This window comes from Cetorhinus maximus, chromosome 27, assembly GCF_964194155.1.
Source record: "Cetorhinus maximus chromosome 27, sCetMax3.hap1.1, whole genome shotgun sequence".
Lineage (NCBI taxonomy): Eukaryota > Metazoa > Chordata > Chondrichthyes > Lamniformes > Cetorhinidae > Cetorhinus > Cetorhinus maximus.
Window position 1 is genome coordinate 1,675,899 of NC_135905.1, and position 121,896 is coordinate 1,797,794.

Below are 121,896 nucleotides of genomic sequence, written 5' to 3' on the forward strand. Positions count from 1 at the left end.
CTGGACTGGTAATTCAGAGGCCCGGGTGAATTCTCGGGGGACATGGGTTCACATCTCACCCCAGGGCAGCTGGTGGAATTTAAACACAATAAATCAATCTGGAATTGAAAAGCTAGCCTCACTAATGGTGACCATGAAACCATTGTCAATTGTCGTAAACACCCATCTAGTTCACTAATGCCCCTTTGGGAAGGAAATCTACAATCCTTACCTGGTCTGGCCTACATGTGACTCCAGACCCACACCAATGTGGTTGACTCTTAATTGCTCTCTGAAATGGCCAAGCGAGACACTCAGTTCAAGGATAATTAAAGATAGGCAATGAATGCTGGCCCTGCCAATGACACCTACTTCCCATGAAAGAACTAAAAAATCAAATAGAACTAAACATGTATGACCTGATAGACATTTCAAAGACATGTTTTTTTATTCATTCACAGGATGTGGGTGTCGTTGGCTAGGCCAGCATTTATTGCCCATCCCTAATGGCCCTTGAGAAGGTGGTGGTGAGCTGCCTTCTTGAACCGCTGCAGTCCATGTGGTGTAGGTACACCCACAGTGCAGTTAGGGAGGGAGTTCCAGGATTTTGACCCAGTGACAGTGAAGGAACAGTGATATATTTCCAAGTCAGGATGGTGAGTGGTTTGGAGGGGAACTTCCAGGTGGTGGTGTTACCATGGTTGCAGGGTGACCAAGACTGGGCCCTAAATATGTAAGAGTATTTGACATTTTGGAAGGACAGGAAGTTAGGAAAAGGTAGTGAAGCACCTCTGTTATTTAAGGATAATATTAGTACAGCAATGAGAGCTGACCTTAATTCAGAAGGTCAAGATGTAGAATCAGTTTGGGTAGAGATAAGAAATAGCAAGTTAAGAAGTGACTTGTAGCAATGTTTTATAGGGCCCCTAACAGTAGCTGCACTGTAGGACAGAATATACAAGAAGAAATAATAAGGGATTGTAAGTAAAGCACTGCGATAACCATGGGTTATTTTAATCTTCATGTAGATTGAATGAATCAGATTAGCGAAGATAGCCTGGAAGATGTGTTCATAGAGTGTATTCAGGACAATTTCTTAGAGCAGTATGTTCTAGTACCAACCTGGGAGCAGGCTAGTTTAGACCTCATAATGTATAAGACAGGATTAATTCATGACCCCATAGTAAAGGAGCCTCTAGGCAACAGTGATGATAACATGATAGAATTTCACATTCAGTTTGAGGGTGAAAAGCGTGGGCTTAAGATCAGTGTCTTAAACTTAAATAAAGGCAATTACAATGGTAGGAGGACAGAGTTGACTAAAGTGAACTTGGAAAATAGGCTATAACGTAGGACAATAAAGAAGGAGTGGTAGACATTTAAAGAGATATTTCATAACTTTCAACGAAGACATATGCCATTGAGAAAGAAAGGCTCGAGGAGAAGGATGCACCATTTGTGGCTGACTAAGGAAGTTAAGGATACAATCAACTTGACAGAAGAATACTATGAAGATTAATGATGGGTCAGAAGATTGGACAGGTTTTAGAAACCAGCAAAGAATGACTTTTATAAAAAAGGAGAAATTAGAGTGTGAGAGAAAGCTAGCTAGAAATATCAAAACAGTCAGAGTTTCTACACGGATTTAAAAAGGAAAAGAGAAACTAAAGTGAGTGTTGGCCTCTTAGAGGGTGGGACTGGGGAATTAAGGAAATGGTGGAAGTTCTGAGCAGGTATTTTATGTCTGTCTTCACTGTAGGAAAAGTTGAACCATCTTTGTATTTCTATGATATCCAAATACCGATAAGTTAGTGAATGGGAGTTATGTCTTTTATAATCACCCCCATGCCCCATTGTTCATCCACTGAACAGCAGCTGAGATAACTGTCTGTGTGCTCCGATCCTGAATATGAAGCAAACCCAAGAGCTAAAATGGTGCTTAAACTCATTCATTAATTGATCAGCCACAGGTCTGGCAGTAATGTGGGGAGTTTAGTGCCGTTCTGTTGTACGCTGTGATCCCAACTGTTAAATACCAAAATAAGGCTGAATTGTCAACCAGTACGGTTTGTTCCTTGTGAATTACAGATCTATCCAAACCAACTTTATCAGTGGATTCTAGCCTTCTGGTGAAGAATGGAAAAGTTACTTTTAATTGTACAAGTCCCTGGAAACTTTCTGGCTTCACATTTTACTTATACCAACATGGGGACACAAATTACACCGATGTCCAATTTGCTTCTGCATGGAACAATTCAGTCACCTTCACCATGATGAATATAGATGACATCAATGGAAGAACGTACACCTGTCAGTATAAAGCAAATGTGAGGGGAAGGCTGCTAACATCGGCTCAGAGCGACCCCTTGCGTTTCACTTTAAGAGGTAAGATTCATACAACCACTGTGTTCATCCAGGACATGTGTTATTTTAAATCATTTTTGTCATTTTAACACCAAATGTTTAAACACCAAATGCCCCTTCAGCTTTCAGCAATAGGCAAAGTACTAACTGTACTCAACCAGGCTGTGCTTGCAAAACTCAAAACATAGTGTCCAACATTAAATGTGATTCCACAATTGGACACCATTTACTAAACAATCCTGATTGTGCTAAGAATTACAATAACAACCAATTTAAGGTTATCAGTCAGACTCGCAGACTCACCTATGTATATGAGAAGCCAAATACATTCACACAGAGGGCTCTGTCCTTTGCAAACAGAAAGACCATGTCCATACATTGCAACTTTTTCAACTAAACAACACCTTGGGGGACAGCTATTCCCTGGTTCATTCCCCATGGCAATGCCTTGACCAATCAGAGTCGACTTGCCTGGTTTGAATTTAAACAAAAACCTGGCAGTTAATTGTTCCCTGGTGCATTCTACATGACAATGCCTTTAGCAATCAGAGTCCACTTGCCAACCAACCAGCACCCTCTTCTCGTGCAGTATAAACTGTTGTTGCCTTTGAGATTTGGTATTCTTGCATCTGTCCTGATGAGTGCAAGACAAAAAGCTTCAACAGCATCTCTTTTCTCAGCAATACTCAAGTTCTGTACAAACCAAGAAACTATATAAAAATTAAAAGAAGCTCTTGCATTTATATAGTGATTTTCACAACCACTGGGCATCTCAAAGTATTTTCCAGTCAGTGGAATATTTTTGAAGTGTAGTCACTGTTATAATGTAGCAGACAATTTGCTTCCACAAACAACAATGAGATAATGTCGAGATAATCTGTTTTTTTTGTGATATTGATTGAGGGAAGCAGAAAAAGAAGGTTATAATAAATGTTGGTTTCATAATGCAGTAGAAAATCGAGGTGAATATCAAAAGTACAGAGTAGAATGGAAAAAGGAAATATGAGGAGCTGTGGGAGTGGATGAGAATAGTTTAGCAGTTAATATAAAAGGGAACCCTAAAATCTTTTATAAACATATAAATTGTAAAATGGCAGCCAAAGGAAGTGTGTGTCTGAATAAAGACCAAAGTAGAGATGATCTTGTGGAGGCAGAGGACACAGTTGAGGTATAAATGAGTACTTAACATCCAGAGTCACTGAAGAAGAGAATGTTGCCAATGTCACAGTGAAGAAGGAGGCAGTTGATAAATTGGATTAAATAAAAATAAATGAAGGGGGGTCTTTAAAATGTTGGCAGCAGCAAACGTAGAGAAGACTCTCGGATGCTGCATGACTGAAGAAAGGAGGTTACAGATGTTCTGATCATCATCTTCCAACCCTCCTTACATCTGGAGACAGTGTCAGAATACACAAAGATTCCACATGTTACACAACTGTTCACCATATATTAAGAGTGAAGAGCAGGTAACCACAGGCTGGTAGACATCAGTGAAGGGGAAAATAATGATGGAGCATAATCTGGACAAAATTATTTTGGACCCAGGAAGCTGAAGGTTAATCATCTACAGCCAGTGTGGATTTATTAAAGTTATATTTGAGTATTTTGATGGAATTCTCTTATGAAGCAACAGAGATGATTGATAACAGTAATGGATTTGTTGTTGTGTATATGGGTTTCCAAACTGCACCATATGATGAACCCTTCTTGTCATGTCGCTACACCTTCCCTCTCCACTGTTCCACACAGGCTCTGGCTTAAGAGTTGAAGACCTTTCTATCTTCAGGGCTACATGCCTCTGGTAGTAGAGGGCATTCTAGGAGATGTTTCATTGTTTAGGATAAGCCTCTCCACAATCACAGTTGACAGAATTCATTTGGCTGTGTTTCTAGTTCTGCAAAAGGGCTTTGCAGTGGCTGACATCAGTCCTGACATGATTGAGACACAGCCAATGCCATGTTTCATTGGCTCCTGGTGGGAGGAATTCCTCGGAATCATTAGACAACTTGTGCATCTTGGTCTAGGTAAACTAGATGTCTTGACCAATCAGCAAGGTGGTAGCTGTGGGGTTAGAGTCTGGGAATTGGACAGTGTGAAAGAAGTTTCCCCTTGACTTGAGCCTCTTTGTTGCTGGCTCTTTCTTGAAGAGAGGATGATGAGAGTCACTGGTCTGCTTTGTCCATTCTGCTTTTGATGTAACTTGCCTCTTAGTGGGGTGGTGGATGGAGCAATAGCAGCCAGCAGATACAGATCATCCACTTGAGTAGATTTCAGGCAGCGAGTAATAGCTCTGCAAACCTTACTGAGGACTTTTTGATGTGGGGAGTGTGTTCACACACTGAGCAAGGGCATTTGTTCGTTATGTTCTTGGGTCAGTTTCCAATTTATAGTTGGCCAGCTTCGTTAAGGTGCTGTTTCTTGAAACTTAAAGTGATGGTGATAGTTTGAATACAAAATTGGCTGCAAAAAGCAGAGACTAAAGATTAAAAGGTTGTTTTCCAGACTGAAGGCAAATTTACTGTGATGTTCCTATCGGGCCAATGTGAGGAGAGGGGGTGCAGATGCTGCAAACACTGGGGCCTAGGGTCTGGTGGGGGGGCAGTCCCAGGCCCAGTGTTTGGGTTTGGTGTTTTTAACAGTTTCAGCCTTGTTGTCCACACTGAGCAGCCGGAGCTGAACACCTGAAAGACCGACTTAAATAAAATGGATCTGTCCGGCTAAGAGTTGTGACATTTTTTCAGCTAGTTTATCAGGTCAGTTTGACTAGTTGCTGCTGCTGCTTCCAATCTTCAGGCAGCTTCGTGATTCCAATTTTCTGTTTTGAAAAGCCCACCAAGAAACCATGAAGCTGCCCAAAGGTGAGAAGCAACAGCAACTGAGAATGTTCCTGCTTGAAAAATAGTAAATTAAATCCCTGTAATTTTACAGCCAATTGGATGCTGTGTGGGGTGGGATGGGTTTTGGGGGAGGGAGGTGGGGGGAGATTGGATGGGGTTGGGGGAGGTGGGAGTAGGAGGGGGGAAATTGGAGGGTTTTTTTAATTAATTCATGGGATGTGGGTATCACTGGCTAGCGTTTATTGCCCATCCCTAGGCCATTTCAGAGGGCTTTTAAGTGTCAACCACATTGCTGTGGGTCTAGAGTCACATGTAGGCCAGACCAGATGAGGACAGCAGATTTCCTTTCCTAAAGGGCATTAGTGAACCAGTTGGGTTTTTATAACAATCAGCAATGGTTTCATGGTCATCATCAGACTTTTTAATTCCAGAATTCAAATTTCACCATCTTCCATGGTGGGATTCGAACCAGGTCTCCAGAATGTTACCCTGGGTCTCTGGAATACCAGTCCAGTGACAATACCACTACGCCGCTGCCTCCCCAGTTAGGGAGGAGGTGTAGGGAGGTTGGGGGGTGGGGATTAGGGGGAAGTTGAAGGAGGCTTGGCAGGAGGTGGGAGTAAGAGAGGGGAGAATGGAGGGTGGTTGAGGGGTTGGAGGGAGTGTTTAGGGGGTTTGGGAGGAGGGAGGAGGTGTAGGGAGGTGGGGCTGTTAGGGGGAAGATTGGAGGGAGTGTTGGGTAGAGGTGGATGTAGGAGGGGTAGATTGAAATGAGGTTGGGGGGATGTAGGGGTAAGAAAGGGAGATTGTAGGGGGTTGGGGAAGGTTGGAGGGAGAGTTGGGAGGACATTGGGTGGGTTTGGAGGGAAACAGGGATTGGGGAAAGAATGGAGGGGAGTATGGAGGGAAGGTTGGAGGGGGTTTGGAGGGAAGGTTTGGAAGAGCCTGGAGGGGGTTTGAGGGGAGGTTACAGGAAGAGTTGGGCATAAGGCTGAAGAGGGGCTGGGAAGAGGTTGGGGGGTTGGGAAAAGGTTGGGGGAGTTTAGAGGGGGGCACTGGAGAGAGATTAATTCCAGATTTGAATCGTTTAGTAAATGCAGTGATTTCTTTGTAGCCACTTCCCGAACATGAGTTGATTACTCTGTGATTAATTCTCATGGGAGAATCAGCATTGGGCCTCCAATTTCATCATTGCCACAGTCACTCTACCTAATGCATGCAGATGTACTGAAAGAAAGGTAAAACCTACATTTATACAGAACCTCTCACAATGCCCCAAATCGCTTTATAACCAATTAATTACTTCTGAGTTGTAGTCACTGGTGTAATGTAGGCAATGTTATCAAATGGCAGAGCAGGTTTGAGGGGCTGAATGGCCTACTCCTACTCACAATATGTATGTTCGTATGTCATCCTTGGGTGAAGGAGATGAACTGCACTCAATGGCCTCTTTCATTCATAATTATCTTGCAAACAGAGGGTAGGAACATGGCTGGAGTTCTGTTTATTTTGTTGCTAATGGAAGTTTCCTGTGAGCAGGTTTTGTGGGGTCAATCTGCCAGGTCAGGAGCGAATAATGGGCTCATAGTGAATCAGTAACCAGTTTAACACTGCACATGATTCTCCAGAGTCTTTTCCATTGACTTCAATCTTGTCCTTTGTCTACTTACCTATTATCCCACTCTATCTTGGTGCTTTTGTGAGTTTTTTGAGGTATTGAAATATTGTGATAAAGTTGTGTTGCATAGTAGATATTGAAAATATATTGTGGTGAGAAGCAGAAATCAGCAGAGTCTTCAGACAAAACTAAAAGATCCTTTAATCTTAAAATGAGTTAAAATGAGCAGCCACATGATAGATGAGATGATGCATTTTGGAATTGAAGAATGAGGAGAGACAATGTGAGCTAAATGGTGCGACTTAACAGAGGTTACAGCTTTAGAGAGACCTGAGATTTACATACACAAACTTTTGAAGATGGCAGGAAGTGTTGAGAAGGCTAGTGAAGCATTCAAATGTGAGCTCCTTGATTTTATTCGCAGAGGCATGGTGTGAAAAAGCCAGGGAATTATAATAAACATTTAGTAGGCCCCAGCTGGTTTATTGTTTTCAATTCTGAGCTGTTGAATTCTAAAATTCATTTTAGACCTTGGAGGATCCAGACAAGATGTGTGAGAATGTTAGCAAGGAATGAAGGAATTCAGTTGAGTGGAGACGCTCGAGGAGCTGGGTTGCTTCTCCATTAAAGCACAGAAGGTTAGGGGAAGATTTAAGTGTTCAGAACCATGAGTGTTTTTGATTGAGTAAATAAAGATTTCCACTGGCAGAAGGGTCAGCAACCAAAGGATTCAGATTTAAGGTCATTGGCAAAAGTGCCACAGGTGAGATGAGGGGGAAAAAATCCTTCAAGTTAACAGGTGGAAGCAGATTCAATGACAACTTTAAAGGTTAAACGGACCCTTGAAGGGGGCAGATTTTCAGGGCAATGGGGACAGAACAAGGTAGTGAAACTTTGTGTTTTGTCGTGCTTATCCCCTGGAGTGTGATATCCTCCCAGTGTCGTATCACTTGCAACCTTCTCACTGAATCGCATTGTTTTCATGCAACACATTTATCAGGATTAAGGAGACGAGGAGTGTCAGAATTAGACTATCAATACTTGATGCAAAGTATCAAGGCACAAACTTATGGAATCACTAAAAAGTGATCTAGTTAAAAATGCTGTGTCACATCAACTTTTCACATTTGTCTTCTAACCTGGTACTCCAGATTCTCACTCAGTCCCCTTATCTCTTTTAGATAATTCCACTGGTTTAGAGGCTGGTATCTCTACCATGGTTCTGCTTCTCATCCTCGCTCTGTTGGGTTTGTGCCTCTGGAAGAAAGGTAGGTTAAGTCATATTTAAATATCTGCTAATTAAAACTACACGGACTTAGCTAACTCATCTCTTTTCTGTTCTTTTCTGCTACTAACCATTTCCCCCAAACTTTTACCATTGGAGCCCTAACCTCAAACAGTAATTGTGAAGAGATGCAGGAATACTGACCAGTGAAAAAGCTAAGGGCGACGTTAGAAATGGCCTTGGTAGACATGATGCTGACCTGTTGAACAGAAGAACAATGCAAGGCCATTCGGCCCCTTGAGTCTGTTCCACCTGTCAGTTAGAATGTTAGATCATGATCTGTACCTTAACTCCATCTCCAAAACCTTAAATCAAGATCAAATTATGTCTGGCTCTGGTCAGTCCTAACTGTGAACATGTCTGCTGGGGGCTAATCTTGCCAAACTCTTTCCCCTCCCACTTATCCGTCCGGCTGCTGCCCCTATGAACTTTCCCAGTAGAATTCTTCTACATCCCGCACTGAGCCTTCAGCACTTTCGATCATAATCTCTGGACTCCCTCACTAAGCTTTACCACATCCATCAATCAGGGAGTAAAATAATGCGGCACTTAATCCAGGAAGTCAGTTCATTTGCAACCCGGCATATTAAGTTAAGGTTATAACATTTGGGCTTGTTAACAATATAGTTGGATGTGGTTTTTTTTCATTCATTCATGGGATGTGGGTGTGACTGGCTGGGCTGGCATTTATTGCCCATACCTAATTGCCCTTGAGAACTGAGTGGCTTTTACTAGACCTTTTCAGAGGGCATTTGCAGTGGGTCTGGAGTCACATGTAGGCCAGACCAGGTAAGGGTGGCAGATTTCCTTCCCTAACGGACTGTGCTGACAGTTTTTTAACTAGGGCCATATGTTTTAATGAACCAAGGACCTTTTTTGCTCCTTGTCTTATCTCATGTTACTAATTTGTAAGCCAGTGGAATCATAGAATCACAGAGTACAGGAGGAGGCCATTTGGCCCAAAAAGTCTCTACTCGCTGCTTTGAAGAGCAATCCATTTATTTCCCAATAATTAGCTCCAGATTTCTAACAGTTACTCTTTCATCTCAGGGAAATCGAGACGCAGCAGAGAAATCAGGTGAGAGTATAATATGTCAAATTGTCGATCTTTTCATTCATTGATTTGTTGATCTGGAGCAGTAACCACACCTGAGTAAAGTCACACCCAGATGCAAACTGACTTATTATCTATTCCTCCAAAGTGATAGTGCTTGTAGAATAAAGGGGGAGGGTTAGCACCAGAAGCAAACATGATGTCAGATCACATGACTGAGAAGTAAAAGAGATCTGGAAGGAGGAGAAGCTCCAACCTTGTGCAGAGGTGATAATGTGCAAATACTTGCTGTAAATAAACTTGCTGTTTTGAGTAGCTACAGACTTGAGCAGCATAATTTGAGAGAATAGACATTCTCCAAAACCCCATCCAGACCTCTACCGCACAACGAAACATAGTGGCAGTGAGTAAAAGATCCAGTGAACATGAAAAGGAAACTACAGGGCTGGCAAGAAAAGAGATCCTCGAAGGAAGGACAAAAATAACAATTCAAGACTCACCAAGATGTCGGAACATTGTGGGAGCAGCGGATGCGAGCTGAGACACAGGTCTAGAGAGCGGACAGCAGTGAGCACAGGCCTGAAGCAGCAAACAGCAGCAGAGAATAGGAACAATTGCAGAGCTCAGAAGAAGCACAGAATCCACACTACCACTCCCAGAACCATTTCAGAGTGCAGAAGGTTCACTACAGGCCCATTTCAGGGACAGCTCCAGCAAAAAAGTTCACAAGGTACAAAACCACTTCAGGATTACATGAAAAAGATCTAAAAGAGCAGTTCAGTACACTACTTTATGTGGTTGGATCCATTGCTGATGATGTGATAGCAAGGCAGAGGGTTGATGAGACTTGAACTTCTTATGAAGAAGCCCAACAAGTTTTCGACTCTTATTTCAGTGTCTTCAGGGACTTAATAATTGAGAGAACTAAATTTAATAAAAGGAAACAAAGACCAGGTGAAAGAATGGATTCGTTTTCCAATAATCTCGCTAGGTTACGATTATGGAATCTTAAAGGATGAGCTGATTCGCAACAGGATCATAGCCAGGGTCCTAGAAGAGGTATCATCAAACCTCTTACAGACAAGAGAGGATTTAAGGCCGTGCAGATTGAGAGACAAACTGAACCCGGAAAACAGAATAGGACGTTTGTTTGTGGGGAAGGAGAGGTCCCGTGGAGGAGATTGAGTGAGTCAGTTTGTAGGTGATAAGAGAGAAAGCATGCCAAAGCCTCAGCTGCCAAAACAGGGAAAAGCATGCCAGCCGCCATTTTGAAATGTCTCCAGTACGGCAGGAACAAACCTCACAAGGGAAATGAATCCTGGGGGAGGTAAATGATACTAAAAACAAGTATTGGAGTATTAAAGTCAAAGTGGACACCCCACAGAGTTTAATTAGACACAGGAGCAGGGGTTTCTGTTTTATCAGATGAAGTCAAATGGCCCAAACAGATTACAATGCAACTCTCATCTATCAAATTACAGGGTTCTGGTGGGACAACTTTAAAAGTGAAAGGTCAACTCATGGCAAAGCTGAAATATAAAGGCCAAGAAACCCTCGAGCCTCTCTCTGTCATTCAGAATAAAGAGTGTTCTTTACCAAGCTGAACGACATGCCTAAAACTGACTTTAATTTATAAAGTGGATGAAGTTGCTGATGAGAATTACAGCAGTACATTTCAAAATGAATTTCCAAATAGTTTACAGGCTGAGGGAATTTAAAGACCAAGTACCATGTCATCCTACAAGCTGATGCTAAACCAATTTGCCTCTTTACACCGAGGAAAGCCCTTCGCTTATTCTTGACAAGGTTAGGGGTGAAACTGAGCAGGGGGTTATCTCACCGGTCACCATGCCAACGAAATGGTGTTCAGGAATGGTCAGGGTCCCAAAGCCAAGCAGCTCTAAGAATCTGTGTGGATTTAACTCAACAAAATAAATCAGTGGAACATGAGATCCACCCAATGGCCTCAGTGGACGAGAACCTTGTCAAACCAGCCAAGAGTACTGGATTTATCAAATTCGATGCGGACAGTGGATTTTGGCAGTTGTCTCTGGACAAAGAATCCAGATTTCTGACCACATTTATAACGCTATCCGGTCGTTATTGTTTTAGTAGATTGCCCTTTGGAATAGCATCCGCTCAGGAAATTTTCCAGAGAACAATGTCTCACACTCTAGAAGGGATGGAAGGAGTGATATGCCATACGGGTGACATACTTATACATGTCTCCATAGAGAAGAGCATGATCCCAGAGTCAGAGCAGTCCTGAGAGTTTTACAGGAAGCAGGCCTCACATTGAATGAAAAATGTGAGTTTGCCAAACCTAAGACCAAGTTTCTAGGTCACATGGTACAAGCCACTGGAATCACAGTTGATCCACAAAAAACAAAAGTAATCAAGAATTTCCACAATCCAGGAAATAACTGAGCTTCAACGGTTCCCTGGGATGGTCAACCAAGTGGGCAAGTTGCATTCGAATTTAGCAGAAGTCACCCAGCCCTTGAGACAGCTGTTGAGACAGGGTCAACAGTGCTACTAGAATGTGAACCAGCAAAACACTTTTGAAAGGATTAAACAACTTTTAATCTCTTCTGAAATCTCAGCACATCATGACCCAGAATTACCCACCATAGTAGCAGCAGATGCATCGTCTACAGGTCTGGGGGCAGTTTTATTTCAAGTGCAGGGAGATGGCAAATGCAGACCAGTCTACTCTGCCTCTAGGTCACTAACGAAAATAGAACAACAATATGCCAAAGAAGCATTAGCAACAACATGGGTGTACAAAATATTTTCAGACTGTTCTGGGATTGCATTTCAAAATTGATACAGAGCATAAGCTACTAGACACTTTTTTGAACATGAAAGAGGTTGCAGAGATGCTGCCCAGAATCCAGAGATTCAAGAGTAAGATTGATGAGATATGACTCCATCGCAGAGTATGTGCAAGGGAAATATCAAATAACAGCAGAAACATGGTCATGAATACACAGAAGGAGCCAAACAAGAGGATTTACACTTTTTATTCATTCATGGGATTTGTGTGCCACTGGCTAGGCCAGCATTTATTGCCCATCGCTAATTGCCCTAGAGAAGGTGGTGGTGAGCTGCCTTCTTGAACCACTGCAGTCCACATGGTGTAGGTACACCCACAGTGCTGTTAGGCAGAGAGTTCCAAGATTTTAACCCAGCGACAGTGAAGGAATGGCATATATTTCCAAGTCAGGATGGTGGTTGGCTTGGAGGGGATCTTCCAGGTGGTGGTGTTCCCATGTATCTGCCGTCCTTGTCCTTCTAGATGGCAGCAGCCGTGGGTTTGGAAGGTGCTGCTTAAAGAGCCTTGGTGAGTTTCTGCAGTGCATCTTGTAGATGCATTACCACTGTGTATCGGTGGTGGAGGGAGTGAATGTTTCTGGAAGGAGTGCCATTCAAGTGAGCTGCTTTATCCTGGATGATGTTGAGCTTCTTGGGTGTTGTTGGAGCTGCACTCATCCAGGCAAGTGGAAAGTATTCCATCACACTCTTGACTTGTGCCTTGTAGATGGTGGTCAGACTTTGGGGAGTCAGGAGGTGAGTTACTCACCACAGGATTCCCAGCCTCTGAACTGCTATTGTAGCTACAGTATTTATATGGCTAGTCCAGTTCAGTTTCTGGTCAATGTTAACCCCCAAGATGTTAATAGTGGGGATTCAGTGATGGTAATACCAGTGAATGTCAAGGGGCGATGGTTAGATTCTCTCTTGTTGGAGATGGTCATTGCCTGACACTTGTGTGGTGCAAATGTTACTTGCCACTTGTCAGCCCAAGCCTGGATATTGTCCAGGTCTTGCTGCATGTGGACATGGACTGCTTCAGTATATGAGGAGTCGTAAATGGTGCTGAACATTGTGCAAACATCAGCGAACATCCCCACTTCTGACCTTATGATGGAAGGAAGGTCATTGATGAAGCAGCTGAAGATGGTTGGGTCTAGCACACGACCCTGAGGAACTCCTGCAGTGATGTCCTGGGACTGAGATGATTGAACTCGAACAACCACAGCCATCTTCCTTTGTGCTAGGTATGACTCCAACCAGTGGAGAATTTTCCCCCTGATTCCAATTGACTCCAGATTTTCTAGGGTTCCTTGATGCCACACTTGGTCAAATGCTGCCTTGATGTCAAGGGCAGTCACTCTCACCTCACCTCGGGAGTTCAACTCTTTTGTCCATGTTTGAACCAAGGCTGTATTGAGGTCAGGAGCTGAGTGGCCCTGGCAGAACCCAAACTGGGCTTCAGTGAGCAGGTTATTGCTAAGCAAGTGCCGCTTGATAGCACTGTCATTGACCCCTTCCATCACTTTACTGATGAGCAAAACTAGACTAATGGGGTTGACCGGGTTGGATTTGTCCTGCTTTTTATGCACAGGACATACCTGGGCAATTTTCCAGTAGCAATGGGTAGATGCCATTGTTGTAGCTGTACAGGAACAGCTTGGCTAGGAGCACAGCAAGTTCTGGAGCCCAAGTCTATTGCCGGATTATTGTCAGGGCCCATAGCCTTTGCAGTATCCAGTGCCTTCAGCCATTTCTTGATGTCACGTGGAGTGAATTGAATTGGCTGAAGACTGGCATCTGTGATGCTGGGGACCTCTGGAGGAGGCCGAGATGGATCATCCACTCAGCACATCTGGCTGAAGATTGTTGTGAATGCTTCAGCCTTATCTTTTGCACTGATGTGCTGGGCTCCTCCTTTATTGAGGATGGGATATTTATGAAGACTCCTCCAGTGAGTTGTTTAATTGTCCACCACCATTCACGACTCGATGTCACAGGACTGCAGAAATCTGATCCATTGGTTGTGGAATCACTTAGCTCTGTCAGTCGCTTGCTGCTTATGCTGTTTGGCCCACATGTAGTCTTGTGTTGTAGCTTCACCAGCCTGGTGTTGCTCCTGGCATGCCCTCCTGCACTCTTCAATGAGCCAGGGTTGATCCCCTGGCTTGGTGGTAATGGTAGAGTGGGGGATATGCTGGGCCATGAGGTTACAGATTGTGGTTGAGTACAAATCTGCTGCTCCTGATGGCCCACAGCGCCTCATGGATGCCCAGTCTTGATTTGCCAGATCTGTTTGAAATCTATCCCATTTAGCACGGTGGTAGTGCCACACAACATGATGGAAGGTATCCTCAATGTGAAGATGGGATTTTTTCTCCACAAGGCTTCTGCAGTGGTCACTCCTGCTGACACTGTTGTGGACAGATGCATCTGCGGCAGGCAGGTTGATGAAGATGAGGTCAAGTATGTTTTTCCTTCTTGTTGGTTCCCTCACCACCAGACCCAGTCTAGCAGCTACGTCCTTTAGGACTCGGCCAGCTCAGTCTGTAGTGGTGCTACTGAGACACTCTTGGTGATGGACACTGAAGTCCCCCACCCAGAGTACATTCTGTGCCCTTGCCACCTTCAGTGCTTCCTCCAAGTGGTGTTCAACATGGAGGAGGCACTGATTCATCAGCTGAGGGAGGATGGTATTCTGCACTTCATCGAGGAGGTTGAAGCATATACAGCCTTAATCACTCAGCACTTACCACTTTAGGCAGGAAAATTGTAGGAAATAAACCATGTCCAGAGACAAGGAGAAGAATGTCTTCAAATCCGAGAATGTTGTCTGGAATATATACTCCCTAATTTATAAACTCCCTAACTTTCCAGATTTATGGTATTTATTGGACAGCTGTTGATCTTCAAGTAGGGCTAAATGTTATCCAAACAAAGGCAGCCTTTCTGGCCGGTCTATGCCCCTGCAATAACTTTGGTTGTAAAACATTATTTTTACACTTGAACAGCCTCCCAACTTAGTTATCTTTACCATTCCAAACCAAGCTCCTAATCATAGAATCATAGGATGGTTGCAGCACAGTAATGACTGGAATGTCTTCTGATCAGGTTTATTGGTAAACTGATCAATTCATTAAGGTCTTTCTTAATGCAAAACTTTAATGGTCACTGCATCTGTATGAAACAGGCTTGTGTGTAAGTTAAAGTAAACCTGTTTTCTGATTATACCATTAGCAAAGTTCAAGATCAATGGAAAAATGAGGTGAGGACATGTTGAATTGTCATTTTTTTCATTCACTTGCTTTATTCAATTGGACCACTAATCACATCAAAAGAAATAACATCTATTCAGAAAGAGTGAAACTCCAACGCTCCACACCACAAGCACGGATGCACACACACGCACACACACACACACACACACACACACACAGCTGCACACACACACACACACACACAGGGCTGCACACACACACACACACAGGGCTGCACACACACACACACACACACACACACACACAGGGCTGCACACACACACACACACACACAGGGCTGCATACACACACACACACACACACGCACACACACACACACACACACACACACACAGGGCTGCACACACACACACAGGGCTGCACACACACACACACACACACAGGGCTGCACACACACACACACACACACACACGCACAGGGCTGCACACACACGCACACACACACACACACACGCACAGGGCTGCACACACACACACACACACACACGCACAGGGCTGCACACACACACACACACACACAGGGCTGCACACACACACACACACAGGGCTGCACACACAGGCACACCGAGATATTCACACAACCAACACATGGCAGCCAATTTGTGAACAGCAATGCCCACGATCAATAATTAAAGTATCAAACAATCATTTGTTCTGGAAGAGAGACTGACTATAAAAATAAACATCTTCATTAAAATAAGAAAATGCTTTAGGTATTAGCGAAAATAATGCATTATCTTCTTTGTTTTGTTTTATTTAGCTGCTGTCCTTTACCTACAAACACTACCGAGGAGGCATGAAGTAAGTTCCAAATAGTCTGGAGGGCTAAGTCTTTTTTTTGATGTTGTCTGATGAACTGAATTTGTGACCAATTGCACCATCTCTTCAGGGTCAGCGAGATACCTACCCCAGCACCTCTGCAATGGTGAAGCTGCAGAACATCTTCTGGGAACAAGGCTTGTCCCCCCTCAACAAGATGTTCAGTGCCAAGCAAAGTGATGGCCTTTAACACGTCATTTATTTCAATATTATCCAGAGAGAAGTTATATTTGTAAATAGTCATTGTTACAATTGCTGTAGAGAGACGAATTTCCCAACCGACAATGGAAAGAACTGAAGGACAAGATTCCATGCTCTATGACTTTTACAAACAAACTCAATTCAACATAGATCAAACATTAATTAACAGACAGCTAATACATCAAACTAAACAAAGGTACTTTCAAATTAATTATTGCAACCAAAATATGTTTTATGAAACCCTTTCCCTTTATGCTGTGTTTCTGGCAGATATACAGCATTACAGGAATAGTCCCACAGTCATTCCCAGTTCTCCAGCAGAGGTTCAGTTCTTCCCACCATGCCAAGCTGAAGCTTCCAGAGCCCCTCGACAGTAGTTCCACTCAGCCCATGCTTTCCCGGATATAATAACCACCAGCAATGCACACCATGGCAACTCTGCATTCTTTAAATCGTCGAGAACCCGATCTGTTCTTTTAGTCTTTCTTTTAAACAGAAATTGGAGTTGACCAGCAGCAGCTGTCATGCATTTGTTTCTGCATCTGCAACAGGAGCTGTGAGAAGTTATTAAAACTGCCGGCCTACCTCAATGGGCTTCTGTTTGAGTTTCTCTCCCCATGGCAAGCAGATCACATGGGCACGTCTCTGAGCTGAGGTGTTTACCCGTAATTCTCTATTGTACTTTGAATTAAAGGTACATTTCAAAACAGAACCATCTTGTAAAGTTCAGCATTCATGACACCCCCTGATAAAAATAAAAATAATGATCATGATATTGACTTTTTTCCATAGCACTGTCAAAATACAACAAATTACAACATTGTAAACATTTTAACAACTAACGTATTACGCACAGTACAGGTAACATTCTTTTCCCTTTTATCACATTTCCCCATGAAACTTTCTATCTTGGCAACGTTATAAGACTTAACCTGTAACAACTAACTGCATGTGTGAGTTCTTAGATTCCAAACGCCATTGAAAATGAGAGTTTCTCTTCCTACTGGTTGATTCACTTTCTTTCAGTCGCCTTTTGAAAAGATCTCCTTTCTCATTTTGCATAGTCCGTATGGCTTGTCGATGTCTTTGGTGAATAGATTGTTTTGCATTCTTCATGTTGTTTTTTAAAACCTGTATTGGATTGTGCACAGTTTGGACTTTGGAACAATATTCATGATGGGCCCAAAGGATTCATCATTTCTTTGGTCTGGCTAACTTTGTCGAGAGCAATATTGATGATTGCTGACAAACTGGGTGCTGGTGGCTGTGAAATGGGATCCAAGGAGAAATTTCCTGTCATGTGAATTACACTCTGGATTCAGCAATCCCTTTGTTCATCGTTAAAGTCAGGCACTAAATGCTCATCAGGATTTTCTTCATGTTTCTTCATGTCCAAGCCTTGGAAAAAAGATTCGATCAAACATCCAAATTGTTCTTCATAACAATTGAATTCACTTCATTCTGATTAAACTCCGGATTATTTTTAACGTTAAGTTCTTTTCCATGATTTAAAGCTTTGGTTTTCTTTCCTAGGAGTCACTGGTTTAGCACAACCTCCAGGAGTTCATTTATCTCTCGAGTAAAATCCCGGCTGCTTTCAGAACGTCAGTAAGGTTATTTTGATGTTTGACTAAGACAGCTCAATACTCCTTTTTATTCCATACACAAATTTTCTTAATCTCTTTTTACTTTCACTTCCCCCATTGTGTTGAAACTTTGTTTAATTGGTTCCAGCAGGAACGATTGCCCCTTGTTGTGAAGTTTGAATTTCTGTTCAAGAATGTGCATCCTTCCTTACAGCCTGTTGTTAACATGCTTGTGAGACAATTCTCAGTTATCTGCCATTACTGCAGCCTCCCTTACCTTAGAAACTTTGGCCAGAATTTTCCATCCCTGTTGGTTTCAGGTGTCATGGCAGGTGTGAGTGGACAATATTGCGAGAAGGCTAAATATCGGTTTTACGCCATTGTGAAACCAATTTGCGATCATCTGCTCCACACGTCAATGGTGGGTCACCTTTCCAGGCGCTGCACATCGGGAATGTCATTTTAATACATTTCCATCTAATTCTAAGCCCTGCTCGTCAGATTCATTCCCCCCCCACGTCAAAGTTACCGCCCACATCAGCGGCAAAACAGGCTGGCCCAGAACACATCTTGACAAGTGTGACGTGCAGAAGTTGGGACTTACCTTTTGGGCCTTGCTGAGATCACAGACATCCCAGGAGATGATGCTGGAGCCCCACAGCTACCAGACCCTGGAGGAACCCATGCATCACATTCTGGGTGGATTCTGATGGACATGGCTCTGCTGTGAAGCAGCTCATGGAAGTGGAAGGTCACTGTCGATGTCTGGGGTCTGCTTCGGGAAATCAGTGTCTTGGCCATGGGCTGCTATGGATGATTGTCAGGGTGGGGGAGAGGAAGGTCCAGCTGTGACTGGGAGGGGAAGATGAACTGGGTGGGGAAGGGGGGGTGTGAGGTTGGGAGGGGGTGTCAATGACAGCTTTGGGGGGGATGAGATTGGGAGGGGGGTCAATGAAGGTGTTGGGGGGAGGGAGTACGGGGGAAGAGGGTGTAACAGGGAGAATGAAGCCCTGGGGAGGTAGGTGTAAGGGAAGGAGTTCGGAGGGGAGAAGGAGTCGGGATGGAGGCAGACCTTCGTGGGGAGGAAGGAGTTTGGGGGGGAGGAGACTAGGGAGAGCAAGGAGCCCAGAAGGGGGAAGGAGTCCAAGGGGAGGAAGGAGTTTGGAGTGGGAGAAGGAGTCCAAAGGGAGGAAGGAGTCCAGGAGGAGGAGTGCAGTGGGAGTATGGTTTCCATGTGAGCGTGCAAGGGAGGGGTCTCTGGAGTCAATGACTACCTCCTGGTGAGTGAACTGAGGGTGGAAATGGTGAGTATGAGAGGGAGCAGAGTAAACAGGAAGGGTGGGAGGGTGAGTGCATGACAGTAGCAGAAGGAGCAAGGGCTGTGTCTAAGGAAAGGCATTTTTAATATCTTACAAGTGTGTGAAAAGCCTTCAGCGTCTGTGCCTGAAGCTGCTGTCTTCAAGGGACTGAAGTTAAGAAAACTCACTTGGAAATTGATTTGTTCAGGGTATCATGTTTCTTTGCCTGGGTCTTTTAAAATCCCTGTGTCTTACTCTTGACTTAACAAAAGTGTAACTGGGAGTTAGATTGATTAGGGAGTTTAGAAATTATCATGGTAGTAATTTGTGGATCTATGTATGTATATAAAGTCATTCACTTCTATCAATAAATGTTTAACCCAGTTTTGTAGAAACCTATCAGACTTGGTGGTCTTATTACTACTGAATTCAGGGCACGCATTTCAATATTTATACAAATTGCAAAACAAGTAGTGGCAGTTGTTTCAAATTTCCCTTTGGGATTTGAACAACTCAGCATTTTCCGTCGGCTGTGCCATACCAATGGGTGAGCTGAGAATAAACCTTTCCACAATCATGTTCTTGAATTGAAAATGAGAGGAGCCTTGTGTTGGTGGGAACAAGTGCTGCATGGGAGTGTGATCAGTGGGTGGGTGGAGATGCAGGTCAGCTCAGATGGACAACTGAAAGTGAAACTAGCATTGAAAATACTCAGGACAGTGAGATGAGTGTGATTGAGGAAGGCTCTGTATGTGTGGGAGAGTGCTCACACGAGGCTCCAAAAGGCCCTGCCACACACACACACTTCTCCTCCAGAATCACTCGCGGTTGGTCTGTGTGCACCTGAACTGCTGGTGGGGCGGAATGCAGGGGGAGGACTCGAGAAGCCTGTCAATGAAGCTGAAAGATGCCATTACACATTACTCAGTCAAAGTGAATATATTTTCAGATTATAAAGTGACAAAAAGTGTGTTCACCTGTGCAACCACATGTGATCAGAAATTTTTCTTAACTTTTCTAGGCCTACCACTTTTTCTAGGTGCTACCCTGACATCCACAGTGGGAGTGGAGGCAGCCTGTGCAATGGTTGGCCCTGTTGCCTCTGATGACTACAGCATGGGTCCTCTGAAGAGTGGAGGTCTTGAAGGCCCCGGCTTGCTTTGGCTGTCCTCCTGTGGGCCAGCTACCCTCTCTGCGGTGATAGGGGATGAGGTTGAGGGGGTCATAGGCAAAGGGGACTCGGATGGAGAGGACAGCCTCTGGATGAGTGAATGACCCAGGGGTGTCCAGCTGCTGCTCCTCCTCTCTTTGGGTGGCCGAGGGCTCTGGCCTGACTCCTTGAGGGGAAGGAGCACCTGGAGGGACCTTGAGGTGTCACTTTTCCATCTCACATTACCACTGCAGGCACTCAACCATGGCTACCCAACAGAGTGCAGGTCTGCATGCATCTGCACATTCTGCTGGACCAGGGTCTCCCTGGCGTCCACCATCATCCCCATGGAGACCTCAGTGTGTGTATATTTGGACACCACTTCTTCAGAGAGCAGGCAGACGCACTCCTCCGACTCGAGTGCCACTCTGTTGAGGGCTTCCAGCAGCTCTGTGTGATGTTCCCCTGCCTTCTGCTGACTCTCCACGATGAGTGGAAAGGCCAAACCCAGAGGCTCGTATCTGACTCGGGCCTCACAGATGCCTCTCCCCCAGCAGTGCTCCGAGTTCCGGGGAGCTGGGCTGAACCTGCCTCCTCCCGCTGTGGACATGGTTCCATGCGGTGACCACCAGATTGTGAGTCTGAGCCTGCTCTAGATCCAGCTTCCACTGAGGTATGTGTCTCTGCGCTGGTGCAGGGTGTGGGTAAGCGCTGTGTCATCCACTCAGGCTGCTCATTTCCAGCTCTTCAATGGAGGAGGTGTCCCCTTGGCTGGAGATGAGGATGTGGATGGAGCTGAGGGACTGGCTGGCTGAGAGTGTCAGTCGCTTGGCCTGTGAACCAGAGATAATTAGTGCATGTCAGCAAAGTCTAAAGCAGGAGAGAGAGCACTCACAGTTGAGTTGAGAGGGGAATGATGTAGTGCAGGATCCTCATGCGGGTGTTCACGGCTGACTTCACCATTGCCACAGGCACAGTCCACGTCCTCACCAGGCAGCGTGATGGCACATTCCTCACAGTGAGTGAGGGGCCTGGTCTGGGACCTCTCCCTGCTGCTGTGAGCTGGCTTCTCCTGCATGAAAACAGATGGAGAGAGTGTGAGTGGGACACATGGCACTGTGTGGAATGTCTGTGTGGTGAGCGGAGCCATGGACAGGATGAGGACATGAGCTCCAGAGGGTATGAGCCTGATGGACATGTGAGGGTGTGTGTGAGGGTTAGTGCTGTTGTCCTGTGAGGTGTGAGATCCCTGTGGATGTGTGATGGGTTTGTGAGTGTGAGTTGAGAGTGATGAGAAGAGACAAGTGGTAGTTGTAGGGGATTCTATAATTAGGGGAATTGATAGCATCCTTTGTAAGCAGGATCGAGAGTCCCGCTTGGTATGTTGCCTGCCTGGTGCCAGGGTGAGGGACATCTCTGACCGGCTTGAAAGGATATTGGAGAGGGATGGGGAGGATCCAGTTGTTGTGGTCCACGTCGGGACAAATAACATAGGTAAGACTAGGAAAGAGGACCTGTTTGGGGATTATCAGGAACTAGGAACTAAATTAAAGAACAGGTCCTCAAGGGTTATAATCTCCGGATTACTACCCGAGCCATGTGCAAATTGGCATAGGGACGCGAGAATAAGGGGAGTAAACACGTGGCTAAAGGAGTGGTGCGGGAAAGAGGGGTTCCATTTCGTGGGGCACTGGCATCAGTATTGGAACAGGAGGGATCTGTACCGTTGGGATGGTCTCCACCTGAACCGATCTGGGACCAATGTTCTAGCGAAAAGGGTAAATAGGGTGGTCAACAGGACTTTAAACTAGAAAGTGGGGGTGGGGGAGGGAAGGGTAAAACTCCAAGAAGTATGACTAATGGGAAACAAAGCAGCAGGTTAGCATGTAGGGGGGTGGATTCAACTTCATGAAAAATTATGAAAAAACTAAAAAGAAAGGAGAGCCCAGGAGAGGCTATTAAATTCTCCAGAACACAGAATAGGACAGAGTGTTTGGAAAGGGCTAGGAATCTAACTTCAAGCACATCAGATAAAGGGACAACAATGAGAAAGGGGACAGAAAATACAGGACTGAAGGTGTTGTATCTGAATGCACGCAGTATACAAAATAAGGTAAATGAGCTTGTGGCGCAGATTGAAATTGGCAGGTATGAGGTGGTGGGCATCTCGGAGACATGGCTACAAGGGGATCAGGACTGGGAGCTAAATATCCAAGGATATACATCCTATCGAAAAGATAGGCAGGTTGGCAGAGGGGGTGGGGTTGCTTTGTTAGTAAGAAATGAAATTAAATCGATAGCAAGAAATGACGTAGGGTCAGATAATGTAGAATCTGTGTGGGTAGAGTTGAGGAACCGCAAAGGTAAAAAAACCGTAATGGGAGTTATGTACAGGCCTCCGAACAGTAGTCAGGATGTGGGGCACAAGATACACCAGGAGATAGAAAAGGTGTGTAAGAAAAGCAAGGTTACAGTGACCATGGGGGATTTCAATATGCAGGTAGACTGGGAAAATCAGGTTGGTAGTGGATCCCAAGAAAAGGAATTTGTGGAATGTCTACGAGATGGCTTTTTGGAGCAGCTTGTGGTGGAGCCCACTAGGGAACAGGCAATTCTAGATTTAGTGATGTGTAATGAGGCAGATTTGATAAGGGAGCTTAAGGTGAAGAAACCCTTAGGAGGAAGTGACCATAATATGATAGAATTTACCCTGCAATTTGAAAGGAAAAAGCTGGAATCAGATGTAATGGTATTACAGTTGAATAAAGGCAACTACAAAGGCATGAAGGAGGAGATGGCCAGAATTGACTGGGAGATGAGCCTAGCAGGAAAGACAGTGGAACAGCAATGGCAGGAGTTTCTGGGAGTAATTTGGAAGACACAGCAAAAATTCATCCCTAGGAAGAAGAAGCATACCAAGGGGAGGACAAGGCAACCATGGCTGACAAGGGAAGTCAGGGACAGCATAAAAGCTAAAGAGAAAGCATACAATGCGGTGAAGAGCAGTGGGAAACCAGGGGATTGGGAAGCCTACAAAGACCAACAGAGGACAACTAAAAAAGAAATAAGGAGGGAGAAGATTAAATATGAGGGTAAACTAGCCAGTAATATAAAAGAAGATTGCAAGAGTTTTTTTAGATATATAAAGGGTAAGAGAGAGGCAAAAGTGGACATTGGGCCGCTGGAAAATGACGCTGGAGAAGTAGTAGTGGGGAACAAAGAAATGGCGGAGGAACTGAATAGGTACTTTGCATCAGTCTTCACGTTGGAAGACACGGGTAACATGGCCAAAGTTCAAGAGAGTCGGGGGGCAGAGGTGAGTATGGTGGCCATTACCAAGGAGAAGGTGCTAGGATAACTGAAAGGTCTGAAGGTGGATAAATTACCTGGACCAGATGGATTACACCCCAGAGTTCTGAAGGAGATAGCTGAAGAGATAGTAGAGGCGTTAGTGGTGATCTTTCAGGAATCACTGGAGTCAGGGAGGGTCCCAGAGGACTGGAAAATCGCTAATGTAACCCCCTTGTTTAAGAAGGGAGTGAGGCAAAATATGGGAAATTACAGGCCGATTAGCCTGACCTCGGTCGTTGGTAAGATTTTAGAGTCCATTATTAAGGATGAGATTTCAGAATACTTGGAAGTGCATGGTAAAATAGGGTAAAGTCAGCATGGTTTCATCAAGGGGAGGTCATGCCTGACAAATCTGTTAGAATTCTTTGAGGAGGTAATGAGTAGGTTAGACAAAGGAGAGCCAATGGATGTTATCTACTTGGACTTCCAGAAGGCCTTTGACAAGGTGCCGCACAGGAGGCTGCTCAGTAAGATAAGAGCCCATGGTGTTAGAGGCAAGGTACTAGCATGGATAGAAGATTGGCTGTCTGGCAGGAGGCAGAGAGTGGGGATAAGGGGGTCCTTCTCAGGTTGGCAGCCGGTGACTAGTGGAGTTCCGCAGGGGTCAGTGTTGGGACCACAACTTTTCACTTGCATTAATGATCTAGATGAAGGAACTGAGGGCATCCTGGCTAAGTTTGCAGGTGATACAAAGATAGATGGAGGGACAGGTAGTTTTGAGGAGGCGGGGAGGCTGCAGAAGGATTTGGACAGGCTAGGAGAATGGGCAAAGAAGTGGCAGATGGAATACAACGTGGGGAATTGTGAGGTCATGCACTTTGGTAGGAAGAATAGAGGCATAGACTATTTTCTAAATGGGGAGAGAATTCAGAAATCTGGAGTGAAAAGTGACTTGGGTGTCCTAGTCCAGGATTCTCTTAAGGTTAACTTGCAGGTTGAGTCAGTAGTTAGGAAGGCAAATGCAATGTTGGCATTTATTTCAAGAGGACTAGAGTATAAAAGCAGGGATGTGCTGCTGAGGCTTTATAAGGCTCTGGTCAGACCACATTTAGAATATTGAGAGCAATTTTGGGCCCCCATATCTCAGGAAGGATGTGCTGGCCCTGGAGAGGGTCCAGAGGAGGTTCACGAGAACGATCCCAGGAATGAAAGGCTTAACATATGAGGAACGTTTGAGGACTCTGGGTCTATACTTGATGGAGTTTCGAAGGATGAGGGGGGATCTGATTGAAACTTACAGAATACTGAAAGGCCTGGATAGAGTGGACGTGGGGAAGATGTTTCCATTAGTGGGAGAGACTAGGACCCAAGGGCACAGCCTCAGAGTAACGGGAATACCTTTTAGAACAGAGATGAGGAGAAACTTCTTTAGCCAGAGAGTGGTGAATCTATGGAATTCATTGCCACAGAAGGCTGTGGAGGCCAGGTCATTGAGTGTATTTAAGATGGAGATAGGTAGGTTCTTGATTGGTAAGGGGATCAAAGGTTACGGGGAGAAGGCGGGAGAATGGGGTTGAGAAACTTATCAGCCATGATTGAATGGTGGAGCAGACTCGATGGGCTGAATGGCCTAATTTCTGCTCCTATGTCTTATGGTCTATGGTCTAAGAGTAAATTACCCTGGCAGAACGGATGAGATCATTCATCCCCTCCCTGCACGGGGTGCCTGTCCTCTTTTGCAGGGTGTTGGCACTGCACACCGCTGCCATCGCCTCCCATGCTGGATTGGTGACCTTACTCGCTGGTCTTCACCCAGACTGGGGTAGGGGACTTCACAGCCGGCCTCCACTGCATCCAGTAGGCGCTCGAGGGAGTGGTCGCTAAATTCGGCAGCAGCATGTTCCCTCCCTTTGGTAGCGATCAGTTCCCAGCAGCTTCCTATCCTTTGCAGAATGTGCAGGGGTGACTCAAATATGACGGCCGGTTTACTGAAGGTCTGAGGTGATGGCGGGCGGGCGAATGAGAGGCCAGTGACCCAGCGTGTTTCCTGGGAATGAATTATTAATGAGGTGGGACACGCCAGGAATGGGATGAGACAGCGTGAGAATCGCCATTGTGGCCGACGGGTAAAATGTTCTTTTTCCCACCTGCCACGGCACTTAGTGCAAATCTGGGATGATTCCACCCTTTATCACCTTCCGGGTTGGATCTTATTCCTAAAGGAACACTATTTTTAAATTCTTCTATCAGAATCACTGTAAGCTTCTCAAAGCCTTGTTCAACCTTCATAGGCCTATATCACTTACAAACACTATCTCGTTTTCTCTTGTAATTCCACAAAAGTCAATTCTGTTTCTTTCTGAAATTTCTGGAGCACCTGATAGTTCATCACAAGGACTGCTGTTCATAACAAACCCCCAAAACTCAACATCTGCATCCAGCTGAGGAACCTGCTCTTCTACACTTGCTTTCAGCTGGAAAGCCTCTGCTCCTCTGTCACATCCTCCTATCTGTGCTTTCTTCTGCAAGGAGGGGAAGAAGATTCCAATGTGTGAGAGCAATCCATGTGTTAAATAGAGAGGAGTTATTGAGCATGAGAGAAGTGAGAAGTCATTGCTTAGGAATGAGGGTGAGTGTCAGTGATTGATGGAGAAATGGGGATGTGTTTATCTGAATGATAAGTTAGTGTGAGCAGTGATGTGCTCGAGAAGATGGAGTGAGGGAAATGGGGCGATATGTATGTCAGTTGGCAGTTGAATGCGCCATTCATTTCTCTCAACCTTCCTGCCCTGTTTAGACCATAAAACTGCTTCAATTGGCTTCAACTAGACAGATCCCTGGGATGTGAGGGTTTTCCTATGGGGCGGGATTGAGTAGAATATGGGTCTATATTCTCTGGAGTTTAGAAGAATAAGAGGTAATTTCATTGAAACCTAAAACTAATTTGACTGGGTAGATGCTAATGGGCAGTTTCCCCTGTTTAGAGAGTCTAGAACACAGAGGTACTGGTTCAGGATAGTCAGTCATTTAAGACTGAGGTGAGGAGAAAGCTTTTCACTCAGCTACCAATTTTTGGAATTCTTGGCCTCAGGAGGTTGGAGATATTCCGTCATTTAATGTACCCAAGACTGAGATTGATAGATGCCAGGAATCTAAAGGACTTGAGGGATATGGGAATTGGGCAGAAAGTGGTGTTGAGGTCCAAAATTTGCATTCCCTTATTGAATGATGGAGCAGGCCCAGTGGGCTGGTTGACCAATTCCTGCTCCTTTTTATGTCCTTAGCCTTCCTGCATTATATCCAGGAGGGCAGCTTCACACTACACACCTCCTGTGCCATCTCAGACACACATTCCGTGCCTCCCCAGCTACCCTCCTCCTCCCATCACTCGGGAACAGACAATCCCCCCACCCCAGGTCCACACAGTCCCCAACAGCATGTCCAGGGAGGCATTGCTGAGACAAGGCAGAGCCTTGGATCTACTGGATTTCATTTTGGTATTCGCTATTCGCTTTTCTCTGGCTCCTAACTTCAAACTCAGTTAAACTGCATGTTAGGAATGTCCCTTTAAATATGCTTCATGCGCGTTGCCCCATACCCACTGACTTAAATTGGTTGAAAAACTGGAAATCAGTAATGTATCAGTAATAAATCAGTACTGGTAATGCAGTAGCTGCATTAAAAAATCAACATAAATTATGTATCTTCGAAAATGTAACCGAATGGGTTAATCTGGATGGTGGCTGCGAAACACTACCCGGGGTTCATTCACAGGGAATTACAGAGTTATTGTGAACATAAGAATCCAGGTTGTACAAATAAATCAAAATGATTTCAGCATCCTTAAACCATGTAAAACAGCAATTAATATGGGAAGAGGGTACCTTTTACATAATTTCAACTCTTGACTGAAGAACCAGTTTCGATGAAAATAGGGAAAAAGAATTCACCAGAAAGCACTATTTCAAGGTGCAAAATGCTAAAGGTCCTAACAGTGGGAGGGTGTTACCCCTCTCACAACCCCCTTACCCTCCTGGTCATTTCATTCCCTCAGGCTTGGTCCCTGCTCTCCCTCACATGGTGCAAGTGTCCCTCAACCTTTTTTCTTAAGAGTTGGTCACCCTGGCAAAAAGTGCCACTGGACTAGTCATCAATTGAAGTATCACCATGCAACCTGGTTCTGTCCTTGTTTAACTGCTGATGTTTCAATCCTAGCAAAGGCTCACTGGTTGATTTTCCTTGCATAAACCAATGCTACCGAGGAAAGTTTACACCGGTGACATGGCACGAATCAAGAAAGCTTATTCAGCACAACGTGAGATGTCTCTTGCTTTGTTGGGCTCAGCTGTTTCCTGCTTTAATCTGCTTGGAAACTGGGAAAGTGCCAAACTATTGCTCCACACCTCTGGGTCGCGGGCAGTGAGAGTGGGGGTGTTGAAGCTGAGTCTTGAAGCCATTGTGGAGAATCACCATCTTGCACTCTCCAAGTAATGGCGCAGTTTTAAATCGAAAGTAGTAGTGAATCTGCACCAGAGGGGTCTGAGGCAGTGTGGGAGGAACACACTATTGGAGTTAGGGGCCCTTTCTGGGGCTGCCCTCTATCTTGTTGGTGCCATAAGATTCAAATAGAGTCAGAGCTGAGAAAAAGGAGGAAGCCCTCGTTGAGAAGTCATTAACTGTGAGCAATTTATTGTTAATGAATATGGCAGATCTGAGATTGGAGCACTGAGCGAGGTCAGGTTGCACATGTCATTCAAACCTCATTCAACCTCTGCGGGATTCAGATGTTAGGTCTCAGGGATGGCATCTTGGTCACCACAATGTGTATGTGAGCACCTCGGATACAAGGCTGCATTAGCAACAAGGCCAGGAGGGCAGAGACCACTATAAACCATTACAGTCGAGATTCAATGTTTTTATCCATTATTCATGGTGCAGGGGAGCCACAGCTACAATATGAGGATCAGGAGGAGAGTCCTAGATCATGGAGGTAACTCACTAGACCAAGGGTCTACTGAGGAAGACTCCTATTTACAGATGACTGAGACAATGCCGTGCACATCTGCACATGTCCTGATCTCTGATGGACACATCTGCCGCATTCTTCGGGAGGGCCTAATGCCCCATGGAGTGGGAGGCTGTCCCCTGCCAGTGGTCCTGAAGGTCACCGTTGCAGCCAATTGCTTTGCCTGCAGATCGATCCAGGGGTCCATGGAGGACCTGTGCAGAATCTCACAGTCTGCCATACATACACCTACAGACAAGACCCCTCCCGCACCACCCTCCCACTCAGCTTCACATACCCTTCCTTTATAACGTTTTCCCCAATACAGGCTGCAGATGCCTCCCATAACCATTTCCATCCCATCTGCAGACCAGTAAAGAGCCAGACAAGCCAATGGACATGGACTATGATGATACCCCACATACCAAGCTGTGCATTATCCCAATTGAGCACACAGCCCCAGCCCCTTCCTGGATTATGTGCCGTGCATAGCCCTACAGCATGGCTGCTGCAGCCCAGGGCAGTCTGTACACTCTCACTCTCAACTGTGAGGCCCACAGGGCCCAAGGAGTGTCTCGACTCCCTCGGTCCTGACTGAGAGCCCGAGTCTTTACTCTCTGACTCCAACCTGCTGGCCCCAGGCCAATAAGTTCCTCATTGCTGAACACTACCCTGACTCCCTTCTCAACCCACCCCATCATGAGTCTCAGTGAGACCCATCCCTCTTGTGCCACACTAACACCCCTCCCCGCCCCTCCACCTTCCCTATTCCGGAGTGTGTGCATCCTCTACCCTCTCCCATTCATACACGTGGTATCCCATCCACTCCCCTTCAGTCAGCACTTCAGTTTTCTTTGTCAGGCTCCAGCTTCCTACCCCACAGTCTCCCCTCTGCCTGCCATCGTTCCCCCTCTGCCTGCCATCGTTCCCCATCTCTTGCAATGCCTTCCTGCCCCTTGGGACCCCACGTGTCTGTTTTCCTTTCCCACCCTCACTCCCGCCCCCACCATCGGTTGAAATACTGGTCTCTGTTTGAGTGTTCAGCCCTGCCTGAGCACCGCTTCACCATGTTGTCCCTCAGGATTGTGGGGAGACACCCGCTGGGAGCACACCAACCCTCCGCCCCCAGCAGTGTGGCATTCCACTGGCATCACGACGAGACTGGCGCAGGGCGGTGGCAGGCAGGCCCCTCACCTGGAACTCGCGAGTGAAGTGAGGTTTCACTGCCACTTGCCACTCCTTTCTGGGTGTGACTGGCGTGATTTCCCACTGGCATGGCGCAGGGTTGGGAGTTGGCACATTATTCCGGCACGCAGCAGAGTTAATGAGCATTCATGAGATGGTAATAAATGCAAATGGATTCACGTCACTGGTCAGTGAGATACCCAACCTGCCATGGGGAGAATTACAAACCCTTTTCACACCGGCAGGAAAATTCTACTTGACCATATCCTCACCAATCGACCTGTCCCAGGACAGCTAATGATCTAGAGAATGTCTGTTCAAATCCCATCACATTAGCTGAGAATTTCAATTCAGTTCATTAAATAAATCTGGAATGAAAATGGTGAATATGTTGGGGGGAAGCCCTGAAAATACCAGAACCCACCCCACCCCGGGTTTCTTTCCAAGTGCTGACCCTGGTTCTCATAGGACAAGGAAGGAATCCCACTCCCTTCCCAGTCAAAGTCAATTAAAAGCTTGTCAAGGCTGGAACTTGAAGTTTCTAAAGGATCAGGAATGCTCAGCTCGGAGAAATTTCTTCACCCAGAGAGTGGTGAGTCTGTGGAATTTGTTACCACAGAAAGTAGTTCAGGCCAAAACATTGTATGTTTTGAAGAAGGAGTTAGATATAGCTCTTGGGGCGAAAGGGATCAAAGGGTATGGGGAGAAAGCGGGAGCAGGCGATTGAGTTGGATGATCAGCCATGATCATAATGAATGGCGGAGCAGGCTCGAAGGGCCGAATGGCCTACTCCTGCTCCTAGTTTCTATGTTTCTATAGGGAGGCACCCAAGCTGCCCCAGGGCAACACCCAACCAACTAAAAGGGCCAGGAGGGCAAAGGGAACACTTGGTGAGTGGGTGCTCTTGGTGCTGCACAGAGGAGAGTGGGTACCTGAGCTTTGAATAGGGTCAGCACCCCCGAAATCATTGGGGCAGAAAAGCAGGGGGCAAGGCTGCCAAGGAAGACTGGGTAGCCACCTGCCCAGAAGGAAGTCTCCAACTGGAAATGCAGTGCAAGTATCAGGTTTTGGGTCCAGTGAAGATGAGGGGGAAAACACACTTGTTGTGGTATCTTTGTCAAACGAACCACAGGAGGCTCAGGTACAGGTCACGATCGTTTATTTGAGCAATTGCAAGGAGAGAACCACCTCAAAGTAGTTTGAGGTAACACTGTCAAATTCCAAGTCTATAGCTTATTTATACATCACTGATCACGTACAAGAACATTGTTCAGATTCCAACCTTGTCAGCATATAGGTTTACATTAAACAGATATCTCTGGTTCTAGGTACATACACCCCCCTTCACCCAGGCAGAGCCTTCTCCCTCTATCTAAGCTGGGACCATCCGTCCTTTCCTTATCTGTTGACGTGTACACTTAATCTATATGGTTTTTATCCTCCGTCTCCAGCCTAGTTCCCAGAGTCTTTCTGGTGATTACAGGCCCTAAGGGTGTACAAGGTTCATCTGGTAACCCTTAACTGTTAATGTACTTGATGGCACTGTCTGCCTGGAGATTCTAAGAAATTCCCTTTCAATAAATTCTTACTTTATTCCCCCTAACACACTCAACAAAAAGGACATAACCCAGGACATCAGGAGGGCATAGGGGAGTGGAAGGTAGGGAGTGGAGGCAGGATCTAGCACTGAAGATGGAGCCACCTGGAACTGACAGAGAACCAGTGCTGCGAGGAACTGCGACTGTCCAGGAAAATGGTCAGAGAAATCTGTGCCCTCATCAGCCAAGATCCTGCACTTCACAGCCCTGTTCACCATTGCTTACTAATAACTGTCAAAATTACTGAGAACTTAAACTTCTTCACTTCTGGCTCCTTCCATGGGTCATTTTAAGAACTTAGTGGCATTTCAAAAATGACCGTCCACCACGGCATCTCGGTGGTCATTGCTGCCTCTTTTCCAGAGGTGTACAGTACATCCAATTCCAGACAGCAGCAGTTTGCATGCACAGAGGGATTTTCCTCCATCAATGGATTCCCCCACATACAAGGCATCACAGGTTGCGCCCACGTTTCCACCAAGACACCAATAAACGGCCAGTTAGATCCACCAACAGGGAGAGCTTCCACTTCCACAGCTTTCAGCTGGCCGTGACTCCTTCATCCTCACCTTTTCAGGCTGCCTCAGATCTTCACTCCAACACCAAAAGCGTGCAGATGGATTCTAGGGAACAAGATATATCCCTTGAAGAGATGGCTACTGACAATCTCTATGGGAGCCCCAGAAAGAGGCACAGAGGTGGTACAACCAATGTCACCTGCTCAGTAGGACAACCATTGAGTGGGCCATCGAGCTTCTGAAGAAGCAATTCCAGACAGGTGGTGCCCTCCAATAGACTTCTGCAAGGCTCTAGGTTATTGTAGTGGTCTGCTGCACTCTCCTTAACCTGGCTATCCAAGAGACATGTGGATCTTGTGGACAATGAGCTGTCTCCTTCCAGGGCCTCATCGGGTGAGAGGCAGCAGGTGAGAGAGGAAGTAGAGGCTGAATAGAGAGGTTCCCCTGCTGCACAATAAGGTTCTCAAGGGAAAATAGAGGTGGATATATGGTATATAAATGTAGATAATTAGGGGTGGATATATGGTATATAAATGTAGATAATTAGGGGTCGATATATGGTATATAAATGTAGATAATTAGGGGTTGATATATGGTATGTATAATATATGGCATCTCTGGAATCAATCTAGTGAACCTCCTCTGAACCGTCTCCGATGCAACTACATCCTTTCTCAAGACCAAAATTGTGCACAGTACTCCAGGTGCGGTCTCACCAATGCAACAACACTTCCCTATTTTTATACTCTATTCCTTTAGCAATAAATGCCAAAATTCCATTTGTCTTCCTTATTACCTGCTGTACCTGCATACTAGCTTTCAGCGATTCATGCATGAGGACACCCAGATCCCTCTGCACTGAAGCATTCGGAAGTTTCTCTCCATTTAAATAATAAGTCGCCTTTTTAATCTTCCGACCAAAATGGATAACCTCACACTCATCCCACGTTAAACTCTATCTGCCACATTTTGGCTCATTCACCTAACCTGTCCATATCCATTTGTAAATTCCTTATTTCTTCATTGTAACTTACTTTCCCACCTATTTTGGTGTCATCTGCAAATTTAGCTATAGTACCTTCTAATCCTGAATCCAAGTCATTAATATAGATTGTAAATAGTTGGGGCCCAAGGACCGAACCCTGTGGCACCCCACTAGTTACAGCTTGCCATCCAGAAAAAGACCCATTTATCCCGACTCTCTGCTTTCTGTTGGTTAGCCAATCCTCTTTCCAAGCTAATATATTATCCCTAACTCCGTGTGATCTTATCTTGTGTATTAATCTTTTGTACGGCACCTTATCAAAGGCCTTCTGGAAATCCAGATATACCACATCAACAGGATCCCCATTATCCACTTTGCTTGTCACATCCTCAAAGAACTCTAGCAAATTAGTCAAACACGATTTACTCTTCACAAAACCACGCTGACTCTGATGGATTGCATTTTGACTTTCCAAATGCCCCATTACTACTTCCTTAATAATGGATTCCAACAATTTCCCAATGACAGACATTAAACTAACTGATCTATAGTTTCCTACTTTCTGCCTCCACCCATTTTTGAATAAGGGTGAAATATTAGCATTTTTCCCATCCACTGGAACCTTTCCAGAATCCAGGGAATTTTGGAATATTATAGCCAATGCATCCACTATCTCCGCTGCTACTTCCTTTAAGACCCTGGGGTGTAGGCCATCAGGTCCTAGGGACTTGTCACCCTTTAATCCCAATAGTTTGCTCAGTACTTTTTCTCTCGTGATGGGTAATAAATGCTGGCCTAGCCAGCGACCCCCACATACCATGAACGAATGTTAAAAAAAAGATACTGGGACATTATCAACTCAAAGACACAAAGCGGGTTCCATCAGGCAATCCAATTAAAGAAACTGGGAGACAACTGCCATTCTACAAATAAACATCAACAACAGCTAAGGAGAAATGGACTTTATCACTGCACATCAACTTGGGAGCCAGAGTTATCACACTGGGATAGGATCTATTGCTTTGGTCGTGGAAACATGCTAGCAAGGAGTAGGAGTAGGCCATTCGGCCCCTCGAGCCTGCTCCACCATTTAATGGGATCACGGCTGATGTGATAGTAACCTCAAATCTGTATCCCACCTACCCCTGATAACCTATCACCCCCTTGCTTACCAAGAATTTATCCACCTCCGCCTTAAAAATATTCAAAGACTCTGCTTCCCCACTATTTCAGGGAGAGAGTTCCAAAGACTCACAACCATCTGAGTGAAAAAAATTTGCCTCATCTTTTTTATATAGTGACCCTTAGTTCGAGGTTCTCCCACAAGAGGAAATATCCTCTCCATATCCATCCTTTCAAGACCCCTCAGCATCTTTTGTTTCAATCAAGTCGCCTCTTACTCTTCTAAACTCCAGCGGATACAAGTCTAGCCTGTCCAACCTTTCCTCATAAAACAACCCGTCCATTCCAGGTATTAGTCTGGTAAACCTTCTCTGAACTGCTTCCAACACATTTACATTCTTCCTTAAATAAGGTGACCAATACTGTACACAGTACTCCAAATGTGGTCTCACCAGTGGCCTGTACAACTGATGCATAACCTCCCTACTTTTGTATTCAATTCCCCTCACAATAAATTATAACATTCTATTCGCTTTGCTAATTACTTGCTGTAGCTACAAACTAGATTTTTGTGATTCATGCACTGGGACACCCAGATCCCTCTGCGCCTTAGAGATCTGCAATCTCTCACCATTTAGATAATATGCTTTTCTTATATTCTTCCAGCCAAAATGGACAATTTCACATTTTCCTACATTATACTCATTTGCCACATCTTTGCCCACTCACTTAACTTATTTATATCTTTTTGTAGCCTCCTTGTCACAGAATCACACAATCACACAGTGCAGAAGAGGCCCTTCAGCCCATCGAGTCTGCACCGACATGTGAGAAACACCTGACCTACCTACCTAATCCCATTTACCAGCACTTGGCCCATAGCCTTGAATGTTATGATGTGCCAAGTGCTCATTCAGGTACTTTTTAAAGGATGTGAGGCAACCCGCCTCCACCACCCTCCCAGGCAGCGCATTCCAGACCGTCACCACCCTCTGGGTAAAAAAGTTTTTTCTCACATCCCCCCTAAACCTCCTACCCCACACCTTGAACTTATGCCCCCTTGTGACTGACCCTTCAACTAAGGTGCTCCCTATCCACCCTGTCCATGCCCCTCATAATCTTGTACACCTCGATCAGGTCACCCATCAGTCTTCTATGCTCCAACGAAAACAACCCAAGTCTATCTAAACTCTCTTCATAGCTTAAATGTTACATCCCAGGAAACATCCTGGTGAATCTCCTCTGCACCACCTCCAGTGCAATCACATCCTTCCTATAATGTGGTGATCAGAACTGCACACAGTACTCCAGCTGTGGCCTCACCAAGGTTCTATACAACTCCAACATGACCTCCCTACTTTTGTAATCTATGCCTTGATTGATAAAGGCAAGTGTCCCATATGCCATTTTCACCACCCCACTAACATGCCCCTCCACCTTCAGAGATCTATGGACACATATGCCAAGGTCCCTTTGTTCCTCAGAACTTCCTAGTGTCATGCTGTTCATTGAATACTTCCTTATCAAATTACTCCTTCCAAAGTGTATCACCTCACACTTTTCAGGGTTAAATTCCATCTGCCACTTATCTGCCCATTTGACCATCCCGTCTATATCTTCCTGTAGCTCAAGACACTCACCCTCACTGTTAACCACCCAGCCAATCTTTGTGTTATCTGCAAACTTACTAATCCAACCCCCCACAGAGTCATCTATGTCGTTTATATAAATGACAAATAATAGGGGACCCAGCACAGATCCCTGTGGTACGCCACTGGACACTGGCTTCCAGTCACTAAAGCATCCTTCTGTCATCGCCCTCTGTCTCCTACAACTAAGCCAATTTTGAATCCACCTAATCAAATTACCCTGTGTCCCATGTGCATTTGCCTTCTTTATAAGTCTCCCATGTGGGACCCTGTCAAAGGCTTTGCTGAAATCCATATAAACTACATCAACTGCACTACCCTCCTTGAACGCCACCCCCATTGCTCCTCTATAGATTTCCCCACAAGTAACTTGGCCAGATCCTGCCTTATTTTACTAAAATCCACTCTCCCCCAATCCAAAACATTTTTTGCAACTTGTCAATTTCTTTGTCGATAACAAATTTAAACTGTACCAAGTTGTGGTCGCTATCACTAAAATGCTCGCTCACCACCACCTTAGTCACCTGTCCGGCTTCATTCCCCAGTATTAGGTCCAGCAATGCACCGTCCCTTGTTGGACCCTCTACATATTGACCTAAAAAGTTCTCCTGTACACATTTCAAGAAATCCACTCCATCCAAGCCCTTAACACTATGTCTATCCCAAATAATGTTGAGAAAGTTGAAATCACCTAATATAATTACCCTATTGTTATTGTTTTTACACACCTCCACAAATTGTGCACATATTTGCTCTTCAATTTCCCGCTGACTATCTGGGGGTCTGTAATAAACACCTAATAATGTGGTTTTTTATTTTTATTCCTAAGCTCTACCCACAAAGCTTCATTCGATGCCCCCTCCAAGATATCATCTCTCCTTACTGCAGTAACTGACTCCTTAACTAATAATGCAATACCTCCTCCTCTTTTACCCCTTCCCCTGTCTCGCCTGAAGATTCTATATCCCAGAATGTTGAGCTGCCAATCCTGCCCTTCCCTCAACCACATCTCAGTGATGGCTACTATATCACAATTCCACATGTCAATCCTCACCCTTAACGTATCCGTTTTACCTATAATACTCCTGGCATTAAAGTAGAGGCCATCCAGCCTTGCCTTACTCCCTTGAAGCTTATTAAGCTAAGGGAAGCAGCTGCTCCCTATCCACCTTCTCCATGCCCCTCATAATCTTGTACACCTCGATCAGGTCACCACTCAGTCTTCTCTGCTCCAGTGAAAACAACCCAAGTCTATCCAACCTCTCTTCATAACTTAAATGTTTCATCCCAGGAAACATCCTGGTGAATCTCCTCTGCACCCCCTCCAGTGCAATCACATCCTTCCTATAATGTGGCGACCAGAACTGCACACAGTACTCTAGCTGTGGCCTCACCAAGGGTCTATACAACTCCAACATGACCTCCCTACTTTTGCAATCTATGCCTTGATTGATAAAGGCAAGTGTCCCGTATGCCTTTTTCACCACTCCACTAACATGCCCCTCCACCTTCAGAGATCTATGGACACATACGCCAAGGTCCCTTTGTTCCTCAGAACTTCCTAGTGCCATGCCGTTCATTGAATACTTCCTTATCAAATTACTCCTTCCAAAGTGTATCACCTCACACTTTTCAGAGTTAAATTCCATCTGCCACTTATCTGCCCATTTGACCATCCCATCTATATCTTCCTGTAGCCCAAGTCACTCAACCTCACTGTTAACAACCCAGCCAATCTTTGTGTCATCCGCAAACTTACTAATCCTACCCCCCACATAGTCATCTATGTTGTTTATATAAATGATGAATAATAGGGGACCCAGCACAGATCCCTGTGGTACGCCACTGGACACTGCCATGGCTTATTCCTTTAAATTAAGCCTTTTAAATCAGTTACTCTGGGGCCCTTCTTTCCTGATCCTCGTTACTACAGAATATACAAACTATAAACCACAAAAAGCCCTTAAACTATAAGCAATTAAAGTAGTAAATACTTACCCAACCTTACCCACTACTTACCAGTCACTCCTCTCCCTTTTAGCCTCTACTGCTGCAGCAGGGCAAGATCACTCTCTGAATATTTAAGATTTTGGATAGCAAAGAAAAAATGAAAAGAGCGCCTCTTCCCCTTTGCACCGAATTCCCACTGTGCACCCAATTGCCAATACCCACTCTGGCTGTGTCTCACTCAGGATGAGCACTCTGCCCTGTTCATGTGCAAGCACACCTATGTTCTCTTCACAACTTACTTTCCTACCTATCTTTGTGTAATCACCAAATTTGGCAACCATCCCTTCAATCCCTTCATCCAAGTCAGTTACATAAATTGTAAACAGTTGAGGTCCCAGCACTGATCCCAGTGGCACACCACTCGTTACATCTTGCCAACCTAAAAAGACCCATTTATGCCTACTCTCTGCTTCCTGTTAGCCAGCCACTCTTCTTTGAATGCCAATATGTTACCTCCTATATCATAAGTATCTTTTTCCCCCAAAAAACCTTGATGCTATATTTTATCAAATGCCTTCTGGAAATCTAAGTACAGTATATCCACCAGTTCTCCTTTATCCACAGCACATGTTACTTCCTCAAAAGAACTCCAATAAGTTGGTTAAACACGATTTTCCTTTCACAAAACCATGTTGACTCTGCCTGATGACCTTGAGCTTATCTAAGTGCCCTGCTATAACTTCTTTAGTAGTAGCTTCTAACATTTTCCCTATGACAGATGGTAAGCTAACTGGCCTGTAGTTTCCCGCTTTCTGTCTCCCTTCCTTTTAGAGTAATGGAGTTACATTTGCTATCTTCTAATCTAAGAACAACAACATCGCAATGAATGAGTTTATCTGGACTAAGGCAGGAACTGGACTAAAGAGATTAAAAGGGTACTAAGCACCAACCATCCAAACAGAGTGTCTCCAGGAAATATGGTTTGATATTGTCGATAAAGGTCATAATAAAAGGCCAAGGCCTTAAGGTCTGGCACTGCAGTCACCAAGGAGGAACAGGAACAGTCAACCTGATTCACGGACCTACAGTGACCAACCATGTGGGGAGTTGTAAGCATCAGCCAGATCTGAGGGATATTGGGGCTGAGGTTTAACAATAGTTTTATGGGTAGCAACTAAATCCTGAGGGGGATTGAATTGGATCCAATAAGCTTTGGGGCAGAAAGGTGGGTTTTGCCTGTGGGTTTTTCTTTTCACTAGAGACTTTTATTAATAAATTGTGGTTTTGAATGTTGTGCAGCCTCATTACACTAGTTTAGAGATCTTGTATTAGGGCATTGGGGTGTTTTGTTAATAAACAAGTTTGTGATTGAACCTAAAACCCTGTGTCCGTGTAAGTTTGTCCTTTTATAAAATCCTAAAGTCAAGAACTAACAGTGAGGCTGAGCTGGCTCACGAAGAGCCCCTTACAGGAATGTCCTGTTCACAAAAAGCAGGACAAATCCAACCAGGCCAATTACTGCCCCATCAGTCTACTCTCCATCATCAGTAAAGTAATGGAAGGGGCCATCAACAGTGCTATCAAGCGACACTTGCTTAGCAATAACCTGCTCACTGATGCTCAGTTTGGGTTCCACCAGGATCACTCAGCTCCTGACCTCATTACAAAACAGCTGAACTCCCGAGGTGAGAGTGACTGCCCTTGCAACCAAGGCAGCATTTGACCGAGTGTGGCATCAAGGAGCCCTAGTAAAACTGGAGTCAGTGGGAATCAGGGGGAAATCTCTCTGCTGGTTGGAGTCATACCTAGCACAAAGGGAGATGGTTGTGGTTGTTGGAGCTCAATCATCTTAGTTCCAGGACATCACTGCAGGAGTTGCTCAGGATAGTGTCCTCAGCCCAACCATCTTCAGCTGCTTCATCAATGACCTTCCTTCCATCATAAGTTCAGAAGTGGGGATGTTTGCTGATGGTTGCACAATGTTCAGCACCATTCGCGACTCCTCAGATACTGAAGCAGCCCATGTCCAAATGCAGCAAGACCTGGACAATATCCAGGCTTGGGCTGACAAGTGGCAAGTAACAATTATGCCACACAAGTGTCAGGCAATGACCATCCCCAACAAGAGAGAACCTAACCATCGTCCCTCGACATTCAATGCATTACCATCATTGAATACCCCACTAGCAATGGGGGTTACCATTGACCAGAAACTGAACTGGACTATCCATATAAACATTGTGGCTACAAGAGCAGGTCAGAAGCTAGGAAAGTAACTCACCTCCTGACTCCCCAAAGCCTGTCCAACATCTACAATTCAGGAGTGTGATGGAATACTCTCCACTTGCCTGGCTGAGTTCAGCTCCCACAACAGTCCAGAAGCTTCATTTATCTTTCAGTACAAAGCAGGCCATTTGATTTGCACCACATCCACAAGGTCTCAGCTATTTATGATGAATTAATGACTTAAATATATTACTCTGTTCCTTCATCTTTAGGTTTGCTAATGATACATGCTGGGTGGGAATATAAGCTGTGAGGAGGACATAAAGAGGTTGCAAGGAGATAAACAGGTTGAATGAGTTGGTAACAAGGTGGCAGATGAAGCATTGTGTGGGGATGTGTGAGGTTATTCACTTTGGGAGTAAGAATAGAAAACAAGAATATTTTCTAAAAGGTGTGAAATTTCTAAATGTTTCTGTTGAGAGAGACTTTGGTGTAGCTGTACAAGGAACATGAAGTTAGCAAGCAAGAACAGCAAGCATTTGGGAAAGCTAATGGTATGCTGGCCTTTATTGTAAAGGAATTGAAGTACAGGAATAAGGAAGTCTTGCTACAGTTGCAAAAAAGCTTTCCTGAGATCACATCTGGAGTACAGTACTGTGTGCAGATTCGGTCTCTATGTCTAAGGAAGGATACACTTGCATTGGTGGCCTTACAGCAAGGGTTCATGAGATTGGTCCCTGGGATGAGAGGGTTGACCTATGATACGAGGCTGAGTAAATTGGGCCTTTACTCTCTGGAGTTCAGAAGAATGACCTCAATGAAACGTACAAGATTCTAAAGGGTCTTGACAGGGTTCGCGCACTGAGGTTTTCTCCCCCCCCCCACCCCGCCCCCTGGGGAATCTGGAATATAAGGACAACAGTCTCAGGTTAAAGGGTTGATCAGTTAAATGAGGTGAAATTTCTTCAGTCAGAGAGTTGCGCATCTTTGGAATTATCTGTCCCAGAGGGTTGGTGATGCTCCATCATTGAGTATCTTTTAAGGCTGGGATAGATATGTTATTGGTCTCTCAGGGAACCAAAGAATATGGGGATTGGGTAGGAAATTGGAGTTGAAGCATTTGATCAGCCATGAGTGTATTGAATGGTGGAACATCTTGAGGTCTACTTATGGTCTACTCCTGCTCCTATTCCCTATGTTCTTAGGGCAGGCATCCCATCACAGGCTCCCAGATCTTGAATGGTTGGGGGGCTCAACAGCAAAGACCAAGGGGTTACTAGGTGTTTTTCAGATTGGTAGGGTGTGTTCCTGCGATCTCTGGAATTACCGGGACCAGTGTGTGTTTTCCATTTGAACACCGATTCAAGGAATAATATTTAAAAACTTGTTGATGATGCCAAACTAGTGAATATGGAAAATGAGGAAGAATGCAAGAGTTTGCAGTCAGGGCTGACATTACACAGAGGCAGCTGGATGGCAGATGCAGTTCACACTACAGTGTGAGTGCACACGAACAGGGGAAAGTGCTCATCCTGAGTGAGACACAACCAGAAGGAGTGTGGGTGTTGGCAATTTGGTGCACAGTGGGAATTCAGTGCATAGGGGATGAGGTGCTCTTTTGCAATTTTTCTTTGCTATCCAACTTCTTAAATCTTCAGAGAGTGGTCTTGCCCTGCTGCAGCAGTAGAGGCTACAAGGGAAAGGAGTGACTGGTAAGTAGTGGGTGAGGTCGGGTAAGTATTTACTACTTTTATCGCTTATAGTTTAAGGTCTTTTTGTGGTTTATAGTTTGTATATTCTGTAGTAACGAGGATCAGGAAAGAAGGGCCCTAGAGTAATTGGTTTAAAAGGTTTAATTAAAAGGGATAAGTCATGGCAGGAGAGCTCAAAGCCGTGGTGTGCTCTTCATGCTCCATGTGGGAAGCCGGGAACATTTCCAGTGCTCGGGACCAGCATGTGTGCAGGAAGTGTGTCCAGCTGCAGCTCCTGGAAGCTCGGGTTTCAGAGCTGGAATGGCGGCTGGCAACACTGTGGAGCATCCGCGAGTCTGACAGCATCGTGCATAGCACGTTTAGAGAGGTGGTCACACTGCAAATGAAGGGACTTGAGGGAGGAAGGAAGGGAATGGGTGACCACCAGGCAGTCCAAGAGAAACAGGCAGGTAGTTCAGGAGTCCCCTGGGGTCCCACTCGCAAATCGGTATTCTGTTTTAGAGGCTGATGAGGGTGCTGGTTCCTCCAAGGAGTGCAGACAGAGCCAAGCTTCCTGGCACCATAAGCAGCTTGTCTGCACAGGAGGGGAGGAAGAGCAATAGTAATAGGGGATTCTATAGTCAGGGGAACAGATAGGCGCTACTGTGGCCATTAATGTGACTCCAGGATTATGTGTTGCCTCCCTGGTGCCAGGGTCCGGGATGTCACTGAACGGCTGCAAGGCATCCTGAAGGGGGAGGGTGATAAGGCAGAGGTCATTGGTACATGTTGGTACCAATGACATAGGTAGAAAGAGGGATGAGGTCTTGCATCAAGAATTCAGGGAGTTAGGCAGTAGGCTAAAAAGCAAGATCTCTCGGGTTGCAATCTCTGGATTACTCCCAGTGCCACGTGCTAGCGAGCTCAGAATAGGAGAATAGCGCAGATGAATACATGGCTTAAGGGTTGGTGCAGGAGGGAGGGTTTTAGATTCCTGGATCACTGGGACCATTTCTGGGGAAAGTGGGACCTTTACAAGCGGGACGGTCTACATCTGAACCAGAGCGGGACTAACATCCTTGCGGGCGGGTTTGCTAGTGCTGTTGGAAGGAGTTTAAACTAATTCGGCAGGGGGAGGGGACACAGAATGTTAGCAGAATAGGGACACATCATAATACAGCAAAACAATCAAGTCAGAGGGAGTACAGCTGCATTAAGTTTCAAGGGAGTAAGGCAAGGCTGGATGGCCCCTACTTTAATGCCATGAGTATTATAGGTAAAACGGATGAGCTAAGGGTGAGGATTGACATGTGGAATTGTGATACATTAGCCATCACAGAGACGTGGTTGAGGGAGGAGCAGGATTGGCAGCTCAACATTCCGGGATATAGAATCTTCAGGTGAGACAGGGGAGGGGGTAAAAGAGGAGGAGGTATTGCATTATTAGCTAAGGAGTCAGTTACTGCAGTAAGGAGAGATGATATCTTGGAGGGGGCATTGAATGAAGCTTTGTGGGTAGAGCTTAGGAATAAAAAAGGGGCAGCCACATTGTTAGGTGTTTATTATAGACGCCCAGATAGTCAGCGAGAAATTGAGGAGCAAATATGTGCACAATTTGTGGAGGTGTGTAAAAACAATAACAATAGGGTAATTATATTAGGTGATTTCAACTTTCCCAACATTAATTGCGATAGATATAGTGTTAAGGGCTTGGATGGAGTGCATTTCTTGAAATGTGTACAGGAGAACTTTTTAGGTCAATATTTAGAGGGTCCAACAAGGGACTGTGCATTGCTGGATCCAATTCTGGGGAATGAAGCCGGACAGGTGACTGAGGTGGTGGTGGGGGAGCATTTTAGTGATAGCGACCACAACATGGTACAGTTTAAGTTTGTTATGGACAAAGAAATCAACAAGCTGCAAAAAAAATGTTTTGGATTGGGGAGAGCGGATTTTAATAAAATAAGGCAGGATCTGGCCAAGGTAGACTGGGAACAGTTACTTGTGGGGAAATCTACAGAGGAGCAATGGGGGGTGTTCAAAAAGGAAATGGGGAGGGAACAGGCTCAACATGTTCCCTCTAGGGTGATAGGAAGGAGTAACAATCCCAGAGAACCATGGATGACCAGAAATATTCAGGATACGATGAGAAGGAAAAGAGAGGCTTTTAGCAGGTACAAGGGAAGCAAATCAGCGGAGGCATTAGTGGAGTACAGAAAGTGCAGGGTGGAGCTTAAGAAAGCAATTAGGCAAGCAAAGAGGGGATATGAGAAAGCTCTGGCTGGTAAAAGTAGGGAAAATCCCAAGGTATTCTATAAGTATATCAATGGGAAGAGGATAACCAGGGAAAGAGTAGGGCCCATTAGGGACCAAGGGGGCAATCTATGGGTGGAGCCAGAGGACATCGCTAGAGTGTTGAATGAATACTTCACATCCGTCTTCACCCAAGAGAATGAGGATGAAGGTATGGAACTCGGGGAGAGACTGCGAGGTTCTTAAGCAAATTAATATAGGGAGTGACAAGGTAGTGAAAAGGATTGTCAACGGATACAACGGGATATAGATCGGTTGGAGACTTGGGCGGAGAAATGGCAGATGGAGTTTAATCTGGACAAATGCGAGGTAATGCATTTTGGAAGGTCTAATACAGGCAGGAATTATACAATAACTGGCAGAACCCTTAAGTGCATCGACGGGCAGAGGGATCTGGGTGTACAGGTCCACAGGTCACTGAAAGTGGCAATGCAGGTGGATAAGGTAGTCGGGAAGGCATATGGCATGCTTGCCTTCATTGGCAGGGGTATTGAGTATAAAAGCTGGGAAGTCATGCTGCAGCTGTATAGAACCTTGGTTAGGCCACACTTGGAATATTGCGTGCAATTCTGGTCGCCACATTACCAGAAGGATATGGAGGCGTTGGAGAGGGTGCAGAGGAGGTTTACTAGGATGCTGCCTGGTCTGGAGGTTATTAGCTATGAGGAGAGGTTGGAGAAACTCTGATTGTTCTCACTAGAGCGACAGAGATTGAGGAGCGACTTGATAGAAGTTTACAAAATTATGAGTGGCATGGACAGAGTAGATAGTCAGAAGCTTTATCCCAGGGTGGAAGAGTCAATTACTAGGGGACATAGATTTAAGGTGAGAGGAGAAAACTATAGAGGAGATGTGCAGGGCAAGTTTTTTTACACAGAGGGTAGTGAGTGTCTGGAATTTGCTGCCAGAGGAGGTGGTGGAAGCAGGTACGATAGTGATGCTTAAGAGGCAGCTTGACAAATACATGAATCGGATGGGAATAGAGGGATACGGACCCCGGAAGTGCAAAATGTTTTAGTTGACGGGCAATATGATCGGCGCAGACTTGGAGGGCCGAAGGGCCTGTTCCTGTGCTGTACTTTTCTTTGTTCTTTGTATTAGAGGTGTTGGCAGGCTTAAAAGTGGACAAATCTCCAGGTCGGGATGATTTGTGTCCCAGACTGCTGAGGGAAGCAAGGGAGGAGATTGCAGGGGCTCTGACCCAAATTTTTAATTCCTCTCTGGCCACAGGGGAGGTGCCAGAGGACTGGAGAACAGCTAATGTGGTTCCGCTATTTAAGGAGGGTTATAGAGAGAAGCCAGGGAACTACAGGCCAGTGAGTGTCACGTCAGTGGTAGGGAAACTATTGGAGAAAATTCTGAAGGAGAGAATCTATCTCCACTTGGAGAGGCAAGGTTTGATCGGGGATAGTCAGCATGGCTTTGTTAGAGGGAGGTCATGCCTAACAAATTTGATTGAATTTTTTGAGGAGGTGACCAGGTGTGTAGATGAGGGTAGTGCAGTTGATGTAGCTTATATGGATTTCAGCAAAGCCTTTGACAAGGTCCCACATGGGAGACTTATAAAGAAGGCAAATGCACATGGGATACAGGGTAATTTGATAAGGTGGATTCAAAATTGGCTTAGTTGTAGGAGACAGAGGGTGATGACAGAAGGATGCTTTAGCGACTGGAAGCCAGTGTCCAGTGGCGTACCACAGGGATCTGTGCTGGGTCCCCTATTATTTGTCATTTATATAAACAACATAGATGACTATGTGGGGTTAGGATTAGTAAGTTTGCAGATAACACAAAGATTGGCTGGGTGGTTAACAGTGAAGTTGAGTGTTTTGGGCTACAGGAAGATATAGATGGGATGGCCAAATGGGCAGATAAAATTTAACCCTGAAAAGCGTGAGGTGATACACTTTGGAAGGAGTAATTTGATAAGGAAGTATTCAGTGAACGGCATGACAATAGGAAGTTCTGAGGAACAAAGGGACCTTGGCGTGTGTGTCCATAGATCTCTGAAGGTGGAGGGGCATGTTAGTGGGGCAGTGAAAATGGCATACGGGACACTTGCCTTTATCAATCGAGGCATAGATTACAAAAGTAGGGAGGTCATGTTGGAGTTGTATAGAACCTTGGTGAGGCCACAGCTGGAGTACTGTGTGCAGTTCTGGTCGCCACATTATAGGAAGGATTTAATTGCACTGGAGGGGGTGCAGAGGAGATTCACCAGGATGTTTCCTGGGATGAAACATTTAAGTTATGAAGAGAGGTTGAATAGGTTTGGGTTGTTTTCATTGGAGCAGAAACTGAGGGGTGACCTGATCGAGGTGTACAAGATTGTGAGGGGCATGGACAGGGTGGATAGGGAGCAGCTGTTCCCCTTAGTTTCAGGGCCAGTCACGAGGGGACATAAGTTCAAGGTGAAGGGCAGGAGGTTTAGGGGGGATGTGAGGAAAATCCTTTTTACCCAGAGGGTGGTGACGGTCTGGAATGCACTGCCTGGGAGGGTGGTGGAGGCAGGTTGCCTCACATCCTTTAAAAAGTACCTGGATGAGCACTTGGCCCATAGCCTTGAATGTTATGATGTGCCAAGTGCTGGTAAATGGGATTAGGTAGGTAGGTCAGGTGTTTCTTATGTGTTGGTGCAGACTCAATGGGCCGAAGGGCTTTTTCTGCACTATGTGATTCTGTGATTCAATGCAGAGGAATAAGACCTCACACATTTGGGAAAACAGTGAATAGAAATGTTCCCAGAGGGTAGGGCAACAGAGAAATGCAAGGGGACAGGTCACCAAGTTAACCTTTTTATGCTTAGATATTACTGCGTTGCATCCCCTCAAAAGGCTGAATTTGATGATGGGGTAACTGAGGCTCTGTGCAACTGAAGCATCCCTTGATTTGGAGCTCGATGTTGTAATCCATTTTAACCAGGGCAGCTCTTCTCCATCCCAGTGAGGATAAGGGGCTCTTACTAGCTCCCAATCATTGGTGCAGAAACAATAGATCACATTATAAGTAGGTGCACACGTTAAATGATGGTATATTCCTTTCTGTCTCAACCCCCTTTCCACCCCGACCCCTCAATGGCTCAACAATGGCCATCCCTCTCAGTGCAATGGCCTCTTTTACACATACATCTCCCACCAACCTGTCTTTGTTAACAGCGTAGGATTCTATATTCTTTAAAGTGTTTTCTCTCATTTCTATTTCCAGGTCTTCCTGCACAACGTACATTCAGACTAAAGCTGCCTTGAGGTGATTGTGTGCTCCCCATTAGTGGTGGCCATAGGTGAAAATAGAATTCATAAAAAGTGTGGCCAAAGCTCTAAAACATTACAAAAGAAACTGAACCCACTGTGAGATCAGGAACCCAGGGTGATGTACTGGGCCAGCAGATTTGTTGCTGTCCACACATTTTCTTTACAGGTGGGTGCTAAACAGGTCTGACATAGCAACTGTTACAAGGCCAACTCTCTTGTGCATCCCTGAAAGTCAGGGTCAAGGGGTGCACTTTCCTACTACATTTCTCTTCAAGATCTTCAATGTCCCTAAAAATAATGTTGCCCTCCAGTCCTAGGTCGAGTCAGGCACCAAATCCACAAACCACATTTAGGATAGGCGCTGTAAAAGAAACCATTAGTCACACAGTTCATTAAGAGGAGTTTTACTATTTTCATAATACACAGTGCGTCACAGAGCACGGAGTATTTAACTTTGCATCATGTGTTTTTCACACTCCGTTTTAGACTTTATGGATCAAAATCTGCACAAAGACCAAATTGATTACATTAAAGTAAGTTACAGTCCCAGAAAAGAAACAATTTAAGTGTCATAGATGTGACCAATGGTCACATACACAGACAATGCTTCTCAGCTCCAATTCCTGTGGGTGACTGCCATTGCAATGCAAACTGGCAAAGCCAAGTGCTTCAGTCCTCTTCACGTCCCTTTCGGCTGGATTTCATTTTGCGCTTCTCCTTCTGACCCAGTATACGATGGATCTTCTTGCGAGCTTCTTTTTGCCTCTTAATCTTATCCTCCTGCTGTTTGCATTTCTGTGTGAGGAACTCTTTGTGTTGCTGGTGTTCTTTTCGATGCTGTTTCTGTATTTTGTATGCATTCACTGTGCTCAGAGCAGAGAGCAGGGCTGAGATCTGAGAACAAAACATTGTTTTTAAACACACAAAGCCTAATATTATCTCACATTAACAGTGTAACTCAAACGTTGAGCAAGTTAATGATTACGATGAACTTAGCAAATTGGTTAAGGTAGATTGCCAATCTACTTAACTAACATCAATATTTCTGATCTAATGACAAACACTGAAGTATTAAATAAATTTTAAAATATTTCATATTTCACAATAAATATACATTCCCTTCAGGAATTAAAAAACCCAAAGGGACAATGGTTCAACTGTAGCCAATTAGAGAAGTTAAAGATGGTATCAGATTAAGGGAAAAGGTTTATAATGTTGCCAAGACACAAACCCAGTAATCCTGAGGATTGAGAGCATTTTAAAATTTAGCAAAGGATGACCAAAAATTTGACATCAAAAGAGAAAACAGAATGACAGCAAACTAGTTAGAAATATAAAAACAGATTGCAGAAGCTCGATAGGTAAGTAAAACAGGACAGGTTAATAAGAGTAAACATAGGTTAATTGGAAGCAGAGATAGGAAATTTTATACTGGGAAATGGCAGAGAATTTAAATGAACTCTCTGCATCTGTCTCCATGGTAGGAGACACAAGCAAACATTCTGGAAATAGTTGGGAACCAAGGGTCTGGTGAAAATGAGAAATTTAAACAAATTAGGGTTAGTAAAGAAATAATACTGGCAAAATTAATGAAACTAAAAGTCAATAAATCCCCTGGATCTGATGGCCTTCATCCTATGTTTTAAAAGAGATGGCTGCAGAGATGTGTATGCATTGGTTTTGATCTTCTAAAATTCCCTAGATTCTAGAACAATGCCTGTGGATTGGAAGGAAGAAAGAAGAAAACAGGCAACTATAGGTCAGTTAGCCTGACATCAGCTGTAGGGAAAATGCTAAAATTAATTGTTAAGAATGCGGCAACAGAATACCTAGAAGATCGCAATATGATTGGGCAGAGTCAACACGGACTTTTGAAAGGGAAATCATGCTTAACTAACTTGTTTGTTTTGAGATTGAACTTGCATGGTAGTTAAGGGATAATAATTTTCAAAAAGCATCTGGTAAGGTGCCACAAGAGAGGCTATAACACAAAATTAGGGCTCATGAGAATTGGAGATATATATTAACAATGGATTGAGAATTGGTTAATAGGCAGAAAACAGAGTCCGAATAAATGAGTAATTTTCAAGTTTGCCGGCTGTAGCTGGTGAAACACTGAAAGAATAGGTATTTGGACCTCAGATATTTACAATCAATGACTTATACGAGGGGGCCGAGTGGAACGTATCCAAGTTAGCTGACAATACAGAGCTAGGTAGGAAAATAAGCTGCGTGGAGGGCCCAAAGAGGCTGAAAAGGGATGAATCGGTTAAGTGAGTGAGAGTGTGAGGTTATCCATTTTGGTAGGAAAAATAGGAAAGCAGAATATCTTTTAAATAGTGAGAGACTGGAAATTATGGTATTCAAAAGGGACCTGGGTGTTATTGTACGCGAATCATGAAGTTAACTTGTGGACATATAGCAAGCAATTACAAAATACAATGGCATGTTTACCTTTATTATAAAGGGATTGAAGTATACGTACGAACATATGTACATACGGATTAGGAGCAGGAATAGGCCAGTAACAGTAAAGATGTCTTACTACAATTACATAGGACCTTGATGAGATCACACCTGGATACTGTGTACAGTTTACCCAAAGAAGGGTAAACTTGCCTTAGAGAGTACCGCAATAAAAGGTTCACTAGACAGATTCCTGGGATGAGGGGGACTGTCCTACAAGGCCAGATTGAGCAGAATAAACAATATTATCTAGAGTTTAGAAGAATGAGAGCTGATATCACTCAAACAGAAAATTCTTAACAGGCTTGACAGGGTAAATGCTGGGATGGTGTTTGCACTGACTCCGGGGTGTAGAACTAGGGATCATAATCCCAGAGTATGTGAAGAGCACATACCTCGACCACACTTTGTTAACATTATCATAATTATACAGCTCTTCCTTAAGGCTTTTCCTTGTCTGACTGATGCACTGTAACTACAATGCTGAAAAAAGACATCTTTTTTTAGAAAGAGCTTCCACCTCATTGAGAAGGCTTAAAACCAATCCACATTAAACAACCTGCTTTGAAAACTCTGCTCACATTTTGACAGCTGGAACAAATTCCACGACAGCATGTGAGACAATTCGGAACATTCTAAAACAATCACAAACATTCTAAATCAAACAACCCATAACATTGTAAAAAAGAAAAAAATTCAATTTGCTCTATCCCCCAAAAATTTTTTTTAAAACGTCAGGATTCGGATCCAGATCTTTGCCAAAGACTAATCGGTTCTGTCTTGGTCCATATCCATTCTATGTAACAAGTTTCATTGGAATCTGTCCATTAGTTTTTGAGAGCTATTGTTCACAGACTGACAAACAGGGGTGAAATCATTACCTCTGCCCACATTCAGTCGCAGAAGTAGTAAGGGGTCAATTACCTAGGACTAAGAGGAAGAGGAATTTCTTCACTCAAAGGATTTTCAATCTTTAGAATTCTCTACCCCATAAAGTTGGGGTGCTCAGTCGGCAAGTATATTCAAGACAGAGGTCGACAATGTTACTGCTGCACAAACTGAAGGTTAACTCCAAGGAAGAAACAGTCAGTGCAGCCTATTCATTGCTTTCAACAGTGGGGGGCTTTGGGCTCCTCGGTTTTGAAAACAAACTCAAAAACTCCCCCACTGCAGCCTGGTTATTGTATTTTATTCAGCAGCCCCTAACTATTCTCTCGATGTGAGAGGTTAGTGAAAGTTCAGTTTCCAAACAGAGAATCCTGAGTTTATTGCAGTGATGGAGAGTGAGATAAATTGACCAGGCAGTAAACTGAGACTGGACTCTCAGTGACAGAGACACCAGCAGGAAATTCACACTCTGGGGACTGAATAGAGATGCTGGGCCACAGGAGACAGGCCTCTGTAGAGCAATGCTGTTCTCATATTCCTGACATGAATGCGTATCTAAGCTAGTCATTTCTTTTAACCCTTACATCCTCAGCTCAGAGAAACCAAAATAGTGGCACAGACATTTTCAAAAGGGACTCTGACTTCATGGGTTAGATTTGACAGCTGATTAGTGGTTGGATTTCCTAACCGATCAGTCATACTTGAAATAATTAGAATGATGTCAATGATGATTTTCATCAAGCTGAATTTTTTGGCCTGGAAATTGAGAGAAGCCTCAGTAAAGATTATCTGGGGAACCTTTCTCTAGTGATGTAGACAGTCACCGAGCGACATTCACCTTTTGCTCCTTGACCACAGAACCCCAGAACAAAGTTCTAACTTTGAAGTGGAAAGTTGAAGCCTCTTCCCCGGACAGAATACAATCAAATAGCTCGTTCATACTCAGACTCCACAGAAGCAGTGGGAACTGATACCGCACTAATCTCCAGCTGGAACGTTGCCTGATGTTTGCCCACCATGACTCAGAGATTGAAGGCCAATTCCAACATCCTGATTGCAGTGGTGACCAACTAACTTAGCTTTACATCTTAATGGAGCTAAACTCCCCACAAACATCAGTCAGCAGCTAATGCCTCAGCTACCTCAGTACTTCGCAATGTTCAGAGAGAACATGCAAATGCACAACAGGAGTGAAATAGTCATATCCTCGAGACTCATCTCCCAGGTTATTCAGGGCCAACAGGCTGAGATTCACTGGTTTTTGGAACATGCTGCTCCCGAGATTCTGGCTGCTGTGCCAAAGGAAAACAATCAGGCAAAGGATATCCAATGTGTAAGACACTAAATTAAGGATCATAGAAACCATCTCAAGGAGGAATTTCTGCAAGTCTATAGGATTGGACAGAGAAACGTCTGACACCAGATCAGACAGCAGACCCGGGACAGTGAGAATCAGGTTTTCTTGATGCACTGTCACCCATTGCCCCTTAAACAGGGCATGTGAATTTCTTCTGTTTCTGTACAATTACCTTTCTCTCGTGTGTGCTTTTTATAACAGCAACTCGTTGTCTATCCCGCGTTTCACTGGCCAATTTCTCTTGATTTTTGGGCTTGTTCTTAAAGGGCAGAGCTTTCTGCAGCATCTTGGGGATGTAGAGGGGATTGAAATGTTTCACCTTCCTCTCGATGGGCTGCAGGAAAATGCACACAGTTAGAAACACAGCAGATCCAGTACAAAGCAGGTCAATCAACCACGTCAGCATCACAGGACCCGATCCAGTCATAAACTCAATTACTCGGAAATACAAACACTTTGGCAGGGTAAAGGTGTTTCTCTGCCAGGGATTCAGTGCCTGAACTACTGATTCTTTACAAAAAACTACTGCGGATGCTGGAAATCTGATTCTTTACAGCTGGCACCTGGATTCTAAGACAGACTAGAAATAAATCATAATTATACAGCACAGCTGGCCATTTGGCCCATCAGGTCTGTTTTGGCTCTCTGAAAAAGCTACTGCAATTAGTCTCACTTCCCCAATAGCCCAGTAAGTCCTAAGTCTTTCTCCTTCATGTATTTACCCAGATCCCATTAGAAAGTTATTATTGAATCTGCTTCTACCAGCCTTTCTAAGCAGTGCATTCCAATCCTAACTTGCTGCATAACAAAATAAAAAATCCTCATCTCTCCTTTGTGAATTACCTTAAACCTTTCTCCTCTGGTCACTGACCTTTCAACAACTGGAAACAGATTGCTCTTTATCAAACTTACTCAGAATTTTGAACAGCTCCAGCAAAATCTCCTCAACCTTCTCCTCTAAGGAGAAACTCCCAGTTTCACCAGTCTCTCCACATAACTGAAGTCCCACCTCCCTGATATCATTCCCATAAATCTCTTCTGCATTCCCTCTAAAACCTTGCATCTTTCCTAATATGTGGTGCCCAGCAATGGATACAATACCCCAGCTGGGGCCTAACCAGTGGTTTCTAACTGCTTAGTTTAGCTTTCATGCTTACTCTAAGCCTATCAAACATCAGATTTCAGATAATGCCATCCTCAGAAATCTGAATCCAATCTTCTCTACTCCTTTCCTGGGAGCATTGACATTCATGCAAAGTGGTGCAGGGGGACAGAGCCACGGGGCCCCGATTGGTGCAGGGGGAACAGAGCCACAGGGCCCTGATTGGTGCAGGGGGACAGAGCCACAGGGCCCCGATTGGTGCAGGGGGAACAGAGCCACAGGGCCCCGATTGGTGCAGGGGGAACAGAGCCACAGGGCCCCGATTGATGCAGGGGGACAGAGCCACAGGGCCCCAATTGGTGCAGGGGGACAGAGCCACAGGGCCCCGATTGGTGCAGGGGGACAGAGCCACGGGGCCCCAATTGATGCAGGGGGACAGAGCCACAGGGCCCCAATTGATGCAGGGGGACAGAGCCACAGGGCCCCGATTGGTGCAGGGGGAACAGAGCCACAGGGCCCTGATTGGTGCAGGGGAAACAGAGCCACAGGGCCCCGATTGGTGCAGGGGGACAGAGCCACAGGGCCCCGATTGGTGCAGGGGGACAGAGCCACAGGGCCCCGATTGGTGCAGGGGAAACAGAGCCACGGGGCCCCGATTGGTGCAGGGGGAACAGAGCCACAGGGCCCCGATTGGTGCAGGGGGAACAGAGCCACAGGGCCCCGATTGGTGCAGGGGGAACAGAGCCACAGGGCCCCGATTGGTGCAGGGGGACAGAGCCACAGGGCCCCGATTGGTGCAGGGGGACAGAGCCACAAGTGCTGCCCTTTGGCCCTAGGATTCTCTATGTAAAGTTCAACACTTGGTGTTGGTCCTGTGCTAACCTGCTACACTGAGGAAACTACCCATGTCTCTTAGTTCTGGTGGTAAAGATGGTTGTCCTACAATAGTAATTCCAACCCATTCATCCCAGTGTGCAGCTGACATTAGGATTGTATTAATCTGCCATTACCCTGTATAAGGAATCCTTGTTTGGTTTCATCTTAATGCCCAAGTCATGTTTGAGCTGTCCAAAGCTTCTCATTCCGCTCCAGGTTTCTCTCTCGCTGCTTGGCCGAAGCAATGTTGTGACCGGATTATACAACTTTGGCACTGAAACTGGGTACCATGTTCTTATAAAAACAATATCTGAGAATCAACAAAACAAACAGGTTAGCTTTATACTGGTGAACACACCACAACATGACTAAAGTCTGTCTCCAAACCAGTTAAGGCATCAGGATTTCTGTGTTTAGTTTAAATTCAAATCGTGTTACCACAGCCACAGGTTCACACTGATTCCCCACGAGGAGCAAGACAGAATGCCTACAACAAAAGGCAAAGCCTTGTACTTGTTCCAATGTCACCATTAGCAAAGCTCCACTAGCCACAAACCAATTTCCAGCAGGCATTTCGAGTAGCCTTTTAACACTCAGTAAAATCCCAGGATTGCTGGTGAGATAGTGACACAAATGAAGCAAGGTTGCAGCATGGGTGCTCGAGGTTGGGTTGAAACTTGTTGAAAAAGGGGGAGAGAGATTAGCTCTGCCGGACCTGAGAAGGCTTTGATGCTGAACTTGTGCCTGAAACATCAAGTGTTCCAATTGTTCAGCAGTAATGTCCCTCACCTTAAAAGGCACAAAATCGTGGGAAACAAAATAAAAATTCCACTGTTAAACGCATCCCGATTATTTAACAAACGACATTCAGTGAGCTCGGTTATATCACATTTTGAGGCCATTTCCTTAACAATTACATTTAAAGATATATTACTCACCACTCATCAGCAACTTGTCCTCAAAGGAGGCTCGGAATGCACCCTCTGGGGTGCGAAGTGCTTTCTTCAACTGGCCACGAATCCCACTCACACTTCGGATCGAAGCATTCTCAAACTTAGCAACTTCCAACGCCGAGTTAAACATTCCCTGTTCAGATCACATCACACATCAGTTCAGCTACCAACCCAGGATCCAGCTCATTCCCAAAGCCCTTCATGGCCGCATGGGTCATTGCAGAGAGCCGAAGGGAATCTGGTCCAGGTGGAATGAATCAAAGATTATCTGGGAATAGAGAGTTCAGGTACAGGCTAAATACATTCCCGAGAAAGGGAAAGAAAGTGCATCCAAAGCTGGAGATCACTGGGCAACTAAAGAAATGTGAAACAACATAAAGCAGGAAAATGAGGCTTGTGGTTAATGTCAGCAACATAAAGGGAGACCCGAGACGGGAAATAAGAGAGGCAGGGAAAGTGTATGAGAGAAGGTTAGCAAGTAACATATAAAGGAATCCAAAGGTATTCCATAAACATATAAATACAAAAAGGGTTGGGCTGATTTACGACCAAAGCTAAAATCTTCTTCTGGAGGCAGAGGGTATGGCTGAGGTACTAAATGAGTACTTTAGCATTTATTAAAGGAGAGAATGCTTTCAATATCACAGGAAAGGGAGGGGTGAAGAAATTAGATAGGATAGAAATGGAAAAAGAGGATTGCAAGAGGAACATTCGAAGGGAAACTGCTGGCAGCAGTAAAGAAGCTGATCACCTTTATGAAGGCCGTGTTCTTGTATATCTTGAATGGGGTCCCCACCAACTTGAGCTTTTTAACGATAGTTACAGATTTATCGAGGTCCAGCACCACACCCGTTGCCGCTATCCTGAAATCTTTCTGCAAAAATAAAGCTGACAGTTAGTCTCGAGAACTTGACTCTTACCTATGATGAGGAAATAACAAAGAAGGGTTATAATTCAGTGCGTGTAGAACATTGAGAGCCTGACGCTGTGGTCCATATTGGAGCCAATGAAATATGCAGGGAAGGGATTGAGAACCTACAGACAGAGTTTCAGGAGCTAAAAGAACAAGAACAGGACCTCAGGAGTGGGGAACCTGGATTATTCCCGGTGCCACATGTGAGTGAGTACAGAAACAGGAAGATAGTGTCGGTGAATGTAAGGCTGAACGTGATTCAGGAGGTGCGGGGGAGGAGCAGCTTCTGACTCCTGGGACAGCGAGACAGGTTCTGGTGCAAGAGAAATGGCACAACCCAGGCGCATTGTACCTAAATAGGGCTGGGGACTAACTGATGCTGTGGGAGAGGGGCTTAAACTAATTTTGCAGGGGTAAAGAAACCAGAAATAGCAATGAGAAGACATAGTGTGGTGCAGGAACAAAGAAACCTGGGAGTACATGTGTACAAATGGTTTAAGCTAGCAAGGCAGATTGAGAAAGTGGTCAATAAGGCATACAGGCTCCTGGGATTTATAAAGTCATTGGGTACAAAAGCAAGGAAGTTATGATGAATCTTGCTAAACATTGGATTGGCCCCAACTGTACTATTTGTATCCAATTCTGGGCACTGCACTATCGGAGGGATTAGATGCAGAAAAGATTTGAGAGAATGGTTCCAGGGATGAGGGACTTCAGTTTCCTGAATAAATTAGAGAAGCTGAGGCTGCTCTCCTTAGAGGAGAGAAGATTTGAGAAGAGATTCGATAGAGGTGTTCAAAATCACGAGGGGAAAGGGGCAAGTGTTCCCATTGCCAGAAGGATCGAGAACCAGAGGACGCCAACTTAATATCTCTCCCCACAGATGCTGTCTGACTTGCTGAGGATTTCAAGTTTTTCCTGATTTTATTTCAAATTTCCAGCAGCTGCAGTATTTTCTTTTGAAGAATTTTTAAAATTTGTATAAGAGAACATCCTTGGTCTATATAAAAGCAAAAATAAAAGCAAAAAACTGCAGATGCTGGAAATCCAAAACAAAAATAAAAATACCTGGAAAAACTCAGGTCTGACAGCATCTGCGGAGAGGAACACACAGTTAACATTTCGAGTCCGTATGACTCTTCAACAGAACAGTTCTGTTGAAGGGTCATACGGACTCGAAACGTTAACTGTGTTCCTCTCCGCAGATGCTGTCAGACCTGCTGAGTTTTTCCAGGTATTTTTATTTTTTTTATCCTTGGTCAATATGTTACTAGCCCAGCAATGAAGGAAGCAGTGTTGGAAAATGGGAAATAGAGTAGGAGAACTGTTGGGTATTGGCAGTCATAAGGTAATTGGGTTTAAAGTAGTAATGGAAAGGGACTAAGAAAAACCAATCATCAAATTATTCAGCTGGAAGACAGCCAGCATGACCTGAGAAGAGATGTTAGCTTAGGTGGGCTGGCCAGGATTGGGAAAAAAACAGATAAGCAGTGGTAGGCCTTCAAAGCAAAGGTACTCCAGGTTCAAATCAAACATTCTTACAAGAAGAGGAAAGATGGGGCATCCAAAGCTACAGCTCCCTGGATGACAAAGAAAATGGAAGATAAAATAAAACAGAAAATGGAGGTTTACAACAAATGTCAGGTGCAGAATGCGATTGAAAACTAGGCAAAATACAGCAGCAAACTGAATACAGACCTAAGAATGGCAAAGAGAGAGCATGAAGAAAGATTAACGGGTAATATAAAAGAAAATCCAAAAATCTTTATAACACGCTAAAAAGTAAACAGTTAAAATAATTGCAAACAAATTAGAGCAAAAAACAAAACGTTCTTGTGGAGTCAGGCAGATGGTGAAGACGACTGAGGTATCAAATGGGTATTTCACATCTGTCTGCACAAAAGAGGATGGAGTTACTGTCACAGTAAAGGAGGGGGAGTAAAGATATTAAACAGGATAAAAGTGGGTAGAAAGAAGGCGATAATAGACTGGCATTACTCAAAGTTACAAGTCACCTGGTCCACATGTGATACATCCTAGACTGCTGAGAGAAACTGGAATGGAGATGGCTGAGGCTCTGACCACAATCTTTCATCTTTGGATATGGGAGTGGTACCCCCACTAGGTCCTGTTCCCTCAACTCTTAAATGGCCAACATTCCAGATTCCCATTTCATTGCAGCCTTGATTCAAACATGGACAAAAGGGCTAAAAGATAGACGTGCCTGCCCTCGACCATCAAGACAGTATTTCACTGAGTGTAGCATCAAAATAGCACTAGCAAAACTGAAGTTAATGGGAATCAGGGGGAAACTCTCCACTGGTTGGAATCATAACTGACACAAAGGAAGATGGTTGTGGTTCCCGGAGGCCAATCACCTCAGTCCCAGGACATTAGACCCAATCCTTTGCTGGCCTTCCCTTCAACATAAGATTAGAGTGGGGATGCTGTTCAATACCATTCACAACTCCTCAGATACTGAAGCAATCCATGTGCAGCAAGACATTCAGGCTCGGGCTAATGAATGACAAGTGCCAGGCAATGACCACCTCCAACAAGAGAGAATCTAACTACCTCCCCTTGACATTCAATAGTATTAATCATTGCTGAATCACATGTGACCAGAAACTTAACAGTACCAGCCATATCTATACGGTGGCCACGAGAGAGGTCAGACGCTGGGAATTCTAAGGCGAGCAACTCACCTGACTCCTCAAAGCCTGTTCACCATCTACAAGACACAAATCAGGAATGTGATGGAATACTCTCAACTTGTGCGGATAAGTGCAGCTCCAACAACACTCAAGAAGCTCGACAGCATCCAGGACTACGCAGTCTGCTTGATTGGCACCCCATCCACCATCTTAATTGTTCACTCCTTCCACCATCAATGTATGGTGACAGCAGTGTGTACCATCTACAAGACACTGCAGCAACTCACCAAGGTTCCTTCGACAGCACCTTCAAAACCCACAATCACTACCATCCAGAAGGACAAGGGCAGCAGGCGCATGGGAACACCACCACCTGGAAGTTTCCCTGCAAGTCACTCACCATCCTGACTTGGAACTATATCGCCATTCCTTCACTGTCTCTGGGTCAAAATCCTCCAACTCCCTAACATCACATGAACTGCAGCGGTTGAAGGCAGCAGCTCACCACCACCTTCTCGAGGGCAATTAGGGATAGGCAATAAATGCCAGCCTAGTCAATGATGCCCACATCCCATGAAAGAATTTAAAAAAGGGCAATTAGGGATGGATAATAAATGCTGGCCTTGCCAGGGAAGCTCACATCCCATGAAGGAATTAAAAAAACGTCACTGGCTAAGGGATGGAAGGCAGAGAGTAATGGTGATGGATATTTGTCCAACTGGAGAAAAGTACAGAGTGGAATTCCCCAGGGTCACTATTAGGACCACTGCTTTTACAGACACAAGGCAGACAAGGTGCCCTCTAACTTCTGTTTGCTTGTCCCTGAAAAAGCGACACACGGTCTCTCGCACACAGGTATCTTAAAGACAACATTGCTTGTGTCCCTGCACAGTATATTTCTGATTGCTGTGTGTCCCTGCACAGTATATTTCTGATTGCTGTGTGTCCCCGCTCAGTATATTTCTGATTGCTGTGTGTCCCTGCACAGTATATTTCTGATTGCTGTGTGTCCCTGTACAGTATATTTCTGATTGCTGTGTGTCCCCGCTCAGTATATTTCTGTTTGTTGTGTGTCCCTGCACAGTATATTTCTGATTGCTGTGTGTCCCTGCACAGTATATTTCTGATTGCTGTGTGTCCCTGCACAGTATATTTCTGTTTGCTGTGTGTCCCTGCACAGTATATTTCTGATTGCTGTGTGTCCCTGCACAGTATATTTCTGATTGCTGTGTGTCCCTGCACAGTATATTTCTGATTGCTGTGTGTCCCTGCACAGTATATTTCTGATTGCTGTGTGTCCCCGCACAGTATATTTCTGATTGCTGTGTGTCCCCGCACAGTATATTTCTGATTGCTGTGTGTCCCCGCACAGTATATTTCTGATTGCTGTGTGTCCCCGCACAGTATATTTCTGATTGCTGTGTGTCCCCGCACAGTATATTTCTGATTGCTGTGTGTCCCTGCACAGTATATTTCTGATTGCTGTGTGTCCCTGCACAGTATATTTCTGATTGCTGTGTGTCCCCGCACAGTATATTTCTGATTGCTGTGTGTCCCCGCACAGTATATTTCTGATTGCTGTGTGTCCCCGCACAGTATATTTCTGATTGCTGTGTGTCCCCGCACAGTATATTTCTGATTGCTGTGTGTCCCCGCACAGTATATTTCTGATTGCTGTGTGTCCATGCACCCACAAGCTTAGAAGGAACATTGATGGCAGGTGCAATTTAATGTGGACAAGTGTGAAGTTATGCACTTTGGAAGAAATGACATGGAGAGGCAGTATAAATTTAAATGGTGGTATTCTGAAGCGGGTACAAGAGCAGGGGAGGTAACTGGTGGTACATATTTATAAATATTTGAAGCTGGCAGGGAAAGCTGACAAGGCAGTTAAAGTGTATGTATACTTGGCCTCCATAAATAGAATACATTGGATATACAAATAAGTGAGTCAAACTAGACCATTACCAATCATTGTGTAGTTCTGAGCACCACACTTTGGGAAAGATGTCAAGACCTGGGAGAGGATACAGAAGGGGTTTATCAAGATGACATCAAGAATGAGCCGCTTCAGTTGAGTGAAGAGATTGGAGAAACTGGGCTCAAAGCAGAGAAGCTTAAGGAGAGACCTAACAGAAGTAGTCAAAATTAGGAGAGGTTTTGATAGAGCAAATAGGGAGAAAGAGGATCAGTCACCAGGGGTCATAGATTTAAAATAATTGAAATTCAAAAGGGCAACAGGGGAAATAAGGAGAAACTTCTACACACACAGCGTTAAGTTGTGGAATGCACTACCCGATAGGATTGTGGCATCATATTGCACAGGAACTTTCAAAAGAGGCACCTATTTGCAGGGGAAAAAGCTGGACTGTGGGACTATTGGTCGTCTGATTCAATGAAGAGCATTTTCCAACCCTGTCCCAAAAATGAGAACTGGAAACAGCCCTAATCTTGCACAGCTGAATCTATCCCTTTAAGGTATTATATCCCTCCACTCTAATGTACATTGCTGCAACCTTGACATTCTCACTCCTTAACAGCCCTTCCCATTCCAACGCTTTCTTCATCATTTCTCTCATTCACCACTTTCCCACCAGGACCAAGCTCTTTTTCTGAATAACCCAAGGGAAGTGCAGGAGGGGGTTGGGACATGAACGAGAGAGAGTGGGGAAATGGTGAAGAGAACGCTGCTTAACCTAACCACTGTCTGCCCTGTTCAGCTGCCTTGTGTCCCCACATGCAGAAACTCACCGAAGCACCACCCACAGATGGAATAGCGAAAAATCCTGTGCCTTGTGGAGTAATCGGACCTGGAGTGAGGAAGGACAAAGTTTGCAAGTTACACAAAACTCTGAAAAGCTATTACTGAAAACATTAGCAGCATTACAACAGAGGCTCCCAATGAGGGTTGATTGTGGGAATGATTTGAAGCTGATGAGGGTATCTGCTGTCACTATAACAGCCTCAGCTTCCAGGAGCTGTCTCTGCAATATTCACCTTTAATACAGGTTCTTCAAATCTGATTTACTCATATTGCACCCATAGTCATGAACAGGTAGCAGGTCAGCCAGGATTGTACTGCATGGCAGTCTTACAGAGTCTCAGCTTTAATCAACAGTTCAATCAGGTGAACTCACACAGGTAGCAACTACTCAGTGGCTTTGGCCAAGGCAGAGTTTCCACTTCTGATCATCATGCTCAATTCCTCCTGGATCAGGCAAGGACTGGCTTCAGCTCACGCCGTCGAGGCGATGACACCACAGACACTAACTGTCTTAGCACTGTTACAATTATGAAGCTTATAAAATTATTACGTTTTGAGAGACTGGGTCTTTAATTTAGTAAAATGGAAGTGGTCATGTGACCTGCTCTGAAGTCCGCCTGACAACAAGCCCGGGAGGTTTGATTGTTAGAGATTAAAGGACCCCAGATTGTTTTACTGGGAAGAAGGTGCAAGGTGTTTACACTTGGACACAATGGCAGCAGCCTGTGTGTAACAGTGGACTGAGAGTGTCCAAAGTCCCAGAAAAGTGTTGTGAATATCGGATGTAAACAGTTGTGCTTTAAACCGTCCATTTACTTTCTACATAAAAGAGTGTTGGGGTCTTAAGGATAGCTAATCAGCATACAAGGCCCATAGGATCTACATTGGCATCGCGATGGGCTTCAAGATGGGAAAGGTACAGACCATTGTGTTACAGGCTTTCTTAAAATATCACTGAATATTACAGATGGGTTAGTCTGCCAGGGTCCCCGAGAGAGAGAGAGTGAGAGAGTGTGAGAGAGTGTGAGAGAGTGTGAGAGAGTGTGAGAGAGTGTGAGAGAGTGTGAGAGAGTGTGAGAGAGTGTGAGAGAGTGTGAGAGAGTGTGAGAGAGTGTGAGAGAGTGTGAGAGAGTGTGAGAGAGTGTGAGAGAGTGTGAGAGAGTGTGAGAGAGTGTGAGAGAGTGTGAGAGAGTGTGAGAGAGTGTGAGAGAGTGTGAGAGAGTGTGAGAGAGTGTGAGAGAGTGTGAGAGAGAGTGAGAGAGTGTGAGAGAGTGTGAGAGAGTGTGAGAGAGTGTGAGAGAGTGTGAGAGAGTGTGAGAGAGTGTGAGAGAGTGTGAGAGAGTGTGAGAGAGAGTGAGAGAGAGTGAGAGAGAGTGAGAGAGAGTGAGAGAGAGTGAGAGAGAGTGAGATCCAAAGACTCCATGGTTCGCCACACAGGAATGCAGGTGGAAATTTGAGCTCGGATTGAAAAGGTCAAGTTCACAAGGAGTTAAAATGAAGCTGGAAGATTTGTCTCGCTCCCACAAGAGGGAGGATCTCCAGTAATACTCACAGTGAAGGACAGTTCTAGGGTTAGAAATGACCAGGCTGACAAAGGAAAAGAAGTAAACCCTTGGGAGCTAAGAATCATTTTGGACAGATTCTGTGAGAATTGAATTAAAGGACAGTGTAACATTTACCTGTGAAGTATGTTTTTCGGTTGTGTTAATATAACGAAGGAGATATTCCATTCTATGGTTCAAAGTATAAGTGGCCAACAAATATAGAGTTTGTTCAATATTTCAATATTAAACATCTTAAAAATATGAAATTTTGTTGTGTCATCCTTTCAGCTATTAATTGCAGCTCATATTTCTTTTTTAAGTTATCGGTCTCTACGGAGATCGTAACAGCACACACATGAAAAGTGTAAACCACCACCCATGGGCCAACATCCCCGGAGTTATCCTCTGAGACAGGAGATGGAGAAGTGGGAAGTCTCTTACCCCAGATGGTAGCAGAGCAGTGCATGTGCTCCGGTGTGTACTTGAGCAGTCTGTGGCGTCCATTGTGGTCCTCAATGTAATACATCGGGATGGTCTGAAAGCGCCTCCAGCCGAGGGAGAAGATCAAAGGGTCTCTGGTCTTCAAAATCTTCTTGTGCCATCGATGCTTCTTCAAACGCATCTGGTTCAGCAGGAAAAAGTGGAACGTTAGTGGACAGCAGTTACAATGACCCTTTCCGTTGGAGCCATCTCAGTAGCATTGTACCTTGTCATGAAGATATTAATGTATATAATGTTACCGGAAATTATTTTAAACTGGACTTGTAGTAGGGTCTGTGTCTGTGGGTGAGAGTGTGTGTGTTAATTGTATTAAAGCCAGCTAGTCTGGGTACTTTGATGTACAGTTATTTTGAGATGTTAAACAGTAAGGAAATTAAGGTAAAGAGTACGTTTGCATTTCCATTCAAAGACTGGGGGTGAAATCTTGCACATAGCTAGGAGACACCAAGTAATATGTTTATATTACTAATAAAATTGGTGCTATGAAAGGAGTTTTATCGTTAAAAGAGGTGGAGTTCAAAGCGCCTAGTGATGCAATGAGAATCTGCGTTCAAAGGGAAGGCTAGGTATACACAGAAGAGTTTTGAGAGGGAGTCAGAGGCATGGAAGGTCTAAGCCTGTAAACCTACAACTATTGGTGAAGGGACAAATTGAAAGAAACCTCACTTTGAATTCATAAGATCAAATGTGCTTTGCCTGGTGTCGGTTTAAAGTCTATGGGTTGTTATTGCACTGGGGAAGATTTTGGGAGTGATTAATTTGGGGATTTGTTTAATAGTTATTATGGTAGTAATTTGTAGACATGTGTCTATGTTTAATACCTTGTTAAATTAATAAATGTTTAATTTATATAAAAAACCTCTCGAGGTCTGTTGGTTTTATTTCTGAATTCCGAGCTGCATCTCAAACATACCAAGTGAAAATATAGGTTATGACAGTTGTTTCAAGTTTTCCTCGGGATTTTAAATAACTTGGCCTTTACCAACTGCTGTGTCCTAACAACCTACACACATTATATAGGTTAAACTTTGTGCATGGGTGCTCGTTCTGACAAATGTAACTCTTCTCAACAGATGTAACATAGTCTATTGGCGAGGGTCTATGTCACAGACTGCAGCACAATATGAGATTCCATCCTGGCTGGAGCTATATTGTTATAATCCCCAATAGCATTTGGCTGTAACACTCCAGGGCCGGGGAACAAGAAAGTCGGACACATTTGCTGTTTGATATCCTGCAGCGTCCCCAAGCATTTGGCTTCCAAAGCCAGAACCAAGGAGCAGCCACACCCCTGGGATCACAAACTCGTACCTACAGTCCCTTCTCTGGCAGCTGGGAGTCGGAGCTTTTTGGAAAATATATTTTAAAATATTGTATATAATATTGATGAGGTTCCTCCAACATTTACCATTGGACTGTAATGTACCCAAAAACTAAAAGTATCATAGTCAAGTCCTGCTGAGGAGTAGTAAATCAGAAGCTGGTGTTCTGCCTGTATCCAACTAGGGAATGGACAAGAGCTGTATTAATGGACCCAGGGTCCACACTGTTCTTACTGCCCCTCCACCATCAGACTGGGAACATCAATATTTCAAATACTGCTGCTGACTCAGGAGACAAAATAGGACAAGCCAGCAGGATTTAAAGAAGTGAAAGTGTGTTTTAAGTGCAATGCTCCTAACTGTGTACACTGCACAATAATCTTCAGTTATGCATGCCCCAGCACAAAAGAAAAACTTGCATTTATATAGCGCCTTTCACAATGACAGGATTTCCCCAAGTGCGTTATAGTAAATTAAGTACTTTTGGAAGTGCAGCCATTTGTATAATGTAGAAAATACAGCAGCCAATTTGCTCACAAAAACCTCCCACACACAACTACGTGATAATGGCCAGGTAATTAGAATACAATGCAATAGAAGTCAAGCTTCAGCTATACAAAGCCCTAATTAGGCATCCCTGGAGTACTGGGAGAAGACAGAGAGTGGTAGTGGATGATTGCTTCTCAGACTGGAGGTCTGTGACTAGTGGTGTGCCTCAGGGATCTGTGCTGGGACCATTGTTTTTGTTGTCTATATCAATGATTTGGATGATAATGTGGTGAATTGGATCAGCAAGTTTGCTGATGACGCTAAGATTGGAGGCGTTGTGGACAGCGAGGAAGGCTTTCAAAGCTTGCAGAGAGATCTGGACCAACTGGAAAAATGGGCCAGAAAATGGCAATGGAATTTAATGCGGAAAAGTGTGAGGTGTTACATTTTGGAAGGTCAAACCAAGGTAGGACATACACAGTAAATGGTAGGGCACTGAGGAGTGCGGAGGAACAAAGGGATCTGGGAGTTCAGATACATAATTCCCTGAAAGTGGCGTCACAGGTAGACAAGGTTGTAAAGAAAGCTTTTGGCATACTGGCCTTCATAAATCAAAGTATTGAGTATAGGAGTTGGGATGTTATGGTGAGGTTGTATAAGACATTGGTGAGGCCAACTTTGGAGTATTGTGTGCAGTTCTGGTTGCCTAACTACAGGAAGGATATCAGTAAGATTGAGAGAGAGCAGAGAAGATTTACTAGGATGTTGCCAGGTCTTAAGGAGTTGAGTTACAGGGAAAGATTAAACAGGTTAGGACTTTATTTCTTGGAGCGTAGAAGAATGAGGGGAGATTTGATAGAAGTTTACAAAATTATGAGGGGTATAGACAGAGTAAATGCGAGTAGGCTCTTTCCACTTGGATTAGGAGAGATAAACACGAGAGGACATGGCTTTAGGGTGAAAGGGGAAAGGTTTAGGGGGAACATCTTCACTCAGAGAGTGGTGAGAGTGTGGAACGAGCTGCCATCTGACGTGGTAAATGCGGGCTCACTCTTAAGTTTTAAGAATAAATTGGATAGATACATGGATGGGAGAGGTCTGGAGGGTTATGGACTAGGTGCAGGTCAATGGGACTAGCGGAATAATATTTCGGCACAGACTAGAAGGGCCGAATGGCCTGTTTTCTGTGCTGTAGTGTTCTATGGTTCTACTACGATTAAGTCTGGGCATCACATCTTAGAAAGGATATACTGGCCTTGGGAGGGGGTACAGTGTAGATTTACCAGAATGATAGCTCAACTCCAAGGGACAAACTACAAGGAGAGATTAAACAAACTAGGATTGTATTTCCTGGAATATAGGTGGTTAAGAGGTGATTATTCAAAGATATGAAGGGGAATTGATGGGATAGATTGGAAGGAACTATTTATGTTAACTGGAGAATCTAGGACTATGGGGCAGAGTCAAAAAATTAAGAATCAGCCCTTTTGGGGTGAAATTAGGAAACATGTCCTCATGCAAAGGGTGATAGAAGTTTGGAACTCTTCTGAAAATGGCAATTGATGTTGGGTTACTTGTTCATTTTAAAACAGATTGGTAGATTTTTGTTTGCCAAAGGTATCAAGGGATAAGGGGCAAAGGTGGGTCAGTGTAGTTAGGTTGCAGGTCAGCCATGATCTCATTGAATGGCAGAGCAGGCTCAAGGGGCTAAATGACTGCCTACTGTTTCTAATCTGTCTTTTTCTGTGATGTTGATTGATGATAAGTATTGGTCAGGAGGCCAGGGAGAAAGTGCCTGTTTTTCTTCTGAATAGTGCCAAGGATTTTCACATCCAGCTGCGAGGTTTGAAGTCTTATCCAAAAGAAGTTACCTGACTGTACAGCATCCCTCAATGCTGCACTGGAGTGTCAATCCCTGAACAAAAAGTGAGGATCAAACCTGCAACAGAAACTGCTCCAAACAGCTTCACAGCCATAATTAAACACAAAATTGTTTATGTCTCTTGTCACAAACTCCATTTCTTCACCACCAATTCCAGGCCCTCTTTGCCTACTATCTGAGATGGAACCAAACTTTTCACAACCTTGGCATCCTATTTGACCTTGAGCTGAGCTTCTGACCCCAAGCCCATATCATCACCAAGATTAGCTACTTCCACATCTGTAAGATTGCCTAATTCCAATGCCCTCCAGTCCAGCCTCGCATTCTCCAACCATGTGTATACTGGAGGTCATCCAAAACTCTGCTGCCAATGTCCTAACTCGCACCAAATAGCATTCCCATGCTAACTGACCTACTTTGGCCCTCGGTCCATCAAGGCCATAATCTTAAAATTTTCACCCCGTGTTCAAATCCCTTCATGGCCTCACCCGCTCACTATTTCTTTAACCTCCTTCAGCCCTACAATCCTCTGAGATCTGTTCCTATTCTGGCCTCTTGTACATTTCTGACTTTCATCGATGACCATGTGTTCAGCTGCCTCGATCCTACACTCTGGAATTTTGTTTTATTCATTCACGGGGATGTGGGCTTCACTGGCTCAGCCAACATTTATTACCCATCCCTAGATGCCCTTGTGGTGGTGGTGGTGAGTTGCCTTCTTGAACCGCTGCTGTCCCTGTGGTGTAGATACACCCACAGTGCTGTTAGAGAGGGAGTTCCAGAGTTTTGAGCCAGCAACAGTGAAGGAACGGCGATATATTTCAGGATGGTGAATTACTTGGAGGGGAACCTCCAGGTGGTGGTATTCCCATCTATCTGCTGCCCTTGCCCTTCTAGGTGGAAGTGGTCATAGGTTTGGAAGGTGCTGTCGAAGGAGCCTTGGTGAATTCCTGCAGTGCATCTTGTAGATGGTACACACTGCTGCTACTGTGCGTCGGTGCTGGAGGGAGTGAATGTTTGTGGATGTGGTGCCAACCAAGTGGGCTGCTTTGAAGAAGCTGGACATCGTCCAGGGCAGAGTTGTGGGAGCTGCACTCATCCAGGCAAGTGGGGGATATTCCATCACACTCCTGACTTGTGCCTTGTAGAAGGTGGACAGGCTTTGGGAAGTCATGAGGTAAGTTACTCGTCGCACGATTCCTAGCCTCTGACCTGCTCTTGTAGCCACAGTATTTATATGGATAGCCCAGTTCAGTTTCTGATCAATGGTAATCCCCAGGATGTTGATATTGGAGGATTCGGTGATGGTAATACCATTGAACATCAAGGGGCGATGGCTGGGTTCTCTCTTGTTGGAGATGGTCATTGCCTGACACTTGTGTGGTGCAAATGTTACCTACCACTTGTCAGCCCAAGCCTGGATATTGTCCAGGTCTTGCTGCATTTGGACATGGACTGCTTCAGTATCTGAGGAGTCGCGAATGGTGCTGAACACTGTGCAACCATCAGCGAACATCCCAACTTCTGACCTTATGATGGAAGGAAGGTCTTTGATGAAGTAGCTGAAGATGGTTGGGCTGAGGACACTACCCTGAGGAACTCCTGTAGTGATGTCCTGGAGCTGAGATGACTGACCTCCAACAACAACCATCTTCCTTTGTGCTAGGTATGACTTCAACCAGAATTTTCCCCAATTCCCATTGACTCCAGTTTTGCTGGGGCTCCTTGATGCCATACTCGGTCAAATGCTGCCTTGATGTCAAGGGCAGTCACTCTCACCTCACCTCGGGAGTTCAGCTCTTGTCCATGTTTGACCAAGTATGTAATGAGGTCAGGAGCTGAGTGGCCCTGGCGGAACCCAAACTGAGCATCAGTGAGCAGGTTATTGCTAAGCAAGTGCCGCTTTGATAGCACTGTTGATGACCCCTTCCATTACTTTACTGACAATCGAGAGTAGGCTAATGGGGCGATAATTGGCCGGGATGCATTTGTCCTGCTTTTTGTGTACAGGACATACCTGGGCAATTTTCCACATAGCCAGGTCAATGCCAGTGTTGTAGCTGTACTGGAACAGCTTGGCTAGGGGTGCAGCAAGTTCTGGAGCACAAGTCTTCATTACTATTGCTGCAATATTGTCAGGGCCCATAGCCTTTGCACTATCCAGTGCCTTCAGCCACTTCTTGATGTCACGTGGAGTGAATCGAATTGGCTGGAGGCTGGCATCTGTGATGCTGGGGACCTCCGGAGGAGGCCGAGATGGATCATCCACTCGGCCTTTTGGCTGAAGATTATTGTGAATGCTTCAGCCTTATCTTTTGCACTGATGTGCTGGGCTCCCCATCATTGAGGATGAGGATATTTGTGGAGCCTCCTCCTCCAGTGAGTTGTTTAATTGTCCACCATTCACAACTCGATGTGGCAGGACTGCAGAGCTTAGATCTGATCCGTTGGTTGTGGGATCGCTTAGCTCTGTCTATCACTTGCTGCTTATTCTGTTTGGGATGCAAGTAATCCTGTGTTATAGCCTCACCAAGGTTTTTCCACCTCATTTTTGTGACTTTGTAGCAGTTTGTTACAACATTTCAGAGGGCATTTAAGAGTCAACCACATTGCTGTGGGTCTGGAGTCACATGTAGGCCAGACCAGGTAAGGACAACCAGGTAAGCCCTTCCCTAAAGAGCAGGGTTTTTAACAACACCCGACAATGGTTTTATTGTCACTATTTTAAGACTTTTAACTCAGATTTTTATTGAATTAAAATTCCACCATCTGCCGTGGGTCCCCAGAGCAATACCCTGGATCTCTGGATTACCAGCGACAATACCACTACACCATCGCCTCCTCCTCCCTAAACCCTCCATTTTCTACACTTCCTTTAAGACCCTCCTTAAAACTTCCTTCTGACTAAGCTTTGGGTCACCAGTCATATCTCATTCTTTGACTTAACATTAATTTGTTGATCTGACAACGCTCGTGTGAAATATCCTGGGATGTTTTTCTCTGCTCAAGGCGCTATATAAATGCAAATTGTTGTTATTGGTGAGCCATTACCTGCAAATATCCAATATTTCCTTCGTTGTTTCCCAAGCCACCGAGTATCAATGGATAGCAGGGGTCAAAATTTGCCACAAACTCAAAGGGCACATTTTCAATCTCAACACGGAGGTACATTCCAGGTCTAAAACCTTCATACTGGACTCGGGTCTGATCATCTTGGTCATCAAACTCGGCTCGGTTAAGCTGTTTGAAAGGGAAAGCCACGTCAGAATAAAGAAATCAGCAACGTTCATTCACTGGATATTGCCGGGGTTGTGGGTTAGGTGGCAGACACAATTTTCTTATTATAGTAAAAACAAAAAATGCTGTAAATACAGCAACTGTGGAGAGGAACACAGCTAACATTTCAGAACTAATGGTAGGTCAGTGACCTGAGAGTCAACTCTCCAGGGATGTTGCCTGACCTGCAGAGTATTTCCTGCACTTCTTGTTTTTATTTCAGATTTGCAGCATCTGCAGTATTTTGCTCTAGTTTTCCGATTATAGTGATTTCTTGCAACATCGTACCCAAAGGAGAAGTGCAAGGGAATTCCACTATCCATGCATAGGTCTTATTAATAACTTTGTATTTCACTTACAACTGCACCAAATTTGTTCAAATTCCATATTCGTAAAACAAGTAAACAGTGAACAGGTGAAAAGGGAGCTAAATAAGGGATTAACAATGGAGTGAAAACAATTAAACTTGAGCAATCAATAAAAGCAGGTAGAGAAGCTGAACCACGCAAAGCACTCCTAAAGCATTGATATCATCTTCAGCTTTTGACAATTAAGATTTCCGACGAATGCATACTTGACAAGTTACACTTGTGATGACATTATAGGAAGTGCCAAACTCCGGACCGAGAATGTTTATCCCTACCTGTGCCTGCTTCTGCATTTCGTCCTTAAGATCGTGGAAGTAGGTTCCTTCGCCATCATCATACTCCACATCAAACATTTCCTTCAATTTTCGCTTTTTCGCCAAACGCTTGCTCTGTTCTTCCTCCTCCTCTGTGCCTTTAGGATCATCATTACCGTCTTCATCTTCTTCTTCACCCTAATACAGCACACAACTTCGTTTTCAGTTTTAAAGCTAATTTCAACATCCAGATGTTATAATACAGACTAAAATGCTTCCAATTCTGCCATTCTCATCAAATCCTGAGGCTTGGAACATTTTGACTAATTTCTGACTGGTTTCCTAGGAAATGTCCCACGTGCTCCAGCAGCTTGCTCCAGTGACCAGTTATAATTTGTGGATGACTCACCTTGTTGGATATGACAGCTAAGCCCAATCCTGTTCTCAGGTAATGGACACTTACATGTACCTTACAGCAGAGTTAAGTGTACAGCCAAAAGCAACAAGAGTCCTGGATGATTGCTAAAGGAATAGAGTATAAAAATAGGGAAGTGTTGTTACAACTGTACAAGGCATTGGTGAGACCGCACCTGGAGTACTGTGCACAGTTTTGGTCCCCTTACTTGAGGATGGATGTAGTTGCATTGGAGGCGGTTCAGAGGAGGTTCACTAGATTGATTCCAGAGATGCGGGGCTTGTCTTATGAGAAGAGATTGAGCAGTTTACGCCTATACTCGCTGGAGTTTAGAAGGATGAGAGGAGATCTAATTGAGGTATATAAGATGCTAAAGGGATCGACAAAGTAGACGTGGAGCGGATGTTTCCCCTTGTGGGGGATTCTAGAATGAGAGGCCGTAGTTTTAGGCTAAGGGGTGGTAGATTTAAATCAGAGATGAGGAGGAATTACTTTTCTCAAAGGGTTGTGAATCTATGGGATTCACTACCTCAGATTACAGTGGCTGCCGGGGCATTGAATAAATTTATGGAGGAGATAGATTTTAAATTAGTAACGGGTTGAAAGGTTATGGGGAGAGGGCAGGAAATTGGAGTTGAGGCCAAAATGAGATCAGCCATGATCGTATTGATTGGCGGGGCAGGCTCGAGGGGCTGAATTGCCTACTCCTGCTCCTAGTTCTTATGATGTCCCCATCCTCAAGGCACTGAGGCTAACTGGCCATCTGACATCCACCAGTGATGTGTTGACCGGAAAAGAAACAAAGATCCTTCTGGCAGCTTCATAAACACACTGGAGCACAGTGTCAGCCGCTTGCAGTAAAACCACAGCACCATAGAAAAGTTATGGCACAGAAAGAGCCCATCGTGTCTGTGCCAGACAAACAGAGAAAAAAAAACTAGTCACACATTTAATTCCACTTTCCACATCCATAGCCTTGCAGGTTACAGTGCTTCAGGTGCAGATCTAGGTACCTTTTAAATGAGTTGAGTGTTTCAACCTCAACCACCAACTTAGGCAGCGAATTCCAGATGTCCTCTAATCCTTCTACCAATCACCTTACATCTCTGCCCCCTCGTAACTGACCCCTCAGTTTGGGGAAACAAGTCTTTCCTGTCTACCCTATCTAGGCCCCTTATAATTTTGTACACCTCAATTAGGTCACCCCTCAGCCTCCTCTGTTCTAAGGAAAGCAACCCCAGCCTATCTTATCTTTCCTCATAACTGCGATTTTCAAGCCCTGGCAACATTCTTGTAAATCTTCGCTGTATTGTCTTCAGAGCAATGATGTCCTTCCTGTAATGTGACCAGAACCGTGTACACAATTCCAGCTGTGGCCTAACCAGCATTTTATACAGTTCCAGCATTAAAATCACTGCTTTTGTATTCAATACCTCACCCAATAAAAGGAAAGCATTCCATATGCTTTCTTGACCACCTTGTCCACCTGTCCTGCCACCTTCAGGGACCTGTGGACATGCACTCCCAAGATCTCTCACTTCCTCTACCCTTCTCAATATCCTCTTGTTTATTGAGTATTCCCTGCTTTTTTTGCCCTCCCCAAATGCATTACCTCACACTTCTCTGGATTGAATTCCATTTGCATTTATGTTCCAATGATCTGCTTTGTAAAAACATTTCTAAAGTGCCTCCTTTGCCCATCCAGGGACAATTCTAATCGACTACACCTTTGTTAATGATTTAGATTTTTAAAAAAGCATAAAATACAAAAGGAAATGATGTTAAACTTACACTAAGCGTTAGTTAGGTCACAGCAGGAGCATTCGGTAGTTTGAGGATAAGCCCACTGCATATAATGCGAGCTTACAGTTGTGGAGAGACCAGGAGGATGAGGCCTTTTCTACAAGAACTGAAGTGATGGTAATGGATAACCACAAACAGGCCTTCCAGATTATGAAGGGTTACAATAGAGTAAATAGATTTTTGCACTGGTTAATGAGATGGTCACAAGATGCATACAAATTTACAACCGACATTGTCAGTTATTTAACCAACAGGGAATTTTATTTGAAGCTAAATATTTCTGATATGAACTCAGGTCTGAAGATTTATCGGATGATGTTGCACACAAGCAAGACTTTCAGCCCATCGTGTTTGTCCCATCTTTTTGAAAGAACACTCAACTAATCCCACTGCTGAATTTACCTCTATGGATAAACTCACAAAAATGCTAAATCTTCCCAGATGGCATTTTAAAGAGTTGGGAAAGTGAGGAGAATGGGACGGAACATGGTGGAATTTTAAAGGATAAAGGGATGGAGCAGGAGAACAGAATTCAACAAGGAGCTTAACGCGGAAGAAAAACCCTTGTGCAGCATGTCTGAGCTTCTCTTTACCCCTTTCCTGACTTCAGTCCAGCATGGATTGTGCCCTCTCCGAGCTCTAATACCCTTCCAATAACATGGAGCCCAGAACTTCATGCGATGCTTCAACAATGGCCTAACTAATATCTTGTACATCATTTCCTTCCTTTCATATTCAACTTCCCAAGGAAGATGTAGAATCCGATTTGCTGCTTAAAAATCAGCCTTATCCTCACCGTTAAACGTCTCTTTACAATTGAATGTTCTTTTCCCAAAATGCACCACATATATTAACATGGATCTGCCCCAGCCATCCCATAATCCACATTTTTAAGATTCCCTTTAATAGTCAGTGCTTTGTTGCCAATCTCTTATGAAGCCTTTTGATCAGTTGACATTACCTTCTGAATAACTGCAGACTGAAGCAGCACAGAGTTTGAGCCTATATTAAAGCCAACTGTATAAATCCCAAATCAATTGTTATGCTTAAGCCTGAATCTCCTAAAAAAAAGACCTCTTAAGCATTAAGTGCCATTTAATTAATCATTAATCTTTCTGGAGGTAGAAGGTTTTTAGACACAAACCTCATGATTTTGTTTTAGTTCAACAGGTTTCCCTGAATGAATTTCTCCTGTCTCCAGATCCTCAAATGCTCCATACACAGAATCTGGAAGAAAAAAAATCACTGTGTGAAAACGGTTTAGAGACATGTGAGGGGCTGGGTGGGGGCGGGGGAAGAGCAGCAGCTATAAAACGTTACATCATAAGGGCAAAGAAAATAGCAGCAGGGGTAGACCATATGGCACCTCGAGCTTGCTCAGCCATTCAATCCAATCATGAACGACCTGCTGCCTCAGATCCATTTTCCTGTCTGCTCCCCATATCGCTTTATTCCCTGAGTGGCCAAAGATCTGTCTATCTCAACCTTAAATATATTCAATGATGGAGAGTCCACAACCCTCAGGGGTAGAGAACTCCGAAGATTTACAACCTTTTGAGAGAAGAAATTTCTCCTCATCTCAGTTCTGAGTGATCAGCCCTTATCCTGAGACTGTGCCTCAGCCAGGGGAAGTAACCTCTGTATCAACCTGTCAAGCCCCTTCATAATCTGATATGTTTCAATGAGATCACCTCTCATTCTTCTAAACTCCAGAGAATGTAGGTCCAATTTACTCAGCCAATCATCTTAGGACAATTTACTCAGCCAATCATCATAGGACAATTTACTCAGCCAATCATCATAGGACAATTTACTCAGCCAATCATCATAGGACAATTTACTCAGCCAATCATCATAGGACAATTTACTCAGCCAATCATCATTAGGAACCAATCCAGTGAACCTTCACTTTACCCCCTCCAAGACAGGTATATCCTTCCTCGATATGGAGACCAAAGCTGCTCACCAAAACTCTGCATGATTGTAGCAAGACTTCTTTATTCTTGTGTTCCAAGCCCCTTGCAATATAGCCCAAACATGATTTTCTGACTCATTGTCTAAGTCACTAACATAGACTGTAAATAGCTGATCCTTCTGGCATTCCACTCGTTACAGCCCGCCAACTTGAAAATGCCCCGTTTATCTCTACTCTCTGCTTCCTGTCTGTTACCCAATCCTCTATCCATGGTAATACATTACCCCCAGCTTCATGAGCCCTTATCTTGCATATTAATATTTTGTGTGGCAAAATAACTTTTGGAAATCCAAGTATACTACATCTACTAGCTCACCTTTATCGACCCTAATAGCTCCATCCCTAATTAGCCATACAAGGGCTCGTAGGCATCTTTCGCTGTTCAATGCAATTCTTTGCACCGCTGTCACTCTGCCTTATTAGTGCCCTACTGGTTACATACTACAAAAAACCTCTAATAAAGCTGTCAAAAATGATTTCCCTTTCATACAACTGCATTGATTTTGTCTTATCATACCATGATCTTCTAAGTTCACTGTTAAGACTTTTGTAATTATAGATTCCAGCCCTTTCCTGATGACTGATGTCAGGTTAACTGGCCAGCTCCTTTCTTCAATAGTGGTGTCACATTTGCTAACTTCCATTTTGTTCGGACTCAAGAACCTAGGGAATTTTGGAAACTCTTAACCAGCACATCCACCGCCTCTGCAACTACCTCTTTTAGAACCCTAGGAGGTAGGCCATCAGATCCTGGGAATTTGTTGCATTTTAGGCCCTTAAGTTTCTCCAATACTTTTTCTCTGCATATATTAATTATCTTAAACTCCTCATTCTTATTTGGTTGCCCTCTATTTCTGGTATGTAATTTGTGTATTCTACTGTGAGTGGAAAATTGGCAACATGAGAACATATGACTGAGGAGCAGGAGTAGGCTTCTCTACCCACTCTGCAATTCAATAAGATCATGGCTGATCTAATTTTAACCTCAATTTCACATTCTTGCCTATCCCTGATAACCTTTCACCTCCTTGCTTATCAAGAATCTATCCACCTCTGCCTTAAAGATATTCAAAGTCTCTGCCTCAACCACCTTTTGAGGAAAAGAATTCCAAAATCTCACAACCCTCGAGAGAAAAAGTTTTTCCTCATCTCTATCTTAAATGGGCGACCCCTTATTTTTAAACAGTGACCCCTAGTTCTAGATTCTCCCACAAGAAGAAATGTCCTTTCCACATCCACTCTATTAAGTCCCCTTAGGATCTTTTATGTTTCAATCAATTAGCCTCCTACTCTTCTAAACTCCAGCAGATACAAGCCCAGCCTGTCCAGCCTTTCCTCTTAAGACAGCTCACCCATCCCAGGTACTAATCTAGTAAACCTTCCCTGAACTGCTTCCAATGCATTTACATCTTTTCTTAAATAAGGTGAGCAATACTGTACACAGTACTCCAGATGTGGTCTCACCAATGCCCTGTATATCTGAAGGATAACCTCCCTATTCGTGTATTCAATTCCCCTCGCAATAAACGATAACATCCTATTAGCTTTGCTAATTACTTGCTGAACCTGCATACCAACCTTTTGCGGCGATTCATGCACTATGACACTCTGGTCCCTCTGCATCTCAGAATGCTGCAGTCTCACACCATTTAGATAATATGTTTCTTTTTTATTTGTCCTGCCAAAATGGACAACCTCATAGTTTCCTACATTATACTCCAATTGCCAGATCTTTGCCCACCACCTAACTTATCTATACCCTTTTGTGGCCTCCCTGTCTTCTTCACAATTACTTTCCTACCTATCTTTGTGTCATCAGCAAAATTAGCAGCTATACCATTGGTTCGTTCATCCAAATCATTTATATAAATTGTAAAGACTTTGAGGCCCCAACACTGATCCCTGTGGCACACTACTTGTTACATCCTGCCAACCAGAAAATTACCCATTTATGCCTACTCTGCTTCCTGTTAGCCAGCCAATCTTCTATCCATGCCAATATGTAACCCCCTACACAATGAACTTTTATTTTCTGCAATAAGCTTTCATGTGGCAATTTATCAAGTGCCTTCTGAAAATCTAAGTACAGTACATCCAACGGTTCCCCTTTATCCACAGCACGTCACTTCTTCAAAGAACTCCAATAAACTGGTCAAATGTGATTTTCCTTTTACAAAACCATGTTGACAGTGCTTGATTACTTTGAATTTATCTAAGGGCCCTGTTTTAACATCTTTAATAATAGCTTCTAACAATTTCCCTATGATGGCGGTTAAGCTAACTGGCCTATAGTTTCCTGCTTTCTGTCTCCCTCCCTTTTTGAATAGAGGAGTTACATTTGCTATTTTCCAGTCCAATGGAACCTTCCCCAAATCTAGTGAATTTTGGAAAATTAAAACTAGTCACCTCTTTTAAGGCCCTGCTAGCAACAAATCTGCAACGGAAAAGAGAATCAAATCAGCTGGGTGCAGAATAAACTACGTTTCCCATTCCCATCGAGAGCTCATCCATGAAAATATGGCCCGTCTTTAGGCCAGAGGAGGGGGGGCTGAACTAAAAGGGGTCAGAGTGACTTATGTTACTCATCGAATTCATTACCATGTGATTATAAATCCTGAAAGCTTATACCAAATGTTGTAAAAATAGGATTTAAAATCATCGTCATGGGATGCTCTCCCTATGGGATGAGTTTCGCCATTTATTTTGTTGCCTCAGGTTTGACCCAGCATAATAATTTTCCAAGCTCAACATCCTCTTTGATATAAACCAAGTTTGAAGGATGGTGTCTACAGTTGTATTTTTGGGTGTTGCTCAGCAATAGAGAATTCAATGGTCTTAATGCATCTCCCACATACCATCTTCTCCAAGGAGAGTGGTCGCATCCTTATCTGACTCCCATTTTCCAGTCACAAAACAATCGCGGACACTGTTCATTACCTATGTAGAGAGAACAAACATTTCAGCACAAACATTTCTCATTTTAAAAACCTTTTCTCCTCACTTTTAGCTGGTGAGATATTGACTCCTTTTGGAAAAAAACAATTTAAGGGCTTTGTGGAAAGAGTGGGGCTAATTGGATAGTTCTCTCAAAGGTACAATGGGCCAAGAAGCTTCCTGCTGTGCTGTGATTCTGAATTTGTTGCTTCGTGTTGCATTTTCTGATTGGGTTGATTTTTCCACAGTTAGAAAATCACTGAGCTCCATCCGACAGTAGAGAAAATAAATAAACCCAATACCAGAAAACGAAAGCTTTAGTTCATTCTGTCTGGGGAAAGAGTTGGCCTGTAGTCTTTTCTCCTCAACATCTCTATTGCAGTTGCTATGGCTAGCAACCTCCTTTGTTCCTCCATTGTCCAGCTTGGTGTCACCTGATTGTATCAAATGTGTTCCAGCAATGGCTTCCATTTCCACCCCACAGTGTCATCTCAGGAGTATTTAAGGATCTGTTCTCGGCTCCCTCATCTTCTTGACACTCTTTGGTGACACCAAACACTGTTGGGGAACCAGTTTTTACATAAACACTAATGACATCTAGCCCCTTCTCCCATCATCTCTTACAAATCCCTACTATCTCTATGTTGCTAGAATGCTTGTCAACATTGAGTCTTAGACAAACCATAATTTCCTTCAACTGAACACTGGGGAGGCACCCCTCGGTAGCAGTGATCATAATAATGATTGAATTTCACATTCAACTTGAGGGAGAGAGGCATGGATCTAAGACTAGGGTTTTAAACTCAAATAAGAGCAATAATGAAGTATGAAGACAGAGCTGGCTAAACTAAACTGAGAAATTAGGTTAAGTGACAGAGATGCAGTGGCAGACATTTAAGGAGATATTTCAGAATACTCAGAAAAGATACAATCCTGTGATAAAGAAAGGCTCTGAGGGAAAGACACACCATCCATGGCTAATTAAAGAAGTTTAAGGTCATATCAAATTTAAAGAAAAAGCATATATTTCCGCAGGGATGAGTGCAGGTCAGAAGATTCGACAGAACAAAGAACAGAAAAGAATGACTAAAAGATTAATAAGAAGAGTACAAGAGAAAGCTAGCTAGAAATATAAAGAGAGAGTAAGAGCTTCTACGAGTATTTAAAAAGGGAAAGAGTAAGTAGAGAGAGTGTTGGTCCTCTACAGATTGAGAATGGGGAATTAATAATGGAAACTAAGCAAATGGCGAATTAAAATGACAGATATTTTGCATCTGTCTTCACCGTAGAGCATAGAAATAACATTGCAGAAATAATTGTGAATCAGGAGGTGAAAGGGAGAGGAATAATTACAATCACTAGGGAACGGGTATTGAGAAAATTATTAGAACTAAAAGCTGAGAAGTCCCTAGGTCTTGATGGCTTCCATCCTAGGGTCTTAAAAGTAGTTGTTGCTGGGATAGTAGATGCATTGGTTTGCATTTTCCAAAATTCCCTAAATTCTGGAAAGGTCCCATCAGATTGGAAAATAGCAAATGTGACTCCTACATTCAAGAAAAGTAGGAGACAGAAAGCAGGAAACTACAGGCCAGTTAACTTTACATCTGTCGCAGGGAAATTGCTGAAATCTATTATTAAGGAGGTTATAGTCGGGCACTTAGAAAATCTCAATGCAATCAGGCAGAATCAACGTGGTTTTGTGAAAGGGAAATCATTGTTTGATTAATTTATTCATGTTTTTTGAAGAAGTAACAAGCGATGTGGATAAAGGGGAACCTGTGGATGTGCTGTACCTAGATTTCCAGAAAGATTTTGACAAGGTGGCATATCAAAGGTTACTATGCAAAATAAGAGCTCATGGTGTACGGGGTAACATGTTAGCATGGATAGGGAATTGGTTAGCTAACAAAAAGCAGAGAGTAGGCATAAATGAGTATTTTTTGGGTTGACAAGATGTAACGAGTGGAATGCCAATGGGATCAATGCTAGGGCATCAACTACTTATAATTTATATCAGTGATTTGGATGAAGGGACTGAATGCATGGTTGCTAAATTTGCTGGTGACACAAAGATAGGTAGGAAAGTAAGTTGTGAAGAGGACATAAGGGAAGGGCCATGGATAGGTTAAGTAAGAAGCCAAAAATCTACCAGATGGAGTATAATGTGGGAAAATGTGAACTTGGCCACTCTGGCAGAAAGAATAGAAAAGCAGCAAATTATTTAAATGGAGAGAGATTGCAGAACTCTGAGGTACAGAGGGATCTGGGTGTCCTGGTGCATGAATCAGGAAAAATTAGCATGTAGGTACAGCAAGTGATTAAGAAGGCAAATGTAATGATGCTGTTTATTGCAAGGAGAATGGAATATAAAAGTAGGGATGTTTCGCTACAGTTGTACAGGGCATTGGTGAGACCACATCTGGAATACTGTGTACAGTTTTGGTCTCCTTCCTTAAGAAAGGATACAAATGCACTAGAAGCAGTTCAGAGGAGGTTAATTTGGCTGATTCCTGGCATGGGGGGGCTTATCTTATGAGGAAAGGTTGGACAGGCTGAGCCTGTATCCATTGGAGATCAGAAGATTGAGAGGTGATCTTATTGAAACACAATTCCCTGGAGGATCTTATACAAGGAGATTTGACACGGTGGATGCTGAGAGGATGTTTCCCCTTGTGGGAGAGACTAGAACTAGGAGACACTAGGGATCGCTCATTTAAGGCAGATGAGAAGAATATTTTTCTCTCAGAGGGTCTTTGGAACTCTCTTCCCCAGAGAGCGGTGGAGGCTGGGTCAATGAATATTTTTAAGGCAGAAGTCTACAATTCTTGACTAACAAGGGAGTCAAAGGTTATCGGGGGCAGGCAGAATGTGGAGTTGGGACCACGATTATATCAGCCATGATCTTATTGAATGGCAGAGCAGGGTCAAGGGGTCGACTGGCCTACTCTTAATTCGTATGTTCTGACCCCACAACCCTTCCATCACCAAGGCTGCCTACTTCCACAACAGGGCCCATCTCCACCTCCCCGCAGCTCCCCACCTCCCAACCTTTGACACCTTCAGAATCTAGTATTCCAATGCTTACCTGGCCAGCCTCCCATCTTCCACCTGCCATAAACTTGAGTTTGCTGAAAACTCTGCTGCCTATATTCTGACTAACCCATAACAAATCAGTTCATTCATCTCCCATACTCAGTGACCAACACTTGGTCCCTCTCCATAGCCCTATAATCCTCTGAGGACTCTGCATTTTTCTAACTCTGGTCTCTTGTGCCTCATCTACTCCCTTCGCCTGCAGCAGTCTAGGACCTAAGCTCTGGAATTCACTCCCCAAAGTCTCCATCTCTTGATCCAGTTTGATGCTTTAAAACCTACCTTTTTGACCAAGCTTTTAGCCACTCTCCATCATTTATGGCTCCGTGTCAATTTTTGATTAATTAATCCCTGGGAAGTGCCTTGTGATGTTTTATGTAAAAGGTGTTATATAAATACAAATTGATTATATGTTGTTTTGATTAAGAAAGCAAGAGCTGGAGGAAGAAAAGGAACAATGCCAATTTACAGCCAACAAGGTTTCTTGTCAGTACAAGGATGAAAAGGAGAAAGAGCATTGCTGTGCTTTTGAACAAGCCAAGAAATGCTCACCGACAAAGTGCCTGTTTTACTTTGTATTGGCGAATGTCTTCATCAAACCACTCGCAATGATTCTGCGTTGATTCAGCAAACAATATAAAGCAAGGTTCAAAACACACAGAGCAGTGGGCAAATTTGCCCTCAAAAGCCCCCAAACAGCACAAGAAAATTCAATCATAGGGGCGACGAATAAAAGCTGTCCCCCTATAAGTGGGGGGGAGAGAGAGAGAGAGAGAGAAATAATCTTTGAGGAGCTGCTCGTCCAATCACACATTTGCTGCTGAGAGGCTCACTAGTGAGATGCTGTTGATGCAAATGAAGGAAATAAAAAGCTTGTGATGGGGGGACAGTGGGAAAGAGAGAGCCTCAGCACCAGAGCAGTGGCAGTGAGACAGACTCCAAGGACCTGTGAGAGGCAGAGACGGACGGGGAGAGAGGGAGAGAAGTGGACTACTAGGGGATGTGTCAGAGAGGGAGAAATGGACTCTGAGGGGGTGGATGTGAGAGAGACAAACTCCGGGGGAGGGGGTGGGGGAAGAGAGAGAGACAGGCTCTTGAAAGGGTGAGAGAAAGTGAGAGTGAGAGACAAACAGACAGACACCAAGGGGGAAAGAGACTACAAAGATTGGCATGTGGGCCAGCTGAGTGAGTAAATGGGAGCAGGGAAGGAGGGTTGGGAAGTGTCCTCACCTCTGCTCCTGACTAATAAATCTTTTCAGCTACTGCCTCTTTTAAAAGCTGAACAGTGGAGCGATGGTCTTGGTGTCATTTTGCCATGGTGGGTTGACTAGCTTTCTAAAAAAAAAATCAGACTTGATATGTCCAAGGAATCCTTTTGTGTAGCCTCTCTGTCTTAATAGAGTGAAGAGAGTAGTAACTTCCTGCTTGAAATCTGCTAACTTTGTGCATGTGCAATGAAAACGCATTAGCTGTGCCCTCCTCAGTCTGCGGAAGGTTTGTTTAGGGTGATGACTGTTTGTGTTTCAAAGTGTGTGTCGGTTACTTTGAAAAAAACCTTTTGTTGCTAGCCTATACCTGTTGTTTTCTTGTGCCAATTTCAATACTGTAGTGTCTAGGAAAGTAATGCTTTCTTTGTGACTTCAATGTTTAATGGAGTGTTAATGATTATTGAGGATATTGATGAATTTTTCTAATTCTGCTTCGTGTGAGTCCAAATACCCATATATTCAAATATCTGTTGTAACACACAGAGAGCCTGGGACACTTCTCAAATATACTCTTCCCACTCTGCCATGTATGTTTGCATAGGCTGGGGCTAGTTTCATACATAGGACAATTCCCCTACATATAGACTGGAAAAGCCAGGTGGGCAAAGGTAGCCTCGATGAGGAGTTCGTGGAATGTTTCTGGGCTAGTTTCTTAAATTAAGAAGCAGAATCTCAAAGGTCATAATCTTTGGATTATTACCTGAGCCACGTGCAAATTGACATAGGACAAATCAGATTAAAGACCGGTGTGGGAGAAGTGGGCTCTGGTTTATGGGGCACTGGCACCAATACTGGGGAAAGTGGGAGCTGTACCGTTGGGACGGTCTACACCTGAACCGTGCTAGGACCAGTGTTCTTGTGAGCCGCATAACTAGGGAAGTAGAGAGGGTTTTAAATTAAATAGTAGGGGCAAGGGATCAAATTTGGGAAGATGTGGTAAATCAAAGAGAACATACGAATTCGGAGCAGGATTAGGCCACTCGGCCCCTCGAGCTTGCCCCGCCATTCATAAGATCATGGCTGATCTGTATGTAATCTCAACCCCACATTCCTGCCTATCCCCGATAACCTTTCACCCCCTTCTTAATAAAGAATCTATCTAGCTCTGCCTTAAAAATATTCAAAGATTCGGCTTCCACTGCCTTTTGAGGAAGAGAGTTCTAAAGACACTCAACCCTCAGAAAAAATTTCTCCTCATCTCTGTCTTAAATGAACCACCCCTTATTTTTAAACAGTGACCCCTAGTTCTAGATTCTCCCACAAGATGAAATATCCTCTCCACATCTGCCCTCTCAAGACCCCTCAGGATCTTAAAGGTTTCAATTAAGTCACCTCTTAGACTTCGAAATGCCAGTGATACAAGCTCTCCCTCAGGAGGGAGGCGAGGGTGTAGTGGTATTGTCACTGGACTAGTAATCCAGAGACACAGGGTAATGCTCTGGGGACCCAGGTTTGAATCCCACCACGCCACCTCCCTATTTTTATAATTAATTTTAATCTGGGGCACAATAAATGATAATATTCTGTTTGCTTTCCTAATTACTTACTGTACCTGCATACTAGCCTTTTGTGACTTATGCACTAGGACACCCAGATCCCTCTGAATCTCAGAGCTCTGCAATCTCTCACCATTTAGATAATAAGTTTCCTTTTTATTCTTCCTGCCAAAATGAACGATTTCACATTTGCCCATATTATACTCCATTTGCCAGATCTTTGCCCACTCACTTAACCTATTTATGTCACTCTGTAGCCTCCTTGTGTCCTCTTCACAATTTACTTTCCTACCTATCTTTGTGTCGTCAGCAAATTTAGCAACCATTCCTTCAGTCCCTTTATCCAAGTCATTTATATAAATTGCAAAAAGTTGAGACCCCAGCACTGATCCCTGTGGCACACCACCCATCACACCCTGCCAACCAGAAAAAAGACCCATTTATGCCAACTCTCTGCTTCCTGTTAGCTAACCAATCCTCTATCCGTGCCAATATGTTACCCACTACACCATGAGCTTTTATTTTCTGCAATAACCTTTGATGTAGCACTTTATCAAATGCCTTCTGGAAATCTAAGCACAGTACATCACTTTTATCCACAGCACGTGATTCCTTCAAAGAACTCCAATAAATTGGTTAAAGATGAATCCCTTTCACAAAACCATATTGACTGCCTGATTGCCTTAATTTTTTCTAAGTACCTTGCTATAACATCTTTAATAATAGCTTCTAACATTTTCTCTATGACAGATGTTAGGCTAACTGGCCTAGTTTCCTGCTTTCTGAGGCAATAGCCAAGATAAGCCCCAGATTAAAATCAGAAAGAGGTTACATGACCCAACTCTTGGGTGTAAAATATATTGGGTTTGAACTGACAGAAACTGACACAGGGATAGTAGCGGCATCAGCCTTACCCCTTCTCTCTCTGAAACCTGTCTCAATAAAGCGGAGCCCTGTCTGTGGTTTGAAAACGCAACAGAAGATCTCACTGTTGCAAAGTGATGGTTCTTAAAAGGAGGAATCCAGCTCAATACCACTGTCTTCAAGAGAAAGGAGAATCAACAAGCTGTGACTACAGAGCGACTACTTCAGTGATAAACCAAAGTATCAGAAACCACCATGAAAAGTGACTCTCTAGATGTGAGCATTTGGACAATCCGTGAATAAAATTTCTGACTTTATCTTCTGTTTTTACTTGGCCAAATTTTAGCATGTGATACTCTAAGTTTTATTTCTTTTTATGCATGCTTGGGGAAGTTGCATATGTGTTGTTTGCATTAGTAGGAAGTTGGACGTATTTATACATTTTAAAGCTTTTTGTTAATAATTTCTGTATCTTTACCCGAGTAAGTTTTAGTAATGAAACAAATTCCTTCCTTGTTAAATCAAGGAATCTGGCTGGCTTAATTCCTATAGCAAGCCACACACAGTTAAGCACATATTCATTTGGCAATACCACATCTTTTTTAAAACTCTGACTTTGTAACGCAGGTGTGTGACAAAGAACTCAGAGTCAGCATATCCCTCCTTACCTGGTTGTAACAGTATGTACATTATACATACACATACATACATGGTCCTTCGTATTTGTGCTACCGTATCTATCTAAAGAAGGAAGCCTTAAAAAAAAATCAACACAAATACAGAAGGTAATGTTACTACCTGACTGCATCACCTAATAAAGGAGTTAGTGAAAATCAAGAGGGATCCCCTGAAAACCAAAACGTAGTTCCCGAAAATCAAAAAGTAGCCCTCAAGAAAATCCCAAAAACCTTAGAAGAAAAATGTATTTTGACCCCTGATATGAAGAGGATATTGGGCACACTACAGTCTACAATGTTCAGTTACAAAGAGCATTTCATGCAGATTAAAATTTGTTACACCTTTCTCTCTTCTATTTACTTTCAATTGCTTAATACACTTTGAGATATATGAGATAACTGTTCGCAGAAACAGAAATCTGCATTTCACAGAGTGTGCAACATGGTAGATTAAGCAAATGTTCCAATACAGTTTTTGGAACCTGGGTTTTTTTCAAAATCCTTGATGATGGCGACTACCTTGGGCCCAGTTAGACAGGTTTTGTACAACCTACACAAGGCCCCATTTCTCAACCTGAACAAAGGTCAGCATGCTAATGCAACCTGCTCTAACCCCACTCAAAACTGATGCAGGAGAGAGCATTGCTTCCTTCCATAGAGAAACTGAAGTCAATTCTAATATTGGCACCTCAAACAAGAACAGTTTTAACTCCCAGTCCAGGAATCAAAACCAGGGCCTCACTATCTGTATGGATTAGTATGTGCGTGTTTACTTACCAAACAAGTAGGAGAGGGCTCTTAAAAACCCAGATACAAATGTATGCCGTGAATCATGAAGGAGTGCAGTAAATTACAAAACACAGATAGACAAAGCAGAATGATGGTAGAAGCAGTTTAACTCAAGGTGCAACACAGTATATTTTGGACAAAAGAATGGCAAATGGCAGTGTATTATAAAAATGGGATGGTTCTGGGGACTAAAAGTTGGGGAGGAGAGTAGACGAACAAAGGGATTTGGAAGCTACATGCATGAGACATTGCAGTAACTCACTGATCAAACTGTGGCCCAAGTAGAGATCCATCAAAAGGAGCATAGAATATAAAAGCAAGACTGTACATTCCTGAAGCTACAGAGCTCCCTGGTCAGGTCTCACCTGGAGTACTGTGCTGAGGATGAGGCCCAGATCCTTAGGTAGGTTACACTGGCCTTTGAAAAAATCCAATGCCAGTTCACCAGCATCTGGGGTCAGGGGGCTGAGATAGGATGACAGACTCAGAAAACAGAGGTGTGATTAAGGAAATGTGATGAAGATGTTCAGATTAACGAGAAAAGCTGTGCCACGGGAATGCAAAACAATGTGGAAAATGTTAGAACTCAAACTATGCCAGTTAAAAGAAAATGCACCACAATTTATCAGCAGCAGGTCTGGCAGCATATGTAGAGAGAGAAATTACTAATATCCTGGGGGTTACCATTGTCCAGAAACTGCACTGGACTAGCCATATAAATACTGTGGCTACAAGAGCAGGTCAGAGGCTGGGAATCCTGTGGCGAGTAGCTCATCTCCTGACTCCCCAAAGCCTGTCCACCATTTACAAGGCACAAGTCAGGAGTGTGTTGAACACTCTCCACTTGCCTTGATGAGTGCAGCTCTAACAACACTCATGAAGCTCAACGCCAACCTGGACAAAGCAGCAAACTTGATTAGCACCGCACTCTCCAGCTTCAATATTCAGTCCCTCCATCACCGATGCACAGTGCAGCAGTGCGTACCATCTAAAAGACGCATTGCAGGAACTCACCAAGGCTCCTTCGACAGCATGTTCCAAACCCACAACCTCTACCACCTAGAAGGACAAGGGCAGCAGATGCATGGGGACACCACCATCTGCAAGTTCCCCTCCAGCCCACACACCATCCTGACTTGGAATTGTATCGCCCTTTCCTTCACTGTCACTGGATCAAAATCCTGGAACTCCTTTCGAACAACATTGTGCTGTTCTTACAGCACATGGACTACTGCAGTTCAAGAAAGCAGAACACCATCATCTTTCTATGGACAATGAGGGATGGGCAGTTGACTCCCTCAACCCATGAAAGAATAAAAGAGTTAATGTTTCAAGTCTAATATGACCCTTCTTCAGAAATGAAGAGCCATATTCGACTCGAAACATTAACTCAGTAGATCTGGCAGCAGAGAAACAGAAGTTTTCCAGCTGTTTTTACTTCAGTATTTTATTATCACAATTTATCATCTTCTGCCGAAGGCCTCACCTCTTCCAGGTCCCAGTCATGAAGGTTTTTCACAGGAAATACCGAGGAATCCAGACCACTGCCTTTCCTTTTGGATGTTTTGTCAGGCCTGCTTACGTGGAAGATTCCTCCCAATGTATCATTACCTTCCTCAGCCTCCTCATTGTCTTCACTGACTGAAAGATATTAAAGGGTTGCTTTATTTCATTCACATGTACAGAGTCCATCAGTCCCTTAAATGCCAGTAGTAGACATTGTCTGTGGCAGATTAATGACACATAAGGCTAGGAGGGAGCTGTTCAGCCCCTGAAGTCTATTCTGATACTTATTTAGTTCATGGCAGTTCTGTTTCTCAACTCCATTTACCCACCTTGGTTCCATAACTCTTAAAACTCTTATCTAACAGTTGTGGGGTTGATGTCCACCTTTTACTTAGAAGGTTACAACACAGAAGGTGTGGCCATTTGGCACTTCCTGTCCACAGCAACTCTACAAGAGCAACTCAGTTAGTCCCATTACCGCCCTTTTCTCAGGGCCCTGCAAATTTTTCTCTCTTTAGGTGTTTATATCCAATTCCTTTTGAAAGCCCTGATTGGATCTGCTTCCACCCCATTCTCTGTGAATTGGACTGACATGCAGTCCCAACTGTTAAACGTTCACTCCAAGGATCCGGTGTGAAATGAAGCTTGGGCTGCAGCTGAGGGCATCAATCCACTGCAGAAAGCCCTCCTAATCTGGGGCTTCACCCTGGAAATGTGTTAGCTAAAGGGCTCTATTCCTCCATATTTTTTTTTTGGAACAGAATTAGCGATTAGAGAAGCTGGGGTTGTTCTCCCGAGAGCGGAGACATGCAGATGCGTTTAAAATCATGAAGGGTTTAAATAGAGCAAATAAAGAGGCACCATTTTTAATGGCAGAAGGATTGATAACCAAAGGGCACAGATGTAAGGTGACTGGACATGAGAATTCATGTAACAGGCGATTAGGATTTGGAATGCGCTGTCTGATAGGATGGTGGTAGCAGATTCAATAGAAGCCCTCAAGAGGGAATTGGATAAATACTTGGGAGAAAAAAATTGAAGGAAATAGAGGAAAGAGCTTATTGGCTTGTTTTTTGAAGGAGCCAGCCATAGATTTGATAGACCGGACAGGCTCTGTGCTTATAGCATCACATAATCAAGAAATTTATGGCGCATAAGGAAGCCATTTGGTCCATCATATCCAGTCCGGCCAAAAAAGAGCTATGTAGCCTAATCCCACTGAGGTCTTGTAGGTTCCGGACATGCTTTAAAGAGCCAAGCACTATTTAAATCCGATAAGGGTTTCTGCCTCTATCACCCTTGCAGGCAGTGAGGCACTTCCATCACCCTCTGGGTAAAAACAATTCTCAAGTCCCTTCTAAACCTCCTACCAATTACTTTAAAACTATGCCCCCGGGTTAATGAGATTTCTGCTATGGAAAATAGGTTCTTCCTATCCATTCTGTCCAGACATCTCATAATTACAGACACCTCAATTAAAAATGCCTCAGCCTCCTTTGTTCCAAGAAAACAATCCCAGCCTATGCAAATTTTCCTCATAGCTATAATTCTCCTTCCTGGCAACATCCTCGTAAGCCTTGTCTGTACTCTCTCTAGTGCGAGCATATTCTCCTTGTAATGTAGCAACCACAACTATTCTAGCTGTGACCTAACCTGTGCTTTATATAGGTCCAGCATGATCTCCGTATTATATTTGATGTCCCAGATATTAACGGAAAATGTCCTCTATGCGTTCTTAACCATCCTCTCTACCTATCCTACTACTTTCATGGATCTGTGAACATGCACATCAAGTTTGCTCTGCTCCTCTACAATTTCAGTATGCTACCATTTGTTGTGCATTCCCTAGCCTTTTTAGCCCTCCCCAGATGCATCACCTCACACTTATTCAGATTGAATTCCATTTGCCACTTTTTCTGGCCACCTGACCAGTCCATTGATGCTGTGCAGCCTGCAGGAATCATCCACACTATCAACCACATGGCCAATTTTGTATCATCTACAAATTTCTTAACCATGCCCCCTATTTTAAATCTAAATCAATGTTATAAAAAACAAAAGCAAAGGACCTTGTACTGAACCCTGTGAATCCCACTAGAAACAGCCTTCCAGTCTTAAGAACACCCAAACATTATCCTTTGCCTCCTGCCACTAAGCCGACTTTGGATCCAATTTGCCGCTTTCCCTTGGATGCCATGGGCTCTTACTGTGCAGCCCAGTCTATCCCATGCTTCTGTACCTGTTCCGTAGACCAATTTCTGGAGGTTTGGAGCTGACTGTTGCTTTAAGAAGACATCAGCTGCCCGCTGAGCTAGTCCTTCTTTCCACTTCAATGATCCTTCAGAAATAAGAAAGTAAATGTATTAGCACAACAGCAAATCACTACAGATTCTAGAAATCAGAAAGATAAACAGAAAATGCTGAAAATACACCAGAATGAAGGGAATAAGAATAAGTGAGAATATTACAGAGTGGCCTGGAGGAGAGGGGAAATATTGAGCTGTTACAGTGACCTTCATCCACATACCATTCTTCACTGTGTCACCAAGAGGCACGACAACTTACATTTCTATACTGCCTTTAAAGTAACAATGCATCCAAAGGTGCTTCATAGGAGCTTCATCGAGCAAAATGACACCAGGCCACCAATGGAGGTGTTAGGGCAAATGACCAAAAACTTCATCAGAGGATGAGAATTTTAAAATCGAGGCATTGTTTGTAGTGGGCACGTCTGGGTGAGTTTTGTGGCGACAGCCAATGAAGGTGCCTCTGGGATTGGAATCCAATAAGGTGCTGTAGACAGAGCACACAACACACAAGAAACAGGAGCTGGAGTAGAACATATGGCCCATCGAGCCTGCCCCACCATTCAATATGATCAGAGCTAATCTTGGGCTTCAATTCCATTCTCCTGCCCGCTCCCCATATCCCTCAAATCTGAGACACCAAAAATCTGTCTATCCCAACCTTTCAATAATGGAGCATCCACAATCCTCTGGAGTAGAGGCTTCCAAAGATTCACAACCCTTTGCGTGAAATCATTTCTCCTCATCTCAGTCCTGACGTGGATGGATGCTAGACGGGGAAGGACAGCCCCGTGATTCCAGGCCATGGTGGAAGCTGTGAGGCAGCTGCTCATTGCTGGAGGAGGCAGGAGTAGGCCAGCCAGCCTGAGGATTTGTGGAGCCCATATCTCCTTTAAAGCTCAATACAGCCATTTATCTCTCCAACTGGCCTCAATGGAATCGCACCAAGTTCCTCTTATTGCAAACTACGCAAAGTATTTGCTTCGTGGAGTCACTCTAGTCAGCGCTAATCTTACACTACAGCTGGTACGCTGAATGCTGCTTTCCCACTTTATCATGGTGAATTGAGCCCTCACTGACTGCCCGTTGGACATTTGCCTTCCTTACCTTCCACTCAGCTGACACAGCGTGCTATCCAGGTGCTGTTCGGAAAGAGCCACTCCACGTCTAGAATGGCTCTTTGTCAGCTTCGTTATTGTCCTAATTGGTTGCATGCTTCACCCACAGCGAGTCTGGCCACACTGGCAACCAACGCCGTGTGTGTCTGTGTGTGTGTGTGTGTGTCTGTGTGTGTGTCTGTGTGTGTGTGTGTCTGTGTGTGTGTCTGTGTGTGTGTGTGTCTGTGTGTGTGTGTCTGTGTGTGTGTGTCTGTGTGTGTGTGTGTCTGTGTGTGTCTGTGTGTGTGTGTGTCTGTGTGTGTGTCTGTGTGTGTGTCTGTGTGTGTGTGTCTGTGTGTGTGTGTCTGTGTGTGTGTGTCTGTGTGTGTGTGTCTGTGTGTGTGTCTGTGTGTGTGTGTGTCTGTGTGTGTGTCTGTGTGTGTGTGTGTCTGTGTGTGTGTGTCTGTGTGTGTGTGTGTCTGTGTCTGTGTGTGTCTGTGTCTGTGTCTGTGTGTGTGTGTGTGTGTCTGTGTCTGTGTCTGTGTGTGTGTGTCTGTGTGTGTGTGTGTGTCTGTGTGTGTGTGTGTGTCTGTGTGTGTGTGTCTGTGTGTGTGTGTGTGTCTGTGTGTGTGTGTGTGTGCGTGTGTGTGTGTGCGTGTGTGTGTGTAAGAGAAGCATCAGGTTAACGGACCCCCTCTCGCCTCCAATGGCCTGGGAAAATTCCCCCCAGTGTCTCCAGTTCACAATTTCAAACTTGGAGAAGCAATTATCCCTTTTTTAAAAAAGACAATTGGAGTTAAAGAAAATAGATGTCGATTTCTAAAATGAGCTCAGAGACAAGCTTGCTGAAAGAAAATCTATTTTTGCCCCATAACCGATCAACATCACTACAACAAACAGTGAGGAGTGATGAGCAAGCCTGGGATTCCAGCTCTTAATTTGCTGATTCTCTGCATCTTTAATAGAAAAAAATATATACTGAGGGGAACAGAGTAAGAAAGTCAATGGTAACAGACAGAGGTGAGAGAATTAAGAAAGCTTGGTCAGAAATGGGTTTCAAGAAGGTTTTAAAGGTGGATAGAGGGATAAAGGAACAGTAGAATTTAGAGAAAGAGTGGCAGGCTGAGGGCTATGTCAATAATGACAGGGTGAAGGGGACAGGGCTGAGGTAATGAGGACGAGACTGTAGATATAGGATGTGAGGCAGTGGACTGATGTAAAGATAAAGATTTAAAATTCAATGCATTGGATCTACCAAGGTCAGCTGGTGAGGGAGGGATGATGGGCAGGTGGGATTTAGTGTTAAAAGAAGCGAGTTTTGTTCGTTTTTATTATTCAAACTGAATGCAATAGATAAGGCCCAAAGCAATATCTTGCCCAAACAGGTACAGAAATAATTCGACATACCTGTGGTTTCTAAGCTTGAACTTATCTTTTCTTCATAATCTTCTTGGCTTTCTCGGTTCAACACCTTACTCTCTGAAATTCCAGGACCACCCAATGTTTTTTCTTCTGTCAGTTCCACTGTGGGGTCCAAATCAACTTCATCTTCATCAGAATCCATCTCAAAGCTTAAGGTTGGATCTTCATCTTTCTGTTTGCCATTCAAAGTTCTTTGCAAATCTATTTTTACCATTGATTCCTCCTTCAACGTTTTATTACTAGAACGCACAAAGGCTTCTTCAGAATCACAAGTCAAGTCCTGTTCTTCTTCATCTGACTCATCATCATCCTCATCAGTCACCTCTGCCTCTGAATCTATTTCAAAGTCATCATCAGCATCTGCAAATACAGGTCTTTCAACTGCAACTGCAGCCTCCTTCTCCTCCAGCTTCAAGACTTTAAGTGATCGGGGATAAATTTCTCCTTCACAATCAATTTGGCCTTGGTTGCCACCCTCTTCTTCACTTTCATTTTCTGCCTCATCCTCACTTTCAGTCATTTCTTCATCATCATCATCATCATTATCATCATCGTCATCAAAGACAGCTTTGCGACGCACCAGTCCAGTCTCTGGGTCAAGCAGTTTCTCCTCTTTAGGCATTGTGCACCTGTTTCATGGGCAGAATTTGGAGCTTTAATAGCGTTTTTTTTTGCATAAAATTTGATTTCACATTTAAGCAATTCCAGGAACAAGCATACTGTTACTTCTGCCACTGAAAGTGGGCAGAGGTAATGTTTTCGCCCATTAGTCTGTTTGTCTGTAAACAATACCTCTCAAGAACTAATGGATGCATTTCAACAAAACTTGGTACAAAGACAGGGTATGGGCCAAGGAAGAACTGATTCGTTTTTGGCAAAGATGTGCATCTGGATCTAGATGCTGGAATCCTTTAAATGATCCACTAACATTAGAAGAAAGGGAAAATTGGCATTTTTTTTTAAACTAATCTTTTGGATTGTTTGATTCAGAATGTTGTGGACTATCTCAGCTGCTGTGGTGGAACTTGTCACAGTTGTCAAAATATGAGCAGAGTTTTCCGAGCAGGCTGTTGGATGGAAACTCAATATAAATATTTATTTTTTCAGCTTTGTAGTTACAGAGCACCAACCAGGCAGGGAAAAGCCTCAAGAGAAAGCTGGGTAATTGTAATAATATTGAGTTAATACAGCATGGCAGAGGAGTGTCCTCTACTCAGTGTACTCTTCACTTGTTTCATTTGGCTTTTGCCCCTTAGATCACTTTCAATAGCAAGTCCCAGCCCCCTATAACTTGGGTAGTGCCTTCACTGGCCTCACTATTTAGTGAGCAATCAATAACATGCCCAAGGAGCATACAGAAAACCCACTAGCTACTTTCAGGCCACTGGATTTATTTACAATGACTTTCCAGATCCCTTTCCAGTCACTGATCAATCACACCGAATCACATCAGGTGATTTTAGGTTTTAACTGCTTAGTGTTAAGGAAACTATGAACAAGTAAATGCATACCATAAATAATAAATCAAATACAAATACAAATGACAGATTAGCTAGTTCCAGTGGTATCACCGTGAATCCTTTCTCTTCTCATCACTTGCACAAAATACAGCTCATTTCAAGTACCGATCAACTAAATATTAGGAAGACTGAAGCCATTGTTTTTGGTACCCATTCCAAACTCTTCCCTGGACAGCGACTCCATCCTTCTTGCTCAGTGTATAAAGGATTGAAGAATTAATATACCAAGTGGAGATGCTCATTTGGTTCTACACAATGGAGGCTCCCCAGTTTCAGCATCACTGACCATTTCTTTAAACTTACCCCCAGTCTCCATGTGTATCAAGCGTCCTTTTAGCCAACAGCAACAAATTGTAGAAACAAGTAACGTTTTGGCATACCAAACCACAATCGTTTTTTTTTGCAAAAGCTAACAGTAACAGATTGTAATCGTCTGTGATCTGGTCAACAGTAAATCAGAGTTACATTTTATTTAAAGCACAGGAAGAGGCTAAGTGCCTCACAGGCCCATACTGGTGCTCATGTTCCACATGAATCACCTCCCGCCCCTTCTTCATCTAACCCCATCAACATATTTTTTATTTCTTTCTCCCTCAGGTGCTTATATAGCTTTTTATAAGTATCTATGCTATTCACCTCAGTTGCTCCATTCTGGACTCTGGACTCACATGAAGCTATAATTCTTTTCTCTGTGATCTTTCTTTCTCTAGCCCTCTTTTATTGTATGTGTGCACAGGGGGCTATGTAGCGACATAACATTCATGGGATGTGGGCGTCACTGGCTAGGCCAGCATTTATTGCCCATCCTTCACTGCCCTTGTTCAGAAGGCATTTAAGAGTCAACCACTACAACTGTGGGGTTGGAGTCACATGTAGGCCAGGCCAGGTAAGGATGGCAGATTTCCTTCCCTAAAGGGCATTAGTGAACTAGATGGGCTTTTAAGACAATCGATAATGGTTTTGTGGTGATCACCAGACTTTTAATTCCAGATTTTTATTGAATTCAAATTTCGCCATCTGCCAGGGTAGGATTCGAACCCAGGTCCCCAGAGCATTACCCTGGGTGTCTGGAATACTAGTCCAGTGACAATACCACTTCGTCATCGCTCCCCTTGTGCGTGCAAATAAGCTAACCCTTGAGTTTACCCCATCTCGAGTTTGCTATGGGGTTATTAATAGAAAATTGGATCACACCAAAACTGAGGGGCTGGGAAGCAAATCAAAACACCTCTCTGTTTATAGACAGGTGGTGAGAGAAGAAATCAGGGCTGTTTAAATTAACCCCCCTCTTGTCCATAACGCTGACATTAGTTGAGAATGTGAGAGATAACGACTTGCCAACTCCTGAGTTAACATCAACTTGTATTAAAATAGCAACACATCCCTTGGCATTTCACAGGGGCATAAAGAAACCAACTCCAACTCACAAAAGGAGAGATCAAGTCAGATGACCAAAGCGTGATCAATAAGGTAAAAGAGGTCTTAACAACAACTTATATTTATATGGTGTCTTTAAACTAAGGAGCATTACAAAGAAAAATGATGACACCGAGCCACTAGGTCCAATAACCAAAATCTTGGTCAAAGAGATTGATTTGAAGGACAGTCTCAAAAATAGGAAAGCACAGCGGAGAGGTCTAGGGAGAGAACGCTGGAGCCTGGGATCCAGGCAGCCAAAGGTATTGCCACCAATGGTAGAGCAGCTACAATCGGGAATGCACAGCAGTCCTGAATTAAAGGAGCTTAGACACTTTGGAGAGAGGGGAGGAGACCACAGAGATACAGAGGGGCGAGACCATGGCAGGGCCTGAAGACAAGAATGGAAACTTGAAAATTAAAATGTTGTTTGACCAGGAGCCAATGTAGATCAACGAGCACAGAGGAGATAGGGGCACGTGACTTGCTACAAGTTAAGACACAGGCAGCTGAATTTTGGGTGGCCTCAGGTTTATGGAGATTAGGATGTGGGAGACCAGCCAGGAATGCGTTCGAATGGCCAAGTCTAGAGGTAGTGAAGGTATAAATGAGGGTTTCAGCAGCAGGTAAGCTGAGACAAGGGGAAGTCTGGCAATGTTTTGGCAGTGGAAACTGGCAGTGATGGCATGAAAATGAGGTCATCTCAGGATCAAATGTGACATCAACGTTGCAAACAAACTGGCTCAATCTCAGACTGTAGGAAAACTTTCACAAACAATTCCATTTATGACTTTGATAAAAGCTACATCAGTACTGTGGCTGGGGCAAAAGCCGGACTGGAAGTATTCAAACATGGAGTTCTGGGAAAGATGGGAAAGGATTTGGGAAACCACTGCACATCCAAGGACATCAGAGAGGAGAAGAAAGTTGGGCATGGGACGATAGCTTGCCAGGATGTTGGGGTCAAGGGTTAGTTGTCTCAAAGAGTGGGGGTGATGAAAGTGGATTTAAATCAGGGAAGGACAACAGCTGAAGAGAGAGACCTGTTTACAATATCAGCCAACATGGAACCAGGAGGGGAAGTTGGATAGTCAGCAGTTTAATAGGAACAGGAAGGTGGGTCACATTGACAAATTGACCTCAGAGAGGGCATTTGGGGAGATAGGAGAGAAACTAGAGAAAGATGTGATTTCAGGGCTAGGGCAGGGGGCAGCTTTAGAGGAAATTTGGCCAAGCAGGTCAGTGGAAAAAAGGAACACAGCAGAGGCAGCTGATCGGATTGTCTCAATCTTAGTGACAAAGAAGTCCATGAGCTCCTCGCACTTGTTGCTGAATGAGAGGGTCGGGGGGGACTGGAGAAAGGGGGTTTAAGAAGCCCTGTATGCAATAGAGAAAAGAAACCTGGGGTTACATTTGCATTTCAGGGTTATCCTGGAATAATGAAAAGTGAGGGAAGAGAGAGGTACAGAGGTGTAGGAAGGAATTCAGAGCTCAGGGCCTTGCCTGAAAGTAAGGCTGTCAATGTTAAAGCAATTCAAATCGGGATGATGGGACTACAGAGATCTTGAAGGTTTGTAGGGTTGGCAGGCGTTACAGAGATAGGGAGTGCCTATAGGGAGGGAATTGAAAATGTGGATGAGAATTTTAAAACCTAGGATGCCGGACTGGGAGCCACTGTTGGTCACCAGTACAGGGATGATGGTGAACAGCACTAGTTCAACATTTAAGTTACAGGTGACACAGGTTTGGTCGAACACAAGTTTAGGGAGGGTGGAAGACAAGAGGATGGCCTGGGATGGTCAAGTCAATGTTATGAAAGTGGAAGAAGACAGTCTTTGTGATGAAGCAAATATGTGGTGGGAATCTCATCTCGGAGTGAAACACAATATTAAGGTTGCGAAGGATCTGGCTCAGCTTTAGACAGTTACCAGGGAGAAGGATGAATCTGGCGGTGAGGGAATGAAATTTGTCGCAGAGACCAAAGAAAATGGCTAGATTGCTAGGTTTGTTGCAGGAAAGTCCTGCTCATTCAGTGTAGATGTCAGAGATGCAGTGTGACAAATCAGACAGTGCAAGAGAAGTGGTGGTGAGATAGAGTTCGGTGTCATCAGTGTACATGTGGAAACGGATCTGGATGAAAAGCAACATGTAGATAAGAAATAGGATGGGCCAAGGACAGCTCCTTGGGGAACACCGAAGTTAATGGTGTATAGGTGGAAAGCCATTGCAGTTGATCCTCTGGCTACAATTCAATAAATGAGAATGGAAATAAGAATAGTTAAGAAAGCGGAGGAAAGATGTTGTTAAAGGAGTTGTCGAGGTAGTACTGCTTTTACAGGGAGGGAGTGTGATAATGGAGGATTTGTACCAACATAGATATGTTGATAAAGAAGAAAGGAGAAAATGGCCAGAAATGGCATGATCACTTTGAGACCTTAGAGGTGCCCGAAGCCATAGGAATGGATAGGAGTGTGAGGGTGTAAAATGAATCAGACTACGGATAGAAGGTAGTGGAGGAAGGTAAACCATCGGTCGAAATCCCTGCTGACAATTTGTTTGCCATTAAAAGGCAAGCTCTACTTTTGGAAACATCACCAGTGCAACTAAAGACTATGCTGGGGCATTTTGGGGATTGATTACTTCATTAACTAAACTGCTGTACAGTGGAAGAGCACTGTAACAGGTTCTGCAAATAATGAATCTGGCATTAAACAAAGATGATCTTGTGCCATTATCTAGAAAAACTAGCTTATTGGAGTATAACAGAGGGTAGTTGACCTCTGCCCAGCTCACAAAGTTAAACATAGGAAAACAGACAAGACAAGAGCAGCTCAGCAGACTCAAAATAATCTTACACCTGCTATACCAGGTGCTGAAGGGGACACTGACACTTGTAATACCTTCTCAAAATCTGGGGGAAGAAAATTGGCCAACTTGGGGCTTCCTTGGCCTTTACAGAGGCACAGAAACAGGTGATTATGCAAGATTCAGGGCAATAGCATGATAGAAGGAACAAAAATGCTCAGAACCACAACAGAATTGGGCAAGCTCCCAGTGTGTGAAGAAAGGCCAAGTTTGAGTGATGGGTTGAAATTGAATATATCTAGGTTTCTATCTACCTGCTTTCTTCCAATTCCTCAGATGCCAGTGGCTTTGAGTCCATGAAGAGAGAGACTTTGCTGGATGCCATCTTGGTGTCAATGGTGCTGTGTGTTGCAATAAGACTCTGCACCAGTTCATGGTTTGGCCTTTGCTCTTCCTACAGGCAAACAAAAGACAATTTTTATACAAAAACACAATGCCAAATCTTCTACAGTGTTCCTGATACAGTGATAAGGGATAACCTGTTGCATAGTAATAACACAATTATAATACTAACAACAAAAGCTTGTAATTAGATAGCAGCATTATGTAATAAAACAACCCAAGACACTACACAGGGGCATTATAAAAGAAAGAATGACACTGAACCATAGAAGGAAATATTAGGTCAGATGACCAAAAGCATAAAGAGGTAGGTTTTAAGGAGTGTCTTAAAGGAGGGAAGCGAGGTAGAGACACAGATGTTAGTATCTAACAGGCTCTGTTGATGGATGTTAAATACTCAGTAGTTTAAGGTAATAAGGTGAACAGTTGTTAGGTATTGATTAGTTAATGATACTCAGTTGTGTATAGAAAGAGGAGTCAGCCAGCACTGGGTAGAGGGTGTTGGAGTGGAGAAGTAAGCTCTCTGGCAAGCAATAAACAGTCTCTGCTAAAGCATCTTTGTCTCAGCAGACTCTTCACAACCAGGCTTGGGAGGTGTACTTTGAATATCCTGTCTTGCATTCTTAATTAGCACTTTTCTCAGACAAAGACCACCACCTTCAACACCTCTTTGACCCTTTTGTCTCTGACATCTTTTGATTATCTGCTCACACCACACCCTCAATGTGTCTCTTCCCCCCCACCCACCTTAAACCAATTTATATTTCTCCCTTGTTGAAACTATGCTTCAGTTCTGCTGAAGGGCCATGAGGGCTCGAAACGTTGACTGATTTCTTCTCCGCCGATGCTGCCAGACTTGCTGAGTTTTTCCAGGTAATTCTGTTTTTATTTTGTTTTGGGAGGTTCTCTGACGTTTGGTAGCAGAGAATGGTTGCTTGAAAGTGAAAATTGGAGACTGTTTACTTCCAGACATGAGGCTAGTATTGGAGTTAACTTAGTTTTGAGAGAAAACTGCAATTGGAGACTCTTTGAAGAAAGTGACTGAAATCAGGTATAGGATGGCAGAATATGATTTTCCACCACTGTTTTGTGAAATGGAACCTTATCAGTGGAAAAACAAAGATGATGTATGGACAAGGGTTATGTCTCTACTGAAAAGAAAGCAAGGGATGGCTCTGGTGCTTTCCCTTCCTGCCAGGGGCACGATCCACTGCAGAGCGTTATTGGAACTGGATAATGGAGAAGGTTTGGACATTCTCTTGAGATTTGTGGGTAAAATTTATATGAAAGATAACTTATTGAATGCCTATGAGGCTTAGTTGGACTTTGATAAATTTTTAAAAATAGATGATTCTTCCATAGAAGAATACATCATGGAGTTTAATTGACTATATGACTTTGCAGTGATTCTACTTGGAAATTCTTAAATCAGTACTTGCCTTTGAATTATTGGATTGTGCTAGCATATCAAACATGCATCGAGTCTTTGAATCTAACTCTGATTAAAACCAAGACTTATGCTTTGGATCAAATGTCTGAAGCCTTGAAAAAATTCATTTCAAGCCACGTTTATGTCACAAATAGGCTCTTTAGCAATGACACTGAGACCGTCTGAATATAGGACTCAAACATCTGTATGAAAGAAGAATTGCGAACAAGTATGGAGACAGGGGCCCTTTTTGGGAGCAATGACAGGTGGTGGGAGTTGTGCAATTATGGAAGGAGGAAGAACCAAGGGATGGTCCAACTGGTGCTACAGCTGAATTGCCCAAAAATGAAAAACTGTTTGAGAATACATGACATGGAGGGTATGGGAGGTGCGGATGACAATACTGATCAATCAGAAGGAATAGAGTTGGTCACCAGAAGCTTCAGTCCTAGTTACAGTCGTTCAATTATGCATTTCTAGATGGTGGGTGTATGTCTACATTAAGTGGAGTGGACTGGCTAAACTGTTTCTTAGATTGTTTAAGACCGACCAAAATAAAGTCAAAGAATATGACGGTTCTACTCATTATCACTGAACCTGAAATGAGCTGAAGTCACTAAGGAGAATGGTAATTGTGTAAAATAACGGGTAAACCACTTTATCAGGAATGATGTGGTATCAAGTGGAATAGCTTTACTGTTAAGTAAAGCCTTCAATGAAAAAGGCCTAAAGGAAGTTGGACATGGGGCATGATAAAACAATTGCTTTTTGGAGATCTGTAGATTTGCAATTTATACAGTCAGGACATTATTATACTCTGTTTTAAAGCCTATCGTCTCTAGACAGAATGTTAGAGATATTAATGGCAGCTAGGGATGGGGGTTTAAAGGAGAAACAGCAAGTCCCTGTTTTAAGTTGGCTCATTCAGTGTTGCTCCACTTTGTCATTGATATAATGGGCCTAGTATCTGCACACGTTGCTTCATGCCAGGGCCCACTTAGTGTCACATGACCTGATTTGCACCATTTTGGAGCACTCTAAGCAGCAGTGACTTTTTTTTAAAACTCTGCAGTGCAGAATGATGGCCCATATGCTTTGGGAAAAGTGTATTTTCTTTTTCTGCGATGTTCCCTTTAAGACCAAAGTGGACTGGGGAGTATTCTGAAAGTGGGTTAATTGCTTTCCTAATCATGATATCATTAGGTTCTAAGAAATGCCCATGTGATCTGAGATTGCCATGGGATTAACAGCTGAGGAGTAAAGGGTAAATAGGAAGTTAATGCAGTGGGGTTGGGTTTCAGCCCGTGTTTGTGTTTGAGAGTTCCGAACACACACAATTCCAAGCAAGGCTCTTGAATAGAACAGTTTCTGTTTGGCAGTTTTCAAACAGATCCTTGTGGTGAAGCAGGTCTCTGAGAATAGAGCAAAAGCCATGTTCCGATGTGTGTCATGCAATTGGAAAGGGCAGTGAGCTAAAGACAGGAACGGCAAGAGATTGCAAATTAGACAAGACTCATTGCCACTGTTTCATTGTTGCCAGAGCCCATCAAACCCCAAATGGATCAGAGAAGGGTGCCTCTAGAGATCCTTTGCCATCAGGATTGTTGTGACACAAGCAAGAGAGGGCTTGTAGACGTGCGCCTTGTCATTGTTAACCATGTCCAGAAACTTCAGATGGAATACGGCTGCTGGTGAACTCGACTCAAGGGCCAAAACAATTGAGTGGGAAATGAGAGATCCTACATAGCAGAGGCCGAGTTGGAAAGACTGTGCAATTGCACACGGTGTCTCATTTGTTCAGGAAGTAATACGAATGCTTGTAACTACACGAAGCACATCTTTGCTGTATCAACCATTTAAAGTGAAATTTACCTCTGTTTGAAATATACTTCACCCATTAATGCTTGAATTATGCTGATTTTAGTTGGTTTGTTACAGTAAAAGTTTTAAAAAGTGAAATCTTGTCCAACAATTTTCTTCCCATTGGCATTGGGGGAAATTCCTTTCTTTGAGAAGTTATCAGTCTCTACAGGAATTGTAACAACAATTTTGTGTGAAGAAAAACAATCCCAGCAGTGCTCACTACATGGCCCATACTTGTGTTTCCTGGGCTGGGGAGCTGGAGGGTCAAGGACTGGGGTGAGGGGGTAAGTACAAAGAGTTACCATATTTCTTTTATATTTTTAAATTTACTTTATTTTAAAAGTTATTTAATTTACAAATATAGGAATTGAGTAATGCACAGTATTTCAACTTCCAGGGTATAACGTTTTTTTCTCTAAGAAAGCTCCCATTCCTGATCACTGATCGTGTTGGATAGTGCACATTTGTGCCTTGTAACAACAGGGCCATTTTCAATTGTGAAATTTCCCACCGTTGAGTCGGACATCAACACCACTTACCCAGATCACATTTCAACCGCCACGTGGGTCAGGTACTGGAAAGCTAAGAGCAGCCATCAAAATGTTTCATGGGAAGGACGGGAAACGAAAAAGCAAAATGAAATGTGTTAAAAGTGTATGACATTACCTCCTCATCTCTGTGTGCGTGACTCCCACCGAGATCAATATACACAGCATCCTTATCATAAACAATACCCCCGACACCAGACATCGGGGCAAAAATCAGCTTCTCTTTCTCATGCAGGGATCGTTTCTTCTGTTGCTCTGGGAGAGGACAGGGATCTGGAAGGAAGCCAACTTCATTCACTGTAAAGTCACCCACACCTAGAAAACATAAAAGGACATGACTTTAGCATGCAAATTGTGTCTGTACTTGAATCCAAGTGAAGATGTTAAGAATGAGCAGGTCAGATATACTGTACAGTCATGGAATCATTTATGGCATAGGTGGCCGCCATTTGGCCCATCGAGTCCATGCCAGTTCCCCGAGGAACAGTCCAGTCAGTCCCACTCAATTCCCGTTGCCCTACAGGTTTATTTTCTAAAGTGTCTGTCAAATTTCCTTTTGAAATTACTGATTGTTGTTTCCACCATCACCCTCATGAGCAGCGAGTTCCAGGTCCTCACCACTCGCTGCATAAGTGTTCCTCCTCACATTCCCTCTATCTCTTGCCCAAAACCTCAAATCTGAGACCCCCTTGTACTCTCACAGAACAACCCACACAACACATATATAATTAGTAGTTGTAAATTTTACAAGCTACACAACACTGAACACATTTTTAAAAACTCAAAAGTTTCTCCCTCCCATTTTCCCATCTCATCCAAAATTTGAGATCCATTCAATTGCTACCATAGATCCTCCAAGAATGGTTGCTATTACTGTAAACATAGCTAAGGAATGTCAGTTAAAGGGTTAAATCATGAGGATAGGTTGCAGAAACTTGACTAGAGTTTAGAAGATTGAGGAATGATCTCATTGAGATTTTTAGAATTATAAAAAGAGTGGGACAAATAGGATACCTCTTACCAAGAGTCAGCACAGAGACAAAGAGCCAATAGGCCTCCTTCTGTCTAACTCTATGACTTGAAAGGGTAGACAAAGGGAAATTATTTCCTCTGATCAGGGAACCCAGACAAGGGGGACAACTTAGAATTAGTGCTAGGCCATTCAGAGGCTCTGAATGCTGAGGATCAGTTGAATTTTTCACAAGAAAAGGCAAGGATGTCAAGGGAAAATGAGCAAAGGTAGGTAAATGGAGTTGAGGTGCAGATCAAATGTAATCCGATTGAATGACTCAAGGTGCTGAATGGCTGACTCCTGCTCTAAAATCCCACCATCATAGTTGAACCTGTTGCTTCACTAGGATCCAGAGAACTCTGTCTAATTTTTTTTGCCCTTCCATAAACAAGCGCAGAAACCACTCATGGCGCTCTATTTAACCCAGCTGAGAAAAACAAACTCAGCACAAACCACGGGCTATGCCTTCTCTCTTCTGGCTTGTACACTTCAATTACTCACCACAAAACACAGCTAAGTCCATAAGCAATTTCAGTGGATTTTAGGAATACCTGGAATGTGAACTTGACTGTTTTTCTTGAGGTATGTCCCACGCAGGTAACCGTACATTGAAACGTTACGATCACACTTCTGGTTTTTACGTATATCCTCGGGATTGGTCAGATCTTCCATTCTGAAATAGCAGTAACATTTCTCAATTTTGTTTACATTTATCCACATGATTACGTGCCGGTACACTGGAATGTTTGGCATGTCTGAGGACATGCTGGGTTCAACATGCTGTTTAGAGAGCAAGTATTTGTTCACCGAGTGGGGGGGGGTGAGCACCGACGGAGCCGGGTGTCCTGCTCCCTTTCTTCCCCCGCCCTGGGTTACTCATACTTTACCCAATTGGCAGCTTCCCCTCCCTGCCCTGCACTCCTGATCTCAGGCCTTGTTCTATCCCCATAGCCAGGGCCTCTGGTGACTGTGGCAGAGGCTCAGGCATCTGAACATAATGACACTGGTCCAGAGTGCAGCACGTGAGGGGTGGGACTAGGAAGTGCAGGCAATGTAAAAAGAAAAATGGTAGTGTAAATCTAAAGAAAGGCCTTCAAGAATAAACAATGTTAAAGCGAAACTACATTTAGCAGAACATCTTAAAGTGAGGACTTGCTGTGTTAACCAGCTCTTGATTTAGCTCCTACTGCATTAAAATAAACATGTAAAATGAAAGCAGCCCATCTCCAAGCACTGACATCTCCTCAGACATAAAATAGTTTAATTCCTTCCACAAAAAACACTACAGTTCACTTATTAAAGGCTGCATCACTGCTCTCATTTAACAAGTTGCCTCCTTTTGTCTGTTCTTATCACACTTTACACAATAGTGCTCAATGCCTGAATATTGTCTGCATTCCCTTCTCTATTCTTACCCTAAAGCATTAATTTTAGGAAAACCATCAGTTAAGATATTACCCAATTAGAAAAATAACAAACGAGAAACATGGATAATTTTTTTTAAAAATTATAGGAACAGGATAATCAACCTGGTGATGTTAACTAACAAAAAGCAGATGGGAGCTAATCTAATTAAATTGGAATTCCAGGAGGGGGCCACCACTGCCTCTAGCTCATTCTTCCCCCAGCCTCATCTCTCAATTTTAATCCAGGGTCAACCGCCCATTACTTCCTGGTTATCTCAGCTTCACATCGATAGTTCTCCAGCTAAATTACCTGTCAGCCAAGAGGTAAGGATGTGCCATTTGCCACACCAGTGGCCGAAACTTCATCACAGAGATAAATCGGCCGAGGTTGCGAATCTCCTGTTTCTGATATTCTCCATGAACCATTCCTGACAGGTAAAAGAGCTTTGCACCCTAGAAAATCCAGAAGATGCCGCTGAGGTTACTAACAAAGTACAAGCACTGACTGTTATCAGAAGTTGTGGTGCAATGACTCACCAACAGCCACATTATAAGCAACCTGACTTTCCACCACCAACACGTAGCTACTTGCTGTACTGACATACAGGACCACTGGGTGGCACAGCTCATTTTGTGCACTGCAAACTGTGACCGGCTCTTCCACTGAAAAATATTCTGTCTGCTGGAGTTAATCTTTTCCCCTCCGTGCCAGATTACATACAGAAACAATGCAGAGGTTTACTGATGATGGCAGCACTGTAATATCAGATAAGAGCAACCAGGCCAGGGAGAACCACTGCCTTCAACTTGAGCTACCTATCTCAATCTCATAACTAGTAAAGTCAGAGTCAGATAGTTTAATCATTATTTTTAATTTATGTAGAGAGTTTATTTACAAGATCTTTTTAAAGGGCTCACTGCCATCAAGTAACTTTTAAAGGAAGTGGACCATGTATTTCTGCCTTTGACATCTCAGTCTTTTTATTTGTGTTTACAGCACAGAAACAGGCCATTTGGCCCAACTGGTCAATGCTCCACATGAGCCTCCTCCCATTCTAGTTACCTCTTATCACCCTGACCATATATCACTCTATTCCTTTCTCCCACATGTATGCATCAAGCCTCCCTTAATATTTCAACCATTCAAAGGTATTAGCTGTGGCTCAGTGGGTAGAACTCTCCCCTCAGTCACATATTCTATTATAGTTCCAGTGACTTGAGCATTTAATCCAGGCTGACATTTCAGTGTAGTACTGCAAAGTGGAGGTGCTATCCTTCAGATGAGATGTTAAATTCATTAAATTAAACACTGATCTGATTTGAGATCAATAGGTTTTTGAACACCGAGGGAATTAAAGGATGTGACGAATAAGGCAGGGAAGTGGAGTTGAGGCAGATGATCAGTCTTACTGAATGGTGAAGGAGACTTGAGGAGAAATTTGGCTTCCAATTGCTCCTATTTCTTGTGGTACAAAAGCTGAGGCACACAAATTAGTCAGGGCACCTGTGAGCTAGAGGGGAGGGAAGGCAAGTCAGCACAGGTTGCTGCTCCTAAATGCTGTACAGTAACCTGTGCTGAAAGGCCTTTCTGATGATGGCAAAGTGAAATCATCTGGCAATGCTCAGAGTTCAAACTCGAGGATTGGCCTAACTACTGGAGATTGTCAGTCTTCTGTTCTCTTCTGAGGCAGTCCCTCAGGATCGAGGAGAGCTTGCTTCTAATCCAGTTCAATGGGTTCTGGGATGGTTGATAAGTCCAATGTGTGATCTGCAGACTTTGCCCCATGTGGGGCAGTGGTGCTTGAAGAGTTGGGTAGGTGGGTTATGGAGAGGCTTGTGTGCTCCCTCTGACGCCTCAAATGGTCCCAACGAAGTCTCTCGACATGTCGTGTCCGGTGCCTTCCCGAATGAGCCCTCTCCATTCTGGTCAGTCACAAACCAGGGTCTCCCATGAGTCGCTGGTTTTGTTTGACCATTTCACAGAATCTCTCAGTGCAGAAGAGGCCCTTCGGCCCATCCAGTCTGCACCTACACGTGAGAAACATCTGACCTACCTACCTAACCCCATTTACCAGCACTTGGCCCATAGCCTTGAATGTTATGACGTGCCAAGTGCTCATCCAGGTATTTTTTTTAAAGGATGTGAGGCAACCCGCCTCCACCACCCTCCCAGGCAGCGCATTCCAGACCGTCACCACCCCCTGGGTAAAAAAGTTTTTCCTCACATCCCCCCTAAACCTCCTGCCCCTCTTCTTGAACTTATGTCCCCTTGTGACTGACCCTTCAACTAAGGGGAACAGCTGCTCCCTATCCACCCTGTCCATGCCCCTCATAATCTTGTACACCTCGATCAGGTCGCTCCTCAGTCTTCTCTGCTCCAACGAAAACAACCCGAGTCTATCCAGCCTCTCTTCATAACTTAAATGTTTCATCCCAGGCAGCATCCTGCTGAATCTCCTCTGCACCCCCTCCAGTGCAATAACATCCTTCCTATAATGTGGCGACCAGAACTGCACACAGTACTCCAGCTGTGGCCTCACCAAGGTTCTATACAACTCCAACATGACCTCCCTACTTTTATAATTTATGCCTCGATTGATAAAGGCAAGTGTCCCAAATGCCTTTTTCACCACCCCACTAACATGCCCCTCCACCTTCAGAGATCTATGGACACACGCCAAGGTCCCTTTGTTCCTCAGAACTTCCTAGTGTCATGTCATTCATTGAATACTTCCTTGTCAAATTACTCCTTCCAAAGTGTATCACCTCACACTTTTCAGGGTTAAATTCCATCTGCCACTTATCTGCCCACTTCAGGGATGTTTTGAGGACATGGCTAAAGAGTTTCTGCAGTCTTCCCAGGAGTTTCCTCCATGACCAAGTTCCGAGTAGAGCAATTGCTTCAGAAGTCTGGTGTCAGGCACATGAATAACATGTCCCGCCCAGCAGAACTGGTTCCGAGTGATTACTGCCTCGATGCTGGGCATGTTGGGTTGGAAGAGGACACTGCTGTTGGATCGCCTTTCTTGCCACTGGATACGAAGGATCTTGTGAAGACACCACTGGTGGTACTTCTCCAGTGCTTTGAGGTGCCTGCTGTAGGTTGTCCAAGTCTCCAAAGCATATAGGAGCTCGGCAATCACTTGGATGGGGGGAGAGAGTGGTTTTGCTGTGGGAGTTGGTCGGAAGGAGGCCTTACTTTTCCAGGTGTCTAGTGAAAGGCCCATTTTGTCATATGCTTCAGAGATTGTCAGCACCTGTGGAACCACAGCTTAACTTTCAGTATTGGACAGCACTGAAAACATCCTCAATCACCAACAAACAAAATTAGTTCCTGCAATCAGACACACCAGTGCTCCTATAGACAGTGGAAAGTAAAGGGGATACAATTACACCAGAGGAAATGAATCCTCTATTTTAATTTCAAATATCTCCCAATTGAAACAATGCTCAGCCAGTAATACCCGTAAGTGCCCAACAATACCTCCTCCATCACTCCTCCTGTCTGGATAGCAGCAAGTTCCAATCTGAGGCAGCTCAAATCCACTGCTCCCACTTTCCAAAAGCTTCAAGTCAATGGATTATATGGAGTCCAGCAACCCTCCAGTACATTACCCAAGTGACATTTGAGAGTCTACCTAGACAGGGACAATCAGTGGTCTATTCAGTTAGAGAGCTTATCAAAGCAAAGATTGATCTGTCTTCAACCCAAGGCAAAGCATTTCCAGCAGGGGAGCAATCATAGGTTAGGCTCAGGGTTGGGTTGCTCCCCATTGATTTCCACCTACATTCACAAATCTAGCCAATGCCACAAACAAACTGAACAAACTTGATTGGAGCTGTGGCTGAGATTAGCTTATTCATCATTGAGCAAACTTAGGACCTTCCAGATAGCCATGGCTAATGCCACATTACAGGTTGCATCAATTTTCATGGCTTATTCAACTCTTTGACCTCTCTGGCTCATACCTGGTAGACCTCGGTCCAGAACCGGTGCTTTAGCCTTTTCTTGGTCTTCCTCAGCTGCTTGTTGTTTTTGAAGGTGTCCAGGTGGGTAAGGACCCCCATGATTTTGGGAAAGCCATGAACTTGACAGATGTTCAGGAACTCAAATGTCTCCATCTCAAAGCCAAAGCTGGCATCCGTCAGCATTAAAACCTGAAGTAGAGAGGCTCATTTAGTCCACTGTGACTATACACACAACGTACCTCGAGAATAGCCTCGAGTTAAATCTCCTGTAAGTTTCATTTGCCATTTGTTATATTTTCACGAGTTTGTGCTTATTGAGGCAGGGAGTCTCAATAACGTTTCAACACCACCAGCGTCTATTCAACTATTCTTACATCAGTTATATCAAGGCTTTGATGCAGCAAAATGGTTCTTCCACACTCGCTTTATCTCAGAAAAGGATTCACATCCATAAACAGCCTGATGCATCTAACTCTAAGTACCCAAAAATGCTGCAGATTTATCTTTCTTCATTCCAGACCCTTCAAACTGGCAAGACTTTCATACAAGTTGCACCATATTTAAAACCTGGCTCACAAAAATAAAAAGGATAATGTGCTAAGCCGCTGTGCCACTCAATCCCATGAGTTTATAGTCATCCTTTATTAAACCAAAAAAAGACAAGCTTAATTGGGATCCCATCTTCAGCCCTCCATAAACTGTAGCTGACCCAAAATTCTGCTCACACCAAGTTCCTCCCTTCTCACCCAGCACACCTGTGCTTGCTGACCTAAAATGGTTACCAGTCCAGCAATAAATTGAATTTAAAACTCTCATCCTTAAATGCAAAACTCTCCAGGGCCTCACCCCTTCTTTTCTCTGTAACCTCATCCAACTCTAGGACCCTCCAGGGTCTCTGCTCTCCTCCAAATCTGACTCCTCATTTTCAACACTCCACCACAGACGACCATGCCTTCAGCTGTCCAGACCTTCGACTCTGGAATTTCGTCCCTAACTCTCTTTGCCTCTCTGTCCTCCATAAAGAACACAGCTTAAAACCTCCCTACTGGAGCAAGGACATCCCAATATCTTCACATGCTGTGTCAAATTTTGCTTGATAACACTCCTGTGAAGGGCTTTGGGACATTTACTAAGTTAAAAGATGCTATATAAATGCAATGAAAACAGAAAATGCTGAAAATACTCAGCAGGTCAGCCAGCAAAGGTGGAAAGAGAAACAGAGTTAACAATTTAGATCCATGATTTTTCATCAGAACTAGGAACATATAGAAAGGTTTATACAGGTTTAAAGCAAGTGAAACGGGGCGTAGAGAGATGGAATGAAACAAAGGGGAAGGTCTATGACAGGATGGAAGATAGGAGAGATTAAATGACCAATGTCCCCTCCCTTTCTCACCGCATCTTTTCATGCAAGCACAAAAGATGCAACACCTGCCCTTTCACCTCCTGTCTCCTCGTCATCCAAGGTCCCAAACACTCCTAGGAGGAATAATGATTTACATCTCCTTATTTCAATTTCGTTTACAGTATTTGCTGCTCACGACTGGTCTCCTGTACATTGAGGAGACCAAATGCTGAGTATTTCCAGCATTTTCCGTTTTATTTCAGATGTTCAGCATCCGCCGTATTTTACTGTTGTCTATAAAAATGCAAGTTGTGGGTATGGCATTTTACCAAGCAACATTTTAACAAAAGTTTTAACAGAACAGCTAAGATTTTTTTCAAAAAGTCAACAAAAATGCAAATTGTTTCTCACCAGATCAGCCACTTTGGCTAAATCTATCATGGAATTCATATTGTTCCCACATTCAATGATTGAGAGACGACGCTTTTTGCCTATTGGAAATCAAAGCATCTGATTAGCCACAGAGACTTGTAAGGACTATGCAATGGAAGACCGATAAGGTAATGAAAACCAGTCCCAATTCTACATGGAGAGACTAAGGAAGATAAATGCTGGAGACCATGTTTTGGGACCATTTATTTTCTGAAATAACAATGGATTGGCAATACAGGTACAGGAACTGATGGAGCAACCAATGTTCTTTCACCCCTGAGAGCCAAGATGCAAGTGATCTCATTTAAATTAGTTTCAGAAATCTCAACCCAGCTCCTAGAAATACAAAGTTGCAGCACAGAAATAGGTCAACTGACCCAACCAGTCCATCAGCATTTACCCACAACATGCGCAGATAGACCAAATCACATTCACCTGCGCCATTCCAAAATTCCTTCACCCATCTATCTGATCTAAGCTTGAATGTTGACACCGTTTCTGCCTCAACCATGAAGCTTGGAAGTGAATCTTACAACTCCCCATCTGTAAGGAGGTTTCTCCTACCCTTTGTTTTAAATCTCTTACATTTAATCTTGTATCTATAGCCAACTTGTTCCAAGCCCTCAACTCCTGGAAACAGACTGCTTCTATACACTGTCTCATCCTTACATAATTACAATCACCTCTATCATTTCACCTTCCCTAATCTGCATTGTGCTAAAAAAATAAAGGCCCAAATTTTCAGGTCTTTCCTAATACCTACTGAATTTGTGCTCCTCTGAAACTTAACCCCTTCCTAAGACCCCGATACTGCACAAAGTCCTCGAGCTGAGGGATTATATTGTGTACAGACTCCCAAGGTATTTGGGCCAACACCACAAAACTAACACGACTTTGGTGATAATTGACACTAAATTGACTGGTTACAGGGCACACATTGGAAGGTGTGGGTTTGCAAAATGTTGCACTACTAGTACAGTAGAGCTGTACTGAGGCACATTCTCTGGGCAAACACAGGCAATATATAAAGGCAATACTTCTGCCCTGATCTGTAGGACTGAGTGAAGAATTAGTCTAAATCAAGCACAGCGACCCACCAAGTGGATTCATTTTCCTGTAGTTGTAGGTAGTGAAGTTGCACTGTCTGATCACAATTTTGCCTTGTACTTCCACAATATTCTGAAATACAGCTGCTTAAAACCAAGCCTAGTCTAATATAGTGAGAAAACTGTGACTTTCACAAGAAGTTTGTACTGTTACACCCTCAGATCTCACTACCATACAAGTAGATTTACGGTCAACTCTCACAAAGTCAGGTGTTTCACAGCAATTGATGCCACTGAACCAAGATGGTGTCTGTGGCCAAGATTTTGGTCACTATCCTGTCGGTCCCCATAGTTCAACTATTTGCTATCAGTGAAGCACCTTGAGAGTCTCTTTTGCATTAAAGTTGTTCTGTGGAAACCCCTCCGTGGATCACTCACTCAGTATCCTTCAGACTGTATTAAATACTTACATTTATAGACTTACCTGTAATTATAGTGACTGGACCCCTGATATCTGTTAGTTTTTGCTTGGTGAAGTTTCGAATGAGGCACCGAATCAGGGTACTCTTTCCCACTTTCGGGGGTCCTACAACAACAACAACAATAGGTGGGGGCTCCAAGGGTGTCCGGTCAACCATGGGAATATGGTGCTTTTTAGTTTTCAAGTCCTGGGCCCTGTTTATGATAGTGGTAAATAAAATTATTAACTGTAATCACACAGGATTCCTCTTCCCAAGCTACAGGTTGAGTAATTAGTTCAGAGGGCTTCGCATTGGAACAAGAGTAGGACAGTCAGTCTGTTCCACCATTCAATTAGCTTTATCTACATATCTTGGCTTAACTCTTATAGACCCCGTATCATTCTGGTAAATCTGCAATGCTGATATATCCTTCCTAAGGTGTGGTACCCAGAACTGAATGCAATACTCCAAATGGGATTTAACCAAAGCTCTATATAAACTGTAACTTTCACCCCTTCATATTCCAGTCCCCCTGAGATAAAGGTCAATATTCCAATTGACATTCTAATTTTTTTTTGCATGTCCAGTAGTTATTAGTGATTTCTGAACTTCGACAAGAAAATACTGTATATCCTCGCGTAAAAGTCTAAGACTAAACTTTTAGTCAAAAAGTAGGGGGTTGACTTTTACACAAATAATATTTGAGGGGTTGAAATCCACCCTCTCCCATTGTCTCGCTATCACAGAGTTGCCAGGTTGAAGATTGTTCCTGCCAATCCAAAAAGTAGTGCAAAAGGGGTCAAAAGTATTTTTATTGTATGTTGACATGCGCAGACACGCAGAGCTGAACAGCTGTCTTCAATGCTGTTCTACTCTCTGATTCTGTCATTGAGTAGGTATGGACCAGGGAGAGTTTGATTTCAATGGCGAGCGGGTGACAAGTAAAGAGTTTGGATTTTTTGGCCCAAAGAAGGGGATCAACTTATATACGCGATATCAAAAAAATATATATTTTTAAATCAAGCTACCAGTTGAGTAATTAGCTCAGGATGCTTCTCAGTGGAACAAGAGTAGGCCAGTCAGCCTCTTGAGTCTGTTCCACCATTCTCTTCTGTATCCTTTTCAAGTCATCCCCAAAGTGAGAAGCACAGAATTGGACATATCCCACCTGGAGTCAAACTAGTATTTTCTGTAGGTTTAATATAATTTTCTAGCTAGCCTCTAGTTATAAAGCTCAGGATTCTATATGGGCTCCATATTTCCTGCTTTGTTAATCTGTCCTGTCACATTCAAACTCCAGGTATCTCTGTTTACGCAGCCCCCTTCAAAATTGTACCATTTAGCTTGTATTGTCTGTCCCCATGCTTCCTACCAAAATGCATCACCTCACACTTCTATGTATCCATCCATTGCTTTCTGTCAATGTCCTCTTGAAATCTATTATCTCCCTTGCTGCTAACCACACCTCTGAGTTTTCTGTCAAAGATGCTCCCTTACCCACATTAGTCACATCTTCAAAAAAAATTAACGAGGTTTGTTGGACATTACTTAGCTTTACAAATCCATTCTGTCTTTCTCTGGTCAGTTCATGTTTGTTCAAACGCTCAGTTACTCTATGCTTAACACATTCTATTAACTTTCTGACAACAATGTCAGACTGAAAGGTCTATAATTTCCTAGCTTATCTCACCTACCCTTAAATAATGGAGTGGCATTGGCAATTTTTCAAATTAAGGGAGAATTCCTGAATCAACAAAGTTCCGGAATATCTACAATTCCCTCAGCCACATCATTTAATTCCATGAAGCAAAAACTATCAGATCTTGAAGATCTGTCTATCTTTAGGCTCTTATTTTCATCATTACCCTCTTTTTGCTTGTATTTCATATAGTAAGTGCCTGCCCTCGATTTAGTTTTAGTTTTTCTGGTATCTCTGTTATTTCTATTTAGGATCTGGATTGCACACAGCCTCAGTGTGAGGAGGCAGATTCAGCCGACACCTTCAACAGCAAAGTGGATAATTATCCAAAGAGAAAGAGATTGCAAGGCCATGGGGAAAAGGCGAGATAGTGGGGCTAAGAAAGTTGTTCTTGCAGGGAACCAGTACAGGCATAAGGGGCCAAATGGCAACCTTCTGTGCCATAACCATTCTGAATTCTCTGATTCTATTTATCCTCATCATCTACTGTCAAGAGTGAAACAAAACAACTATTTCGCAAGTTCACTTTCATAATCCACAAGCTAATTACTGACCACAGCTCCACTGCCCAAAATGCAGCTCACGTGAAGGGTCCAGACCGACATTAATGGGTCAAGCTAAACAATCTATTCCCGTGTTTTAATATTATTTATATCTCCCATTTATTGAGTAAATAAGGAGAAACTACAGAAGAGTCAGTGACCAGAAGACAAACATAAAAGGTAATTGGCAGAAGAGTCAAAGGCGAGATGAGGAGATTTTTTAACTTGAGAGATCTGGAATGCACTGCTTCAAGGGTGATGGAAGTAGAGTCATTATTAATTTCCAAAAGTGAAGTGGATAAATACTAGAAGGGAAGACATTTACAGAACTATGGGGTTAGAACAGATGTGTGGGACTAATTGGATAGCTCTTTCAAAGAGCCAGCAAAGATAGGGTGGTGCTATAAGTTTCTATGATGCTAAGAAGTTTAGCTCCTTGTGATTGTTTCCATCTCTTTTTTTCCTTACGACTCTTACTCTTTTAGTTCTTGGACTCAGAAGGTTGTGAGTTCAAGCCCCACTCCAGACCTTGGTTATGCAAGATCATAAGAAAGAGGAGGCCACACAGCCCCTTGAGCCTGCGAGAATTACCTAGATTCTGGAAAGCAGCAAATATAACCCCTCTATTCAAGAAGGGAGGTAGGCAGAAACAGGAAACTATAGGCCAGCTAGCTTGACGCCTGTCATGGGGAAGGTGTTAGAGTCAATCATTAAAGAGGTTATAGCTGGGCACTTACAGTAACAAAAGGCAATCAGGGAGAGTCAGCATGGTTTTGTGGAAGGGAAATCATGTTTAACCAATTTATCAGAGTTCTTTGAAGGAGTTAACATGTGCTGTGGATAAAGGGAGCCTGTAGATGTACTGCACTTGGATTTCCAGAAGGCATTTTATAAGGTGCCACATTAAAGGCTATTGCGGAAAATTAACATATTAGCCTGGATAGAGGATTGGACGGCTGGCAGAAAACAGAGAGTATGCGTAATGGGTCTTCTCCAGCAGGGGCCTGTGCTGGGGCCGCAATTTTGTCACAATTTATATCAATGACTTAGAAGAGAGGAGCGAAAGTAAAGTAGCTAAATTTGCAGAAGATACAAAGGTAGGAAAGTATGTTACGAAGTAGACATAAAGAGTTTGCATACCGATATAGATAAGTAGTTGTTTGGTAGTACAGAACTTGAATATTGCTAAAAAGAGACATTTTGTCAAAGCTTTTCATCTTGCACTCATCAGGACAACTACAAGAATACCAATGTCAGGGGAAGCAACAACTTTACCAATGACAATGTTATTATACGGCAGGTGATATTTGCCAGGCTGACCAAATCTCAAAGGGAAATTTGGCCACGCTATCACAACAATTTTGCAATTTGTATTCATTACAAGAAGGTCTGTGCACTGAAGTCAGAAGTAATGAGACCACTACCACCGTTAGAGATTTTAAAGATTAAATTAAAACATTTAAGACCCCTAACTACACACCGCTTCCTGGCAACATTCCAAATAGATTCTTAATCTATAAAACATCCAGCAATATTACCACAAGCACCCACTGTTGCTGTAATTTCACAGCTTTTTTCTCCCTCTCACTCGACAATGGAACTCCAAAGGCTTTTAACAAAAGCTTAGTTACCGGAACAGCAAACTTCCCCAGGGTGCTTCACACAGCGTACCCTTCAAGATCTCACATGGCTACACTTCATGCAGCTTTCCAACTTTCTTTAAAAATATTTCCTCCCTTTTGATCTGTAAATCTCATTGTTTCAACCTTTCTTTGGAAGTTACTTTTCCCACAATATAAAAATCTTTCATGTTGTCATTATAGCCAGCACATTGGGGAAAAATAAACTGAATAACTTTGCCTTATTTATCTTGCCAGTTGTAAACATCTTATGGTATCTCTTTGAAAATCAAACAACCTCTCAACTTATCTAAAAATGCAAATTCCATTCTCACTCTATCTGCTGAGACTACATCCAAGCTTACCCATCTCCATTTCAAATGCCTGTTTTACACCTAACCCCTTTTGACTATTCCAATCTTGCAGTCTGACTGTCTGCAGTTCAATTAAACCACACACACACACACACACACACACACACACACACACACACACACACACACACACACACACAAAATACAGCCTGCTTTAAAGCATCCCACAGTAATATTAGGGAAAAAATTATCTTTCCTTTACAAGAAGAGAGTGCTGATTGGTTGGCAAATGGACTCTGATTGGTAGAGGCATTGCCATGGAGAATGCACCAGTTAATGGTGACTCACAGTTAACTGCCAACTATTCTTTGAAATTTAAACAGGCAGCTTGACTCTGATTGGTCAAGGTATTGCCCTGAGGAATGGCTATTATTTATTTTGTTTAGATGAAACAGGGGCAGTGTGAGTACAGGTTCTGTCTGTCTGCAAACAATAGGGCTATGTGTGTAGCTTCCAGTACCAGGCAAGTACGCCACACCGCAAGCCTGAATGAAAATCTTAAATTGGTTGTCAGCATAATTCTTAGTACGCTGAGGATTATTTAGCAAATATTGTCCAATTCTGAATTTACTGAAAAAAAAATCATTTCTATCTGAAATCTGCTCCCAGCGCTGGGACACGGCTTTGATCAGAGGATCAGCTCTTTCCTGAAAGACATAGGTGGCTTCCTTCCTCCAATTTTCCCTTCAGCCCCACAACACTCCAACATATGTGCTCCTCTTTGGGTTTAGGCTGTTTCACTTCTTCACTGGTGCTGCTTTCTGAGCCTTTGCTGCTTTCACTTTGGACTTGGTTTTCAATTTATCCACTATTTTTACACCCATTGCATTTTGGCAGGCTGGGCACAGCAAAGTGACGTTATCAGATTTCTGCGCATGTGCAGGTGGGTATCAGCATCCATCCTGCATGGCCATATCACGTTGGCAGGAGACACAGTGTAATAAGAAATATTGGTTCGTGTGACCTGGTACCCTTGGCCTTGAAGCAGTACCAACAGGAAGGAAGTTAAGAAAGCAGCTATCTGGCTGGCAAACACAAAGGAGAGCTACAAGCAGAGGAGCTGGAAAGCAAAGGTGATCAGCACACAGATGCTTAAACAAAGAGAAAGCAGACAGACAGAAAGAGAAACAGGGTGTAGAAGCAAATCACTCTCCGAAAGAGGTCAGTTTTCCTGCTTGACAGAAGACAAGAGCTCATGGAGGAGGCACTGTGCGAGCTGACTAAAAAGGTCTAAAACATGGTAAGCTGTGTGAATAACTCAGATGCTAAAGAGCGGGGTGTTTTCCCAGAAGTGGCCAAGCTGTGACCCAGCATGTTACTGGTCAGTTGGTTGAAAAGGAACTCTGGGAAGCTACACCATCAGGCCTACGATGACCTGAGGGAGTGCCTTTCTGATAATAATCGTACCCGTGAAACTTGAGAGGTGAAAGCTGGTGTCAGATGGGACTCCTGACCTATACGTGAATAAAGAACAGCAAATTGTGGAACTGTGTAGCTACCTAATACCATACATGCTGAAGAGGAATGCTTGTGGTTGTGCAAGACATATCTTTGTCGTGTCAACCATTTAAAGTGTAATGTACCTTTTTACATGAAGTATCATTTGTCTGTTAATTTACGTTTAATTTGCATTGGCTCTTATTTGAATTAAATTAAAAGCTACAAAAAGTGAAATCTTGACAGTAATTTCTTCATTTGGGTGTCATTTAGTAAATTTGGCTTACGGTTCCCAACATCAGGGAATCGCAACACCAGGGCCAACATTCATCCCTCACGCAACAACATCCAAACAGATGAATTGGTTATTGATGTTTGTTGGATCATCCTGTGTGCAAATTTGGTGCCATTTTTGTCAATAAGATGGTGACTATACTTCAAAACTAGTTGGCGATAAAGTGCTTTGAAGCATATGGGGGATGTGAAAGGTACTGTATAGTCAGTATAGCTTTCTTGGTTCTGTTCCTGTCAGTCTGTTTCTGCTTCTCTTTTGGGTAATGTTGCATGGTTATGCCAGTAAACTCCTCAAGCCTGTCTTCCAATCTCACACCTGTCCCGATTGCTTGTGTACAGGGATCCTGGTGCCACTGCTGTTCCAGCCTTCCATTGAGCAGAGGGGCAGAGGGAGCAGGGATCCACAAACAATCAATTACCTGTCCTGCACAGATTTCCTCCTTCACCGCCTAAGCCTCACCCCCAAGCTGGTTTTGATAATTCTGTCCTTACCTGTGGAAGGTTTTAGCCATGCGCACTGCAGAATGCACAGTGAAAGCCTTGGGATTTCTCTTCCGTGGATCCTCTTCATCTCCGACCCCTAGACTCTTCAGGCGGCGTTGCTTCTTCCTCGCGGCTTTGGGCCCACTGTGCCGCTCATTATGTGCCTTCTTCTTCTTCTCGTCCTCCATGGTCCTCCTGTCCCAAGAAAAATATTAATCACATCTGCAGCTTATCACATTTCAGTCAATTGTTCAGAAAATCCCTGCAATTGTCAGCTGAAGAGAATAACCACTCGCATAGACACAGTCAACTGGCACCAGGACTGCCCACCAGCCTGGACACCGAGAGTGAGACAACTCTCTCAGCCGGTCTCCCTCTCTTCCCCGGCCGGTCTCCCTCTCTTCCCCGGCCGGTCTCCCTCTCTTCCCCGGCCGGTCTCCCTCTCTTCCCCGGCCGGTCTCCCTCTCTTCCCCGGCCGGTCTCCCTCTCTTCCCCGGCCGGTCTCCCTCTCTTCCCCGGCCGGTCTCCCTCTCTTCCCCGGCCGGTCTCCCTCTCTTCCCCGGCCGGTCTCCCTCTCTTCCCCGGCCTCTCACTCCTTCGCTCTACCCACCCCATCTCCGGCTCACCCTCTCCCTACCTGTCTACGGTTCTCTCTCTACCCACCGTCCGTCTCTGTTTCTTTTCCCACGTGAAGTTTTTTGCCGGTGGAGCGTCTCTGCCGGAAGTTGTTTGTCCGCCTGCAAAGCGCTCCGGCCCCGCGCGCTCCCCGCGCCTTCCGTTCCGGCCGAGCCCGACTTCCGGAATCCGGGGACATTTCCCCCCCGGACACTCCGCCCCGGGTCACTCTCCCCCCCACTACCCCCGGCCCTGCTGGTTGTCCGGTTGCCCGGTGCCCGGTTGCCCGGTGCCCGGTTGCCCGGTGTCCGGTTGCCCGTTGCCCGGTTGCCCGGTGTCCGATTGCCCGGTGCCCGGTGTCCGATTGCCCCGTTGCCCGGTGTCCGGTTGCCCGGTGTCCGGTTGCCCGGTGCCCAGTGCCCGGTGCCCGGTGTCCGGTTGCCCGGTGCCCAGTGCCCGGTGCCCGGTGTCCGGTTGCCCGGTGTCTGGTTGCCCGGTGCCCGGTTGCCCGGTGTCCGGTTGCCCGGTGCCCGGTGTCCGGGTGTCCGGTTGCCCGGTGTCCGGGTGTCCGGTTGCCCGGTGTCCGGTTGCCCGGTGCCCGGTTGCCCGGTGCCCGGTTGCCCGGTGTCCGGTTGCCCGGTGTCCGGTTGCCCGGTGCCCGGTTGCCCGGTGCCCGGTTGCCCAGTGCCCGGTGCCCAGTTGCCCGGTGTCCGGTTGCCCGGTGCCCGGTGTCCGGTTGCCCGGTTGCCCGGTGTCCGGTGTCCGGTTGCCCGGTGCCCGGTTGCTGTGAGCTGATGGATGCTGAGCTGACCCTGTGGTTTTTTAGCTGTTTCCCGGGACACGGGCTGAAATGCGCAGCTTTGCTCAGAATATTAATACCATCAGATCCCTGACCCTGACCGGCACCAAACACCTCCCCCTGACCCTGACCGGCACCAAACACCTCCCCCTGACCCTGTCCGGCACCAAACACCTCCCCCTGACCCTGACCGGCACCAAACACCTCCCCCTGACCCTGTCCGGCACCAAACACCTCCCCCTGACCCTGTCCGGCACCAAACACCTCCCCCTGACCCTGGGCAATATTCCCCCCACCTGTTGGAATTTGTGGTTAAGACTCTGGGAAATAGGAATTAGGAGCAGGAGTCGGACATTCAGCCCCTGGAGCCATCACCATTTAATAAAACCATGGCTGATCTGCTCATGGCCTCAACTCCACAATCCTCCTGCCCCCGATAACCTTTCACCAGCCAACTAGCCCCTAACCAACCAATTAACCCCCGACCAGATCCCATTACACCCCAACTACCCACCTACCGATCTCACCCACACACCCACCCACCCCGCTCACATCACCCAGCCACCCCGCTCACATCACCCAGCCACCCCGCTCACATCACCCAGCCACCCCGCTCACATCACCCACCCACCCCGCTCACATCACCCACCCACCCCGCTCACATCACCCACCCACCCCGCTCACATCACCCACCCACCCAGCTCACATCACCCACCCACCCCACTCACATCACCCACCTACACACCTCACCCACACACCCACCTACTCACCCACCCACCCCGCTCACATCACCCACCTACACAGCTCACCCACCCCGCTCACATCACCCACCTAAACACCTCACCCACCCACTCACATCACCCACCTACACAGCTCACCCACCCCACTCACATCACCCACCTACACAGCTCACCCACCCCGCTCACATCACCCACCTACACAGCTCACCCACCCCGCTCACATCACCCACCTAAACACCTCACCCACCCACTCACATCACCCACCTACACAGCTCACCCACCCCGCTCACATCACCCACCCACCCCACTCACATCACCCACCTACACAGCTCACCCACCCCACTCACACCACCCACCTACACAGCTCACCCACCCCACTCACATCACCCACCTAAACACCTCACCCACCCCGCTCACATCACCCACCCACCCCACTCACATCACCCACCTACACACCTAAACCACACACCCACCTACTCACCCACCCACCCCACTCACATCACCCATCCACCCCACTCACATCACCCACCTACACACCTCACCCACACACCAACCTACTCACCCACCCACCCCACTCACATCACCCACCTAAACACCTCACCCACCCACTCACATCACCCACCTACACAGCTCACCCACCCCGCTCACATCACCCACCTAAACACCTCACCCACCCCACTCACATCACCCACCTACCAATCTCACCCACACACCCACCTACACAGCTCACCCACCCCACTCACATCACCCACCTAAACACCCACCCACCCCACTCACATCACCCACCTACACACTTCACCCACCTGCCCCGCACACATCACCCAACTACACACCTCACCCACCCCACTCACATCACCCACCTAAACACCTCACCCACCCCACTCACATCACCCACCTACACAGCTCACCCACCCCACTCACATCACCCACCTAAACACCTCACCCACCCACTCACATCACCCACCTACACAGCTCACCCACCCCACTCACATCACCCACCTAATCACCTCACCCACCCCACTCACATCACCCACCTACACAGCTCACCCACCCCACTCACATCACCCACCTAAACACCTCACCCACCCCACTCACATCACCCACCTACTCACCCACCTGCCCCGCTCACATCACCCACCTACACACCTCACCCACCCCACTCACATCACCCACCTACTCACCCACCTGCCCCGCTCACATCACCCACCTACATAGCTCACCCACCCCACCCCACTCACATCACCCACCTACACAGCTCACCCACCTGCCCCGCACACATCACCCACCTAAACACCTCACCCACCCCACTCACATCACCC

At 44.3% G+C, this 121,896-nt stretch overlaps 1 protein-coding gene across 1 annotated transcript; it reads right to left on the minus strand.

The window, feature by feature from the left end:
* Positions 1-47,455: 47,455 nt before the first annotated feature.
* On the minus strand, positions 47,456-119,172 carry bms1 (BMS1 ribosome biogenesis factor). Its single transcript, XM_078530525.1, has 23 exons — positions 119,087-119,172; positions 118,433-118,618; positions 111,999-112,189; positions 110,448-110,527; positions 108,692-108,880; positions 105,033-105,175; positions 103,868-103,989; positions 102,423-102,619; positions 98,377-98,516; positions 92,307-92,950; positions 89,736-89,834; positions 87,477-87,631; positions 77,725-77,806; positions 74,039-74,121; positions 70,698-70,874; positions 69,830-70,018; positions 63,026-63,206; positions 61,028-61,086; positions 55,461-55,583; positions 54,695-54,842; positions 53,891-54,066; positions 51,951-52,112; positions 47,456-47,961 (listed from the first exon to the last, which is right to left on the minus strand). Exons 2-23 carry the CDS (start codon positions 118,609-118,611, stop codon positions 47,737-47,739), a joined length of 3,744 nt encoding a protein of 1,247 aa, XP_078386651.1. The 5' UTR covers positions 118,612-118,618; positions 119,087-119,172; the 3' UTR covers positions 47,456-47,736.
* Between the last annotated feature and the right edge of the window lie 2,724 nt (positions 119,173-121,896).

Excerpts from the sequence above, each read along its gene's own strand:
- bms1 (XM_078530525.1), bottom strand. The coding sequence starts at position 118,611 with ATGGAGGACGAGAAGAAGAAGAAGGCACATAATGAGCGGCACAGTGGG. Across the intron at positions 102,620-103,867 it reads CAGTCAAGTTCACATTCCAG|GTGTGGGTGACTTTACAGTG; the intron begins GTATTCCTAAAA and ends TATGTTTTCTAG. Across the intron at positions 92,951-98,376 it reads GAGGAATTGGAAGAAAGCAG|GTGCACAATGCCTAAAGAGG; the intron begins GTAGATAGAAAC and ends CCCATGAAACAG.